This window comes from Salmo salar, chromosome ssa19 (assembly GCF_905237065.1).
Source record: "Salmo salar chromosome ssa19, Ssal_v3.1, whole genome shotgun sequence".
Lineage (NCBI taxonomy): Eukaryota > Metazoa > Chordata > Actinopteri > Salmoniformes > Salmonidae > Salmo > Salmo salar.
The window spans coordinates 2,950,950-3,089,885 of NC_059460.1; the positions used below are offsets into that span (position 1 = coordinate 2,950,950).

The following is a 138,936-nucleotide window of genomic DNA, read 5'->3' on the forward strand; positions in this document are numbered from 1 at the left end:
ACTTCAGGAATGTCCACCAGAACTGTTGCCAGAGAATTGAATGTTAATTTCTCTACCATAAACTGCCTCCAACGTCGATTTAGAGAATTTGGCAGTACGTCCAACAGGCCTCACAACCGCAGACCATGTGTAACCATTAGTAGCGATTTTAGCATGTAAATCTTGGTGGGGCAAACTCAAAATGTTCTAGCTAAGCCACAACACTAAACAATACATTAATTGCAGCATAACCATGACAAACTGTGCCCACAAACTGTTAGGGCCTACATAAAGCTGTCCCAACAGCAGAGCTTTCTTTTCAGCACCATAGAGTGAACCCTTACCACTGCTACACCTGGCTATCAGCGGAGCCTAGTCTGGCGTAGTGTCCCCATGACTGACAGAACACTGTCACTCACGGCGCAACTAGAGAAGATTACCAACCCCTACGCTGTGTATTTTCCGCTGGCTGCCCCACCACCACAGAAAGCACTGAGCTAGGCTGAAACACCTGCATTTTGGAGCTGCCTTACTCAAGAAAGCAAAAAAGAGACCATATTTGTATGCTGCTTTATTACTGATACATCGAATAAAAAACAGTGTATGTAGAGGTGCTGACTAAAAAGCAAATAAACAATAAGCTATAAAAATATAAAAAATGTTTTAAAGTTTCACTTAGAAATTAAAATAACATCAAATTGATCAGAAATGCAGTTTAGACCTTGTTAATGTTGTAAATGACTATTGTAGCTGGAAACGGCAGATTTTTTTATGGAATATCTACATAGGCGTATAGAGGCTCATTATCAGTAACCATCACTCCTGTGTTCCAATGGCACGTTGTGTTAGCTAATCCAAGTTTATCATTTTAAAAGGCTAATTGATCATTAGAAAACCCCTTTGCAATTATATACAGCTGAAAACTGTTGTTCTGATTAAAGAAGCAATAAAACAAGCCTTCTTTAGACTAGTTGAGTATCCGGAGCATCAGCATTTGTGGGTTTGATTACATGCTAATGTAAAAAGCTGTTTTTTGATATAAATATGAACTTGATTGAACAAAACATGCATGTATTGTATAACATAATGTCCTAGGTGTGTCATCTGATGAAGATCATCAAAGGTTAGTGCTGCATTTAGCTGTCTTCTGGGTTTTTGTGACATTATATGCTAGCTTGAAAAATGGGTGTCTGATTATTTCTGGCTTGGTACTCTGCTGACATAATCTAATGTTTTGCTTTCGCTGTAAAGCCTTTTTGAAATCGGACAGTGTGGTTAGATAAAGGAGAGTCTTGTCTTTAAAATGCTGTGAAATAGTCATATGTTTGAAAAATTGAAGTTTTTGTATTTTTGAGGAATTTGTAATTCGCGCCACGCCTATCATTGGATATTGGAGCAGGTGTTCCGCTAGCGGAACGTCTAGATGTAAGAGGTTAAATTGTTTAACTTGGGTCAAACATTTTGGGTAGCCTTCCGCAAGCTTCCCACAATAAGTTGGGTGAATTTTTGCACATTCCTCCTGACAGAGCTGGTGTAACTGAATCAGGTTTGTAGGCCTCCTTGCTCGCACACGCTTTTTCAGTTCTGCCCACAAATTTTCTATAGGATTGAGGTCAGGGCTTTGTGATGGCCACTCCAATACCTTGACTTTGTTGTCCTTAAGCCATTTTGCCACAACTTTGGAAGTATGCTTGGGGTCATTGTCCATTTGGAAGACCCATTTGCGACCAAGCTTTAACTTCCTGACTGATGTCTTAAGATGTTGCTTCAATATATCCACATAATTTTCCTTTCCTCATGATGCCATCTATTTTGTGAAGTGCAGCAGTCCTTCCTGCAGCAAAGCACCCCAACAACATGATGCTGCCACCCCCGTGCTTCACGGTTGAGATGATGTCCTTCGGCTTGCAAGCCTCCCTCTTTTTCCTCCAAACATAACGATGGTCATTATTGCCAAACAGTTCTATTTTTGTACCTGTTTCCTCCAGCATCTTCACAAGGTCCTTTGCTGTTGTTCTGGGATTGATTTGCACTTTTCGCACCAAAGTACGTTCACCTGTAGGAGACAGAACGCGTCTCCTTCCTGAGTGGTATGACGGCTGCGTGGTCCCATGGTGTTTATACTTGCATACTATTGATGGTACAGATGAACGTGGTACCTTCAGGTGTTTGGAAATTGCTCCCAAGGATGAACCATACTTGTGGAGGTCTACAATTGTTTTTCTGAGGTCTTGGCTGATTTCTTTTGATTTTCCCATGATGTCAAGCAAAGAGGCACTGAGTTTGAAGGTAAGCCTTGAAATATAGCCACAGGTACACCTCCAATTGACTCAAATTATGTCAATTAGCCTATCAGAAGCTTCTAAAGCCATGACATCATTTTCTGGAATTGTCCAAGCTTTTTAAAGGCACAGTCAACTTAGTGTTTGTAAACTTCTGACCGCTGGAATTGTGGTACAGTGAATTATAAGTGAAATAATCTGTCTGTAAACAATTGTTGGAAAAATAACTTGTTTCATGCACAAAGTAGATGTCCTAACCGGCTTGCCAAAACTATAGTTTGTTAACAAGAAATTTGTGGAGTGGTTGATAAACATAACCTAACTTCCGACTTCAACTGTTTTTAGAGCATATACTGTGCATTCGGAAAGTTATCAGACCCCTTGACTTTTTCCACATTGTGTTATGTTTCAACCTTATTCCATAATGGATACTTTTTTTTGTTGCAAATGTGTAAATAAATTAAAAAACAGATATACATTTACTTAAGTATTCAGACCCTTTACTCAGTACTTTGTTGAAGAACCTTTGGCAGCGATTACAGCCTCAAGTCTTATTGGGTATGTCGTTACCAGCTTGGCACACCTGTATGTGTGGAGTTTCTCCTATTCTTCTCTGCAGATCCTCTCAAGCTATTTTCAGGTCTCTTCAGAGATGTTTGATCAGGTTCAAGTCCGAGCTCTGGCTGGGCCATTCGAGGACATTTAGAGACTAGTCCCGAAGCTACTCCTGCATTGTCTTGGCTGTGTGCTTTAAGTCGTTGTCCTGTTGGAAGGTGAACATTTGCCCCAGTCTGAGGTCCTGAGCGCTCTGGAGCAGGTTTTCATCAAGGATCTCTCTGTACTTTGTATTGTTCATCATTCCCTCGATCCCGACCAGTCTCCCAGTTCCTGCCGCTTAAAAACATACCCACAGCATGATGCTGTCACCACCATGCTTCACCGTAGGGATGGTGCCAGGTTTCCTCCAGACGTAACGCTTGGCATTCAGGATAAAGAGTTCAATCTTGGTTTCATCAGACCAGAGAATTTTGTTTCTCATGGTCTGAGAGTCCTTTAGGTGCCTCTTGGCAAATTCAAAGTGGGCTGTTATGTGCCTTTTACTGAGGAGTGGCTTCCATCTGGCTACTCTACCATAAAGGCCTGATTGGTTGAGTTCTGCAAAGATGGTTGTCCTTCTGGAAGGTTCTCCTATCGCCACAGAGGAACTCTGGAGCTCTGTCAGAGTGACCATCGGGTTCTTGGTCACCTCCCTGACCAAGGCCCTTCTCCCCCGATTTCTCAGTTTGGCTGGGCGGCCATCTCTAGGAAGAGTTTTGATGGTTCCAAGCTTCTTTCATTTAAGATTGATGGAGGCCACTGTGTTCTTGGGGACTGTCAATGCTGCAGACATTTTTGGTACCCTTCCCCAGATCTGTGCCTTGACACAATCCTATCTCGGCGCTCTACGGACAATTCCTTCGACCTCATGGCTAGGTTTTTGCTCTGACATGCACTGTCAACTGTGGGACCTTATATAGACAGGCATGTGCCTCTCCAAATCATGTCCAATCAATTGAATTTACCACCGGTGGACTCCAATCAAGTTGTAGAACAGTGGTGATTTTCTCTTGTAAATCTTGGTGGGGCAAACTACATTTTTTGGGGGGATGCATGCCAGCAAAGCCACTATACTACACAACAAAACACAACACTAAACAATACATGAATTGCATTATAACGGTGACAAACGGTGACCACAAACTGTTAGGGCATACATAAAGCTGTCCCTTTATTAACTCAATGATTTATTTAATTTTTTTACTTGTTTGCAAACTTGATATGTGACACGTATTAATGCCAAAACAACATGCAAAACATGCAACCCCCCCAAATGTTTTAAATAATAATATAAAACAGGTGAATGACGGGTCACCACTGTTGTAGAAACATGTCAAGAATGATCAATGGAAACAGGATGCACCTGAGCTCAATTTCAAGTCTCATAGCAAAGGGTCTAAATACTTGCGTAAATGTGATATTTCAGTCGTTTTTTTTATATAAATTTGCAAAATATTCTAAAACCTTGTTTTTGCTTTGTCGTTATGGGGTAATGTGTGTAGATTGATGAGGGTGAAAAAAAAACACAATTTAAGCAATTTTAAATTAAGGCTGTAACAGAACATGTTACAGAAATGTGGAAAAAGTGGAGGAGTCTGAATACTTTCTGAATGCACTTTAAAATGTTTTTATTTGGGTTTCTATGCAAAGTATATTATATCATGCTTCTTTAAGCATGATTTAAAAATGAAACACAAATCATACCAAAACATGATAAAAAATGTGAACTCACTGACAGAGACAGCTAATAAACACAAATTGACATTTACAGTAGCTGGCTAGGCTAAACAAACTGCAACATTGGATAGACATTTTACATTTTTTACATTTTAGTTATTTTAGCAGACGCTCTTATCCAGAGTGAAGTGAATGCATACATTTCATATATATATTCCGTACTGTTAGCTGCCCCGGAGGGTTTAACGCTCTGCCTCTGGCCCTCCTGCTATACCTGGAGCAGTTCAAGCGGGTCACCCTGTGACTGGGAGGGAACATGCGCTCCTGGGAGGCCTTCAAGATCTTCTCCAGGAAGCTGGGCCTGAAGCGCTGCTCACTGGTGCACCCGGGAGGCCCTGGCCGAGGGCAGGAACCTGGCCTGCATCGTCAAAGCCTTCATCCCCGCCACCCAAAAGTCCATTGTGTTGTTCAGGCAGCTCAGGGAGGATGTCTTTGGGGAGCTGGACAACACAGAACAGGTGGCTGGGCAGCAGGTAGCCTAGTGGTTAGAGAATTGGGTCAGTAACTGAAAGGCTGCTGGATTGAATCCCTGAGCTGACAAGGTAAAGATCTGTCATTCTGCCCCTGAACAAGGCAGTTAACCCACTGTTCCCTGGTAGGCTGTCATTGTAAATTAGAATTTGTTCTTAACTTACTTGCTTAGTTAAATAAAGGTTAAATGTAAAAAATAAAAAGTGGACCAGAGGGGGCTCAACAGGATAATGAAGGCCCTTCAAAAGGGGGAGCTGACTGTCTTCACAGGTATAGTCTATAGTAGGATGGCATGCACATTGACATTTGGTCATGATGTTCTACACTGAAGTATATTGTTAGCTATGGAGACTAGACTGAGTTAGCTATGGAGACTAGACTGAGTGAGAATATTGCTTCGCTGTGTAAGTCAAAACAAAAGTAAAACTAAGCAATTGATCCATCTGTTGATTGTGCCTCTAACTAACTTTACCATACCTCTCATATTTTCTTGACCTCCAGGAACCACGGGCAGCGTCAAGACCACCTTCATCAGTGAGTTTGCCCTGGACCTGTGCATGCAGGGTGTCAACCCGCTGTGGGGCACCTTTGAGATCAACAACGTGCGCCTGGCCTAGATCATGCTGACCCAGTTCGCCGTGCATAGGCTGGAGGAGAACCTGGACCAGTATGACTCGTGGGCTGACAGGGTTGAGGACCTACCCCTCTACTTTATGACCTTCCATGGGCAGCAGAACATCAAGTGAGTCCTCTGAAAGTGTTGAGTGATATGTCAATCAATAGGTGTACTGTACTGCTTGAGTTGTAAATAACTCCCTCCTCTCTCTCCCTCTGCAGGTCTGTGCTGGACACCATGCATCACGCTGTCTACCGCTATACCGCTAAAAAACCTACACTCGATCCCTCCGATGTCAACAACTACAGACCAGTATCCCTTCTTTCTTTACTCTCCAAAACTCTTGAACGTGCCGTCCTTGGCCAGCTCTCCTGCTATCTCTCTCAGAATGACCTTCTTGATCCTAATCAGTCAGGTTTCAAGACTGGGCATTCAACTGAGACTGCTCTTCTCTGTGTCACGGAGGCTCTCCGCACTGCTAAAGCTAACTCTCTCTCCTCTGCTCTCATCCTTCTAGACCTATCTGCTGCCTTTGATACTGTGAACCATCAGACCCTACTCTCCACCCTCTCCGAGTTGGGCATCTCCGGCGCGGCCCACGCTTGGATTGCGTCTTACCTGACAGGTCGCTCCTACCAGGTGGCGTGGTGAGAATCTGTCTCCGCACCATGCGCTCTCACCACTGGTGTCCCCCAGGGCTCTGTTCTAGGCCCTCTCCTATTCTCGCTATACACCAAGTCACTTGGCTCTGTCATATCCTCACATGGTCTCTCCTATCATTGCTATGCAGACGACACACAATTAATCTTCTCCTTTCCCCCTTCTGATAACCAGGCGGCGAATCGCATCTCTGCATGTCTGTCAGACATATCAGTGTGGATGACGGATCACCAGCTCAAGCTGAACCTCGGCAAGACGGAGCTGCTCTTCCTCCTGGGGAAGGACTGCCCGTTCCATGATCTCGCCATCACGGTTGACAACTCCCTTGTGTCCTCCTCCCAGAGTTCTAAGAACCTTGGTGTGATCCTGGACAACACCCTGTCGTTCTCCACTAACATCAAGGCGGTGACCCGATCCTGTAGGTTCATGCTCTACAACATTCGCAGAGTACGACCCTGCCTCACACAGGAAGCGGCGCAGGTCCTAATCCAGGCACTTGTCATCTCCCGTCTGGATTACTGCAACTAGCTGTTGGCTGGGCTCCCTGCCTGTGCCATTAAACCCCTACAACTCATCCAGAACGCCGCAGCCCGTCTGGTGTTCAACCTTCCCAAGTTCTCTCACGTCACCCCGCTCCTCCGCTCTCTCCACTGGCTTCCAGTTGAAGCTCGCATCCGCTACAAGACCATGGTGATTGCCTACGGAGCTGTGAAGGGAACGGCACCTCCATACCTTCAGGCTCTTATCAGGCCCTACATCCAAACAAGGGCACTGCGTTCATCCACCTCTGGCCTGCTGGCCCCCCTACCTCTGAGGAAGCACAGTTCCTGCTCAGCCCAGTCAAAACTGTTCGCTGCTCTGGCACCCCAATGGTGGAACAAGCTCCCTCACGACGCCAGGACAGCGGAGTCAATCACCACCTTCCGGAGACACCTGAAACCCCACCTCTTTAAGGAATACCTAGGATAGGATAAAGTAATCCTTCTAACCCCCCCCTTAAAAGATTTAGATGCACTATTGTAAAGTGGTTGTTCCACTGGATATCATAAGGTGAATGCACCAATTTGTAAGTCGCTCTGGATAAGAGCGTCTGCTAAATGACTTAAATGTAATGTAAATGTAATGTCATCAGTCACGTGATCATTGACAACCTCATGATGGGCCATCCAGGACGACATTATCGGAGCTTTCAGGAAGTTTGCCACCAACAGCAGCTGCCACGTCACTCTGATCATCCACCCCAGGAAAGAGGAGGACGACAGAGAACTAGACTGCATCCATCTTTGGAACAGCCAAGGTGAGTGGGGGGTTACGTCTCATTCTGAATTATATAAATATAGACATCAATATAACGCTCTTTCCTTGTATGCCTCTCTAAAGCATGCAGTGTTTTTATTAAACCTGTCAGTGTTGGGTGCATCTCCTTGTTTGATCAATAGGGGGTGTTTGTGACAACGTTATCAACAACAGTTGCATGTATATATATTCGTTTCACAGACCCAAATAATTCTTCAATCAAAGAGATTCACTGTAACACACATACAGTCACCAATGTATTTTTAATCAATGTGTGTTGGTAGAAGCTGAGAAAGGTCAAAGGTGACAAGGGGGAGGGGTCAGAGAACGAGGAGACTTTAGGATAGACTAAAGAAGGAGGAGACAACGGTAAAGAAGGAGGCAACGGTTAAAAATGTGAAACTAGTGAATTTGGAGAGGCCATCCAAAGCTACCAAAACGCTCAGAACTGTTAAGACTCCTGCAACAGGGAAGGGCACAACAGAGGGAGAGGGGAAGGAAGAGCCATAGAGGAAAGACTACACTCATTGATCTAAGCAAAGAACAGGGTCTCGGTGTATGGCATTATATAATGTATTATGTTATTATTTCACATGACGGAAAAAGGTATTTGGGTTTCCGTTTATGGTACAGTTAGTATGATATAATATCATGAAAAAAAATATTGCTTAATATTGATGATTTGTCACCTGATTGGAGAATGTGCTTGCTTTTGTGACAGAAAGGTGGGGTGAAAGCTGTTATCTAAAGGTGAAAATAGTTATGGAAAATAAGGTTAGTATGATATGGATGTTGGCAATGAATGACCGTTGAAAAGTAATAGTTGAAAGATAGCTGACCCACCGAATTGCTGCTTGTTTGCCTCATTTAAACGTGAAGCACTTTGGTCAAACATATGATCAGAATTGGAGATGCAGACAAGGGTGTTTGTAATTCACCAAAATAGTTTCTGCTCTGAGTTTCCATACATGATCATGCGTGACTTGTGTACAGGAGGCCTATGTAGCTAACCTACAGCTGTGTATTAAGGTATATTGTATGTATGGATGAGCCAGTTCTGTGCTTTAAGGAGTCCTTTAAGGAGTGAATGTTGGTGAACAATGTTTACCTTCTTTGTCCTGGGGTCCTTTAAGGAGTGAATGTTGGTGGACAATGTTTAGCTTCTTTGTCCTGGGGTCCTTTAAGGAGTGAATGTTGGTGGACAATGTTTACCTTCTTTGTCCTGGGGTCCTTTAAGGAGTGAATGTTGGTGGACAATGTTTAGCTTCTTTGTCCTGGGGTCCTTTAAGGAGTGAATGTTGGTGGACAATGTTTAGCTTCTTTGTCCTGGGGTCCTTTAAGGAGTGAATGTTGGTGAACAATGTTTAGCTTCTTTGTCCTGGGGTCCTTTGAGGAGTGAATGGTGGTGGACAATGTTTAGCTTCTTTGTCCTGGGATTCTTTAAGGAGTGAATGTTGGTGGACAATGTTTAGCTTCTTTGTCCTGGGGTCCTTTAAGGAGTGAATGTTGGTGGACAATGTTTAGCTTCTTTGTCCTGGGGTCCTTTAAGGAGTGAATGTTGGTGGACAATGTTTAGCTTCTTTGTCCTGGGGTCCTTTAAGGAGTGAATGTTGGTATATTTTTTGTGTGTTAGATTCCTGTTGTGAGACAGTATGGCTTTAATCATTGACAAGGGAGGTGCTTAAATTACCCTCATCACCTGTGTGTCGCGAAGTGGTAAATTATGTTGAGGCTTCAGACTGGTGCGCATACTTGTCTCTGATTGGCCAATGAAACTTCACAGGTGTCAGATGACCTTGTTTATATATTATTTAGTAGAGAGACTCAATCAATCAAATGTATTTATAAAGCCCTTTTTACATAAAGTGCTTTACAGAAACACAGCCTAAAACCCCAAACAGCAAGCAATGCAGATATAGAAGCACAGTGGCTAGGAAAAACTCCCTTGAAAGGCAGGAACCTAGGAAGAAACCTAGAGGAACCAGACTCTGAGGGGTGGCCAGTCTTCTTCTGGCTGTGACGGGTGGAGATTATAACAGAACATGGCCAAGATGTTCAAATGTTCAAAGATGACCAGCAGGGTCAAATAATAATAATCACAGTGTTTGTTGAGGGTGCAACAGGTCAGCACCTCAGGAGTAAATGTCAGAGCATTCAGAGTTAGAGACTGCAGGTGCGGTAGAGAGAGTAAAAACAGAACAGTTGAAACTGGAGCAGCAGCACGACCACGTGGACTGGGGACAGCAAGGAGTCATCAGGCCAGGTAGTCCTCCGGAAGGGGAGGGCGAGGGAGAGAGAGAGAATTAGAGGGAGCATACTTAAATTCACACAGAACACCGGATAAGACAGGAGAAATACTCCAGATATAAGAGACCAACACTAGGCAGGAATCTAGGAAGAAACCTTGAGAGGAACCAGGCTCTGATGGGTGGCCAGTCCCCTTCTGGCTGTGCCGGGTTGAGATTATAACAGTACATGGCCAAGATGTTCAAACGTTCATAGATGACTAGCAGGTGAAATAATATTAATAATCACAGTTGTTGTAAAGGGTGCAACAGGTCAGCACCTCAGGAGTAAATGTCAGTTGGCTTTTCATAGCAGAGACAGCAGGTGCGGTAGAGAGAGTCGAAAACAGCAGGTCCGGGACAAGGTAGGACGTCCGGTGAACAGGTCAGGGATCCATAGCCGCAGGCAGAACAGTTGAAACTGGCGCAGCAGCACGACCAGGTGGACTGGGGACAGCAAGGACTCATCAGGCCAGGTAGTCCTGAGGCATGGTCCCAGGGCTCAGGTCCTGCGGTAGTGGAGAGGGAGAGAGAGAGAATTAGAGGGAGCATACTTAAATTCACACAGGACACCGGATAAGACAGGAGAAATACTCCAGATATAACTGACCGACACGAGCCCCCCGACACAAACTATTGCAGCATACATACTGGAGGCTGAGACAGGAGGGGTCGGGAGACACTGTGGCCCCGTCCAACTCTACCTCCGGACAGGGCCAAGCAGGCAGGATATAACCCCACCCACTTTGCCAAAGCACAGCCCCCACACCACAAGAGGGATATCTTCAAACCACCAACTTACTACCCTGAGACAAGACCGAGTATAGCCCACGAAGATCTCCCCCATGGCACAATCCCAAAGTGGGGTGCCAAACCCCTTGGGGGGCGCCAACTACTGTATGCATCACATAACAAGACTTATGCAACCACAATAGCTCCACTGGAGGATTAGGTAAAACCATTGTCAGCTCCAAGTGTCAGGATGAAAATCTGCAGGTGTGTCCCCCCCACTGAAACATTGTTTGACACCTCTGATATACTGTGTTTCAATGTAATAACATCATGAAATGTTCAGACCGCTACACAGACCATATGTTTCTACGTTAGTTACTAACTCAAGAACACTACATTTTTTATTTTAAAACTTCTTGCATCACCAAATATCCAATGGAAGAACGTGGCGCGAAATACAAAAACCAAAAAAATGCAATAATTTCAATTTTTCAAACATACGACTAATTTACACCATTTTAAAGACAAGACTCTCATTAATCTAACCACATTGTCCGATTTCAAAAAGGCTTTACAGCGAAAGCAAAACATTGGATTATGTTAGGAGAGTACATAGCCCAAAATAATCACACAGCCATTTTCCAAGCAAGCATATATGTCACATAAACCCAAAACACAGCTAAATGAAGCACTAACCTTTCATGATCTTCATCAGATGACACTCCTAGGACATTATGTTATACAATACATGCATGTTTTGTTCAATCAAGTTCATATTTATATCCAAAAACAGCTTTTTACATTGGTGTGTGATGTTCAGAACATGCATTCCCACCAGAAACTTCAAGTGAATTTACAAAATTACTCATCATAAACCTTGACAAAATACATAACAATTGTTTTAAGAATTATAGATACAGAACTCCTTTATGCAATCGCAATGACAGATTTTAAAATAGCTTTTCGGCGAAAGCACATTTTGCAATATTCTGAGTACATAGCTATTCAGACACCCGCCAACTTCGAGCTCACTAAACTCAGAATTACTATTAGAAAAATGGTATTACCTTTGCTGATCGTCATCAGAATGCACTCCAAGGACTGCTACTTCCACAAGAAATGTTGTTTTTGTTCCAAATAATCCATATTTATGTCCAAATACCTTCGTTTTGTTCGTGCGTTCAGGTCACTATCCAAAGGGTAACGCGCGAGCGCATATCGAGACAAAAAAAATCAAATGTTCCTTTACCGTACTTAGAAGCATGTCAAACGCTGCTTAAAATCAATTTTTATGGTATTTTTCTCGTAAAATAGCGATAATATTCCAACCGGACAATACTGTATTCATTCAAAGACGAAAAGAAAAAACAGCATGGTCTCGTGAATGCGCATCTCCAATCTCTTAGTCACCAGGCAGGCCACTGACAAACTGTGCTCCTATACTCTGCCCAGAGACAGAAGACGCCTCAATCCGCTTTCTGGCGGCTTTAGAGAGCCAATGGAAGCCTTAGAAAGTGCCACGTAACAGCTCAGATACTGTAGTTTCGATAGAGAAGCAAAAGAAGGACTACAAATTCGCAGACAGGCCACTTCCTGCTTGGAATCTTCTCAGGTTTTTGCCTGCCATATGAGTTCTGTTATACTCACAGACACCATTCAAACAGTTTTAGAAACTTTAGAGTGTTTTCTATCCAAATCTACTAATAATATGCATATTCTCGTTTCTGGGCAAGAGTAGTAACCAGTTTAAATCGGGTACGTTTTTTTCATCCGGCCGTGAAAATACTGCCCCCTATCCCAAACAGGTTAACGTGCACACCATGTCAGGGATTCTCATGATATTCAGATTGATGCGCAGTACAGGGATATCGGGTTCGTGTCTGTGTTTCATATTGTTCTAACCTCCTCTTCCCTCAGGACTGAATAGATAACACTATGGGGTCTGTCAGATCCACTATGGTTTTTCCCTACATAGACCAGTCCTGGGAAACTCCTGGCAAGAACCTAGCCTGGTAGTCCTGGTATGTACCCTAGTGGTTAGAGCGTTGGACTTGTAACCAAAATGTTGCAAGATCAAATCCCCGAGCTGACAAGGTAAAAATCTGTCGTTCTGCCCCCTAACAAGGCAGTTAACCCACTGTTCCTAGGCCGTCATTGAAAATAAGAATTTGTTCTTAACTGACTTGACTAGTAAAATAAAATGTAGCTTGCTGGAACTAAAATATTGTTCTAAGCACAGCGAACCCCTGAAATGTTATCATATTCTAGCCAAGGACTTGTATGCGGTCCTTGTTTTAAGAAGGAGGGGAAACCAACATGATATCATCCACTCAATGCAAACAAAAGGCATGGAGATGGGAGCAATTTTAATGTGTGTTTCACAGCTTTGCTGAGACCGCATGGGAGACAGTTTCTGGGCAGATGCGGTGCTAGGTTTTTTTATTTGATAATTTCCCCCCTCAGTTCTGAGGTTTTTCATGTGAATGCTTAACTGCTGTGGAAGTAGGCTACAGTAACATAACATTCCATAATGATTCTTGGCTGTGTGGTTCTGGTTCCGTAAGTCTGGGCATCTTCCCCCTCAGGAGACTGAAAACATTTGGCATGGGTCCTCAGATCCTCAAAAGGTTCTACAGCTGCATCATCGTGAGCATCCTGACTGGTTGGATCACTGCCTGGTATGGCAACTGCTCAGCCAGGAGATGTCAGAAGAAGGCCCTAAAAATTGTCAAAGACTCCAGCCACCCTAGTCATAGACTGTTCTCTCTGCTACCGCACGGCAAGCGGTACCGTAGCACCAAGTCTAGGTCCAAAAGGCTTCTTAACAGCTTCTACATCCCAAGTCATAAGACTCCTGAACAGCTAATCTAAGGGCTACCCAGACCCCTTTTTACGCTGCTGCTACTCTCTGTTTATAATCTATGCATAGTCACTTTAACTCTACCTACGTGTACATATTACCTCAATTACCTCGACTAACTGGTGTTCCCGCACATTGACTCTGTACCGGTACCCCCTGTATATAGCCTCGCTTGTTGTTTTACTGCTGCTGTTTAATTATTTGTTACTTTTATTAACTTTTTTTCCTAAAACTTCTTAAAGCATTGTTGGTTAAGGGCTTGTAAGTAAGCATTTCACTGTAAGGTGTTGTATTCGGCGCAGGTGACAAATCAAATTTGGGTGTGGGACATTGGCATTATAAGCGTTGGTTGAAAGAGGCCCTTTCTGCCCCTTTCAGGCAGTGGATAAGAGGACCATCTTGAAAGAGGCAGTATGATCAAATATTGACATTCTGAAGCTTATAATTTTGGTTTATGGTTTGTTACCTCTGATCTGAGTTCTGTGCTCATTCAAATGGCTGACATCTGGAGAAGGAGAAGATGGAACAACTTCTTACTAGGGCTGGGCGGTATACCGTATTTTATGATATACCAGTATTGTTGCAGGGACCGGTTTGGGTTTTAACTTTACCTTCTATACCGGTATTTGAATGTTTGGTTTGTTAAATGTGATACACCATGTGTAATGTACATTTTTATAATTAACTTCGCTACTTGAGTCTCTCTCTGCTCTTTCTCTCCGTGCCACTTTCCACACAAACCTAGCCACGCCACCTGTCACTCAAGGAGCGCATTTGATGTTCCTCATCCACAAGACACTTGCATTCAGTCTGCATGGTCAATGCAGTACATGCAACAACGTTGATGACAACAATGCCGTTTTCTCTTTGCTTCTTAACTTAGGGCTAGGCCCCTTTTTTTAATAAATTTCCGCCTGAATGACGTGCCCAAAGTAAACTGCCTGTTGCTCAGGCCCTGAAGCCAGGATATGCATATAATTGGAAAGATATGCGTACGATTGGAAAGAAAAGACTTTGAAGTTTGTAGAAATGTTAAAATAATGTAGGAGAATATAACACAATAGATATGGTAGAAAAACCAAAGAAAAACCAACCTGAATGTATTTTTTGAGAGAGACCATCCTCTTAGAATGGCAAGTATAAAGTCATTCTGAAAATTAGCTCCCTGAATGCAATTCCTATGGCTTCCACAGGGTGTCAGCAGTCTATGTTCAAGGTTTCAGGCTTGTAACTTCAAAAACTAAGAAATATCAGTTTTAGTACAGGGACACAGGTTTGGAAATTAGTGTTTGCGCCATGAAGACAGGACGCACCTGCTAAAATTGGTTAACTATTGAACATACATCTTTTCGTAAGAAATATTATAGTTTGATTACATTTTAGGGTATCTGAGGAGTAAATAGAAATGTATTTTCACTTGTTGAAACAAAGTTTAGGGGGAGATTTTCAGAATCCTTTCTCTGCATGATGAACGAGTGGATTACTCAAATCGATGGCGCCAACTAATCAGACTTTTTGGGATATAAAGAAGGATTGTATCTAACAAAACGACACTACATGTTATAGCCGGGACCCTTTGGATGACAAATCAAAGGAAGATTTTCAAAAAGTAGGTGAATATTTAATCGCTATTTATGAATTTATGAAACCTGTGCCGGTGGAAAAATATTTTGATGTGGGGCGCCGTCCTCAAACAATCGCATGGCATGTTTTCGTTGTAATAGCTACTGTAAATCGGACAGTGCATTTAGATGAAAAATAATTGAAGTTTCAACCGATATAAGACACATATGTACAGTTGAAGTTTACATACATCTTACCCAAATACATTTAAACTCAGTTTTTCACAATTCCTGACATTTAATCCTAGTACAAATTCCCTGTCTTAGGTCAGTTAGGATCACCACTTTATTTTAAGAATGTGAAATGTCAGAATAATAGTAGAGTGATTTATTTCAGCTTTTATTTCTTTCATCACATTCCCACTAGGTCAGAAGTTTACATACACTCAATTAGTATTTGGTAGCATTGCCTTTAAATTGTTTAACTTGGGTCAAATGTTTCGGGTAGCCTTCCGCAAGCTTCCAACAGTAAGTTGGGTTAATTTTGACCCACTCCTCCTGACAGAGCTGGTGTAACTGAGTCAGATTTGTAGGCCCCCTTGCTCGCACACGCTTTCTCAGTTCTGCCCACAAATGTTCTTTAGGATTGAGGTCAGGGCTTTGTGATGGCCACTCCAATACCTTGACTTTGTTGTCCTTAAGCTATTTTGCCACAACTTTGGAAGTATGCTTGGGGTCATTGTCCATTTGGAAGACCCATTTGCGACCAAGCTGTAACTTCCTGACTGATGTCTTGAGATGTTGCTTCAATATATCCACATCATTTTCCTCCCTCATGATGCCATCTATTTTGTGAAGTGCAGCAGTCCCTCCTGCAGCAAAGCACCCCCACAACATGATGGTGTCACCCCCGTGCTTCACAGTTGGGATGGTGTTCTTCGGCTTGCAAGCCTCCGCCTTTTTTCTCTAAACATAACGATGGTCATTATGGCCAAACAGTTCTATTTTTGTTTCATCAGACCAAAGGACATTTCTCCAAAAATAACGATCTTTGTCCCCATGTGCAGTTGCAAACCGTAGTCTGGCTTTTTTATGGCGGTTTTGGAGCAGTGGCTTCTTCCTTGCTGAGTGACCTTTCAGGTTATGTTGATATAGGACTCATTTTACTGTGGATATCGATACTTTTGTACCGGTTTCCTCCAGCATCTTCACAAGGTCCTTTGCTGTTGCTCTGGGATTGATTTGCACTTTTTGCACCAAAATACGTTCATCTCTAGGAGACAGAACGTGTCTCCTTCCCGAGCGGTATGACGGCTGCGTGGTCCCATGGTGTTAATACTTGCGTACTACTGTTTGTACAGATGAACGTGGTATGTTCAAGCATTTGGAAATCGCTCCTAAGGCTGAACCAGACTTGTGGAGGTCTACAATTTCTTTCTGAGGTCTTGGCTGATTTCTTTAGATTTTCCCATGATGTCAAGCAAAGAGGCACTGAGTTTGAAGGTAGGCCTTGAAATACATCCACAGGTACACCTCCAATTGACTCAAATGATGTCAATTTGTCTATCAGAAGCTTCTAAAGCTATGACATCATTTTCTGGAATTTTCCAAGCCGTTTAAAGGCACAGTCAGGTGTAAACTTCTGACCCACCGGAATTGTGATACAGTGAATTATAAGTGAACTAATCTGTCTGTAAACAATTGTAGGAAACATTACTTGTGTCATGCACAAAGTAGATATCCTAATCAACTTGCCAAAAGTATAGTTTGTTAACAAGAAATTTGTGGAGTGGTTGAAAAATGAGTTTTAATGACTCCAACCTAAGTGTGTGTAAACTTCCGACTTCAACTGTACCTAAATGTTTTATATCCATAATTTTAGGATTATTTATTTGAATTGCGCACCCTCCAGTTTGCACGCCCTCTAGCAGGACACTTAGCCCTAAATGGCTATAAATCCACTTGCGTTCTATAATGACACTGTTAGTTTGTGTTTCTTACATCAGCAAACAGCTAGTTTGTCTTTTCTTAGCAATTTGCCCTAAATCTTGTGAGACGCTAATTGTTAGCCACTAATGCTAATAGCTAGCTAATATATGTTCTGAGTAAGAGAACTATGAGCAGCAGCAGCTGAAAAATGAGCTCCTACAAATATTGAAATTTACATGGTTTTTAGAGTGAAGTACATCGGAAAAAAGCAAAAGAAAACTGCAAGACTGAATAGGAGAAAAAACAAGCAACAAACAAAGAAGATAGGCTTTTGAAAAATAACTATTTTTCATAAAATTGTAGTTATCTTAGCTAGCTGAATTGTTTACCAGTTGATAAGCAGTTGCTAGGGACTCTTTTGGAAGAAGCTAGCTAGCTAACGAAGAACAACAAAGAATATCTAGTTAACAGAAGAAAAGAAAGAGAAAATCAGGACAGAAGAAAAAGGATATCAAAGTGAAACAGTTCTCTAAAGACACAAGAGACAATAATACAAGAAACAACACTTCTGTAGCTTGTCAACTATGTGTCTGTCTATCCCTGTTCTCTCCCCTCTGCACAGGCCATACAAACGCTTCACACCGCGTGGCCGCTGCCACTCTAACCTGGTGGTCCCAGCGCGCACGACCCACGTGGAGTTCCAGGTCTCCGGCAGCCTCTGGAACTGCCGGTCTGCAGCCAACAAGGCTGAGTTCATCTCAGCCTATGCTACCCTCCAGTCCCTAGACTTCCTGGCGCTGACGGAAACATGGATTACCACAGATAACACTGCTACTCCTACTGCTCTCTCTTCGTCTGCCCACGTGTTCTCGCATACCCCTAGAGCATCGAGCCAGCGGGTTGGTGGCACTGGAATCCTCATCTCTCCCAAGTGGACATTCTCGCTTTCTCCCCTGACCCATCTGTCTATCTCCTCATTTGAATTCCATGCTGTCACAGTTACCAGCCCTTTCAAGCTTAACATCCTTATCATTTATCGCCCTCCAGGTTCCCTTGGAGAGTTCATCAATGAGCTTGACGCCTTGATAAGTTCCTTTCCTGAGGATGGCTCACCTCTCACAGTTCTGGGTGACTTTAACCTCCCCACGTCTACCTTTGACTCATTCCTCTCTGCCTCCTTCTTTCCACTCCTCTCCTCTTTTGACCTCACCCTCTCACCTTCCCCCTCTACTCACAAGGCAGGCAATACGCTTGACCTCATCTTTACTAGATGCTGTTCTTCCACTAATCTCATTGCAACTCCCCTCCAAATCTCCGACCACTACCTTGTATCCTTTTCCCTCTTGCTCTCATCCAACACTTCTCACTCTGCCCCTACTCGGATGGTATTGCGCCGTCCCAACCTTTGCTCTCTCTCTCCCGCTACTCTCTCCTCTTCCATCCTATCATCTCTTCCCTCTGCTCAAACCTTCTCCAACCTATCTCCTGATTCTGCCTCCTCAACCCTCCTCTCCTCCCTTTCTGCATCCTTTGATTTTCTCTGTCCCCTATCCTCCAGGCCGGCTCGGTCCTCCCCTCCTGCTCCGTGGCTCGACGACTCACTACGAGCTCACAGAACAGGGCTCCGGGCAGCCGAGCGGAAATGGAGGAAAACTCGCCTCCCTGCGGACCTGGCATCCTTTCACTCCCTCCTCTCTACATTCTCCTCTTCTGTCTCTGCTGCTAAAGCCACTTTCTACCACTCTAAATTCCAAGCATCTGCCTCTAACCCTAGGAAGCTCTTTGCTACCTTCTCCTCCCTCCTGAATCCTCCTCCCCCTCCCCCCCTCCTCCCTCTCTGCGGGATGACTTCGTCAACCATTTTGAAAAGAAGGTTGACGATATCCGATCCTCGTTTGCTAAGTCAAACGACACCGCTGGTCCTGCTCACACTGCCCTACCCTGTGCTTTGACCTCTTTCTCCCCTCTCTCTCCAGATGAAATCTCGCGTCTTGTGATGGCCAGCCGCCCAACAACCTGCCCACTTGACCCTATCCCCTCCTCTCTTCTCCAGACCATTTCCGGAGACCTTCTCCCCTTCCTCACCTCGCTCATCAACTCATCCTTGACCGCTGGCTACGTCCCTTCCGTCTTCAAGAGAGCGAGAGTTGCACCCCCTTCTGAAAAAAACCTACACTCGATCCCTCCGATGTCAACAACTACAGACCAGTATCCCTTCTTTCTTTTCTCTCCAAAACTCTTGAACGTGCCGTCCTTGGCCAGCTCTCCTGCTATCAGGAAGCGGCGCAGGTCCTAATCCAGGCACTTGTCATCTCCCGTCTGGATTACTGCAACTCGCTGTTGGCTGGGCTCCCTGCCTGTGCCATTAAACCCCTACAACTCATCCAGAACGCCGCAGCCTGTCTGGTGTTCAACCTTCCCAAGTTCTCTCACGTCACCCCGCTCCTCCGCTCTCTCCACTGGCTTCCAGTTGAAGCTCGCATCCGCTACAAGACCATGGTGATTGCCTACGGAGCTGTGAAGGGAACGGCACCGCCATACCTTCAGGCTCTGATCAGGCCCTACACCCAAACAAGGGCACTGCGTTCATCCACCTCTGGCCTGCTGGCCCCCCTACCTCTGAGGAAGCACAGTTCCCGCTCAGCCCAGTCAAAACTGTTCGCTGCTCTGGCACCCCAATGGTGGAACAAGCTCCCTCACGACGCCAGGACAGCGGAGTCAATCACCACCTTCCGGAGACACCTGAAACCCCACCTCTTTAAGGAATACCTGGGATAGGATAAAGTAATCCTTCTAACCCCCCCCCCACCCTTAAAAGATTTAGATGCACTATTGTAAAGTGGTTGTTCCACTGGATATCATAATGTGAATGCACCAATTTGTAAGTCGCTCTGGATAAGAGCGTCTGCTAAATGACTTAAATGTAATGTAAATGTAACTAATACAGCTAGCTAATACAGCCTGATAATACCAGTGATGGTGAAGTCCTAAATCAGCATATTGTTTGTGCGACAGTATCTTCTAAATTAAAGAACAATATGCAAAGCAATAACATGTTAGCTACATAAAGTAGCTAAGAGAAGACACGCAATGTAGCCAAAGCTTATAGGTTCCCCTTGGAAACAGTTATCAACACTTTAGTTCCTACCCTGTCCCAATAACTCCTCCCTGGCATTTTATTTCGTTGTCATCTCAAACAACACTGTATTCAACGTGCCCACTATTATATTCTAAGTACAGAATTAGAATAGTCATTCAATTTCCACAATTCAAACAGTTTTGCTCTAATTCGCAAGTCAAATCTCAATTGCAACGTTTGGTTAAAAATAAATCCTAGATTATTTGCCCATATTGTGCAGCCCTACGTGGCAGTGTGGAAATTATCTCAATTGAGCGTAAAAAATTATCTCAATTGGTGTAAAATACTTAAGTACTTTTGATACTTAAGTATATTTTATCAATTACATTTACTTTTGATACTTAAGTATATTTAAAACAAAACTTTTAGACTTTTACTCAAGTAGTATTTTGCTGGGTGACTCACTTTTACTTCAGTAAAAGTAAAGATATGTTCATTGAAAATTACTTAAGTATAACAAATGAGTATTTTTTTCTCCACTGCAATTGAGCGCAGGAATATGGGAAATTGGCCATAGCTAATAATCTAATCACAAAGATTTAGAGGGTTTTCTTCAGAGAGCTTATATTCAATAGTTATGTAAATGTACTATACACGTTGTCTTACACAAGCATGGAGCCATACAGATATGGCAGGAATCTCAACAACTTTGTTCCCCTATGGAAGCCTCTGCTGCTCTTTTGTAATACTAAGGTTGGTGGGGATGGATATGCATAGTTCTTCGGCCCATTAACTTCCCTTCATTTGACATCAAGGCAACTATGTCGACAAAGCTGGAGGTAATTTCAGGAGCCTAAATCACAGTCAATCAGCAACGAGGCTTTGGCATCAGATTGCTCTTGTATTTTGTGAGGCTAACTATGGGACAACCACAGACCTTTTCTTCCTGATACAAGGACGTAGCGAGAAGACACTACTGCAAAATATATGCTTCCTGTTCAGCATTGATCCTGAAATAATCCTCTTGAAGCAATACGTTATTGGAGGAAAACTCTCCAAAAACAAACAAGGATTTCTTCTGAAGCAGACACTGTAGCTGTTCTTTCTCTTTATAGTTTTTTGTGGAGGAGCCTTTTGAAAGTTGGCCTTTTGGGGAATGAAGTGTTTTCTGTCTTAGTCTTTGATGCCTTTCTTTGAGTTCCTTCCTTCATTACATCTGGAGCTTCTCTCTCTCTCTCATGCTCCTTTTGTCTTCATTATGACATAAATATTTCAATTACATGACCTGGTTTCTGCTTAACACTTCAGTGAACTCAAATTGCTTTGTTGTTGTTTTGTATTGTGCTTCCTTCTTTATAATATAATTTTTGTTTTGTATAATTGCAATGGTTATTTCTCTGTGTACTTCATGCTTAGTGTAGCATGCAAGACACATCTATAAGTAAACTCCCTCATAGCCACACTACAGGCCAGTACTGGCTCAGATTAAAAGACGATGAAGAAGCTCTCTGCCCTCCGCTCTGGTTGCAAAGACATTTGGGGGATATTTCTCCACCTGACTAACACAAGTGCGCTCGGCACCTTTGATCCACAATATCCTCCATCCTACCCCCCAAAAATGCAGACTATATCCAGAGGAGGATATATGTGCTCTGTGTATTAATAACCATATGTAGATCCTCCCTTTGTGCTCTCTGTCAGTCCTTGACCACAGGAAGGCTGAAGTTTCTGCTCATTATGTCAACTTGACATTCCTACATGTTCACTGGCTATGTGTGTGAGATGTACAGTACCAGTCAAAAGTTTGGACACACCTACTCATTCGAGGGTTTTTCTTTATTTTTTACTATTTTCTACATTGTAGAATAATAGTGAAGACACCGAAACTATGAAATAACACATATGGAATCATGTAGTAAACAAAAAAGTGTTAAACATATAAAAATATATTTTATATTTGAGATTCTTCAAAGTAGCCACCCTTTGCTTTGATGAAAGACCAGGCCTCTTCATTTTACAACCACACAGATGAGCAACCCCAAGCGCAAAGTCAATCTCCCAGGCTGTATCACAACCGGCCATGATTGGGAGTCCCATAGGGCAGCGCACAATTGGCCCAGCGTCGTCCAGGTTTGGCCAGTGTAGACCATCATTGTAAATAAGAATTTGTTCTTAACTGACTTGCCTAGTTAAATGAAGGTTAAAAAATGTAATAAAATAAAATATAAAAATCCCAGCACAGAGTGCTACTCCCTCATTTAAATGAAGGATAGATTCACCCAGCTGGAGGTAAGGCAGGTGGAGCTGGAACAGGAGGTGAACACATTCCTGTCAGCACAAAAAAATCATCGAGCTCAACAACACCCCCTCAACCAGACCCAGAGAGTTGGAGGTGGAGAGAGACACATCTGCACTCTGGACTGTGGTGAGACAACATCAACAGGAGAAAGAGCAGGAGCAGGAGAAGGACAGAGCACTAGAGGAGAGGATCAGAGTGATGGAGGAGAGGGTGAGGTGGATGGCGTGTGACAGAGAACAACCCATTAGAGAGGTGGCCACCCCTGCAGAGAAGCCAGCAGAACAGCCCACCTCAGCTCCCGACATAAGTCTTGACACCACAGCAGAACAGTCCACCCCAGACCCTGACCATACGTCAACATCACAGCAGAACAGTCCACCCCAGACCCTGACCATACGTCAACATCACAGCAGAACAGACAAATGAAGAACCCCAAGCCTAGGGGATCCCACCCCCTCTGAGCACGCTCCCTGTCAGCCACCCCTATAGCCCTCCTGAAAACAGCCCCACACCCACTGAGGACATACACAAGACACAGATTGTACTCCTTATGGATTCAAACAGGAAATATATACACTCAAAAGGAACATCAACATAACAACTCAACATACCAATTAGGATCTGGCTAAAAATACACTGCTCAAAAAAATAAAGGGAACACTTAACAACACAATGTAACTCCAAGTCAATCACACTTCTGTGAAATCAAACTGTCCACTTAGGAAACAACACTGATTGACAATAGATTTCACATGCTGTTGTGCAAATGGAATAGAAAACAGGTGGAAATTATAGGCAATTAGCAAGACACCCCCAATAAAGGAGTAGGTTCTGCAGGTGGACCACAGACCACTTCTCAGTTCCTATGCTTCCTGGCTGATGTTTTGGTCACTTTTGAATGCTGGCGGTGCTTTCACTCTAGTGGAAGCATGAGACGGAGTCTACAACCCACACAAGTGGCTCAGGTAGTGCAGCTCATCCAGGATGGCACATCAATGCGAGCTGTGGCAAGAAGGTTTGCTGTGTCTGTCAGCGTAGTGTCCAGAGCATGGAGGCGCTACCAGGAGACAGGCCAGTACATCAGGAGACGTGGAGGAGGCCGTAGGAGGGCAACAACCCAGCAGCAGGACCGCTACCTCCGCCTTTGTGCAAGGAGGAGCAGGAGGAGCACTGCCAGAGCCCTGCAAAATGACCTCCAGCAGGCCACAAATGTGCATGTGTCTGCTCAAACGGTCAGAAACAGACTCCATGAGGGTGGTATGAGGGCCCGACGTCCACAGGTGGGGGTTGTGCTTACAGCCCAACACTGTGCAGGACGTTTGGCATTTGCCAGAGAACACCAAGATTGGCAAATTCGCCACTGGTGCCCTGTGCTCTTCACAAACGTGACAGAGTCTGGAGACGCCGTGGAGAACGTTCTGCTGCCTGCAACATCCTCCAGCATGACCGGTTTGGCGGTGGGTCAGTCATGGTGTGGGGTGGCATTTCTTTGGGGGGCCACACAGCCCTCCATGTGCTCGCCAGAGGTAGCCTGACTGCCATTAGGTACCGAGATGAGATCCTCAGACCCCTTGTGAGACCATATGCTGGTGCGGTTGGCCCTGGGTTCCTCCTAATGCAAGACAATGCTAGACCTCATGTGGCTGGAGTGTGTCAGCAGTTCCTGCAAGAGCAAGGCATTGATGCTATGGACTGGCCCGCCCGTTCCCCAGACCTGAATCCAATTGAGCACATCTGGGACATCATGTATCGCTCCATCCACCAACGCCACGTTGCACCACAGACTGTCCAGGAGTTGGCGGATGCTTTAGTCCAGGTCTGGGAGGAGATCCCTCAGGAGACCATCCGCCACCTCATCAGGAGCATGCCCAGGCGTTGTAGGGAGGTCATACAGGCACGTGGAGGCCACACACACTACTGAGCCTCATTTTGACTTGTTTTAAGGACATTACATCAAAGTTGGATCAGCCTGTTGTGTGGTTTTCCACTTTAATTTTGAGTGTGACTCCAAATCCAGACCTCCATGGGTTGATAAATTGGATTTCCATTGATTATTTTTGTGTGATTTTGTTGTCAGCACATTCAACTATGTAAAGAAAAAAGTATTTAATAAGATTATTTCATTCATTCAGATCTAGGATGGGTTATTTTAGTGTTCCCTTTATTTTTTTGGAGCAGTGTACTTGAATCGGTTATAGAGCCCATTGCCCTTTATGGTTGGGGTCCGCTCACCAACCAAGAATTCACAAAATGGGACAAACACCAAATTGAGACTCTGCATGCAAACACCAACTAATGCATGCAGAACAGAATTAGGCCTATACCTGCTACTTAACAAAATCCAGAAAATAGCAGTTCAATTCTACAACCACCTAAAATGAAGCGATACCTAAACCTTCCATAACAAAGCCATCATCTACAGAGAGATGAACCCGGAGAAGAGTCCCCTAAGCAAGCTGGTCCTGGGGCTCTGTTCACAAACACAAACAGACCCCACAGAGCCCCAGGACAGCAACACAATTAGACCCAACCAAATCATGAAATAACAAAAAGATAATTACTTGACACATGGGAAAGAATTAACAAAATTACAGAGTAAACTAAAATGCTATTTGTCCCTAAACAGAGAGTACACAGTGGCAGAATACCTGACCACTGTGACTGACCCAAATTTAAGGAAAGCTTTGACGATGTACAGTCTCAGTGAGCATTGCTATTGAGAAAGGCCGCCGTAGGCAGACCTGGCTCTCAAGAGAAGACAGGCTATGTGCACACTGCCCACAAAATGAGGTGGAAACTGAGCTGCACTTCCTAACCTGCTGCCAAATATATGACAATATTAGAGACACATATTTCCCTCAGATTACACAGATCAACAAATAATTTGAAAACAAACCCAATTTTGATGAACTCCCATATCTACTAGGTGAAATACCAGTGTGCCATCACAGTAGCAAGATTTCTGACCTGTTGCCACAAGAAAAGGGCAACCAGTGAAGAACAAACACCATTGTAAATACAACCCATATTTATGTTTATTTATTTTCCCTTTTGTACTTTCACTATTTGCACATCATAACAACACTGTATATGACATTTAAAATGTCTTTATTCTTTTGGAACTTCTGTGAGTGTAATGTTTACTGTACATTTTTATTGTTTATTTCAGTTTTGTTTATTATCTACTTCACTTGCTTTGGCAATGTTAACATATGTTTCCCATGCCAATAAAGCCCTTGAATTGAATTGAATTTAATTGAGAGAGAGGGGGAGAGCTATGCTCAGCCAAGCAGGAGTAGCTAATACTCCAGGGCCTCCAACCGAGAGAAAAAAGCCAATTGAACTCACTCTCAAATTAGGCATCTGTACAGGCACCTTCAAAGTGGGCCCTAGTAAACCTAATCCACTATTACCAAACGCATGCAATGTCTGTCTACACCACCATGAAAGTCGGTGTGCAGCATACTGTACCAGAGCAAATGATCTCTCGGCACAGCCATTAATTGCAGCATTATAGGCATAAGCCATGTCCCATAAGCCGATTAACTAACTGTGCAGTGTCTCCCCAATGGTCCCCATAAATATACCCTCGAAATATGCCAACCCGTCTATGTATGAGCGAGGGTAATTTTTTACAATTTTTTTTGGTCCATTATGCCTCCTAATGTGATGACTTTGTAGAATGACTTGGTAAGGTAGAGCAATGTACTGTAGATAGTGGTAGGCATGGCATTTTACCATTATCAAAGGTGGTATTTTATCTTTTTGGTTTGATGTATTGTGTCATTCTGTATTGGATATCATCAGGTCATTTCATCTGAAATACAGTACCAAACTGAAACATTACATTACAAAAATACATATGACATTGTACTTCAGTTACCAAAAGACTATTATAAACTGGGTAGTTTGAGCCCTGAATGCTGATTGGCTGACAGCCATGGTATACCACGGGTATGACAAAAATTGTATATAGCTTCGCATTGCATCGTGCCTAAGGACAGCCCTTAGCCGTGGTATATTGACCATATACCACACACCCTCAGGCCTTGTTACTTAAATAAACCTGCCATCAAAGTAAGTGCACCATTCACTAGATAACAAAGCAATTCGTCTGGCCCTCTGATTGGCTACACAGGATAGTTTGCTTGGTCGGAGGACCTTTGGCTCCAAGCCGGTCAAGTCTCCAGCTCCAGGCAGTAATCACCAGACTGATGCCTGCAGAATTACAGCAGATAAAAACCAGGGAGATTGAATGGAACCAGAAAAAAAATGTATGCTCATATTGAATGGCACATTTGGACCGCACATTGACTGAAAATAACACTTGCTATCCCCATTTCCCAGTTGTTGTCCCAATTGTTCATTTACAAGCACATTAGAAAATACCAAACAAAACATTCACATTCTTTTAACCTTTATTGATTAAAACGCAGGATTATGGGTAATGACATAACTGATATCTTGTTTTTACTCCATGGAAAGCAGTTGGAAATGTAATTTACAGTGGCAAGAAAAAGTATGTGAACCTTTTGGAATTACCTGGACTTCTGCATAAATTGGTCATAACATTTGATCTGATCTTCATCTAAGTCACAACAATAGACAAACACAGTCTGCTTAAACTAATAACGCACAAACAATTATACGTTTTCATATCTTTATTGAACACAATGTGTACACCAAACGTTTTCTGCAGTTGCGATCAGACCTGCACAGCGGTCAGGAGGAATTTTGTCTGGTGTGAACCTCTCTCTTGAGGTCATGCCCTAGCATCTCAATCGGGTTGAGGTCAGGCCACTCCAGAAGGCGTATTTTCTTCTGTTGAAGCCATTCTGTTGTTGATTTACTTCTGTGTTTTGGGTCGTTGTCCTGTTGTATCACCCAACTTCTGTTAAGCTTCAATTGACGGACAGATAGCCTTACATTCTCCTGCAAAATGTCTTGATAAACTTGGGAATTCATTTTTCCGTCGATGATGGCAAGCTGTCCAGGCCCTGAGGCAGCAAAGCAGCTCCAAACCATGATGCTCCCTCTACCATACTTTACACTTGGGATGAGGTTTTGATGTTGGTGTGCTGTGCCTTTTTTTCTCCACACATAGTGTTGTGTGTTCCTTCCAAACAACTCAACTTTAATTTCATCTGTCCACAGAATATTTTGCCAATAGCGCTGTGGAACATCCAGATGCTCTTTTGCGAACTTCAGATGTGCAGTAATGTTTTTTTTGGACAGCAGTGGCTTCTTCTGTGGTGTCCTCCCATGAACACCATACTTGTTTAGTATTTTACGTATCGTAGACTCGTCAACAGAGATGTTAGCATGTTATAGAGATTTCTTTAATCTACAGGATCGGTGGATCCCCTGCGGGACGGATGAGCTAACGTAGGCTAATGTGATTAGCATGAGGTTGTAAGTAACAAGAACATTTCCCAGGACATAGACATATCTGATATTGGCAGAAAGCTTACATTTTTGTTAATCTAACTGCACTTTTTCCAATTTAAAGAAGCTATTACAGTGAAATAATACCATGTTATTGTTTGAGGAGAGTGCACAGTTATGAACTTCAAAATTTATTAATAAACCAATTAGGCACATTTGGGCAGTCTTGAACAGAAATACAATGGTTAATTGGATCAGTCTAAAACGTTGAACATACACTGCTGCCATCTAGTGGCCAGAATCTAACTTGCGGCAGGGCTGGAATAATACATTATGTCCTTTCTCTTGCATTTCAAAGATGATGGTAGAAAAAAACGCACCTCCTTAAGAGGTTTTAAGTCTTTAGCTGACACTCTAGTATTCTTCTTAACCTCATTGAGTATTCTGCGCTGTGCTCTTGCAGTCATCTTTGCAGGACGGCCACTCCTAGGGAGAGTAGCAACAGTGCTGAACTTTCTCCATTTATAGACAATTTGTCTTACCGTGGACTGATAAATGTCAAGGCTTTTAGAGATACTTTTGTAACCCTTTCCAGCTTTATGCAAGTCAACAACTCTTAATCTTGGGTCTTCTGAATAGCAAACTCAAATTTTGTGAGCATTCCCTATAAAAAAAATTATAGGGAAGGGCAGCTCTTACCAACATCTCCAATCTCGTCTCAATGATTGTACTCCAGGTTAGCTGACTCCTGACTCCAATTAGCTTTTGGAGAAGTCATTAGCCTAGGGGTTGACATACTTTTTCCAACCTACACTGTGAATGTTTAAATGATGTATTCAATATAGACAAGAAAAAATACAATCATTTGTGTGTTATTAGTTTAAGCAGACCGGGTTTGTCTGTTGTTGTGACTTGGATGAAGATCAGATCTAATTGTATGACCAAATTATGCAGAAATCCAGATAATTCCAAAGGGTTCATACTTTTTCTTGCCACTGTATAATAAACGTATTCGTCTTTGAAACATGATCCATGCCATATGTCCTTTTTACCTCTAAAATGAATTCTAGAATATAACCACCAAAATGACAACAATTTATCAAAAGTTTTGCAATGGTTACTCACAGTATACGAAACAGCTTTCCTTCAAATGTATCTTTTCATAACATGACAGCAAAAATAAACAGGCATGACAATTTCTGTAATGTCACGATCACATGCTGATTAACATTTGTATTATTTTGGTACAAGGCATTAACAAATTAAAAAGTATGACAAACTACAGTGCATTCAGAAAGCATACAGACCCCTTGACTTTTTCCACATTTTGTTACATTATAGCCTTATTCTAAAATGGATTAAATAAAAAATGTTCCTCACACAATACCCCATAATCACAAAGTGAAAATACGTTTTTTGAAATTTTTGCAAATGTATTAAAAATTAAAAAAACAGATACCTGATTGACAGACGTATTCAGACCCTTTGCTAAGAGACTCGGAATTGAGCTCAGGTGCATCCTGTTTCCATTGATCATCCTTGAGATGTTTCTACAACTTAATTGAAGTCCACCTGTGGTAAATTCAATTGATTGGACATGATTTGGGAAGGCACACACCTGTCTATACAAGGTCCCACAGTTGACAGTGCTTGTCAGAGCAAAAACCAAGCCACGAGGTCGAAGCACTCCACCAATCAGGCCTGTAGAGTGGCCAGACAGAAGCCACTCCTCAGTAAAAGGCACATGACAGCCCGCTTGGAGTTTGCCAATAGGCATCTAAAGGACTCTCAGACCTTGAGAAACAAGATTCTCTGGTCTGATGAAACCAAGATTGAACTCTTTGGCCTGAATGCCAAGCGTCACACAACTGGAGGAAACCTGGCACCATTCCTACGTTGAAAAATGGAGGTAGCAGAATCATACTGTGGGGAGGTTTTTCAGCGGAAGGGACTGGGAGACTAGTCAGGATCGAGGGAAAGATGAACGGAGCAAAGTACAGAGAGATCCTTGATGAAAATCTGCTCCAGAGCGATCAGGACCTCAGACTGGGGCGAAGGTTCACCTTCCAACAGGACAATTACCCTAAAACACAGCCAAGACAATGCAGGAGTGGCTTTGGGACAAGTCTCTGAATGTCCTTGAGTGGCCCTGCCAGAGCCCGGACTTGAATCCGATCGAACATCTCTGAAGAGACCTGAAAATAGCTGTGCAGCGACGTTCCCCATCCAACCTGACAGAGCTTGAGAGGATCTGCAGAGAAGAATGAGGAGAAACTCCCCAAATACAGGTGTGCCAAGCTTGTAGCTTCACACCCAAGAAGACTCGAGGCTGTAATCACTGCCAAAGGTGCTTCAACAAAGTACTGAGTAAAGGGTCTCAATAATTATGTGAATGTGATATAGTTTTTGAAAACATTTCTCAAAACCTGTTTTTGCTTTGTTATTATGGGGTATTGCGTGAAGATTGATGAGGGCAAAAAACAATTTAATCAATTTTCGAATAAGGCTGTAACGTAACAAAATTTTTGAAAAAGTCAAGGGATCTGAATTCTTTCCAAATGCACTGTATGAATACATTTGAATCCCATTTTATTACATCTCCCTGGAGGTGTTTGCAAAGTAATTTGGAGTAGTTATTTTCCTTGTGGCTCAGTGTTACCTGGCACATAAACTTGCCTCTCATGTGAGACATTGCTTTGGACAAGAACAATGGCAACATCAGTTAAATTATTCCTAAAATATGCAAATTAAAATCCACCCTTAGGGAGGTTATTTTCATAAAAGTTCATTGACGTCTTTCAAATGAATGAATGGGAAGTACGCAAGGGAAGAATTATGGAGTGCTAAAGAAACCCCATTGTCATAACATTCCAATGCTTTGAGATGGGTTTTATGTCGTCTTGTTTGCTCTGTTTACTTTGAGCAGTCTAATGATAGCTTGAACTTTATTCCTCTTGTCTTTCTGTTTTTCAGGTGATGAATCGAGAATGTGATATCAGCATGCATGCCAATTTTATTTTACATACCCTACACCTGAGCTGTAAAGACAAAAAATATATAATCTCTAACATACTAAAATGTTCCCTATCCATTTCAGAGAGCAGGCTGGTAACTAAAGCCTCCTATTTGCATGCTGTTGGTAACAGCCTCCCTAATGACAATAGTAATATGGTTACTTAGCAGCACATTCATAGTAATATCTGGTCCATGTGGGAATGGAATCAGTGGTGGAAAAAGTACCCATGTGTCATACTTGAATAAAGATAAAGATACCTTAATAGAAAATGACTCAAGTGAAATTCATCCAGTAAAATAATACTTGAGTAAAGTCTAAAAGTATTTGGTTTTAAATATACTTAAGTATCAAAAGTAAATGTAATTGTTAAAATAGACCTAAGTATCAAAAAGTAAGAGTATAAATAATTTCTAATTACTTATATTAAATAAACTAGACAGCATAATTTTCCCATTTACAAATGAAGCATTTGCATTTTGTACATAATGTTGATGTTTCCATCTCTTATGACAGAAAAGAGCTTCTGGATATCAGAATAGTGATTACTCACCTCTAACTGGACTACGATTTTGTCTTTAATATGTCCAACGTGAAGGACATTCTGCTTCTCCGAGACCAGGCTCAAATCCCCGTCATTCGCGTGAAGAAAAGACGGAAATACAGGGGGGCGAAGATCGGGGTGCCTTGTGAGAATTCATCGGCGAGTGGGTAACCCGCCTCTGCATGTTGGCCAATAGAACGGATGGTAATCACTGGAGAATGAACACGATTATCTCCGTTCGAGACTATCCTACCCACGGGATATTAAAAACTGTAATATCTTATGTTTCACCGAGTCATGGCTAAACGACGACACGGACAATATACAGTTGGCTGGGTTTTCCAAGGCATCGGCAGGACAGAACAGATTCGTCTGGTAAGACGAGGGGTGGGGGTGTGTCTATTTGTCAGTAACAGCTGGTGTGTGATGTCTAATATTAAGGAAGTCTCAAGGTATTGCTTGCCTGAGGTAGAGTACCTCATGATAAGCTGTAGACCACACTATCTACCAAGAGTTATCTATATTTTTCGTAGCTGTCTATTTACCACCACAAACTGAAGCTGGCATTAAGACCACACTCAATGGGCTGTATAAGGCCATAAGAAAACAAGAAAATGTTCACCCAGAAGCGGCGCTCCTAGTGGCCAGGGCTTTTATGCAGGCAAACTTAAATCCATTTGACCTAATTTCTACCAGCAACTCACATGTGCAACCAGAGGAAAAAAGATTCTAGCCCACCTTTACTCCACACACAGAGACGCATACAAAGCTCTCCCTCGCCCCCCATTTGGTAAATCTGACCATAATTATATCCTCCTGATTCCGGCTTACAAGCAAAAACTAAAGCAGGAAGTACAAGTGGCTCGCTCAATATGGAAGTGGTCAGATGACGCGGATGCTACGCTACAGGACTGTTTTGCTAGCACTGACTGGAATATGTTCCAGGATTCATAAAATGGCATTGAGGAGAATACCACCTCAGTCACCGGCTTCATCATTAAGTGCATCAACGACGTCGTCCCCATAGTGACCATACATACATATCCCAATCAGTAGCCATGGATTGTAGGCAACATCCTCACCGAGCTAAAGGCTAGAGTTGCCACTTTCATTGAGCGGGACACTAATCCGGACGTTTATAAGAAATCTCGCTATGCTGCCCTTAGACGGACCATCACAGGCAAAGCGTCAATACATTCATAAGACAGCAGGGCCAGACGGATTACCAGGACTTGTACTCAGAGCATGCGCGGACCAACTGGCAAGTGTCTTCACTGACATTTTCAACCTCTCCCTGATAGAGTCTGTAATACCTTTATGTTTCAAGCAGATCACCAGAGTCCCTGTGCCCAAGAAACCGAAGGGAACCTGCCTAAATGACTACCGCCCCGTAGCACTCACGCCGGTAGCCATAAAGTGCTCACATCAACACCATCATCCCGGAAACACTAAACCCACTCCAATTCGCATACCGCCCAACAGATACACAGATGCAATCTCAATCGCACTCCACCCTGCCCTTCCCACCTGGACAAAAGGAACTCCTATGTGGGAGTGCTCAGCGTTCAACACCATAGTGCCCACAAAGCTCATCACTAAGCTAAGGACCCTGGGACTAAACACCTCCCTCTGCAACTGGATCCTGGACTTCCTGACAGACCACCCCCAGGTGGTAAGGGTAGACAACAACACATCTTCCATGCTGATCGTCAACACGGGGGCCCCTCAGGGGTGCGTGCTTAGTCCCCTCCTGTACTCCCTGTTCACCCACGACCGTGTGGCCAAGCACGACTCCAACACCATCATTAAGTTTGCTGACGACAACAGTGGTAGGCCTGATCACCGACAACGATGAGACAGCCTATAGGGAGCAGGTCAGAGACCTGGCAGTGTGGTGCCAGGACAACAGCATCTCCCTCAACGTGAGCAAGACAAAGGAGCTGATCGTGGACTACAGGAAAGAAGGGCCGAACATGCCCCCATTCACATCGACGGGCTGTAGTGGAGCGGGTCTAGAGTTTCAAGTTCCTTCGTGTCCACATAACCCAAATCATGGTCCAAACACACCAAGACAGTCATGAGGGCACGACAACACCTTTTTCCTCTCCGGAGACTGTGAAGATTTGGCATAGGTCCTCAGATCCTCAAAAAGTTCTACAGCTGCACCGTCGAGAGCATCCTGACCGGTTGCATCACCGCCTGGTATGCAACTGCTAGGCATCCGACCGTAAGGCACTACAGAGGCTAGCGCATCCGACCCAGTACATCACTGGGGCCAAGCTTCCTGCCATGAAGGACCTATATACTAGGCGGTGTCAGAGGAAGGCCCACAAAATTGTCAGAGACTCCAGTCACCCAAGTCATAGACTGTTCTCTCTGCTACTGCACAGCAAGCGGTACCGGAGCATCAAGTCTAGGTCCAAAAGGTTCCTTCACAGCTTCTACCTCCAAGCCATAAGACTGCTGAACAATTAATCAAATGGCTACCCGGACTATTTACATTGACCCCCCCTTTGTTTTTACACTGCAGCTACTTGCTGTTTATTATCTATGCATAGTCACTTTACCTCTACCTACATGTACAAATTACCTCGACTAACCTGTACCCCTGCACATTGACTCTGTACTGGTACCCTCTGTATATAGTCTCGTTATTGTTATTTTATTGTGTTACTTTTTACTTAATATTTTGCTTTAGTTTATTTAGTCAATATTTTCTTAACTCTTTCTTGAACTGCATTGTTGGTTAAGGGCTTGTAAGTAAGCATTTCATGTTAAGGTCTACACCTGTTGTATTCGGTGCATGTGACAAATAAAATTAGATTTGATGTTACTTGGACCATTTTCTTGTCCTGCTAAGCATTCAAAATGTAATGAGTACTTTGGGGTTCGGGGAAAACGTATGGAGTTGTCATGTCCTGACCAGTATAGGGGTTATTTGTTATTGTAGTTTGGTCAGGACGTGGCAGAGGATATATGTTTTATGTGGTTCGGGGTGGTGGTTTGTTTAGAAGGGTGTTTGATTTATTATTTCCGGGTTTTGGGTTATGTTCTATGTTTTTGTATTTCTATGTTCTTTCTAGTTTAGTATTTTCTATGTTAGGAAATTGGGTGTTGGACTCTCAATTGGAGGCAGGTGTTTGTAGTTGCCTTTGATTGAGAGTCCTATATATAGGGATATGTTTTGTTTGTTAATTGTGGGTAGTTGTATATTGCACTGCTGTTATTTATTTAGCCTTTATTTAACCTTTTGGTCTGTCGTTCTTTGTTTTCTTGTGTTTTTCGTGTTCACTAATTATTATTAAATATTATGATGAACATGCAACCCGCTGCGCCTTGGTCCTCTCTCTCCTACGACAGCCGTTACAGGAGTAAAAAGTACATTATTTTCTTTAGGAATGTAGTGAAGTAAATGTTTTCAAAAATATCTATAGTAAAGTAAAGTACAGACACACCAACAAAGTTACTTAACTAGTACTTTAAAGTATTTTTACACCACTGAATGGAACCCACAACACATGCTCCAACCAACTACGGCATCGAAAACACATGAGCGTTACACACTAGGATGCATCACTAGGGCTGTGATCTGCAGGGCCAGAAAAAATAGGAGGTTTAGCTGACAAGAGAGTAGATCACATGATAGGTAATTTTGTGCTGTCCTGATTTCCTAGCATTGTGTCAGAGTGGCTGAGCAAGGTAGAAAGGGCAGGTAGGCATTGGGCTCAGGTGTCAGGGGGTCAGCAGAGAAGCGGTTGAATGCATTGAGGGGAAAGGAAAGCTCACTGATGTAACCTGGTCCCAGATCTGTTTGTACTGTATAGCCAACTCCTATGGTCGTTGTCAGGGCATGGTAGGTATTATAAATTATGTTACAAAATTCTTGCCACCAACAGAACGTTATGTATATGGGGCATACAACCATCTCATATATGGCACATGGAACTCATAAGAGGGTGGTTTACGGAGATAGGTGGGATGGGCTGAGAGCAGCTGAGGGGTGGTTTTAAAAGCTCATGATCTATAATAGTTATGACTGAAAATACTATTTATAATATATACTGGATGTGTTTAAGTGCTATCTATCCAGGTGTAATGTATATCAAATAACGACACTGAACAAAAGTATAAAACGCAACATGTAAAGTGTTGGTCCCATGTTTTATGAGCTGAAATAAATGATCCCAGAAATGTTCCATACAAAAAGCTTATTTCTCTCAAATGTTGTCTACAAATGTGTTTACTTCCCTGTTAGTGAGCATTTCTCCTGCCAAGATAAACCTGACCGTTGTGGCATGTCAAGAAGCAGCACCTTGTGCTGGTGACAATAAAATACCACTCTAAAAAAATGCAGTTTTGCCACACAACACAATGCCACAGATGTCTCAAGTTTTGAGGGAGAGTGCAATTGGCATGCTGACTGCAGGAATGTCAACTAGAGCTGTTGCCAGACAATTTAATGTTAATTTCTCTACTATAAGTCACCTCCAATGTTGTTTTAGAGAATTTGTCAGTACTTTCAACCCACCTCACAACCGCTGACCACGTGTATGTCGTCGTGTGGGTGAGCAGTTTTCTGATATCAACGTTGTGAACAGGGTGCTCCGTGGTGGCGGTGGGGTTATGGTATGGGCAGGCATAAACTACAGACAACGAACACAACTGCATTTTATCTATGGCAATTTGAATGCACAGAGATACCGTGCTGAGATCCTGAGGCCCATTGTCATGCCATTTATCCACTGCAATCCCCTCATGTTTCAGCATGATAATGCACGGCCCCATGTCGCAAGGATCTCTACACAATTCCTGGAAGCTGAAAATGTCCCAGTTCTTCCATGGACTGCATACTCACCAGACATAACACCCACTGAGCATGTTTGGGATGCTCTACGTCGACGTGTATGACAGCGTTATGCAGTTCTCTCCAATATCCATTGAAGAGGAGTGGGACAACATTCCACAGGCCACAATCAACTCTATGCAAAGGAAACGTGTCGCGTTGCATGATGCAAATGGTGGTCACACCAGATACTGACTGGTTTTCTGATCCACGCCCCTAACTGTTTTTTAAGGTGTCTGTGATCAACAGATGCATATCTGTATTCCCAGTCATGTGAAATCCATAGATTAGGGCCTAATGCATTTATTTCAATTGACTGATTTTCTTATATGAACTGTAACTCAGTAAAATCTTTGAAATTGTGGCATGTTGCGTTTATATTTTTGTTCTGTATATATTTATCTATGTAACTAGTGTTTAAAAAAGTGTGATATGTGTGTAGAATGCACAAAAAAATACACATTTAAATAAAGATCTGGTTGGGTGAAGCAAGTGGCCTCCTAAGTGTTCTACACATGTCATGTCAAGTGAAACAAGAGCAGGAGAAGAAGGCTGGAAGAGGGTGTATGGTCAAAGCCTGTATCAACATTATAGAACATCTCCGGTGTGGTGTGTAAACCCTATACACAACCCGGATCATATCCATGTGTAAGAATTGGCAATTTGTGGGAGTTATTATTGCAGAAGCTTCAGTTTACAATAGACAAATTATAACTTGTGAATGTCACTTTGGTTAAGTTCCTTGGCATATGATGCCATTGTGATTTATTGTCATTGCATGCACTGTGCTATGTGCTCATAATGGAAATTTGGACAGGTTTCAAATGAAGGAAATATATTCTCAAATGACCTAGTCTGTGTGCATTGCAGGGCCAGTGAGTGACCATTTTGAGTTAAATGAGTTATGTTCATTGGCCAGTTAATTTGGATGATTATTTCCATTCTGCAAGTTGAGCTACCCCCCCCCCCCCACACACACACACAAAAAACACTGGACACAGTGGAAACCATTATCACTCAAATTACAGCTAGGCAAGCTGTCTTGCAATGATAAACATCTTGAGCATGCACCCCTGGCTAAAGGAAAGTGAGAGCAGTGGAAAGACAAAAAGTCCCATTGCTCATACTGCGAGAGAGAGAGAACATTCAGTGGTTTGCAGAGCCTCGTTGTTAATACACTTGCATCCAATTTACACAATTATCAGTGACTGTAACAAAAAGGCTCCTCAAATTGTCCTGTGGTCAAATAAGTAGGCCTATGGTTGAATTTCCCCTCATTCCTTGTATGACTGATTTATTTAGAATGATCTGTATTGCTGCCTGGAACCCTACCCCAGGGCACAAAACAGCCTATTGGTAAATCCAATTACTGTGAGAATGGTTTTCAACTCTGTTAAAATAAAAGCAAGCTTGAAAAATCTGGCATGCTCATAAAGTGTGTGCACAGTTGTGTGTGTGCAGGGAGCTTTGTCACTAGGCAGTGTCTTAGGATAATGTCATTTGGACCCGGTAATGGGTCATGCTGAGTTCAACAATAAAAACATTAGTATGTGGAAGAAAAATAACATTCTACTACCATATATATGTGGGCTTGTTTCATTTCAGTGAGTAAAAGCTGGTCTATGACGATAGAGGCGAGTCAGGTACGACCTGGTTTTACATATTCAGAATAGAGGGGAAGCTGTTGCACTAGAACGGGTAGGGAAACTGTGTTGCTTATCTTCAGGACAAACAATTGTATAACAAAGTCACCTGTTCATTTACTTGTGACTTAAAGTAGTCTATGACAGTCAGAGTGACATGCTATATGTGTAAAATCTTACATTGAAGGTCACTATTGGTGGTTGTGAGGAGCTGTTATCGTCAGGAAATCATAATTTCCACTTCCATTTGCACATTCAGCATCACAAAAACAGCGGTCATAGACAAGGCAAGAGACCCATTCTTCAACTCATTGGTCATCACATTACTTGAGCCAGTGGTGGTGCAGCTATTGGGGGCTGGGCTCAGTAAGACAGACTCAACGGGCATTTTTCTGCAAGCGTTCAGCACAAATTCAGCAGTCGGAACAGTGAGCTCGAGCGCTCACATCAACAACACGCGACATCGCGTTCGTTACAAAGAGGAAGAGACGGAAATGTTAGGCACGAAAAAACTTTTCCAGCTACAAACGATAAATTAAAAGAACAGGACAAGAGGACAGAACACCCACGTCAAACAGTTATTTTATAAAGAATTTACCAAACGATCAATCTCATACTGAACTTATGCAGCGAGGCTTTTCATGGTAAGTTTTTTTTAATGCTGCAATATGTAACGTTTTGGGCGACCTGACAAAATTCACATGAACGTGATATATAGATCTGTCATTCTCATTGATAGCAAGTCTAAGAAGCGGTAGATGTGTTCGATGTGCGTTATTTCTATGCTTCATGTGTTTAAGATTCGTTTTTGCTTTCTTTCGTTTTTGTACACCAGCTCCAAACAGCTGAAAATACAATATTTTTGGTTATGGAAAATATATTTCACAGTGGTTTAGATGGTACAGTGATTCTCTGCACTATAATTGCTTGTTTGGTCACATAAACTGAAATTAGGCGAACTATTAACATTTTTGTAATCAGGAAATTGTGCAATGATTTCTGAAAAGGGCATCTTTAACTTATACAACGTTGCAGCCTGTGTTATTATAATATGTTGTGTAAATGTACTTTTATAATAGTTTTGTTCACAAGATACTGAGCGTCCCATATAGGAATAGTAGAAATGTTGAAAGAAGGCAGGGTAGCCTTTTGACACAGGTGTAGGCTGTCATACTTTCTGTGAAAACTGTCAATTTCTACATGACTTCTTTAAAAACATAACTAAACTTCTCTGATAAACATATCTTTATAGTGTCAGGCATGTAACATGCATGTCATGGCATGTTTAACTGACCTTTGTCTTTATCCTGATAGGTCAATAATGCAGAGTAAGTTGTCAATAACTGGCTCAGGATGGGAATGCATAATGGCAATATTAAGTCGTTTTCATCTTACCATCCAAACGCATTGTATGCAGCCGGCAATACATTTGTGTCCCTCGTGAACCGTTAGCTAAACATTCTCTATTCAGCCTGCATAGGCTTTGATTTCCTCCATAACTTTATTTAAAGGCAAGAAAGTTGAAAAAGACTGGGAAAAGACTGAAACACAATTTTCCACCACCATGCTAGAATGGCTAAACGCTAATCCCAAATTGTGTGTATCGCGTTCAGCCAATCAGGTTGAAACTATCAGACCAGGGGTTCCGTATTATTTTATGCCTGCTGTGCAGCGGTAGGTTAGGGGTGAAAAAGCAGACTGCTGCAACACACCATTCGGGATTAGCATTTAGCGACTCTAGTATGGTGGTGGAAAATTGTGTTTCATAAGGAAAGTATGCATATTTTCCCATTTTTCTCTTACAGAAGACGTTGAATATAGCGATTCTCCTTTATGCCCGGGAAGAAGCCATTCAACTTTTCAACCTTAATAATGTCAAAATACTGTACAGTGCATTCGGAAAGTATTCAGACCCCTTGGCTTTTTCCACATTTTGCTACATTTTGCCCCCCCCCCCATCAATCTACACACAACCACAATTTGGAATTGATGACCAAAATATTGTTGGTTAGAGCAACAGGTGGATAGGGGTTTTTGGGCCTGTGTTCGGCTGAGTCCATGTTTGTTGAGTGCTTGCTTGTGTAATTTGTTAAAAAGGCATATCCTCTTGTCTGTTTGTATGTGTGACTGCTGCCTGTCCTCTGAAATGAATCCTCTGTAAACAAAGACAGAGCACTTTGCTAGCTAGGGAAATGGTGCCTTCGGAAAGTATTCACACCCCTTGACTTTTGCCACATTTTGTTATTAACAGCCTGAATTTAGATTACATTTAGATTTTGTCACTGATCTACACACAATATCCCATAATGTCAAAGTGGAATTCTATTTTTAGATTCTATTTTTAGTCAGTAAGTATTTAACCCCTTTATAGCAAGCCAAAATAACTTCAGGAGTAAACATTTGCTGAACAAGTCAGATAATAAGTGGCATGGACTAACTTTGTGTGCAATAAGGGTGTTTAACATGATTTTTTTTAATGACTACCCCATATCTGTACACCGCACATACAATTATCTGTAAGGTCCCTCAGTTGAGCAGTGAATTTCAAGCACAGATTCAACGACAAAGACTAGGGAGGTTTTTCCAATGCCTCGTAAAGAAGGGCACCAATTGGTAGATGGAAAAAAATGTAAAATAAAAGCTGACATTGAATATTTTTGAGCATATTGAAGTTATTAATTAGACTTTAGATGGTGTATCAATACACGCAGTCACTACAAAGATACAGGCGTCCTTCATAACTCAGTTGACAGAGAGGAAGGAAACCGCTCAGGGATTTCACTATGAAGCCAATGGTGATTTTTAAACCAGTTAGAGTTAAATGGCTGTGATAGCAGAACTGAGGATGGATCAACAACATTGTAGTTACTCCACAATGCTAACCTAAATGACAGAGGGTAAAGAAGGAAGGCTGTACAGAATACAAATATTCTAAAACATTCATCCTGTTTGCTATAAGGCACTAAAGTAATACTGCAAAGAAATGAACATTTTGTCCTCAATACAAAGCATTATGTTTGGGGAAAATCCAACAAATCACTGAGTACCACTCTTAATATTTTCAAGCATGGTGGTGGCTGCATCATGTTATGAGTATTTGTCATCGGCAAGAACTTGGCAGTTTTTTTAGGATGAAAAGGAATACAACTAAGCACAGGCACTGTATTAGAGGAAAACCTGGTTCAGTCTGCTTTCCAATAGACTTTCCAACAGACAATAACCTAAACCTCAAGGCCAAATATGCTCAAAAGTTACTTACAAGACAACATTGAATGTTCCTGAGTGGCCTAGTTACAGTTTTGACTAAAATTGGCTTGAAAATCTAGGCAAGACTTGAAAATGGCTGTCTAGCAATGATCAACAACCAACTTGGCAGAGCTTGAAGAATTTAAAAAAGAATAATGGGCAAATATTGCACAATACGAATATTGCCAGCTGCATACTATGCGTTTGGATGGTAAGATGAAGGTTTGCAAATCTCTTAAACTTACCCAGAAAGACCTACAGCTGTAATTGTTGCCAAAGGTGATTCTAACATGTATTGACTCAGGGGGTTTAATACTTATCTCATCAAAATATATTAGTGTTTTATTTTCCATTAATACAATAACAAATAATACAAATCTTCCACTTTGCATTAGAGTATTTTATGTAGATCGTTGACAAAAAATGACAAATCCATTTTAATCCCACTTTGTAACACAACAAAATGTGGAAAAAGTCAAGGGGTCTGAATACTTTCTGATGGCACTGTATGTTGTTAACATTTGAATTCAAGTCAAGTGCTTACTTTAGCAAACAGACTGGGGGAGAATGGGGACGCAAACAGTTGCAGAGCCACGGGTTATTTGCATAGCAGACTTCTTTAGAGACATTGTAGGCAGATACAGTTTCTCCTCCAGGTCTTTACCAAGACTGCAACCTCAGGCTTGGGACACTTTAGGTGTTGGTAAATTTCTACATACAACCTTTGGGATATGCAATGATTCATCTGAAATTGTTCCCTTTGCTACAGTGAGAGACACTGGCCTTGTTTAAAATATTTGACCAAGGAAGTTGACTGAGAACATGTTCTCATTTACAGCAACAACCTGGGGAATAGTTACAGGGGATGAATGAGCCAATTGGAAGCTGGGGATGATCAGATGGTATGAGAACCAGATTTGGAATTTAGCCAGGACACCGGGGTTAACACCCCTACAATAAGTACCATGGGATCTTTAGTGAACACAGAGAGTCAGGACACCCGTTTTACTTCCCATCCAATAGACGGCACCCTACATAGGGCAATGTCCCCAGATCACTGCCCTGGGATCTTATTTATTTATTTATTTTTTAGACCAGAGGAAAGAGTGCCTCCTACTGGCCCTCCAACACCACTTTCAGCAGAATCTGGTCTTCCATCCAGGGACCAACCCGGACCAACCCTGCTTAGCTTCAGAGGCAAGCCAGCAGGGGGATGCAGGGTGGTATGCTGCTGATAGTGGCCTCCCAGCACCTCCCTTCCCACTCCCCCTCTTGCATTTTATTGCTCAGCACAACAATGTACTGCTGTTGGTGCATTTTCATGGATGTGCAGTATCAGTATTTGTTATACATAAGGCAGCAGAGAGCAGGCTTTAGATGTGCTTCACTGAGGCAATCATCACGCAAAAGAGGCTGCATCTCTTTAATGAAGCGAAAAATATAATACCTAATCTGGGCTCGAGGACCAAAGGGAATTTAAGACCGGATCTGAAAGAAATAATGTCATTTTTCTTCTGTTCAATGATCAAGTTCATTTTTGAAACCTGTTATACTGCACTGTATGTTTGGAATAGGGACCAGCACTTCAAGTAGTGAAAAAGGGTGTGGTAGAGGGCATTGTCAATAATTCAAAGTAGTGTTTGTTTGTGAGCATTTCGCTGTGTCATGGAGGAATTCCCCTTGTGGGACAGAAGATGCTTGGGGAATATGAGGAAGAGGGTTTGTGTTGTTTATTTTAACCAGGGCCTTATCCCCTTCCCTGTTCAGTGGATGAACTGCTGTGTAAGGGATACATTGTTTTTGCCCTTGAAAGATATTTGAAACTGAAGGTGAAGTCCCTCTAGATAAGAATACATTTTACATTTTACATTTTAGTCATTTAGCAGACGCTCTTATCCAGAGCGACTTACAAATTGGTGCATTCACCTATAATATCCAGTGGAACAACCACTTTACAATAGTGCATCTAAATCTTTTAAGGGGGGGGTTAGAAGGATTACTTTATCCTATCCCAGGTATTCCTTGAAGAGGTGGGGTTTCAGGTGTCTCCGGAAGGTGGTGATTGACTCCGCTGTCCTGGCGTCGTGAGGGAGCTTGTTCCACCATTGGGGTGCCAGAGCAGCGAACAGTTTTGACTGGGCTGAGCGGGAACTGTGCTTCCTCAGAGGTAGGGAGGCGAGCAGGCCAGAGGTGGATGAACGGAGTGCCCTTGTTTGGGTGTAGGGCCTGATCAGAGCCTGAAGGTACGGAGGTGCCGTTCCCCTCACAGCTCCGTAGGCAAGCAGCATGGTCTTGTAGCGGATGCGAGCTTCGACTGGAAGCCAGTGGAGAGAGCGGAGGAGCGGGGTGACGTGAGAGAACTTGGGAAGGTTGAACACCAGACGGGCTGCGGCGTTCTGGATGAGTTGTAGGGGTTTAATGGCACAGGCAGGGAGCCCAGCCAACAGCGAGTTGCAGTAATCCAGACGGGAGATGACAAGTGCCTGGATTAGGACCTGCGCCGCTTCCTGTGTGAGGCAGGGTCGTACTCTGCGAATGTTGTAGAGCATGAACCTACAGGATCGGGTCACCGCCTTGATGTTGGTGGAGAACGACAGGGTGTTGTCCAGGGTCACGCCAAGGCTCTTAGCACTCTGGGAGGAGGACACAAGGGAGTTGTCAACCGTGATGGCGAGATCATGGAACGGGCAGTCCTTCCCCGGGAGGAAGAGCAGCTCCGTCTTGCCGAGGTTCAGCTTGAGGTGGTGATCCGTCATCCACACTGATATGTCTGCCAGACATGCAGAGATGCGATTCGCCACCTGGTTGTCAGAAGGGGGAAAGGAGAAGATTAATTGTGTGTCATCTGCATAGCAATGATATGAGAGACCATGTGAGGATATGACAGAGCCAAGTGACTTGGTGTATAGCGAGAATAGGAGTGGGCCAAGAACAGAGCCCTGGGGGACACCAGTGGTGAGAGCACGTGGTGCGGAGACAGATTCTCGCCACGCCACCTGGTAGGAGCGACCTGTCAGGTAGGACGCAATCCAAGCGTGCGCGGTGCCGGAGATGCCCAGCTCGGAGAGGGTGGAGAGGAGGATCTGATGGTTCACGGTATCAAAGGCAGCAGATAGGTCTAGAAGGATGAGAGCAGAGGAGAGAGAGTTAGCTTTAGCAGTGCGGAGAGCCTCCGTGACACAGAGAAGAGCAGTCTCAGTTGAATGCCCAGTCTTGAAACCTGACTGATTAGGATCAAGAAGGTCATTCTGAGAGAGATAGCAAGAGAGCTGGCCAAGCACGGCGCGTTCAAGAGTTTTGGAGAGAAAGGAAAGAAGGGATACTGGCCTGTAGTTGTTGACATCGGAGGGATCGAGTGTAGGTTTTTTCAGAAGGGGTGCAACTCTCGCTCTCTTGAAGACGGAAGGGACGTAGCCAGCGGTCAAGGATGCGTTGATGAGCGAGGTGAGGTAGGGGAGAAGGTCTCCGGAAATGGTCTGGAGAAGAGAGGAGGGGATAGGGTCAAGTGGGCAGGTTGTTGGGCGGCCGGCCGTCACAAGACGCGAGATTTCATCTGGAGAGAGAGGGGAGAAAGAGGTCAAAGCACAGGGTAGGGCAGTGTGAGCAGGACCAGCAGTGTCGTTTGACTTAGCAAACGAGGATCGGATGTCGTCAACCTTCTTTTCAAAATGGTTGACGAAGTCATCCGCAGAGAGGGAGGAGGGGGGAGGGGGAGGAGGATTCAGGAGGGAGGAGAAGGTAGCAAAGAGCTTCCTAGGGTTAGAGGCAGATGCTTGGAGTTTAGAGTGGTAGAAAGTGGCTTTAGCAGCAGAGACAGAAGAGGAAAATGTAGAGAGGAGGGAGTGAAAGGATGCCAGGTCCGCAGGGAGGCGAGTTTTCCTCCATTTCCGCTCGGCTGCCCGGAGCCCTGTTCTGTGAGCTCGCAGTGAGTCGTCGAGCCACGGAGCAGGAGGGGAGGACCGAGCCGGCCTGGAGGATAGGGGACAGAGGAAATCAAAGGATGCAGAGAGGGAGGAGAGGAGGGTTGAGGAGGCAGAATCAGGAGATAGGTTGGAGAAGGTTTGAGCAGAGGGAAGAGATGATAGGATGGAAGAGGAGAGAGTAGCGGGAGAGAGAGAGCGAAGGTTGGGACGGCGCAATACCATCCGAGTAGGGGGAGAGTGAGAAGTGTTGGATGAGAGCGAGAGGGAAAAGGATACAAGGTAGTGGTCGGAGACTTGGAGGGGAGTTGCAATGAGATTAGTGGAAGAACAGCATCTAGTAAAGATGAGGTCAAGCGTATTGCCTGCCTTGTGAGTAGGGGGGGAAGGTGAGAGGGTGAGGTCGAAAGAGGAGAGGAGTGGAAAGAAGGAGGCAGAGAGGAATGAGTCGAAGGTAGACGTGGGGAGGTTAAAGTCACCCAGAACTGTGAGAGGTGAGCCATCCTCAGGAAAGGAACTTATCAAGGCGTCAAGCTCATTGATGAACTCTCCAAGGGAACCTGGAGGGCGATAAATGATAAGGATGTTAAGCTTGAAAGGGCTGGTAACTGTGACAGCATGGAATTCAAATGAGGAGATAGACAGATGGGTCAGGGGAGAAAGAGAGAATGTCCACTTGGGAGAGATGAGGATTCCAGTGCCACCACCCCGCTGGCTCGATGCTCTAGGGGTATGCGAGAACACGTAGTCAGACGAGGAGAGAGCAGTAGGAGTAGCAGTGTTATCTGTGGTGATCCATGTTTCCGTCAGCGCCAGGAAGTCTAGGGACTGGAGGGTAGCATAGGCTGAGATGAACTCAGCCTTGTTGGCCGCAGACCGGCAGTTCCAGAGGCTGCCGGAGACCTGGAACTCCACGTGGGTCGTGCGCGCTGGGACCACCAGGTTAGAGTGGCAGCGGCCACGCGGTGTGGAGCGTTTGTATGGCCTGTGCAGAGGAGAGAGAACAGGGATAGGCAGACACATAGTAGACAAGCTACAGAAGAGGCTACGCTAATGCAAATGAGATTGGAGTGACAAGTGGACTACACGTCTCGAATGTTCAGGAAGTTAAGCTTACGTTGCAAAAATGTTATTGACTAAAATGATACAGTACTGCTGGCTGGTGGAGTAGGCTAGCTAGCAGTGGCTGCGTTGTTGACTTTGAACGTGTAGCTGGCTAGGTAACCTCGGTAGTTTCAGTACTACACCTTGTCATGATACAAAGCAACTTTGTAGCTAGCTAGCTAACGTAACACTAATCAAGACGTTCCTTGTAGTGTATTTAGTTTCAACAATGCTGCTCGTCGGTAATAGTTGGCTAGGTTAGGAAAAATGGCGTCGCGGGGGACGGAAATAGCTGGATAGCTAACCTCGATTGCTGGCTAGCTAACAATTATCAATTAACAATTATCAAGCTATGACAAAGACAACTAGCTAGCTAGGTAACACTGCACTAGTCAAATCGTTCCGTTGTGAAGTATTAGTAACTACAGCGCTGCTAGTCGGTAACGGATGGCTAGCTGGCAGTGGGTTAATGATGACTAGGTGTGTTGAGTAAGTCTGGCGCCGCGTCGCGGCTGGCTAGCACACCTCAATAATACTCAAACTCAAACTACACAATTATCTTAGATACAGAGACAGCACAGACAACTATGTAGCTGGCTAACTAACACTAACACCACACTAATCAAGTCGTTGCGTTGTAATGTAATAGTTTCTGCGGTGCTGCTAGTCGGTAGAAGTTGGCTAGCTAACAGTGATGACTAGCTAGCTAGCAGCTAGCAGTGTTGACTACGTTAGGAGGACGAAGATAGCTAGCCTCGATAATTACTCAGTTACTCTAAACTACACAATTATCTTTGATACAAAGACGGCTATGTAGCTAGCTAAGAAGAATTGATCAGATCAAACAAATCAAGCCGTTGTAATGTAGCGAAGTGGAATATTACCTGTGGTGCGACTGCTCGCTCCAAACCGGAAGTTGGCACAATACCAGTAGTATAGGGGATGTTTGTTTGTATAACAGGGAAGGTAAGGTGCCATTGTATTTCTATGTTTACTGTAGATCATTTCAAATGGCGCATCTTGTAATGTGCTTAGACAGGTACTTTTTCCCCATGTCTTCAGGATCTGTGGGTTGTCTTATGTTTCTCTCCCGTTGCCGAATCCACCTCCTGTTTCTCATTGTAATTACTGATGTTGCATAGTCTCCTTCCCACTCACTTCACCACAGTATGTTAAACAGTTTAAAACAACAACGCCATGGGTGGAAAAGTCTTGTTCTTTGTATATTTGGGTTGGGAGAAGTCTGAAATGACTCAATGGTTTACGAGTAGAGGGAGGGCTGAGCTGAGCACTGAGGACTTTATCAGATTGACAAGATCAGCACTTCAGGGAGGCTCGGCCCCTAACCTGAAGGCTAATAAAAGGTTCTGCTAGTGGCTCGCTTCTGTCTCAACATACTGTGTAGGTAGGCTGAGCCCACAGAACAGAGGTTAATGAGATCTTCAGGTGTATTGTGTGTGTGTGTGTGTGTGCGAGTGTGTGCCTACCACTTATCTACTTCTATCAGTCTGTGTTTGTAAAAGATCTGTCAACAGTACCACCTACCTTTTAAAATGGATCCTTTCCAATGCTCGATGATAGACCACAGATCAGGGCCACTGTCTTAGCCCCAGGCTTTAGTGATGTTCTCAGCACTAAGCTCAGTGAACAGCTGGGCCACACAGGTGTCTGAACGGCATAGACGGACAGGGGACAGTCAAAGGGACAGGGGCAACCCACCAGTTCTCAGTCCCTGGGAAAGGTTGATGAAGGTCTTCTGAGCCAAAATGTTGGTATAAGATCCAGATAAACTGGAGCTTATTTTAATTGAAGGCTCAATACTGTACGTCATGTCTCATCTTCAGAGGCAGGATTTTTTTCCTGGTCAGGTCACGATGTGGTTAGTTTATCCTAAGGGCCTTGCAAAAGAAAATGTCTGGGTTGTATAGTGTATCCCAATGAACTAGTCCTTCGAGCCGGATCATAAACAGGGTCTCTCTGCCTCATGTTGTAAGCAGCTCTCTCAACCTTTGGTTCTCAGTCATCTCCTTGAGTGTTGTAGACAGACAGCCGGAGTACAAACCCTGATATGTCCCGACCGTATTCAGTCAGTACTCCACCACTGTAACTACATTAACCTCTTTATCTTGCTCCAAAGCTCTCTTTCTTTTACACATCACAATATTATTTTGGATGATATTATATGGATACTTTGACTCCAAGTATCCACTTTCTTTTGCTATGTAGCGTTAGCTAGAGCTTGTCGGCTGTACCTGTGCCAAAACTCTTGTATTTTTCATTTTATAGCATGTTGTCCATCTTATTTCTAAATAGTGAGCCAACATGTGTTCAGCACTTATTTCCATGACTGATCAAAGCAAATGTTTTTCATGCTCTTTCTTGTCTCTTTGCAGCAGACATACACTGAGTGTACAAAACATTAAGGACACCTGCTCTTTCCTTGACAAAGACTGACCAGGTGAATCCAGGTGAAAGCTTTGTTCCCTTATTGATGTCACTTGTTAAATCCACTTCAATCAGTGTAGATGAAAGGGAGGAGACAGATTAAAAGAAGGATTTTTAAGCCTTGAGACAATTGAGACATGGACTATGTATGTGTGCCATTCAGAAGATGAATGGACAAGACAAAATATTTAAGTGCCTTTGAACGGGTATGGTAGTAGGTGCCAGGCGCACCAGTTTGTGTCAAGAACTGCAACGCTGTTGTGTTTTTCACGCTCAACAGATTCCCGTGTGTATCAATAATGGTCCACCACCCAAAGGACATCCAGCCAACTTGACCGTATTGTGGTAAGCATTGGAGTCAACATGGGCCAGCATCCCTGTGGAATGCTTTTGACACCTTGTAGAGTCCATGCCCCAAGGAATTGAGGCTCTGAGGGCAAAAGAGGGAGCAACTCAGTATTAAGTTCTTAATGTTTTGTATACTCAGTGTATAGTGAGCAATATGTATGGTGCATCAAATCTCAATAAAATCACAGTATCAAATTGCAATAGCCTACGTATAGAATCGTGAGAATCGCAATACATATCGTATTGGCACCTAAGTATTGTGATATTTTATCGTGAGGTCCCTGGAAATTCCCAGCCCTAATTTTTACATGGACTATCAGTCACAAGTCTCATGATCTTTGGTGATTGAATGTCAGTAATATACCATTTTTGTGATGGTTCATGGCAGTACTGTTTTGCAGATAGGGCTGTGTTATTACAGAAGGAACTACAGAATTACATTGACTAGGGGGCTAGATAGAGCTGGGCGATATGGACAAAAATCCATATTGTGATGAATTGATGTGATAACGATAAATAGAACAATCTGTTTTTTTATTATCCTTTAAACTATCCTTTTCCATCAAATACTAGTTTGATGGTTATAGCCATCAATTGTCCCATTAACAATTACCCATATTAGCAAACTTATTTCATTTCAAACTTAACATTTCTATAGTACAGGCTACTTGTATAGGCTACTCTGCAAAATGCCTGCGATAAGTGGTCGTTGTCGATATTTTTCAGTTTATCGTCCCGGCTCTAGGCTAGGACCCAGGGCTGTTTGTTGGGGACAGTTAGACAGACTAGCACCCTGTCTTTGGGTCTGGGCCTTTCTTCTTATATTTTCAAAATCAAAGTAAGGAGGTCTACAGATTTCAATCAAGGAATGTTTATAGGTTAGCCTTGTGTCAGTTCTGGTTACTGTCAATTCAGATTAATAAAATACTCTGGACACAAATTGTAGAGGTTGAAAAATGACATGGTTAAAATGCAATGTCCTTCCTGAGTGCTTTGTGATTGGCCGCGGTAGTTTGTGTGATGATTACATTCACAGCTGGTGTGGGATGGCCCTCATGGACTATAGTCTAATACTCTGGCTGCTTTTCACTTTCCCCTTCCTAAAGTTTCCTGCAGTGCCGTCAAGGTATTAGCCAGGGTTATGGAACTGGGACGACCCTTCCCCGAGGTTGTTTGTTTGGTTATTTTTAAATCCACTTTCTCATTGCTCTTGCCTGATTAGCCTCCCACTAAGATAGAAAGACAGATGTGTATATACACACACAATGAAAAGCAAACACTGGTCAGGTGTAGGTGACCCTTTGATAAGCAGAACAGTTTCCCTGTAGGAAGAAGCTGTTTGAGTGATTGGGTGCGATAGGCGAATTGAAGCAGGACGTGTTGTAGGTGGGAGGCAGAGGGTGATGTACGGGGGTCCTGTTGGAGCAGAGTGGAGGACTACGTGGGGGGCAGACGTGTCATACCGTTGCATAACGGCTTAAGCTGAGGGGAACTGGGTCTGAAGTAATTCGTCTGGAGAGGTGGTCTGCCTCTACTGCTGCCACACACACACACACACACACACACACACAGCTTCCGTAGCCCACTGTATTGGGGTGGGGTGGCGACATACAGTGGGCTTTAGTTACTGACTACCTCCCTCTAATCTCTGTTCTTTTCATTCACCAAGGAGGGGAGTCGTACACTTGACTCCACATGACCCTTGATTCATAATGTGCAGTGGTCTCATATTCCATTAAAGGGTAATGTAGTGGACATCCTAGTTATAGCATATGGTCATTTTAGTATATTTGAATGTCTATGGAAGTACCTATGCATGTCTGACGATATTCCCTCCAGCCACTACATTAGAACTTGGAATGGTATTTTCCTCTTCGTCTGTGTGTTTTCAGGACAGCGGAAATGACTGAGATTTTGGTTGCAATGAGGAGTAATCTCATAGAAAAAAAGATTTTGGCATCTTGGTGCAAAATATGTTTCTTCTTATATAGACTTTGCTCTTTTCGCTCATGGATTAGCATGCTAGTGTTCACCTGGGCAGATGCCTGTATAATTTCTGTACCATTCCTTCCATAAACTAATGCTATCTCTTGGACAGAATGACACATTTACACATTCTTACAGTTCAGCCTTGCTCACACAACCTTGACAGTGGCACCTAGTTTGAACTGGTGGTATTGGAGCTGGTAGAAATTGCCCCTAACTGCCGGTCCATGGTCAGATTTTTTAAAATCCTCCTAAAATTTAAGGGTAGAATTTTGGACGAGGTAACCTGATCCTAGATCGGTGGTTAGCAAGAACTTCTACCTTAAATGTTTACATTACAATCATGGACCAACTGCTGTTTCATCACTTCCTTATTCCACCTCTGTGGCCATTTCCTTAATTCCACCTAGGGTGTGGTCCCATCACTGCTTGTCTGAAGCCTTTAGCCTGATCCCAGATCTGTTTGTGCTGTATAGCCAACGCACTCCTTGGCACGGGGCTGTGCAATAACAAACCTGTGCAAAATCAAACTTTGAATCAGACTTAATTGAAAGAAAATGTCATTTAAACACCGGAGGATGCAGAACAGTAAAATAGACACAATTAGACATTAGAACATAAACTATTTCATTCAACTGAACATTCATAGCCCACTTTGTCTCTCTAGACGTTTAAGGGTGTTTTAAATGATGACCTTGATCTTAAAAGGGTTTCTAGCCTATGTCTTAATGTTTAGCCTAATGTGGAACACAGAACACGGGGTACTGAGATGCAAAGTATGATCTGACTCTGAAAGCTCAGTCCTGGGGTGATTTTTGGTCAAATTTGGATGATAGATTGCTGGTTGTCCTGCCTGCAGATTATAGGGCTTAATCTGTCCTTACTTTTTTTCTCTCTCCCGCCGTTCCTCACAATCCCAAACTGTCAATCAACAAAGTCTGTTTTTGAAGGGCACTTTATCTTGTCACGCATATCCTCACACAAAAGTATGTTCATCCAATCTTTTATTAACTGAACAGCGTAAACCCTTGACCTAGAACAGAATGATTGCATATTTAGTTGTGTCCTTTCCCTGCCCCCCGCCATCCAAATGCACCCTGAGCCCCAGCACTGAACAGCAGGCTTTTGGGCAGGGTGCTCTTGGCCAGGCTTTTATCATGGAAGTGTGTAGTAGCTTCAATCAGGGTTCAACTCCCCCCCCAATGACCAGCATCCAACAGCTCGCCATGGGGTCTGACCTGACCTGACCTGGGCCCGGCAGGATGGAACACTATGGCTGCATCCCACATCCTGACATTTTAGTCACTCAAATCGGATAGGTCTAGATTTCGCATGAAAACGTTCTACTCTCACGTAGACAAAAATGATATTAAATAGGTTGTAGTAATGTATGAGAATCAGGACATTATGGACCTGATGTTTGTGGCAAGAACAGCTGAACCCCCTGCCTGATAAGAATTAGAAATTGTAAAGTTGTACACTTGTCTTTTTTTCTTTCGCTGTACATCACATCCTCAATATCTTATCAGTTACTGGTTGTAAATACTATAACCAGGTGATATGTACATTTATGGCTCAGCCAAGGTTTTGTCCTACTCCCTGTTCTCTCTCCTCTGGGATTTCCTTCCCTAGTGGGTGACTCAAATCGTCTTTTCATTTCTGTCTGAAACTGAAGCTGCAAGTTATGTTTTATGCATGCTTTGTACCAAGGCAGCCGACAGGGGGTGGGAAAAGAGCGATAGTGAGAGAGAAAGGGGGAGAAAGAGAACAGAGATTATTTGTGGAAACAGACACTTATTCACACTAAAGGCACAATTGAGTGCCATATGCACAGCCAATGACTTTGCAAAGCAGAGAATTAACCTAATACTTCCCCTTTTAGGGTAGGTTTATAAGTCCTTGCAAACACCCTTAGTATGTGACTAAATCAATCAATATACAGGTTAGATATCCAAGCATACCCTCGGATATGAACCTGTCAACCTCTCCCCTCAATAAGAGATTATAACAGATAAGAGATATAGAGATCTCCAGCTATTTGATATCACTTCACTATCCTACACTACTGTTAGATCTGGGATTTGAAGTGGTTCACTAGCCCGCCTCTTCAAGCCCAAGGTAGCCTGCTATAAAGGCCTGTCGATAGTAATGGGTCAGAGGTTAGTTATCGATTGCTGTCTATGAAGGGTCTTGTTCGGCAGATGAATAATGAAATGGTAATCTGAGAATTATCTCGCTTTCTCTCTCTGCATGGCATTTAATCCCATTCTCTTTGGCAGCTGGTGGGGCAATAACGTGGATTACTGCTGCCAATCGATCCAGAGTAGGAGGTAAGAGAGGGCTGTCACAGCTAAGCAGCTAGTGGGCTGTGTGTGGGACAACAATCAACCTCCAGGAGTTACTATGATGTTGTCATATCATCTGATATGTCTTGGAAGCACCTCTCTCGCAAACACTGCATACCAAGGGTGTTATCCAACACTGGCATTATATTGCCACAGTGATGTTTATGAAGCCAGTTTAAAGCCTGGATTGGATTGAGCTGCATTATGTGTGGGAAGCCACAGTCCTCTTAGCACTTCCATCTGTTACCAACATATTTCCTCTGCCTTGCAGAAGGAAAACATTTAAATAGGCCTCAAAGCATATTCCGATATTCCTCTGCTTGTAATTGAAGAATCGAGAGCTTAGCGAACATCTCTGATCCTGCATATATCCAGGATATATATTAAAGGCCCAATGCAGTCAAAATTCCGTTTTTCATGTGTTTTTATAACATATTGTACAACAGATGAAACTAGCTAACACTGTAAAAGTGTGAATACATTTGATCAGTGTTATTTCCTGATAGTTGCTAGTTGAAAATACAATCTACACAGTACCTTCTAATCAGCAGGTTCTGCATGGGTGGAGCTTTGTCTTTGCCTGGTGACATCACCAGGCGGTATTTAAGCAATTAAGGCACAAGGGGGTGTGGTATATGTCCTGGATACAGCCCCAGAAGTGCCTTATTGCTATTATAAACTGGTTACCAACATAATTAGAGCAGTAACAAGAAATGTTTTGTCTTACCCGTGGTATATGGTCTGATATACCACGGCTGTCAGCCAATCAGCATTCAGGGCTTGAACCACCCAGTTTATAAAAGTTCATATAGACCAATAACAAAGCGAGTTCCAAACCTCTCTGCCAATGACAGATTTTTTTTCAGATAACATATCCTTCCCCATCCATACCATTCCCAGATAGTACTAGCACAATTCTTGCTTTGGCTAAAAAGCTATTTTTCTTTTTACCATTTTACAGACAAACAGACAAACACAAAAGCTGGGACTCCACAGATCATGAGGATATTTTATTTGTCTGCCTGTGACTTATCGTTATTGATCACCAGCCCCGAGAGTCAAAATGTTTATATTACACAATGTTTTCAGCAAACATCTTACAAGGTAAGCTTCGATTTGGTCTGTGTTTGAGCTATAGCTACATGGGGGGGGGTATCAAATTAATCCTTAGGTTGGTAGGAACAAATCTAGCTTATTGCCAATGTTATCTGATGATGCATGACTTAATGGCAACATCGAATGTCCACCGAGTTTATCTTTGCGCATCAAAAATATGATGTTGCCTGCTTACGCGGTGTAGGTATCCATATCCCTTGTATATCCCACGACACCACCACAATGTTTGAGAGAGGTTGTTGTTGTAGAAATTTAGTTTTTATAGTGAACCATAACTTTTCGGCACATCCAGTGTGCAAAAACAGTGCAATTACCACATTCGGACACTTTGAAGAGGTTGAAAGGACACGAATGTACCCTGGGTACCCCATAACACCACAATGTTTGAGTGAGGTTGATATGGTAGAACATTTTATTTTTATATTGAACAAATAGCATTTAGGGAATGCAAATATATAATAGTACTGGAATTATCTAATTTACAGACATATACCACTTTGGAGAGATTTAGGGAGACTTGGAAACGCCCCGTGACCACACCTGACACCACTTACTAATACATCTGCCCATTTCCAGTTGTTAGGTCTATCGATCCCCTTTTACCCCTGATATTGTTCACATGTTGTGGAAGCCATCTGATGTGTTTCCAGCTCTGGGCATCAATAATTCACGTATAGCTTTTCAATGAAAGATGACTTTCAAAATAAAAAAATTAAAACTGTTATTTTGTGTGTGCTTGATCTTGTGTATTATGAACTATGTAACTCATATCTTCTGATCATTTTCTCATAATCTCCCATATGTCTTCTTTCCAAATATACCAAGTTATATTCATGTCAGAATCATGTAATTACACATGAATAGCAGTTACTTTTGGGTAGGTCTATTTTAAGCAGAAATCTACATTTTGCAATTCTTGCTTGAGAAATAGTTTTTGGCTAAAAAGCAATTTTTCTTTTTGCCATTTTCATGGAAAACTAGTACTTCATTGTTACTCAGAAATAGTTTGATATTGAGATCAAAATGGCTGCAGTGCATTGGGGCTTTAACCAGTTACCTACTTATGTTATTTCAACTTCCGATCCACTACAATTTTTCAATGTTCCCCTGAAATGAAGTACAACGATCATTTGAGGAACTACCATTGTTATCGAGCCTTTTTAGGCACTAACTGACCCCATGGGATTAACGATGTCTATGGTGTTTGTGTAAATATGAGCCATTTGTTCAGTGGAAATATGACACCGGAGTGCACTGGACAGAGGTGGGTAGTAGCGTGTACTTAAGTACATTTTTGGAGGAACTGGTACTTTTCTAGTTGCTCTCTGTGGGCTGTACTTGTACTCAAGTATTTTGACTCCCGTTACATTTTGCCAAATCACTTCAGTTACATAGATTTAAATGATAATATCGTCGCTGTCAGATGAAAACCTTGTCACTCTAAATGTTGTGATTTCTTTTTTTACATGAATCGATACTATAGGTTCCACTTTACGTCTGTAAGAACATTTCACAACCTCTTGACCTGTTACACCCTGATCTGTTTCACCTGTCTTTGTGCAATGTCTCCTCCCCGCTTCAGGTGTCGCCCATCTTCCCCATTATCCCCTGTGTATTATACCTGTGTTCTCTGTTTGTCTGTTGCCAGTTTGTTTTGTTTGTCAAGCCTACCAGTGTTTTTCCCCTTGCGACTGTCTGTTTCTATTTCCTGTTTTTACCATTCTGCCTGCCCTGAGCCTGCCTGCCATTTTGTACCTAGTCACACCACACTGGATTATTGACCTCTGCCTCCCTTGACCTGTTGTTTTGCCTGCCCCCTGTTCTAGTAATAAACTTTTGTTGCTTCAACACTGTCTTCATCTGGGTCTTTCCTAAAACGTGATAGTACGAACTGGCCATGACTGACCCAACAGACTCAGACCAGCTCCACAATGCTGTCTCCCTGCAAGGAGCCACCATTGAAAGACACGAGGAGTTAATTCAATGTCTTATGGAGGGACTCCATACCCTGGCAGAACGCAATGACCAGGCATTCGATACATTGCTGGAGCAATTCCGAGGATTCCCCACTGGGCAGCGGGTCACACCCGTAATCTCCCAGCCTACCCCAGTGTCCCGAGAACCCCGCTTACCTCCTCCGGAGCGCTACGCTGGAGATTACGGAACCTGCCAGGCTCTTCTCTCCCAGTGCTCCCTCATTTCTGAGCTGCAGCCTTCTTCGTTCCCCTCAGACCCCTCGAGGATAGCGTACATCATAACGCTGATGTCCGGGAGAGCACTCGCCTGGGCAACGGCAGTGTGGGAGCAACAGTCCATCGTCTGCCTCAGTCTGGAGGAGTTTGTGGAATAAGTTTGATTCTTTGTTGTCTGAGAGAGAGGCTGCTGCAGCTACGTCAAGACTCCCGTAATGTGGCAGACTACGCAATTGATTTTCGCATGTTGGCGGCTGAGAGTGCCTGGAACCCGGAAGCATTGTTCAACATGTTCCTGCACGGAGTATCGGAGGAAGTGAAGGACGAGCTTGCAGCCCGGGAACTACCGACGGGTCTTGACTCGCTCTTTGCCTTGACCATTCGGATCGATGGGCGACTACGGGAGTGAAGGAAGGAGAGGTTCAATTTCACTCACCTGCCCAAGGCTTTCACCTCGCCTCCGAGACATCCCGGAAGTCCCCGACGGCTCCGTTGCCAAGAGAACCCGAGGCTACCCAAGTTCTCCCGAGAGTCTTCAAAGTTTGCCAATTCATCTCTTCCTTAACCGATGCAACTAGGCAGAGCTAGGCTCTCCCCAGCCGAATGGCTATACAGGCTTCACATGAAGAGTTGCCTGTATTGCGGGACTGCTGGTCATTTCATTGCCACCTGTCCACTAAAAGACCAGGCTCACCAGTAGGAGCGAGTACTCTGGTGCTCCATACAGAGAACTTTTCCTCTCCCCTTACTCACACCCCTTTTCATGCCATCTTGCTGTGGGGGAACCAGTCAGTCTCTCCGGGTACTCATCGATTCTGGGGCCAATGAGAGCTTTATGGAAGCTACCCTGGCATCCGAGCTGGGCATTCCTACTCAGCCCCCTCTCCATTCCCATGGACGTTAGAGTGCTGGGCGGGCGCTCTATAGACTGCGTCACCCACAATACCATCCCAACAACCTACGTGTGTCAGGGAACCACAGCGAGATGATCCAATTCCTTATTAAGTCTACTCAGGTTTCCGTGGTATTGAGATTCTCTTGGCTCCAGCGACACAATTCCCTTATTTACTGGTCTGTTGGTGCCATCATGGGCTGGAGCCCGTTCTGCCATGCTCATTGCCTGAAGTCAGCGCAGCCTGCCCCAGGACGTCTTCCTGGGGGCTCCTAAGTTGCCCCGGACCAGGACCTCCGGGAGATGTTCAGTAAGGCCCGGACCACTTCGATTCCGCCACACCGACCCTATGACTGCAGCATCAATCTTCTCCCAGGCACCACTTCGCCCCGGGGACGACTGTACTCTCTGTCGGGTCCAGAGACCAAGGCTATGGACACCTACATTGAGGACTCCCTAGCTGCAGGGTTCATCCATCCTTCTGCTTCCCCTGCCGGCGCAGGGTTCTTCTTTGTGGAGAAGGACAAAACCCTGTGCCTGTGCATCGACTACTGGGGCCTCAGTGACATCACGGTGAAGAACCGCTACCACTCATCTCCTCGGCCTTCGTGCTGCTCCAGGGGGCCACCGTGTTCTCCAAGCTGGACCTATGGGACGCTTACCACCTGGTGCGGATACGGGAAGGGGACGAGTGGAAGACTGCTTTCAACATGGCCAGCGGTCACAATGAGTATCTGCTTATGCCATTTCGCCTTACCAACGCCCCTGCTGTGTTCCAGGCTCTGGTGAATGATGTTCTCCACGACATGTTGAACCGATTCGTCTACCTCTGACATCCTCGTTTTCTCCCACTCCGCCTAAGAACACGTGCTCCAAGTCTGACAGGTTCTTCAACACCTCCTAGAGAACCAGTTTTTTGTGAAAGCAGAGAAGTGCGAATTCCATCGCTCCACCATCCCCTTCCTGGGTTACATCATCGCTGCAGGGATTGTACAGATGGATCCCGGGAAGTTGAGAGCGGTGGTGGATTGGCCCCAGCCTACGTCCAGAGTACAACTGTAATGTTTCCTGGGATTCGCCAACTTCTATCGCCGCTTTATCCGGGGTTACGGCCCCCTGGCATACCCCGTCTGCACTCACCTCTCCCAAGGTTCCGTTCATATGGTCCCCAGCCGCTGACCGGGGGTTCCGGGAGCTCAAACACCGTTTCACCAAAACTCCCATCTTCGTTCATCCTGACCTGTCCCGCCAATTCGTGGTGGAGGCCCGATGCTTCAGATGTCGGAGTGGGGGCTGTTCTGTCCCAGAGTTCTGCCTAGGACCTCAAGTTATATCCATGTGCCGCCTTCTCCCATCGCCTCAACGCCATGGAGAGAAACTACGATGTGGGGAATCGTGAGCTTGTCACGGTGAAGATGGCGTTGGATGGGTGGAGGCACTGGCTGGAGGGGGGCGGAACATCCGTTCATTGTGTGGACCGACCACAAGAACCTGGAATATCTTGGGGGGGCAGATAACCGGATGTTTGTTCCTGACATGGTCCGCTCCTTGGTCCTGGAGTGGGCCCTCTCCTCCAGGCTTGCCTGCCACCCGGGCTCCCGTTGGACTCTGGCCTTTGTGCGACAACACTTTTGGTGACCTACCATGGTTACTGACGTCTCTGCGTTCATCGCATGCACAATCTGTGCGCAGAACAAGACTCCTCTGCAAGCTCCGGCTGGTCTCCTTCAACCTCTGCCTCTCCCTCACCGTCCCTGGTCTCGCATATCCCTAGAATTTGTCACGGGTCTCCCCCCGTCTAATGGCAACACCGCCATCCTGACAGTAGTGGACCGGTTTTCTAAAGCCACCCACTTAATTCCTCTCCCCAAGCTACCCTCTGCCAAAGAGATGGCTCAGCTCATGGTGCAGCACATCTTCCGGATCCATGGACTCCAAGTGGACATGGTCTCCAACCGGGGTCCTCAGTTCTCGTTCTGTTTCCAGAAGGCGTTCTGCACACTCATTGGGTCGTTGGCCAGCTTGTCTTCTGGGTTTAGGGAAGACCCAGATGCAGACAGTGTCGAAGTAACAAAAGTTTATAACAGGGGGCAGGCAAAACGACAGGTCCAGGGCAGGCAGAGGTCAGTAATCCAGATCAGAGTCCAAAAGGTACAGAACGGCAGGCAGTCTCAGGGTCAGGGCAGGCAGAATGGTCAAAACTGGGAAAACAGGAACAAGAAACAGACAGGCGCAAGGGGGGAAAAAGCTGGTAGGCTTGACGAACAAAACAAACTGGCAACAGACAAACACAGAACACAGGCATAATACACTGGGGAAGGTGGGCGACACCTGGAGCGGGGCGGAGATTAGCACAAAGACTGGTGAAACAGATCAGGGTGTGACATAAACCATGGAAAGTATTCAAAATAGCTTTGCATCAAAACTCTTGTCCATTGGCTCTTCAAACCCTGTATTTCCACCACAGCTCTTGCAGTGAAGCACACGTCTTCACTGCTAAGGAGATTTTTGTTTGTGGGTTCTTAGCCAAACGAGATCAGAAGTAAGTTGCACTTTAATTACCTTCTGCTTTTGTAATATTATATATTTCTGGAGTAAGATAAGTATTTCTTGGATATAATTCTGCTGTTCAAATTGTGTTTTGAGGGTGAGTGCAAATGAAATGGCTAGGTAGCTAATTAGCTAGCTAGTTTGCTTCGGTTAACTCAGAATCTGACAATAGTTTATCTCCTGTTTTTAACTCCCACAATGATCTCCGCTTGTTGGCTAAGTTAACTAGCCACCTTGTCATTGGCAGAAAGAGTGAACAGATTATTCAGATGTGTATGGAAATACAGTGCATTCGGAAAGTATTCAGACCCCATTTTTTTTGTTACGTTACAGCCTTATTCTAAAATAGATCAAATGAATTGTTTTCCTTATCAATCTACACACAATACCCCATAATGACAAATTGAAAACAGGCTTTTAGACATTTTTGCAAATGTATTAAAAATGTAAAATAGAAATGCCTTTTAAGTATTCTGACCCTTTGGTTGAGCTCAGGTGCATCCTGTTTCCATTGATCATCCTTGATGTTTCTACAACTTGATTGGAGTCCACCGCTGGTAAATTCCATTGATTGGACATGATTTGGAAAGGCACACACCTGTCTATAGAAGGTCCGACAATTGGCAGTGCATGTCAGAGCAAAAACCAAGCCATGACGTCGAAGGAATTGTCCGTAGAGCTCCAAGACAGGATTGTGTCGAGACACAGATCTGGGGAAGGGTACCAAAAATGTTCTGCAGCATTGAAGGTCCCCAAGAACACAGTGGCCTCCATCATTCTTAAATGGAAAAAGTTTGGAACCACCAAGACTCTTCCTTGAGCTGGCCATGGTGGCATGCTGTGGGAATGTTTTTCAAGGGCAGGGACTGGGAGACTATTCAGGATCGAGGGAAAGATGAACGGAGCAAAGTACAGAGATCCTTGATGAAGACCTGTTCCAGAGCGCTCAGGACCTCAGACTGGGGCGACGGTTCACCTTCCAACAGGGCAAAGAGCAAAGGTCAACGCAGGAGTGGCTTTGGGACAAATCTCTGAATGTCCTTGAATGGACCAGCCAGAGCCCGGACTTGAACCCAATCGAACATCTCTGGAGAGACCTGAAAATAGCTGTGCGGCGACGCTCCCCATCCAACCTGACAGAGCTTGAGAGGATCTGCAGAGAAGAATGGGAAAAGTCCACAAATACAGGTGTGCCAAGCTTGTAGCGTTATACCAAAGAAGAATGGAGGCTGTAATCGCTGCCAAAGGTGCTTCAACAAAGTACCGAGTAAAGTATAGGAATACTTATGTAAATGTACTGTTTCAAAAAATGTCTTCATCATTATGGGGTATTGTGTTTTAATAACGTAACAAAATGTGGAAAAAGTCAAGAGGTCTGAATACATTCCGAATGCACTGTAAATAGCTAGTTAGTGATAACATAAGATAGCCAGCTTATCTAGTGGCAAAGCTAGTGCCAAACATGTAGCTAGCTAACATTAGCTAGTGTAACAACTACTTCAGGTCTCAGTGAGTGACGTCACCCGATTGAAACGCTATTAGCGCGCACCACCGCTAACTAGCTAGCCATTTCACATCGGTTACACTAGCTAACTAATGTTAGCTAGATCAACCAGTCAGCCCAGCGTAGAATCCTTCCTATTCATTGTTCTCTGTCACTGTGTATTTAGTGTATGTCTAAATGTCATTCTGTTTTAATGACGAGGCCTATAGGCGCATCTGTCATACAGTGAAACATCTCAATAAGCTTTTTGTAACATATAGCTACTATAGCTTTTTTATTGGTGTGTTTTTCTTTTTATTTACAACTTCTAGCAACACAACTGAGGGGAAGAAGAATGGGCTAGCCAAGAAAATAAAATAACTTTCAAATTGGAAGAGAAGGAGGATGAAGGGTAAATCCTAGCTTGGCAGGAAAGATATGATTGAGTTGACTATTGAAATTTATCTGCACTGTTTCGATTATTTATTACATACATGATTCTTACCTGAATACCTACCTTGATATTTAATTCCATGTTGAAATCTGTCTGATTTGCATACTAGTAACATGATTCATAGTGAAATTTTGATATTGATTGTTTGACATCACACTTGGTGTAAATCTTTCTAGTACGCATTCACCATCACATGTACTTGAAATTATATTGTAAAATACATTTTTATTAATGCTATTGAAATTGAGAAATTATGCCAATGTCTCGAGCACCGTTTACTTGGCATGGGCGGTATCCAGAATACCATACAATATCTTCATAGCAACTTTGTGCCATATCGGGATATTCGGTAATACCGGCACTGAACACAGGGGGCGGTATTTTCTAACCACACAGCCTCCGTAATCCGAAGGTTAGCAATGCTAACAAGTACATGTAAAATCTCGTAGAGAATGCTAACAAGCGCATTGCGAATATTTTATACAGTCACTGACGTAAACTATTTTCAGGACAGACACCCCTGCGCATAAAGTTAAACAAGTAACCAACATTTTTTTGCTGCAAGCACAAAACAAATATTAGACAGCAAGACTCTTGATCCAAGAGGGGATTCTCTTCTGTTACCAAACAAAGCTGATTTTAGATAGATAAGTAGCTACTAAATTATAAAACAAAATGCACAACTGCAGAGCATTTAACACATTTTAGACAGTCAACTTAATAGTTATAAGATATCTAGCTGGAAAACATTTAGTTGTGAATTCCATACTGTAACTAGATCACCTGGCGCGTGCTGCACAGCGGTGAGTGACTCACAAGGCTCTGGTCTCTCGTCGTGGTGTGCTTGTAAACAAACACCACATGACTGGGGACTACCGATAAGCTTCAAAATGAAAAATTGTGACAGGTGAAATGAAGAACGCAATCTTCTTTATCTCCTAACGCATTACACATATTGACTGCAGGTATTTAGTATGAAACATGTATGCACTCACTAATGTAAGTCACTGGATAAAAATGAAACTTTTTTTTTATACAAAAGTAGCTACAAATATTCAAGTTTATTTAAAAACTTCAAAGAAATTGTTTTTTACAGTACTGAAAAACTATCCAGTGACTATTTCCAAATACCCCGGTATACTGCCTAAGCCTACCGTTTACCTTTTTTTTATGAAAGTGAGCACATTGATATATATTAAGTCGACTTTGAATAAAACTGTACAGCCTACCTGTCCTGGGGGACACCTGCAAGATGATGATGGCAGGCTTAAATAATAAATGCACTAAGTTGTTCTTTTTGTTTGCAGTCACAATTTATCATAAGGTGTATATTTTTTTACTAAACTACATCTGTAACGAATACTTAAGTAGTTTTCTGACCGGATACTTTTTACTCTTACTTAAGTAGTTTCTTAAGAGGGCTACATTTGTAATTTACTCAAGTAAAAGTAATCTAAGTAACAGTACTTTACGGAAGATCTGTACTTAAGTAACTCTACCCACTTCTGGCACTGGAGGCAATGAATTCCAATGGTTCAGTCCTACAAATGTGTGTGTGATCCCATTAGCATACAGTGGGGGGAAAAAGTATTTGATCCCCTGCTGATTTTGTACATTTGCCCACTGACAAATAAAGGATCAGTCTATCATTTTAATGGTAGGTTTATTTGAACAGTGAGAGACATAATAACAACAAAAATATCCAGAAAAACACATGTCAAAAATGTTATAAATTGATTTGCATTTTAATGAGGGAAATAAGTATTTGACCCCCTCTCAATCAGGAAGATTTCTGGATCCCAGGTGTCTTTCATACAGGTAACGAGCTGAGATTAGGAGCACACTCTTAAAGGGAGTGCTCCTAACCGCAGCTTGTTACCGGTATAAAAGACACCTGTCCACAGAAGCAATCAATCAATCAATCAGATTCCAAACTCTCCACCATGGCCAAGACCAAAGAGCTCTCCAAGGATGTCAGGGACAAGATTGTAGACCTACACAAGGCTGGAATGGGCTACAAGACCATCGCCAAGCAGCTTGGTGAGAAGGTGACAACATTTGGTGCGATTATTCGCAAATGGAAGAAACACAAAATGACTGTCAATCTCCCTCGGCCTGGGGCTCCATGCAAGATCTCACCTCGTGGAGTTGCAATGATCATGAGAACGGTGAGGAATCAGCCCAGAACTACACAGGAGGATCTTGTCAATGATCTCAAGGCAGCTGGGACCATAGTCACCAAGAAAACAATTGGTAACACACTACGCCGTGAAGGACTGAAATCCTGCAGCGCCCACAAGGTCCCCCTGCTCAAGAATACCCACATGCCCATCTGAAGTTTGCCAATGAACATCTGAATGACTCAGAGGACAACTCGGTGAAAGTGTTGTGGTCAGATGAGACCAAAATGGAGCTCTTTGACATCAACTCAACTTGCCGTGTTTGGAGGAGGAGGAATGCTGCCTATGACCCCAAGAACACCATCTCCACCGTCAAACATGGAGGTGGAAACATTATGCTTTGGGGGTGTTTTTCTGCTAAGGGGACAGGACAACTTCACCGCATCAAAGGGACGATGGACGGGGCCATGTACCGTCAAATCTTGGGTGAGAACCTCCTTCGCTCAGCCAGGGCATTGAAAATGGGTCGTGGATGGGTATTCCAGCATGACAATGACCCAAAACACACGGTCAAGGCAACAAAGGAGTGGCTCAAGAAGAAGCACATTAAGGTCCTGGAGTGGCCTAGCCAGTCTCTAGACCTTAATCCCATAGAAAATCTGTGGAGGGAGCTGAAGGTTCGAGTTGCCAAACGTCAGCCTCGAAACCTTAATGACTTGGAGAAGATATGCAAAGAGGAGTGGGACAAAATCCCTCCTGAGATGAGTGCAAACCTGGTGGCCAACTACAAGAAACGTCTGACCTCTGTGATTGCCAACAAGGGTTTTGCCACCAATTACTAAGTGATGTTTTACAGAGGGGTCAAATACTTATTTCCCTCATTAAAATGCAAATCATTTTATAAAATTTTTGACATGCGTTTTTCCGGATTTTTTTGTTGTTATTCTGTCTCTCACTGTTCAAATAAACCTACTATTAACCTCTAGGGTAGGTGGGACGAAATCGTCCCGCACTATTCAACAGCCAGTGACACATCAGAGCGCCAAATTTAAAACCACAAAATGTCATAATTCAAAGTTATCAAACATAGGACTTTTTTACACCATTTGAAAGATAAGACTCTCGTTAATCTAACCACATTGTCCGATTTCAAAAAGGCTTTACAGCGAAAGCAAAACATTAGATTATGTTAGGAGAGTTCATAGCCAGAAATAACCACACAGCCATTTTTCAAGCAAGCATATATGTCACAAAAACTAAAAACACAGCTAAATGCAGCACTAACCTTTGATGATCTTCATCAGATGACACTCCTAGGACATTATGTTATACAATACATGCATGTTTTGTTCAATCAAGTTCATATTTATATCAAAAACCAGCTTTTTACATTAGCATGTGATATTCAGAACTAGCAACTAGCATACACACTGCAAACTTCCGGTGAATTTACTTAATTACTCACGATTAACGTTCACAAAATACATAACAATTATTTTAAGAATTATAGATGCAGAACTCCTTTATGCAATCACGGTGTCAGATTTTAAAATAGCTTTTCGGCGAAAGCACATTTTGCAATATTCTGAGTAGATAGCCCGGCCATCACGGCTAGCTAATTTGACACCCACCAAGTTTGGCCCTCACCAAACTCAGATTTACTATAAGAAAAATTGGATTACCTTTGCTGTTCTTTGTCAGAATGCACTCCTAGGACTTCTACTTCAACAACAAATGTTGTTTTGGTTCGAAATAATCCATAGTTATATTGAAATAGCTCCATTTTGTTTGTGCGTTCAGGTCACAATTCGAAGGGTGACGCGCGAACGCATTTCGTGACCCAAAAATTCTAAATATTCCATTACCGTACTTCGAAACATGTCAAACGCTGTTTAAAATCATTTTTTATGCGATTTTTCTCGTAAAATAGCGATAATATTCCAACCGGGCAACGTTGTATTCATTCAAAGACTGAAAGAACAAAATGGAGAATTCACATGAACGCTCATCTCCAGTGTCACTGTCCCCAGGCAGGCCAGTAACAAACTCTGCTGCTGTTCTTTGCTCAGAGACTGCAGACATCTCATTACACTTTCTGGCGCCTTCTGAGAGCCAATGGAAGCCTTAGAAAATGTCACATTACAGCACAGATGCTGTATTTTCGATAGAGAGGCTACAGAAGGACAATAAATTGTCAGACAGGGCACTTCCTGTATGGAATCTTCTCAGGTTTTGGCCTGCCATATGAGTTCTGTTATACTCACAGACACCATTCAAACAGTTTTAGAAACTTTGGAGTGTTTTCTATCCAAATGTACTAATTATATGCATATTCTAGTTTCTGGGCAGGAGTAGTAACCAGATTAAATCGGGTACGTTTTTTATCCGGCCGTGCAAATACTGCCCCCTAGCCCCAACAGGTTAAAATTATAGACTGATCATTTCTTTGTAAGTGGGCAAACGTACAAAATCAGCAGGGGATCAAATACTTTTTTCCCCCACTGTATATAAATTGTAAACAGAAAAATAAGGGAGGGAGTGACTCAGTGTGCAGAATGGGGTCAGGGCAATTGATCCTGGCCTGGGTCACGTTGAGGAGAGTGCAAGGTATTGAATGTCACAGATAGAAATTCCATGAATGGTGCTGACATGCCAGAGAGGCATGTTGATATCTGAACATTCCTCAACATTATGCCCAGCCCAGGTTAGCACAGACAGTCAACCAGAGTCTTGTGGTTGCCATGGCTACTTTCATATATGAATGCTTTTCCAGCATAAGTTTGCACTGCAAGTTTGTCCTGTGTTGCCCCTTAAAGAAATGGAGGAAGGAAGGATGTATTATCAAAGTATTTGAACAGCGGCCCAGTTCAAGAGCCTGCTAGGATGAATTCCTGTGATCTGCTGGTAGTCTGATCCGCTTCACAACCAGGCTGCCATGGCTACCAGAGGGCTTTATTTCCCCTTGGAAGCTCTGTATGCCGGACTTGAGTCTTGAGTTTCACTCTCAGAGGAAGACAAAAGAGAAGGGGACAGAGAGGACTAATGAACATAGTGGAGAGGTGAAGTATTCACTCAGCATTGTCGTAAATGAGGGAAATTCACAGTTCGTTAGGTGTTCTTATGTTTGCATGGAATTCCACTCTGCGTTCCACCTTAAAGTATTGACATGATGACTCAGATTTTCCTTGGAAAGGTTACTTCCTCCTTACAATACTAGGGTAGTATTTCTACACACTCATTACTACACTCATGACCCTTCAGGTTTTCCAGCTCAGTGTTGGTACTGTAGTAGTTGTAGCTAAGGTCCTGTGTTCGTGGGTTGTGCTTAAGGCTGTTACTGTGACCATATTACCGCCACACCGGCAGTCACGAGTCATTATGGCAGTCAAATTCCACCTGATCATTTAGTCACAGTAATTAGGCTTCTCCAAGCTCTGATGCTGCTGATGGTCATTAGTAGCCTACCAAACTAGCTAACTGCCTGGTAATCAGCACTCTATTGTCCCTCTAATCAGTCTGACATCAATGCAAATGTTATCAAAAATCAAATCAAACTCTTCATAAGAACCCATGAGCTCATGTTGCAGAACATTTCTATAGGCAAGGCCTACTATATTTATTTCTCAACTTTCCTAATATTAACCCCTGTGCGGCCATCCAGCGAAAAATCATATCGCCATTAGCTTAACAAAATGTAATCTTTTTTCAAATTATATCGTTTTATAGATACACCTCTCCTGAATCGAACCACGTTGTCCGATTTCAAAAAGGCTTTACAGCAAAAGCAAAACATTAGATTATGTTAGAGGAGTATATCGTAAAAGTAGCCACATAGCCATTTTCCGACCAACCACATGCATCACAAATAACCAAAAAACAGCTAAATGCAGCACTAACCTTTGACAATCTTCATCAGATGACACACCTAGGACATCATGTTACACAATACATGCATTCTTTTGTTCGATAAAGTTCATATTTATATATAAAAACAGCATTTTACATCGGTGCGTAACGTTGACTATTTTCCCTCAAATGCATCCAATGAAACAGCGCTACAATTTACAAAATTACTATTAGAAAACATTTTTAAAATGTAATATTGTCATTCTAAGATTTATAGATGAATAGCACCTGTAATGCCAGATTTAAAAATAACTTTACTGGGTAATCATACTTTGCGATGAAAGGGGATGCGATACTCTGAAAAATAGGCTAACGTTACAGGTCAGCGCCATCTTGGAACAATCGCATATCACATCTAGTCTTGTATACTATTGTCAATAATCCCTTACCTTTGGTTGTCTTCATCAGAAAGCACTTCCAGGAATCCCAGGTCCACAACAAATGTATTTTCCTTCCAAAAAATTACTCCTTTATGTTCCAAGAGCTTGTTCTTGTTAGCGCGTCTGAAGGCTCATCCAAATGCTCCGTCGGCCGCGGGACAGCTATTTCGAGAAAATGCATTTTTTTCCCATTTAGGTTCGTTCAAACATGTCAAACGTTGTATAACATAAATCTTCAGGGCCTTTTTCAACAAGAGAGCCAATAAGATTCAAGGAGGATGATTGCATTGTCTTTCAAAACGTTTCGAAAGGGGAGGGAAGCCAGGGCCGCCGGCGTCGTAATGGTGATGGCCCTCCTCGTGACCAATTTCAACAGCGTCTCATTCATTCAGTTTTAACAGTAGGAGACTCAAACCACTTTGTAAAGACTGGGGACATCTAGTGGAAGCAATAGGAAGTGCTCAATGAACCATAGCTCACGGTGTGATTAATAGGCAACGTGATGAAGTTGAGTTCGCAATTCAGAATTCCACTTCCTGTTTCGATCTGTCTCGGGGTTTTGACTGCCATATGAGTTCTGTTATACTCACAGACACCATTCAAACAGTTTTAGAAACTTTAGGGTGTTTTCTATCCACAAGTATTAATTATATGCATATCCTAGCTTCTGAGTTTGAGTAGTAGGCCGTTTAAAATGGGCACGAATTTTTTTTCAAAATGCGCTGTGGCGCCCCCTATCCTAGGCGACCGTCAAGAGGTTAAGCACATTGCTTCTCTTTATAACAGGTTGGTATGAAAATGAACCACGGGAATAGCGTCCTCCATTCACTAATTAAGTGCATAGATGACACTTATTTTTTTCACTGCCCCTGTTTCGAGACATTCTCATGATAATGGTCCATTCTAACTCAAAACAAATGTCACACATATATTATTTAGTATATGCAAAGACAAGATTAAATCAAGTATAGTCTGATGGGTGACAATATTAGCCTCTCACTTGTGAATTATGTATTTTCCACTAGGAAATTCGAGGCATTATCAAGTGCTTGCCAAATTGTGAATGAGAGACTGATGTAGTGTGTACAGCCTGAACAAAAAAAACAAAGCAGAGCCCATGCCTTTTCATGCAACTTTTTTCGAATCATCAGTCTCATCATGCATTCTTAGAGTATATTAAAAATCAAAACATATAGCCCAACATTTGTATGACAACTAAAGTTACATAAATAACTCAACATTAAGCATATAGTCGTAGGCTACCTGTTTCTTGGTTAACCGCTCAACACAGAATAGCTGCATGTGCGCACTCCCTCAAAACCTTCAAATCCATTTTATTTTATTCCGATATGTTCAACTGTATTTTTCATACTATATAATAATATAAAATCATGCCAAGGAATTCTAAGCAAATCTTTTCTGCTAAATTAACTAGTTTAGCCCATGGCCTAACATCAGGACAACTCAGAGTATGCTATTCTGTTCTTCTGAAACAGACTACATTTTCTTCATATTATCTTTCTTTAGACTTGTCTAAAATAAATAATGTATTTATTGTGATGGATTTATTACTTTTTTTAAATGTAGATGTTCACAAAGGTCTGCATCAGTGGCTTGTAGGTAATGCCTGGAAGCCAGGAGATGCTAAATGTGTTTGTTAGTTAACGGTCAATTACCGTGAGCCGTGAGACCGGCAGTTACTTGCTTGGCAGTTATTTGCTTGGCAATCACCGGTTGACAAAATTTCATGACTACCACAGCCCTAGTTCGGCTAATTTCATTTTTCTTTCTGTTTGTTTCTGTAGTCCATGAGCAGAGAGGGAGTAGAGCCCCAGCAGCGGCAGTGATTCCGTGGGATGCACGGCCGACCTGTTCCACCTACTTCTCTGAGGCCTCCAGAAGCTGAATACAGGGTGCCATTGAGAGGTGAGCGAGCTGGAGAACCCAATGTGCTTCTGATTTATATGTGCTTCGCTCAGTTGGTTCTCCTAGAAAGAGATGGCTTTCTGTCTTTCACATACCTTTTATTTTGTCCTTTACCTTGAAGTTACACTCTGTGGAAACATTCTCAAATTACTACCGAGATATATTCTCTGTCACAATGTTACTTTAGAGCTCACAGCCGCTTTGTCTTTATGCTCTGTTTCTAAGGGTGCTCTCAGATAGAAGTCTTCTAGAAGTCACTGCAGCGTTTGGGCTATTGCGGCTCTACGTGAACCACACTAAGACATATAAGGGTGTTGTGTTCTTATGATACTATATGTTGTAGTATGCATTATGCCTGGTGGGCTTTCAGTAAAGTGTTATCAAGTCAGTGTGTAGTCAAGCAGTTTCATCCTATACGTGTGGTTGTTGTTGTCCTAATTCCAGCCGTGCGTGTGAAGTAACCATTAAATCACTTAACCACACTAGCCTACTTTTCTAGCTACCCCACCTTAGTCTACACTGTCAGAGCATAAAACTGATTAAAACAAAACGTTTTTCATTGATTGAGGTCAGATGGAGGATTTGCAGGTCATGGCTGAGGCTGAATGGTGTCCCCACTTAACCACACTAACTGCTGTACCTCTTAAAATGGAGGCGTAACCCCTAATCTCTTTGGCACACCATACTGTAACCCAGAGTGCGAGTAAGTAAGGTGTCTTCCAAGTGAATACTCTACAGATTAGTGTTGCACTGTATACCAAAACTTCTGTACTTTTTCGAAACTAGTACAAGAAACTGTTCGGTACTAGAATTTCTGTTACTTTTGGTACTTCTGTCAAATGTGTCTCATTTGTGAGCATTATAGTATATAGTATGATTACAACCCAAAAGTAATTAATCTGTGGCAGCAATATATTTAAACTACTTCACGTTTGTCTGGGCTTGCTAGCAGTCACCACTAGCCAGCCAGCAGCCCTGGGTCATGGCTAGAAGGGATCCAGCTTTTATCGAAATTAACGTCAAAAGTAGAATTTCTTTCTATTTTAGTTACAATTCCTAACCTTAACCTAATTCTCATAGCCTGCTATGTTAATTTTCCTAACCTGCTGCGTTAGTTCTCCTTACCTGCTACGAATAGTCAAATCTGACTTTAATTTGACAAAAGCTGCCATGGCCGCAGCCCTGGGTGGCGCATTGCACCCTGGGAGTTGAAATGTACTCTGGGAAAAGTAATATGCTGTGTAAAATTCATTGTATTTCTATGTTGTGTAGACCTTTGCAATATAGAAGCTTAGGAAATTTACTTTAAAGTGTTTTTTTTTATGTTGTTTTGGAACTAAACGATTAATTTAATATATTACATTATTTAGCTGTAATGAATCATAGAATCATTACCCAAGAACGCCAAGGTAACCTGCCTAAATGACTACCACCCCGTAGCACTCACGTCTGTAGCCATGAAGTGCTTTGAAAGGCTGGTCATGGCTCACATCAACACCATCATCCCAGAAACCCTAGACCCACTACAATTCGCATACCGCCCCAATAGATCCACAGATGACTCAAACTCCATTGCACTTCACACTGCCCTTTCCCACCTGGACAAAAGGAACAGCTACGTGAGAATGCTGTTCATTGACTACAACAAAGCTTTCAACACCATAGTGCCCTCAAAGATCATCACTAAGCTAAGGACACTGGGACTAAACACCTCCCTCTGCAACTGGATCCTGGACTTCCTGATGGGACGCCCCCAGGTGGTAAGGGTAGGCAATAACACATCTGCCACGCTGATCCTCAACACGGGCCCCTCAGGGGTGCATGCTTAGTCCCCTCCTGTACTCCTTGTTTACCCACAACTGCGTGGCCACGCACGACTCAAACACCAACACTAACATGTACCACCGCTCATTGACTTGGTACCAGTACCCCCTGTATATATTGTTATTGTGTTTCCTTTTTTTCTTACTTTATTTAATTTTTAAATTTTCTTACTTTAAAAAAAAATCTGCATAATTGGTGCCATAGAGAGGGATTTTTGGGAGAGTGTAAGGCAGTTTTAGCTCCAGCTCCCGCAGGGAGTGATGTCCCCGTGAAGCGAAAGCAGACCATACACTGATGGATGTCCTAGCTTTCTGTTCGCCACAGACATGAGCCCTTTTTATGAAAATATAATAGGGGAACAGCCAGACGGGTCTCTCATTGATGGATGAGCACTACCAGCATCAACTTTAAATATAGATCAGCAAGGGATTTGGGGATGACTAAATGTTTTGGTTTGTCCTAGGTAATACCCTAATGTCCCAAGTACAGACTGGGGGATTTGAACTGTGAAGGAAGTCATGCTGGAAGTGTTTGTTTAACCGGTTGGATCTCTCCATGCCTCCTTAGCTAGGCTATATCCTGGGGTGTATCTCAATAGCGTAAAGTGGCATCCTCTCCCCGATTTACTTTCCTTCATCCAAAGGGGGGAAAAATGAACTGGTGAAAAGAATTACCTGGTGGCCATCCACCATATTGCTTTCACCTCTGTAAAACCTCTGTAAATCAGCAGTGACCCTTCAAAGGGCTGAGTCATGTTAGGTTGTCCGCCCCTCCCTCCTCCCCTCTGGCCCATGAAGAGGCTGCTGTGTTAATGGTGGCAGCGGTGGAATCAGGGATGATTTGCTGCTATAGGCACTTTCTCTGTCTGCTGGTGGCCTTGGATGGGTGGGCGACTGGGCCCATGATTGATTGTTTGTCACCCAGTCTGGACACTTGGGGGGGTTCTCGTTGTCCACTCTCCTGCAGACAACTTTAGAGCTCTTTTATAGTACCGGATTGGACCAATCACCGGGGTCATGTTCAGTGGCTCCCCCCAGCAAGATCCGAGCCATGAGGCTAAGAGAAAATGTTGCTGTTTTTCCTGCTAGAGATAACTTCCTACTATTCTATACAGTTTGTCATGAGGTTAAGAGAAACATTTTAAAGCAAATTTTCTGCAATAATAAAAAAATGACATTCATGGCTTTATACTGTGCCTTCAGAAAGTATTCACACTCCTTGACTTTTTCCACATTTTGTTGTGTTACAGCCTGAATTTACAATGGATTAAATTGAGATTTTGTAACTGGCCTACACACAATACCCCATAATGTCAAAGTGGAATTATGTTTTTAGAATTTCTTACAAATTCATTCAAAATGAAAAGCTGAAATGTCTTGAGTCAATAATAAGTAGTCAACCCCTTTGTTATGGCAAGCCTAAATAAGTTCAAATTTAAAAGCAGACATTTGAATATCCCTTTGATCATGGTGAAGTTATTAATTACACATTGGATGGTGTATCAATACAACCAGTCACTACAAAGATACAGGGGTCCTTCCTAACTCAGTTTCTGGAGAGGAAGGAAACCGCCCAGGGATTTCACCATGAGGCCAATGGTGACTTTAAAACAGTTAGAGTTGAATGGTTGTGATATGAGAACTGAGGATGGATCAACAACATTATAGTTACTCCACAATGCTAACCTAAATGGCAGAGTAAAAAGAAGGAAGCCTGTACAGAATACAAATATTCAAAAACATGCATCCTGTTTACAATAAGGTACTAAATAAAGTAAAACTGTAAAAATGGGGTGCTACGCCAGTGGTCACCTTGCTGCACACCCCTATCTCACTCTCACTTTGGTGTCCCTCAAGGTGAGTGGAGAGCTCTACCTTTTCAACCCCTTTCTGTATGAAGGACACAAGCAGAACACTAGGCAGTGTGACCCACTTGTAGACCCTTAGAAAGTGTGTGTGCTGTAGCCTACTTCTCTAGTAACTACCCTACTTTAGTCTACTCTGTCACACAGCTTAAAAGTGATTGAAACACATTTTTTTTCATTGATTGTGGCCAGATGGAGGATTTGCAGGTCAGTGCTGAGGCTGGGTGGTATGTCTGTTTGGAGTATAGTATAACTCCTCTGGAAACGGGCAGGCTGGAAACCGGGACTGTCTGTCTGGGTGTCAGAGGGTGTTTGGACTCTTATCTAGAATTTCACTGTCTGTCGAGGTTTCATTAGTCGACTGTAATACACTCAGCGACTGATTTGAAGTGGGACCCTGCTATGAACTGTACAGGGTTCTGTTGCTTGGTTGTGGCATGTTCCCCTCCTCCCCCTTAGCACTAGACACATATTTATCTTTTGAGGTGAACAGACCGTATATCTTTTACACATGCATGCATGGGCACACACAGATACTGCCAGTTATCTGATTAGTTAGGAAAGTATGTCTGCAGCAACATCAAGGGAGCCATAAAAATGATCCTATATCAGCATGCTGGCCCAGTTTCTTTCTTTCCCTCTTTAGACAGACTGGAGGATGGCAGAATTCCCATACGACTGGCCACTCTCTCTTCTTATTTTTACTGCCTGACAAAGGCAGAGAGGCACACTATGCTGTGTGGAGCCTATTTGGTCAAAGCCGCACAGGAAGAGAGAGAGAGAGAGAGAGAGAGAGAGAAAATTCACATTGGTGGCATTTGGCCTGAGCAATGAGCCGCGTTTGGACTCGGAGAGAAGTTTCCCTCAGGAGAAGAGAGTACAGAGACCGACACAGAGCTACGGGAGGATTGGAACAAATTGAGTGGATATAACTCTTCTGGGAGCTGAACGACTTTGAAGTGGACGAGAGGAGGCCCAGTACAGAGGCAGCTATGCGGGGGTCAGCTTGGGGTACGTGAGTAGTAACTCTGTGCTGGGGAACTTTTGGTGCTTTGAATAGGGCACAGGGGAAAAGGAAGTTTGATGGAAAATAGAAACAGGCGAGATGGTTTCCACCAGAAACTGTAGACGTAGAACATTTGTAGACACTGTGAGCCATGAGGGTTAGCTGTTACCCTTGATGCCAGGTGGTGTAATTAACCTCTCCTAGAGTTGAATGCTTTTTATCTATTCGATTTTTGTTTAGTCACACCTACATTTAGGGGCGGCAGGTAGCCTAGTGGTTAGAGCGTTGGGCTAGTGACCGTAAATGTTGCAAGTTCAAATCCCTGAGCTGACAAGGTACAAATCTGTCGTTCTGCCCCTGAACAAGGTAGTTAACCAACTGTTCCTAGGCCGTCATTGAAAATAAGAATTTGTTCTTAACTGACTTGCCTAGTTAAATAAAGGTAAAACATTTTTTTGGTTTAATGCACTTATTTTGAGTCAGTTGGGATAAGCGAGTCTGCTAAATTATAAAAAATAATGGGATGGAAGTGATCAATCCAATGACCAGAGTCATCTAAAATGGGATAGTAACCAAGGCAATGTCCTATATATACTATAGATCAGTGGTTCTCTATCTTGGTCCTGGGGACCCAAAGGGGTGCATTTCTGTTTTTGCCCTAGCACTACACACCTGATTCAAATCATTAAAGCCTTTTGATGAGTTGATCATTTGAATCAGCTGTGTAGTGCTAGGGCAAAAACAAAAATGTGCACCCCTTTGGGTCCCCAGGACCAGGATTGAGAACCAGTGCTATAGATGACTATAGCGTGGGAGAGCGCTCTCTCTGCTCACTGAAAACAAAAACAAAGACCGTGACATGCAGAGAAAAGTTCTCCAGGAATGTGTGTGGTGTGTGTGTGTGTGTGTGTGTGTGTGCGTGCGCGCGCGCATACATGGGAGAAGAGGCCTCTCTTCCTCACTGGTCTCATCCTTGGCCATGCTCCCTTAATTTGTTAGGCCACAAATGGAGAGAATGGCATTCAGTATGAGTGTAGGACAGACCTCATTATCCATAGAAGCATTATGACAGTCACCATCATGATGACAACCTAACAATGTGGGATTTAGCATACTGACCGGGGCTGAGAAAAACGGGTCAATTGTCTTGGAAAGGTAGGTTGTCTGTTGGACCAAAGTAGCAATGTCACATTTTTTCCTCCGTGGTCTACTTTCAATTTTGGACACTGAATCGAGAGGGAACGGGGAGGGAGATGAAGAAGAGGAGGGAAAGAGCGAGGGAGAGTGGATTAGATTAGGAGGGAGATGGAAAGTGGAGGAGGGGATTTCCAGACTGTTTGTTCCCAGCTGCTCATGCATAAGCTCTTCATTATCTCACTTTTTCTCTTTCTCTCCCTCTCATCTCTTGTTCTAAATCAGAGGTGCTGGCTGCTCTTTGTACCTGAATCCAAACCAGCCAGTAAAACAAAGCAGACTTCTTACTGCCCCTGACACATCCCCTCTTGTGCACTGTATTTTTACACCGAAACTCCTCTGGCTGTGTGTGTGTGTCCAACTGACTCACAAAGAGGGATTTACTGCGTCCTCTTGGTTTGTATCAAAGCATGTTTGTGTGACGTTGCATACTAACCAAGCAGGGTCTGCTGCACCTATATGTTTGTGTCCATGCATTTCTGTGTGTAACACCCATAAATGCAAAGCTTTCATGTTTGGTCTGCCCCTGTGCTTAGTGTGGACCATGCCTATACAGCAGATTTGTCATTCAAACACTTGATTTACGTGAAGTGAATAAGCTAAATGAATGTGCTGCTCTGCTGGGTTGCGGCCTGCATCTATCAGTCCAGTAGTCTATAACCCCCTGCATCTTGACAAGATAAAGGTAGTGTTTTTTTTGTTTGTTTTTTACCAAATCTGCCAAAGACATGTCCATTTTGATTAGTTAAAATTGTCTAAAAATACCTGATGGGTAAGCTGCCATTGCTTCATTGCCCTTTACGGAGCACCCCCTATAGCCGTGTCATGTGAGCGAGGACACGCAGTGGTTGTTAAATCAAGGTGGACTGGTCTGGAGCCCTTCCACCTACCAGTGTTATTGAACTGAGAAACAAGTCGTTATTGCTGACGTGGCTGCAAATTCCTATTGCTGAGGGAGTGTCTGTCTGCCTGAACAAATACCTCCTAGGCTTTTCCCAGACAGACAAAAACAATCTGCTCAGAGAACGTCTTCGACGCTGCAGTCAGCTGAGTTGAATGAGAAACATAGCTCTATTTTGGTGCCAATGTCCTCCATGACGAAGCAGCCCTGACTTGATGTTATTGGTTAAACTAGGCCTATGTGAGTCAGTGTGATCTGTATATCTGGTCTCTTTCAGAGTCTGAGATGCTAAGGAAAGGGTCCTGCCAAATACGAGTCCGCCCCGACTGTGTGAAACAAAAACAGGACATGCGGTATGGGGGCTATCAAAGCTGTATAGGAGACTAGTTGATTCTTTGAATCTGGTGTGTTTCCTAGGAATGCGCTGATAAACACTAATCCACTACTCTCTAGTCTGGACAGTCTCACCCATAGTTCAGGGATTACAGCTTCAGAAGGAGACAACTGGGCCCCAAACTACTATGGGTGGAATGCATGGGCATAAGGGCATAAGCAGTCAACCTGCAAACCTATCCTCCCAAAATAGTGTGTTAAAGGTTTAGTGTACTTCTGCGAGCACAAATTTGTAAGAGAGTGAATGTGTGTTTTTATGACACTGCGCGTACAGATTTTCATCCATCTACAGAATACGTTGTACTTTACTCTGTATGTAGGCCTACAGTATGTCTGTTTGTCATACAACTGGGCCAACCTTCTTAGTCAATCCATTATGATCCAATAAATTAAGTAGAGATCACATTTACAACCTCTCCACTCTGTGCTAATTAGAAAGTAGTAATCACAGTTAACCTCAGTTGTAGGCTTTTTTGTCTTGGCAGGGTGGCACAGTGCGTGGGCAGAGCCAGCAGTGGCCGTCTGGTGCCAAACTGGCTGGCTGTTTTTAAATAAGGAGCTGGCTGGTTGATAGACACGCCACAGTCCTATTAATCATTGTCCTGATCCTAACGTGTGTGTGTGTGTGTGTGTGTGTGTGTGTGTGTGTGTGTGTGTGTGTGTGTGTGTGTGTGTGTGTGTGTGTGTGTGTGTATGTGTGTGTGTGCGGATGCATGTCTATTACGGGTGTAATGGTACACGTATTTGTACCGAACCACATAGCCGCAGGAAGTAGGGGTGCTGAGGGGTGCCGCAGCAGTCACTCCCTGATTAATCGAAATGAAAACCCCTCAAACATGTTGACACATTTGCACTGAAATCACCCCAGTATTCCTACCACCGTATCGGAGTTCACATCCTGACTTCGTAGAGCTCTGACACTCAACTTTCTCCCACAGGACACACCTGTCCCTGGGACATCCGCTCTGGATGACTCATACAGTAGTGATGATGTATTTAACATGCACAGCTGGGTGCCAGCAAACACAGAGCGTGACCTCATCGTCACGTGCCTCGGTCCTGTCTACTATTGTATTCCTTTCACTGGCAAACGCTGTGCCTTGGGACTGGTGATGTCACAGTGTGTGTACTGTGTAGTATCACTGTTTGGATGAGGAGATCATCTGATTTAGATGAGATCACTGGTTGGTAGGAGTTGGTTGCCACCTCACTGGAGTTGGCTAATTGGGATCCTAATAAATCAAATCACTAATAGTTGTTTACTAACCTGTTCATGAACAGTAGCTTTTGACTTTTTAATGAGAGATGTCATTACCAATTGAGTGCCCTACGATTTTAATTCTCTCCCCCTAGTTTGCATGCCATTGTTTTGAAAGGAGGTTGAAGGGATGTAGGGAGACAGACAGTTGCTTCCCGTCATGAGCATCATGTCGGAGAACATTTCCGATATGAGGCCTGAAGCCAATGTTTGTGCTGCTCTCTGTCCGTCTATTTTTAATCTACTGTATGTCTAACATATGTTCATTTAACTGTAGTTTTACCAGGGTCACAGAAGGTTCACAAACATTATTTTCTGTAATGTTGAATATTTTACATCACAACAAAGCATGTCTGTGAACATTATTTAGGGAATCATGGAGTCATGTATCTGTAGAACAATGTTCAGAATGCTGAGCTCTCCTTAACACGACCCTGGATGGTTCGATAGTCCAAACATGCTCCCTCTGATATATATTCCTGCTGTAAAGATTTGTTATTGCTTTGCTACTTTGAAAGTTCCCATTCATTTGACTGAATGTGTACCCGTTTCTCCCTCTGTCCCCCAGATCGTGTGGGTGTCCCACTGAGCAGCAGCCATCATGGCCCTGGTTCAGGCTCTGTCCATCCCTACTGAGCGCCTCCCCTCTGCCCCCCACACACCCCCCAACCTCCCCTCCAACTCCCAGGAGGCTATGGGCTCCGTCAGCAGCCTTATCGCCCAGCGCCCCGGCCCGGCCCACCTGGTGCATCACTACCGGCCCGTTGATGTTGTCCCCGAGCCGGGCACCACCAGGCTCCACAGAACCACGTTGGGCGCCACTTCCTGCCTGGCCTCCTTAGACACATCTCAGGATCCACTGCTCAGTAGCCTCACTCCGCCTGGCAACAGGAAGCCTTTGATGGTGATTGGCTCCAGTAAGGACAGCGGGACCAATGGGAATTACTCGTATCTGAACCAGGACTATGTTGGAGACTGGAATGACAACACTGTGGTTCATGGAAGCCCTGGGACCGGGATTGACACAGGGGAGGCCAAGGATCGGCAGCTTGGGAGCCTCAACGGGAACGTGGAAGAACCCCCTCCCAAACTGGTCCCCGTGTCAGGGAAGCTGGAGAAGGTGAGTGTGGCCCTGTCCAGGCTATATGGAACAGTCATTCAGTCTCTTTGAAGTAGATTAATCCACTCTCACAATAACACGATTTTAGAAGAAATTAATCAAACATTCACTGAATATACATTATTTACAACCTCTTACCCAACAAACCATTTGGTCTTTCCCTCTCACCTCTCAGAACATGGAGAAAACAGTGATTCGGCCCACTGCCTTCAAACCCGTTGTCCCCAAGAGTCACAACTCCATGCAGTTCCTTTCCCCTCGCCACGACAGGGCTAGTCTATCAGACTGCCAGAACAACCTCAACCTGTTGTCACCTGGTAGCCAGATGGACACCTTGCTGCCCTGCTCGGAGAATCGCAACTCCTACAGTGGCGGGCGCCGCACGGGCGGGGGCAGCCAGACCTGCTCCATGTCTGACTCGGAACGGAACTCCCTGACGAGCCTGCCCCCCTATGGCAGCATCCCCTACAGCCTGGCGCCCGCAGACTACCCGCCTGGCAGTGCCCACCTGGAGCCCACGAAGACCGCACACGGGCACTCCAACTCGGACAGTGGGCGCTCCTCGTCCAGTAAGAGCACAGGGTCGGTGAGCGGACGTGGCCAGCCCCTGTCGGACAGCGGGTCGAGCGAACGCTCGCCAGCCCCTGTGGAGGGGGGGTACGAGGGGGTGGTGAGGGACCTGGAGGATAAGCTGAGGGAGAGAGATGTGGAGCTGCAGCAGCTCCGAGACAACCTGGACGAGAACGAAGTGGCTATATGCCAGGTACGTGGTGGGGTAGATGGACCAAAGAGCATTGGACACATTATCTTGTCATATATTCTAAAACGCATGAAGACACCAAGCTCCCCTCTCTCTCTCACACCATGTACCATCACACACACAATGACAAATGTCATGACTTATTGGGACACTAAAACCATTACAATCACCACACACACACACAATGCCACCCTCACCTACCCAACCCGTCTTCCCTCTTTTTCCAGGTTTATGAGGAGAAGCAGAAGTGCTGTGAGCTGGAGCTGGAGGAGTTGCTTCAGAGCTGCGCCACGCGGATGCAGACCCAGTCCCAGAAGGCCCAGCGTGACCAGCAGGTGCTCCAGCTGCAGGTCTTCCAGCTGCAACAGGAGAAGAAGAAGCTCCAGGAGGACTTTGGCCAGCTGCTGCAGGAGAGGGAGAAGCTGGAGGAGCGCTGTACCTCTTACGAGCACGAGAAGATTCAGTTAGGGCCCAGGCTGGAGGAGACCAAGTGGGAGGTGAGATGGACCCTCACTGTCTGTGGCCCCATTTCAAATCCACCCCTAGTCTAGTCCCTACCTCCTAGGTCTTAGGCACTTCTGTAGATCTTGTTGATGAAGTGGCTGAGGGTCTGCCCCAATGCTAGCAGTATGTGTCTACTCAGGTACTCTGGTATAGACAATAAAGACACAGTGAATTTTACACAATCCATAAATGCCACTGTAACTCCTTTTGAGTAATTGTTGTCACAGTCGGACAGGCAATTTAAATGAAATGATTCTGTACAATGGGGTACTGATAGTGTAGTATAAATGGTACCCTCAGTAATATGCTTCCCCAGGCATGTTTGGCAGGCTAGAGCCTGGCACGGTGTCCCACCGTCATCAATCATATAGTAACAAATACACCAAGCTCCCCGCTCTCTCTCTAATATTCCCTCATACACTGAGTGTACAAAACATTAGGAACACTTTCCTATTATTGAGCTGTACCCCCTTTTGCCCTCAGAACAGCCTCAATATGTAGGAGCATGGACTCTACAAGCTGGCGAAAGTGTTCCACAGGGATGCTGGCCCATGTAGACGCCAATGCTTCCCACAGTTGTGTCAAGTTGGCTGGATGTCTTTTGGGTGGTGAACCTTGATGCACACGGGAAACTGTTGTGTGTGAAAAACACAGCAGCGTTGCAGCGTTGACACACTCAAATTGGTGCGCCTGGCACCTTCTACCATACCCTGTTCCAAAGCACTTAAATCTTCATCCTCTCAATGGCACACATACGCAATCCAAGGCTTAAAGATCCTTCTTTTAACCTGTCTCCTTCCCTTCATCTACACTGATTTGAAGTGGATTTAACAAGTTACATCAATAAGGGATCATAGCTCTCTTCTGGTCAGTCTAAGTCATGGAAAGACTTACACTGAGTGTACAAAACATTAGAATGAGGGAATATATTCAAATCTTTATACAGTATATAGTGCATTTGGAAAGTATTCAGACCCCTTGACTTTTTCCACATTTTGTTACGTTACAGCCTTATTCTAAAAAGTTTTTTAAATCATTTTTTTCCTTCATCACAATACCCCAAAATGACAAAGCAAAAACAGGTTTTTAGAATTGTTTACAAATGTATTAAAAATAAGAAAATATATCACATTTACATACGTATTCAGACCATTTACTTATTCAGTATTCAGATCTTAGTACTTTGTTGAAACACCTTTGGTAGTGATTACAGCCTTGAGTCTTCTTGGGTATGTCGCGACAAGCTTGGCACACCTGTATTTGGGGAGTTTCTCCCATTCTTCTCTGGAGATCCTCTCAAGCTCTGTCAGGTTGGATGGGGAGCGTCACTGCACAGCTATTTTCAGGTCTCTCCAGAGATGTTCCATCGGATTCAAGTCAGGGCTCTGGCTGGGCCACTAAAGGACATTGAGACTTGTCGTTGTCCTGTTGGAAGGTGAACCTTCGCCCCAGTTTGAGGTCCTGAGCGCTCTGGAGCAGACTTTCGTCAAGGATCTCTGTACTTTACTCCGTTCATCTTTCCCTTGATCCTGACTAGTCTCCCAGTCCCTGCCGCCGAAAAAACATCCCCACAACATGATGCTGCCAACACCATGCTTCACCGTAGGGATGGTGCCAGGTTTCCTCTAGACGTGACGCTTGGCATTCAGGCTAAAGAGTGTAATCTTGCTTTCATCAGACCAGAGAATCTTGTTTGTCATGGTATGAGAGTCTTTTAGGTGCCTTTTGGCAAACTCCAAGCGGGCTGTCATGTGCCTTTTACTGAGGAGTGGTTCTGTCTGGCCACTCTACCATAAAGGCCTGATTGGTGGAGTACTGCAGAGATGGCTGTCCTTCTGCAAGGTTCTCCTATCTCCACAGAGGAACTCTGAAACTCTGTCAGAGTGACCATCGGGTTCTTGGTCACCTCCCTGACCAAGGCCCTTCTCCCCCGATTGCTCAGTTTGGACAGTTTGCCAGCTCAAGGAAGAGTCTTGGAGGTTCCAAACTTCTTCAATTTAAGAATGATGGAGGCCACTGTGCTCTTGGGGACCTTCTATGCTGCAGAAATGTTTTGGTACCCTTCCCCAGATCTGTGCCTTGACACTATCCTGTCTCGGAGCTCTACGGACAATTCCTTCGACCTCATGGCTTGGTTTTTGCTCTGACATGCACTTTCAACTGTGGGATTTTATATAGACAGGTATGTGCCTTTCCAAATTATGTCCAATCAATTGAATTTACCACAGGTGGACTCCAATCAAGTTGTAGAAACATCAAGGATGATCAATGGAAACAGGATGCACCTGAGCTCAATTACAAGTCTCATAGCAAAGGGTCAATCAATCAATCAAATCAATCAAATTTATTTTTATATAGCCCTTCGTACATCAGCTGATATCTCAAAGTGCTGTACAGAAACCCAGCCTAAAACCCCAAACAGCAAGCAAAGCATGTGAAAGAAGCACGGTGGCTAGGAAAAACTCCCTAGGAAAAACTCCCTAGAAAGGCCAAAAACCTAGGAAGAAACCTAGAGAGGAACCAGGCTATGAGGGGTGGCCAGTCCTCTTCTGGCTGTGCAGGGTGGATATTATAACAGAACATGGTCAAGATGTTAAAATGTTAAAATGTTCATAAATGACCAGCATGGTCAAATGATAATAATCATAGTAGTTTCGAGGGTGCAACAAGCACGTCTGGTGAACAGGTCAGGGTTCCATAGCCGCAGGCAGAACAGTTGAAACTGGAGCAGCACGGCCAGGTGGACTGGGGACAGCAAGGAGTCATCATACCAGGTAGTCCTGAGGCATGGTCCTAGGGCTCAGGTCCTCCGAGAGAAAGACAGAAAGAGAGAAAGAGAGAATTAGAGAGAGCATATTTAAATTCACACAGGACACCGGATAAGACAAGAGAAATACTCCAGATGTAACAGACTGACCCTAGCCCCCCGACACATAAACTACTGCAGCATAAATACTGGAGGCTGAGACAGGAGGGATCAGAAGACACTGTGGCCCCATCCGATGATACCCCCGGACAGGGCCAAACAGGCAGGAGGTCCTAATACTTAAGTCAATAATTCTAAAAACCTGTTTTCACTTTGTCATTATGGGGTATTGTGTGTATATTGATGAGGAATTTGTTTTATTTAATACATTTTAGAATAAGGCTGTAACGTAACAAAAGTCAAGGGGTCTGAATACTTGTCATATTGTATGTTGTCATATTCCCACACATTTGTGGTGTGATTCCTCTATATATGACACTAGTTGTGTTTCATCCAGGTGTGTCAGAAGTCTGGGGAGATCTCCCTGCTGAAGCAGCAGATGAAAGATGTCCAGGGGGAGCTGGCTCAGCGCATGGAGGAGATCGTCTCTCTGCGTGGACAGCTTCGGGACTCCCGTGGCGAGCTCACCACCAGCCAGGGCCTGCTGCAAGAGGCCACCACTGCCGGCCACATGCGCATCATGGAACTGGAGGTGTGCCAGAACGAGCTGCAGCGCCGCAAGAGTGAGGCCCAGCTCCTCCGCCAGAAGGTGGGCCGACTGGAGGAGGAGGCGGCCCGCCTCCGTGATGCCGCCACCAATCAGACAAGCCTCCAGAGCCCCGCCCACAATGGTGATGGAGGCAGGCAGTGCCAGGCCTTCCCAGAGGGGGAGGAGCCACGCTTGTTGACCTATGCGAGCAACGAGGCCAGGGCCTATGAGAGCGAGGCCCTCCAGAGCCTCCGGCTGCAGATGGGCGGTCTGAGGGCGGAGTTAGTCACAGAACGCCAGCGGGGAGAGGAGCAGGCGTGTAGCTTTGAGGAGGAGCACAGGGTCTGGCAGGAGGAAAAGGACAAGGTGATCCAGTATCAGAAGCAGCTGCAGCAGAACTACGTGGGGATGTACCGGAGGAACCGGGCGCTGGAGCACATGCTGCGCAAGCTCAGTCTAGAACTGGAGACCCGGGACGAGCTGGAGGAGCAGGATGAAGGCAGCGGCAACGAGATCAACTTTGACGATATCACCGCTACTGAGATCTGACACCACCACTTTTTCTCTGTCCCCTCCTCCGTCTCTCTATCAGCCATATACATCTGATCTCCTAGTAGTGTCTATAGGAATCCAGATAGCCTCTATAATGACTTAGTAGGTCAGGATCCTTCCTTATGGTTCCTTCAGGGTCTCTGCAGTATGTAGTAGTCTGTCTATAGTTGGTCTACTCTCCGTATGTTCCTGCTTTTCCACGCCGTCTCACTGTCTCATTAGTATGGTTGACTCCCACTGGCTAATGTCGATATACACACACATACACGAAAGAATGCAAACACACACACACACACACACACACATACACGAAAGAATACAACACACACACACACACACACACACACACACACACACACACACACACACACACACACACACACACACACACACACACACACACACACACACGGTGATCTGATGTGGCTGAATGAGAGTTCACTAACCAGGAGAGTGATTTTGAAGTCGGTTGAGTCTCGTACAGCGTGGAGGGAATACATCCATTTTTTTAAAAGCTATTCCTAGAATTACTCACTGAACATCATGTAAACACACAAGGAGGCCCGGCTCTCTTCCTAGGAATTTGTACTTCCTCGTTATTCACTGTGGGTGGCCTTGTGTTCTTGGTAGGCAGAGCTTGATAACACTAGTGTTCTTCAGCATGTTCTCAGATACTACAGGTTCAACGAGGATACTACAGGGTCAATGGCAAAATAAAAGGGAAACGCTTCAATGTTACCATTACAAAAAGTCTCTTCATTCCATGTGACACATTTAAGTATCTAAATATGGACCTTAGTGGTCTTGTATTTCTGTATCTATACAGTATCTCTAGCTAGAAAACCAGACACCGTGGAAATTCAAGGTAAAAGTCACTAAAGCACACTCGGATATGCTTTCTATTATTGTGAAGAGAATCTACTTTGATCTCCCTTCACCGAAGTACAAAAGCATGGATGGATGAATCTCTATTGATCTTTGTGTTTCTCTGTCAGTATTTGTATGCTGCACTGGCTGTTTGTGAAGGTGCTTTTTGTACAGGCTGTGAGAGAAGACATGCACTAAGTGAGCGATGTTTCGGGCTCTATTCAATCCATATTGCGGAAGTTCCGCGTTAGAGAAATTTAAAGGCAATGTTCCCGCGTTAGCAGAGACGGCATTCACAGTAACCGCTGTATATGTCGGATCAATCGAAAATGACCTTTACATTTCGATCGCTCATCTCGACCGTTTCAGTGACACAGATTTAATAGAGCCCATCGTCTTCTATCAAGTTAAATTAGACTGACCATGATAGGACTTATCTTTTCATCAACTTCTGTATAAAAAAAACACACCCATTCACAAGAGGATGACACTTAAATGTCCCTTATCGCTGTTAACCCATCATTGTAGATATCCTTAATACTGACATCGTATATGGTGAAATATAATAGATTTCTTAGAGATATGATCTATTTCAAAATAAACATAGCCACTGTGAATAGACCAAAGCAATGTCACATGTCCTGTTGGTTCCTTACAGTACCATGTCTGCATATTGGTGTATGTGTGAATGCTACTTATGGTTCTACAGTACAATTTTTGTTACATTAAATGTATATTTTCATGCTGTAAATATCTTGTACCAACTGACTATGTTTTTAATAAAACGAACGATAAAACGAATAGCTGCTTTTCAAATGGATTACTGATGGTTGGCTCTAAACTTCATTTTATGACAAACTGTTACATAATTTAATCAAACAGCTGTAATTATCATAAAGCATGTATTGAATGGTTGATTCTATTAGGTCAGATAAGGAACATCAAGCCACAGAAGTAAAGAATTATCAGATGCTCTTTTATTATTATGTTAAGCCCTGTTTATACACGTACATTGTGATAACATGTCACTCTCCTCCTGTATCTAGATTGTGTAGCCTGTGTAGACACTTCTCTTGATGCCAAGAATTTGAGAAACTTAGGGCATGTTTACAACTGATATCAACATGTTCATGACTGACCGGTGGATGTGATCTAAGCCTGCCATCTTCTGGTCACTAGCAGCACTCCCAACCACCTCTCCACACTGGCTCAGACAAACAACCATTAGATCCCTTCACATGGGACCTGGAAGACACTCAAATTACATTTTGCATAAATTAGCTGGTGTGTTAATGATTTAAGTATAATTCTAAGAAATGTCTATATATAGATGTGTATATTTATTTTGCATAATTTACGAAAGAGTCTGTGATAAATAACTATTGTAAAAGGAAGAATTGTGTAAACTGGTCTACTATTGGCTCAGTGGCTTGATGCTTTAGGACAGCACACAAGTCACTGGCTGCTGGTTCCCATGGCAGCAGGTCTCTTCCTCCCCTCATTTGATTGGTCAGGTCCTCCTGGGTCACCATAGAGGGAACAGAAGTTTCCTATTAACCCACATAATTCCTTCAGACCTTTACTTTTCACTATAGCCTGTGAGTGATGGCCGAACGGCGTAGGCAAGATGTAATAGATGGTATGGAGTACAGTATATACATATGAGATGAGAATTGTAGGGTATGAAAACATATAAAGCGGCATTGTTTGAAGTGGCTAGTGATACATCTAATACATCAAGATGGCAAGATGCAGTAGATGGTATAGTGTACAGTATATACATATGAGATGAATAATGTAGGTTATGTAAACATTATCTAATATAAATAATATAAAGTGGCAAGTGATAAATTGATTACATCAATTTTCCCATTATTAAAGTGGCTTGAGTTGAGTCAGTATGTTGGCAGCAGCCACTCAGTGTTAGTGATGGCTGTTTAACAGTCTGATGGCCTTGAGATAGAAGCTGTTTTTCAGTCTCTCTGTCCCAGCTTTGATGCACCTGTACTGACCTCGCCTTCTGGATGTTAGCGGGGTGAACAGACCGTGGCTCGGGTGGTTGCTGTCCTCTTTTAGGTTACTACATGATTCCATATGTGTTATTTCATAGTTTTGATGTCTTCACTATTATTCTACAATGTATAAAATAGTAAATCAACTTGACAGAGCTTGAAGAACCCTGTCTTAGAGGTTGTAACAGGTCATAACACAGGTTATAATAGGTATACCTTCAGGACTTCACACGTGGAGGTGGTTCCTCCTGGGAAGATCGTCTCTATCTTCCCCACCGGCTGCACGTTGGACTCCAGTCCCCCAAAGATACTGATCCCTGGACCAGTAAAACACAGGCATTATTACACAAACAATCAAAAATCTATTGAATTGTTTGAGTGAGACTCGCATTTGTATTGGCTCTGTTGTAAGAGCTACTTTTCTGACCCCTTCTGGCCAAGTATGATACCGGTACCACATTTAGAGCTTGCCAGTTTATAGTCCTAAAAAACAGAAATGAGTTAGCCATGTCTCGCTGCTCAAGGCCTATGGAGAAATTAATGTTGTTTTTTTTGTAGGGTTTTTAGATAAACTCCGAAAATAAGGTCTGAGGTTAACACTGGCTTAGGAGATCTTCTAAGTTTTGTTCTATGAAATTATAAACTCAGCAAAAAAAGAACGTAGAGACATCACTAACACTGACTGACAGCTGATCTTCCTTGCAGTGGCAGACCACGTGTAACAACACCTGCACAGGATCGGTACATCCGAACATCACACCAGCGGGACAGGTACAGGATGGCAACAACAACTGCCCGAGTTACACCAGGAATGCACAATCCCTCCATCAGTGCTCAGACTGTCCGCAAAAGGCTGAGAGAGGCTGGACTGAGGGCTTGTAGGCCTGTTGTAAGGCAGGTCCTCACTAGACATGACTGGCAACAACGTCACCTATGGGCACAAACCCACTGTCGCTGGATCAGCCAGGACTGGCAAAAAGTGCTCTTCACTGACAAGTCGCGGTTTTGTCTCACCAGAGGTGAGGAAGGAAGGAATGAACGTTACACCGAGGCCTGTACTCTGGTGTGGGATCGATTTGGAGGTGGAGGGTCCATCATGGTCTGTGGCGGTGTGTCACAGCATCATCGGACTGAGCTTGTTGTCATTGCAGGCAATCTCAACGCTGTGCGTTACAGGGAAGACATCCTCCTCCCTCATGTGGTACCCTTCCTGCAGGCTCATCCTGACATGACCCTCCAGCATGACAATGCCATTTTTACCCCCCTTTGTTCAGGGACACATTATTCCATTTCCGTTAGTTACATGTCTGTGGAACTTGTTCAGTTTATGTCTCAGTTGTTGAATCTTATGTTCATACAAATATTTACACATGTTAAGTTTGCTGAAAATAAACACAGTTGACAGTGAGAGGACGTTTCTTTTTTGCTGGGTTTATATATAAAAATCGGCCGATTAATCGGTATCAGCTTTTTTTGGTCCTCCAATCATCGGTATAGGCGTTGAAAAATCATAATCGTCATCATAATGTCAAGTGCATGCAGTAGGTCAGATATCATGCAGGTCAGATATCTCATCCAATTGAATAATCAAAGGTTAGTTATATGCGAACTCATAGGGATAAATGTCGCTCAAATATTTCCAAACATGCTACAATTTCTGCAATCATATAGACTGAATGTTGGGCAATGATGAACAGCTGAGTTCTTGTTGATAATGGTTTCTTTGATAATGGTTTCTTGACCTTACTTTCCTCAACCTGCCTGACCATATTAGAGTCAGGATGTCACATGCTTCGATGCCATGTATACCTTGGACTAACCCAGAGAGATAGCGGCAAAGCGAGAGGGTCGTCTCCCGTCAAAATCGCTTCCACGCGCGAATACAGCGATAATCAGACCAACCACCTTTGGGACAATGACTCCCATTGTTTGGGCGGAGACAAGACCAACTCGTCATTATATACAGTGTGTCTGACTAATGGCATGTTCACGTACTACTTGGAACTAGAAAACTGGGAAATGTCAGACTTGCTAACTGGTTGCAGTTAAACAAGTGCGCGTTCAACCAGTTATCAAGTCGGACATTTCTGACTTTCCTAGTTCTGATTAGCCCATGAACTCGGCATAAATTGAACCCTATATGTAATAAGCGTGTGCCCGACCGGTGTCATCATGGAGGAGGATTTCCCCCACGCGCCTACGGCTTGTCAGGTCATTGGACAGCGACGTTAAACCAACTTTGCCTGTTAGTAAAGTGTAACCGATGTGAAATGGCTAGTTAGTTAGCGGTGGTGCGCGCTAATAGCGTTTCAATCAGTAACGTCACTCGCTCTGAGACTTGAAGTAGGGTTTCCCCTTGCGTTGCAAGGGCTGCCGCTTTTGTGGTGCGATGGGTAACGATGCTTCGTGGGGTGTCAGTTGTTGATGTGTGCAAGGGTCCCTGGTTCGAGCCCGGGTTGGGGCGAAGAGAGGGACGGAACCTACACTGTTACAAAAGCATCCAAACTACTGTAGTGTACAGTAAAGTAGGCCGGCCTATAAAGCACACTTTCCTACTGTCTACTTTACATTTTTTAGAAGTAACGCGTAGGTTGCCTGTGCAGTTTGTCAACACTATTAGCAACAGGTGTGCTATAGCCTACCGTGCTCCGCCAAATGAATGGGAACATATGGCTGATAAATACATTTATAGACTAAATTAAAGAGTTGACAAGGTGGGGATAACAAGGTGGGGATATTCACCAGCACCATTGCACCAACGAGTATGAAGACAACAATGACTACTGAGTTACTGAAAGGTGATAAATTCCTGAAAGGTGATAAATTCATTCTCAAAGAAAACTCGACAGCATACAGATATTCTGAGAAAGACTCAAGCCATTATTTTAACCGCCAGAGGAAGTTTTAACATTACCTTTGTCCATGTTATGTTCAGTGTTGCCAACTCGTCAGTAAGGATAGTAGCTATTGGCTGTCCTAAAAGTCGCTAAATGACGTCATCACCTAATTTGCATAATTGGCCATGTGCATGTAATTGTGATGGACACTGTAGGAGAGATGAATAACATCGTGGCAGAGACAAAAAGTGAGTAAAAAACACCCTAAATATGTTTAGAACGACAAATGAACTTTCTTCTGTTGATTCTTGGGTTTTTTTATGTCACAATTCCAACCCTCCTCCTTTACCCGGGCTCGGGACCGGCAAAAGTTACCCAAAAGAGACACTCTGGCAGAGTTACTTAGTTTTTAATTTAATTTAATTTTTTTAATGTTTTTGTTTTTTTTAGTTTAGTTTTCTTAATTTGGTTTGGTTTTTAACCTTATGGTCCACTTAGGAGCCTACAACAAGTCACAGTAAAACATTTTTAACCATAACATTTTGTACATTTTTTTGTATACAATCTACATTAACAATCTAAATGGACCAAAAAGAGACAATAGAAAAAACTGTCAATGGCAATGTGAGAAAATTATGGTAACTAGTCTGGCCCTAATTCAGGTAAAAAAAAATGTTTTTATGTAAGCCAGGGCGGTATCAGCCAGCGGCGGCTTCCCACATGCGTGATTTATTTGCAGTCTGGACGCAGAGGGGTGAACATCTCCTGCTCTGACTGCAGCTGGGAGGGACTGCTGCGCGAGGAATGGGCCGCCTGTGAGTGCTTTCACGGCCCCACGACAGGATTGTGTCGAGGCACAGATCTGGGGAAGAGTACCAAAATATGCAGCATTGAAGGTCCCCCAATAACACAGTAGCCTCCATCATTCTTAAATGGAACAAGTTTGGAACCACCAAGACTCTTCCTAGAGATGGCCGCCTGGTCAAACTGAGCAATCGGAGGAGAAGGGCCTTGGTCAGGGAGGTGACCAAGAATCCGATGGTCACTCTGACATAGCTCCTCTGTGGCGATAGGAGAACCTTCCAGAAGGACAACCATCTCTGCAGCACTCCTCCAATCAGGCCTTTATGGTAGAGTGGCCAGACGGAAGCCACTCCTCAGTAAAAGACACATGACAGCCCACTTGGAGATTCCCAAAAGCAACCTAAAAGACTTTCCGAACATGAGAAACAAGATTCTCTGGTCTGATGGAACCAAGATTGAACTATTTGGCCTAAATGCCAGGTGTCATGTCTGGAATAAACCAGGCACCATCCCTATGGTGAAGCATGGTGATGGCAGCATCATGGTGTGGCAGGGACTGGGAGACTAGTCAGGATTGAGGGCAAGAGCCCAGGCATGAACCCGATCGAACATCTCTGGAGAGAGCTGAAAATAGCTGTGCAGTGACTCTCCCCATCCAACCTGATAAGAGCTTGGAAGGATCTGCAGAGAAGAATGGGAGAAACTCCCCACATAAAGGTGTGCCAATCTTGTAGCATCATACCCAAGAACACTTGAGGCTGTAATCACTGCCAAAGGTGCTTCAACAAAGTACTGACTAAAGGATCTGAATACTTATGTAAATGTTGTATTTCATTTATTTAGTTTTTTTATACACTTGCAAACATTTCTAAAAACCTGTTTTTGCTTTGTCATTATGGGGTATTGTGTGTAGATTTGAGGGAAAAACACTATTTAATCAATTTTAGGGGTCTGAATACTTTCCGAATGCACTGTATATAATAATCGGACCTTCTCATCCACAAAGATCTCGCCATTGAAGTAGGGTCTGAAGTTCTGGATCTCTATGCCGATATCCTCTTTCACTACGGAGTACAGAGGGACCCCGAGCTCTTCCAGCTGGGGCTTCAGAGAGGACAGCTCAGAGGCCTCCTGGAGTATATGTGCACAATTCAGGAGTATGCCCAAATACATAATATTATGTAGCATGTATTCACACTCATACAAATATACTGTACCTCTCTCCACAAGGATCATCCAGGGCGTCTCGCAGTCATGAGTATTGCACCAGTCTTATCCCACAAAATCCTGGCTTTAACAGTCTTATCTGCAGAGACACAACTAACAATATTGCATACAATGGTAAGAAGCTTTCAGGTGTATAGACGTTACATTACTTAATTGACACTGGCACTAAAACATAGACCTCTTCAGTGCTGGGTAATGGTTCTAGAAGTACATTTCCATTGGAAGCTAAATCACCTAATGAAAGTGAAATCGGTAAAAAAATGTGGGGTCTCACTGTCTGCTGTTGTTGTTTTGAGCTCCGTGTTCTCAAAGTGCTCCAGAGTGGATGGGGCTGACCTGGTCAGGGACAGTGTTGGCCAAGATCCTGCCAGCCAGCCAGACAACCAGCACCCCCAGACCACACACTGAAGGACAGGATCTCCCCCTCCAGGCGGGAAGGTCAGCACTGCAAGGAGAGACCAAACTGATGATTAACACCCCAAAGCCCCATTCAGTTTCTCTACCTTGTCAGTAGTATAAACTTTGTCAATCCTCATGGATTTAAAAGGAATGGGCTGCAGGGAGACAGTTTCCGTCATATTCCTTACACCAGTCTATTCATTTGAAACCCAAGAGTGGGAGTGTACTAGTTCCTTCTTCAGGAAGGAGTGGCAACAATGTCTCAAGACAGACCACCAACACCACGGGCATCTTCAGTAGATAGACTGAACAAAAAATGTATAGAAAAAGAGGAAGACAAATGTGGAAAAGAACAGCAGTTTCAAGTTAAAGGTAATGTTATTATACTTATCAAGCGAATGCAAGCCGTATTAGCTCCAACAGATTTGCTGATGACCCCTACCCCTTTATTCTACTACAGTATATTTTTTTCCTAACTGATATGGTGCCACAGTGTAGCCTCTGATTCAAGAGCACATTGTGTGTCCCACCAGTTACAGAGCAATGAATCAGCTGTTCTGATAAGAAAAGCTCCAATTGTATTCTCTCAGAACAGACAGCACATTCAAGCAGGTCACTGATGCTGTGGAAATGTCTGATAAGGACTGTATCACAACTCCCCTTGATATTGGAGGAAACTCACTGCTACATTTTGTAAGCTGTAGAACACCTCTTCTTATGACTATGAAGTGTTTGACATTTCAAATTTCATACCTCTAAAGAACACATCCTGCTTCAGGACAGGGAAATTACTAAATATGTATTTATATCAAACCAGATGAGTCAAGTATGAAGCCAGTTAACACATTTCTGCTTATCATAGGTCTTCACACCCATACTAGTAGCCTATCTGTGTAAACCACAAGCCACATTGTGCTTTCACAATGTACATTTCCTTTATCCTCTCTTACCCAAAGTGCACGTCTCTGTATCCAAGAGTGAATCAAAGTTTAACAAATACAACAATGACTTACATTTGTACAGCACTAGTAGTAGACCCTAGTCACTAAGCCCAGAATTAAGACAGTTAAATGTGGTATCTCTGACGTGCTGGTAGCAGACATTTAACGTCTCTCAACAATGTTGAAGAGCAATGATTGATTCCACCTTCAATCATCATACATTTTTACAATGTATGAAATCCCTCTATAGACTGAGATGGAGTCATCACTAACCACCTTCCCATCCACATATTTTATGCAAGTGCTTCAACCTGGTCTCAGAGCATTTTGTATTATTCTATACATAAACCCAAGACACTCCATTTAGTATGAGATATTACATTTCGTATGGTATGTATTCATTTGTGGCTGTCCATCATCCATTTCATATGCTAGGTTACAGATTCCAATTCTTATGTTACGCATTTACAAAATGTAACGAATTTGCGAAACGTATGATATGTTACAAATTCTAATTTGTTGTGGCTGGCTAACGTTAGCTATTTTCAAAGTAGCTAAAAAGTAGTAATTAGTTGAAAAGTTGCTAATTAGCTAAAATGCTAAAGTTACCTAAAATGCTTTGGGTTGCTAGACGTTTGCATTATACGCCCACCAATCCACCCCGACCAACCACTCTCCTTTCATTTTTGGTTGCTAAAATTCTAATAGTTAATTTAAGTTTGTGACAAAACACACTAGTGTAGACAATCATTGTACCATAAAAAAAGCTGCTAAATATATTTTCCATAAGCAAAAATATTGTATTAGCAGGTGTTTGAAGCTGGTGTGCAAAAACAAAAGACGTATAAACGAAACTTAGTGGGAACCATAAATAGTGCACATAGAAAAGACATACTGCTACTTAAGGCTGGTTTATACTTTGTCTATCGACATGTCTGTAGACAATTAGAAGGCAGAAAAAGATTTTCCCCACTCCACAGTCGGCTATATTGGTCCGCTAATACACTACTTTTGTGAGAAAAATACACTTTTTTTATTCCGATTTTTCAGGGGGGTGCTGCAACATGCTCAGCACCCCTACTTCCCACGGCTATGCATGCAGCCTGTCGTTTTGGGGTTTATACTTTTTAATTACAAAGATATCTTGTCAGAGGACATTAGGACAATAGAATGTTCACAAGGTCAATGGGACAATTTCTGCAGACATGTCGATAGACCAAGTCTAAAGGCAGATTTACAGTTGATTTCAATGGGAATGACAGATCTCTAACTCACATTTCTATGTGCATTTGGTCTGGTCACCTGTAAAGTTACATATTGCAGCTTTAAGTAACATTGTCTTATGTAACCATACTAATTGTAACACGCGATGTTATGGTATGGTCATCACTGCTACTCGGGAAACCATGCCGTGTATTACATTACATTACATTACATTACATTACATTACATTACATTTAAGTCATTTAGCAGACGCTCTTATCCAGAGCGACTTACAAATTGGTGCATTCACCTTATGATATCCAGTGGAACAACCACTTTACAATAGTGCATCTAAATCTTTTAAGGGGGGGGTTAGAAGGATTACTTTATCCTATCCTAGGTATTCTTTAAAGAGGTGGGGTTTCAGGTGTCTCCGGAAGGTGGTGATTGACTCCGCTGTCCTGGCGTCGTGAGGGAGCTTGTTCCACCATTGGGGTGCCAGAGCAGCGAACAGTTTTGACTGGGCTAAGCGGGAACTGTGCTTCCTCAGAGGTAGGGGGGCCAGCAGGCCAGAGGTGGATGAACGCAGTGCCCTTGTTTGGGTGTAGGGCCTGATCAGAGCCTGAAGGTATGGAGGTGCCGTTCCCTTCACAGCTCCGTAGGCAATCACCATGGTCTTGTAGCGGATGCGAGCTTCAACTGGAAGCCAGTGGAGAGAGCGGAGGAGCGGGGTGACGTGAGAGAACTTGGGAAGGTTGAACACCAGACGGGCTGCGGCGTTCTGGATGAGTTGTAGGGGTTTAATGGCACAGGCAGGGAGCCCAGCCAACAGCGAGTTGCAGTAAACTAGACGGGAGATGACAAGTGCCTGGATTAGGACCTGCGCCGCTTCCTGTGTGAGGCAGGGTCGTACTCTGCGAATATTGTAGAGCATGAACCTACAGGATCGGGTCACCGCCTTGATGTTAGTGGAGAACGACAGGGTGTTGTCCAGGATCACGCCAAGGTTCTTAGCACTCTGGGAGGAGGACACAAGGGAGTTGTCAACCGTGATGGCGAGATCATGGAACGGGCAGTCCTTCCCCGGGAGGAAGAGCAGCTCCGTCTTGCCGAGGTTCAGCTTGAGGTGGTGATCCGTCATCCACACTGATATGTCTGACAGACATGCAGAGATGCGATTCGCCGCCTGGTTATCAGAAGGGGGAAAGGAGAAGATTAATTGTGTGTCGTCTGCATAGCAATGATAGGAGAGACCATGTGAGGATATGACAGAGCCAAGTGACTTGGTGTATAGCGAGAATAGGAGAGGGCCTAGAACAGAGCCCTGGGGGACACCAGTGGTGAGAGCGCATGGTGCGGAGACAGATTCTCGCCACGCCACCTGGTAGGAGCGACCTGTCAGGTAGGACGCAATCCAAGCGTGGGCCGCGCGGAGATGACCAACTCGGAGAGGGTGGAGAGGAGGATCTGATGGTTCACAGTATCAAAGGCAGCAGATAGGTCTAGAAGGATGAGAGCAGAGGAGAGAGAGTTAGCTTTAGCAGTGCGGAGAGCCTCCGTGACACAGAGAAGAGCAGTCTCAGTTGAATGCCCAGTCTTGAAACCTGACTGATTAGGATCAAGAAGGTCATTCTGAGAGAGATAGCAGGAGAGCTGGCCAAGGACGGCACGTTCAAGAGTTTTGGAGAGAAAAGAAAGAAGGGATACTGGTCTGTAGTTGTTGACATCAGAGGGATCGAGTGTAGGTTTTTTCAGAAGGGGGTGCAACTCTCGCTCTCTTGAAGACAGAAGGGACGTAGCCAGCGGTCAAGGATGAGTTGATGAGCGAGGTGAGGAAGGAAATGGTCTGGAGAAGAGAGGAGGGGATAGGGTCAAGTGGGCAGGTTGTTGGGCGGCCGGCCGTCACAAGACGCGAGATTTCATCTGGAGAGAGAGGGGAGAAAGAGGTCAAAGCACAGGGTAGGGCAGTGTGAGCAGGACCAGCGGTGTCGTTTGACTTAGCAAACGAGGATCGGGATATCGTCAACCTTCTTTTCAAAATGGTTGACGAAGTCATCCGCAGAGAGGGAGGAGGGGGGGAGGGGAGGAGGATTCAGGAGGGAGGAGAAGGTAGCAAAGAGCTTCCTAGTGTTAGCGGCAGATGCTTGGAATTTAGTGTGGTAGAAAGTGGCTTTAGCAGCAGAGACAGAAGAGGAGAATGTAGAGAGGAGGGAGTGAAAGGATGCCAGGTCCGCAGGGGAGGCGAGTTTTCCTCCATTTCCGCTCAGCTGCCCGGAGCCCTGTTCTGTGAGCTCGTAGTGAGTCGTCGAGCCACGGAGCAGGAGGGGAGGACCGAGCCGGCCTGGAGGATAGGGGACAGAGAAAATCAAAGGATGCAGAAAGGGAGGAGAGGAGGGTTGAGGAGGCAGAATCAGGAGATAGGTTGGAGAAGGTTTGAGCAGAGGGAAGAGATGATAGGATGGAAGAGGAGAGAGTAGCTGGAGAGAGAGAGCGAAGGTTGGGACGGCGCAATACCATCCGAGTAGGGGCAGAGTGAGAAGTGTTGGATGAGAGCAAGAGGGAAAAGGATACAAGGTAGTGGTCGGAGATTTGGAGGGGAGTTGCAATGAGATTAGTGGAAGAACAGCATCTAGTAAAGATGAGTTCAAGCGTATTGCCTGCCTTGTGAGTAGGGGGGGAAGGTGAGAGGGTGAGGTCAAAAGAGGAGAGGAGTGGAAAGACGGAGGCAGAGAGGAATGAGTCAAAGGTAGACGTGGGGAGGTTAAAGTCACCCAGAACTGTGAGAGGTGAGCCATCTTCAGGAAAGGAACTTATCAAGGCGTCAAGCTCATTGATGAACTCTCCAAGGGAACCTGGAGGGCGATAAATGATAAGGATGTTAAGCTTGAAAGGGCTGGTAACTGTGACAGCATGGAATTCAAATGAGGAGATAGACAGATGGGTCAGGGGAGAAAGAGAGAATGTCCACTTGGGAGAGATGATGATTCCAGTGCCACCACCCCGCTGGCTCGATGCTCTAGGGGTATGCGAGAACACGTGGGCAGACGAAGAGAGAGCAGTAGGAGTAGCAGTGTTATCTGTGGTAATCCATGTTTCCGTCAGCGCCAGGAAGTCTAGGGACTGGAGGGTAGCATAAGCTGAGATGAACTCAGCCTTGTTGGCTGCAGACCGGCAGTTCCAGAGGCTGCCGGAGACCTGGAACTCCACGTGGGTCGTGCGCGCTGGGACCACCAGGTTAGAGTGGCAGCGGCCATATATATGAATAGTGTGTAAATAGTATTTTTGTTGTGTCTTGGTGTCTTTCCTATATATAACTTGTATTTTATAAAACAAAAATATTTTGAATTTAATGTAATATCTTATGTTGTTCTTGTCTATTACTGTTCTGTACTTTGTCATGTATTTGCAAATTTTATGTGGACCCCAGGAATAGTAGCTGCTGCATGTGCAGTAGCTAATGGGGATCCTAATAAACAAAATAAACTGAATCAGATGTAGAATGTTATAACATATAGATCTTTATGCTATCATTGCATTTGAACAAACTTATTTGTCCAGATAATGTCATGTAGGAAAATCAAAATTCCACATCTTACTGGTCCTCCTCTTCCTCCTGAAAAACAGAATAGGGTTTAGATGGAAATTACACACTTCACTGGAAAGTATAGGCTACTGACATGGCCGTGGGAAGTAGGTGTGCTGAGGGTGCTGCAGCACCCCCTGAAAAATCAGATTTTAAAAAATATACTGCTCAAACAAATAAAGGGAACACTTATACAACACATCCTAGATCTGAATGAAAGAAATAATCTTATTAAATACTTTTTTCTTTACATAGTTGAATGTGCTGACAACAAAATCACACAAAAATAATCAATGGAAATCCAATTTATCAACCCATGGAGGTCTGGATTTGGAGTCACACTCAAAATTAAAGTGGAAAAACCACACTACAGGCTGATCCAACTTTGATGTAATGTCCTTAAAACAAGTCAAAATGAGGCTCAGTAGTGTGTGTGGCCTCCATGTGCCTGTATGACCTCCCTACAACGCCTGGGCATGCTCCTGATGAGGTGGCGGATGGTCCCCTGAGGGATCTCCTCCCAGACCTGGACTAAAGCATCCGCCAACTCCTGGACAGTCTGTGGTGCAACGTGGCGTTGGTGGATGGAGCGAGACATGATGTCCCAGATGTGCTCAATTGGATTCAGGTCTGGGGAACGGGCGGGCCAGTCCATAGCATCAATGCCTTCCTCTGGCAGGAACTGCTGACACACTCCAGCCACATGAGGTCTAGCATTGTCTTGCATTAGGAGGAACCCAGGGCCAACCGCACCAGCATATGGTCTCACAAGGGGTCTGAGGATCTCATCTCGGTACCTAATGGGCAGTCAGGCTACCTCTGGCGAGCACATGGACGGCTGTGCGGCCCCCCAAAGAATTGCCACCCCACACCATGACTGACCCACCGCCAAACCGGTCATGCTGGAGGATGTTGCAGGCAGCAGAACGTTCTCCACGGCGTCTCCAGACTCTGTCACGTCTGTCACATGCTCAGTGTGAACCTGCTTTCATCTGTGAAGAGCACAGGGCGCCAGTGGCGAATTTGCCAATCTTGGTGTTCTCTGGCAAATGCCAAACGTCCTGCACGGTGTTGGGCTGTAAGCACAACCCCCACCTGTGGACGTCGGGCCCTCATACCACCCTCATGGAGTCTGTTTCTGACCGTTTGAGCAGACACATGCACATTTGTGGCCTGCTGGAGGTCATTTTGCAGGGCTCTGGCAGTGCTTCTCCTGCTCCTCCTTGCACAAAGGCGGAGGTAGCGGTCCTGCTGCTGGGTTGTTGCCCTCCTACGGCCTCCTCCACGTCTCCTGATGTACTGGCCTGTCTCCTGGTAGCGCCTCCATGCTCTGGACACTACGCTGACAGACACAGCAAACCTTCTTGCCACAGCTCGCATTGATGTGCCATCCTGGATGAGCTGCACTACCTGAGCCACTTGTGTGGGTTGTAGACTCCGTCTCTTGCTACCACTAGAGTGAAAGCACCGCCAGCAGTCAAAAGTGACCAAAACATCAGCCAGGAAGCATAGGAACTGAGAAGTGGTCTGTGGTCCCCACCTGCAGAACCACTCCTTTATTGGGGTGTCTTGCTAATTGCCTATAATTTCCACCTGTTGTCTATTCCATTTGCACAACAGCATGTGAAATGTATTGTCAATCAGTGTTGCTTACTAAGTGGACAGTTTGATTTCACAGAAGTGTGATTGACTTGGAGTTACATTGTGTTGTTTAAGTGTTCCCTTTATTTTTTGAGCAGTGTATATATTTTTATTAATAATAATAATAATGCCAAAAATTTGAATTTTTTGTGTACTGGGCCTTTACTAGTCCTGTATTAGCAGACCGATATAGCCACCTGTAGCGCAGGTCCCAAAATATTCGTCACCCCCACCAACAAACATCTTCCCGCGGCTAAGGCTACAGATTTGTAAATTACTAAACCTGTTTATACATGTATTCCTTAGTCATTCACTCTACACTTGATTATAATGTCTATCTTATCTTATGCATGATATCATTGTAGTTGTACAGTGTAAATATGTCTCGAAACAGAAGCCCTCTGTGTTTCACCTTCTCCATGGTGTGTTCAAGTGCCCCCACGACATCTCTGCTCCCTCCTCAGATTGCGTCACATCGGGTTTGACGTCATCATTCTCTGAGGCTGTGACTTCTTGTGTGGGATCAATAGTGTCACTTGTGATAGTGTCACACATCGGTCTCCTATGTTGAGTTTGTCAGAGGGAAACTGGTTGAGTAAGAAACCATGTTTTAAGCCTGTCTCTCATTTTGTGGGTAACCTTTCTCTGATATCACATGCCCTATCTCCTTCTCCTCTGAGATTATGATCCCTGTCTGTTAACTCTTGGCTGGCTGAACACCTCACAACACATTCCTCCTTCAGACTTGATTCTTCCCTCTGTATTTTCTAGACATCTTCTTCTTTGGCACTCATTTCTCTATGATCTTTCCTCTTTCTTTTCCTAGTTTGTCATCCATTTATTTTGTATTTTCTTCCCTGAATGAAATGTCAATTGCTAAGTCTTTGGGTAAAAACAGAAGATGGAAATACTCAGCATATCTCTAAAATACATTCTAAATCATAATCAATAATTGAAATCTGTCTTGGGTATGTGTCACATGAAGCCTTCTCTTGGTCCTGATGGTCAGATGAAGGAGGTTTGTCTATCTCTTGTGGGTCCTCAGTCAGTGATTCTCGTCTGGTTTGACATCATCATTATCTGGTCCTGAGGTTGGCTCTACTTGTGTAGAATTAGCAGGTTCACTAGTTTCAGGTGTATCAGGTTCATCAATCACCTGGTGAAAATGTTTGTTGGAAAAAAATGTCTTGTTTCAGTTCACTGAATGCCCTTATCCTCCCTCATTCGCTGGTGTTTCTTTTCTGACAGCAGTCCTCTAAACGTTTGATACAAGTGTTTTCTGACTGGCCAAAAATCTAAAAAGAAGATATATTTTTCTGATTGATTATTCTTCTCTTTCCTGCTTCTTTTATTCTTGCTTCTACTCTCTTTTCTATCATTCAGTCCTGAAAACAACATTGACTGTCTCCCACTGGCTATAATTTTTTCAGTAATCTGTTAACTTTCTCTGTCTGTCCAATGTATCCCTTCTGTCTCGTCTAGATATCCCTCCCTCTCTCGTCTGGCACACATTCCTCCATGTTCTTTCCTATCTCATTTTCTAGTTTGTTATTTCTAATTTCCCTCATTTTAATCTTTGTTGGGTATAAGCCATCACCTTTTCTTGGCCCTGATGGTCAGGAGAAAGAGGTTTGTGTTTATCTTGTGGATTCTCAGTTTGTCCCCTCTCAGAGTGAGTCTCGTCTGGTTTGACATCATCATTCTCTGGTACTGAAATTGACTCGGCTATTAATTGTGTAGAATCAGCAGGTTCACTGGTTTCAGGTGTATAATTCACCTGGTGACCAGTTTGTGATACAGAACAACATTAGAATCATTGCAGAAATTCATCCATTATCTGTAGATTTGTAGTCTCCGCTCTCAGCTCTAGCCTGCACGTCTAGCCATTCCGAACCTTATTTCTTAACCTCAGGGAGAGGGCAAGCCTTTAAAAGAATGTGCAGAAGCAGTCACCATCAGCAAAAGGATAGAACCGGAAAAGCCCTTAAATTATACAGAGAGGTGCAAACGATAGGATAATATAGCAACCACCAAAGGGTACCTCTGATTTCAACGGTTCATTCTCCATGACACCTGGTGATATGACCCAAGTGGTCTGACCAGACCCTTTAGGCTCCTCTTGAAATATCTGCTGATATGTTGACGAGATTAATAACCCCCTAGAGTCAACTGACCGACCGGTGCTTCAATCTAAGTAACGTAATAACAAAAATCTCCATCAAAATCTGTCAGTTTAAGCTAGAGATATCCGTTTTTTTTGCATTGGATGCGTCTCAATCCACCAGATCCGCCTATGTCGCACTTCGCACTTCCGACTAGCTTGGAAAGACAGTACCGTGCAGTATCGAAGAGCCCTTACTGCTGCTCGATCATCCTATTTTTCCAACTTAATTGAGGAAAATAAGAACAATCCGAAATTTCTTTTTGATACTGTCGCAAAGCTAACTAAAAAGCAGCCTTCGCAAATGGAGGATGGCTTTCACTTCAGCAGTAATAAATTTATGAACTTCTTTGAGGAAAAGATCATGATCATTAGAAAGCAAATTACAGACTCCTCTTTAAATCTGGGTATTCCTCCAAAGCTCCATTGTCCTGAGTCTGCACAACTCTGCCAGGACCTAGGATCAAGGGAGATACTAAAGTGTTTTAGTACTATATCCCTTGACGCAATGATGAAAATAATCATGGCCTCCAAACCCTCAAGCTGCATACTGGACCCTATTCCAACTAAACTACTGAAAGAGCTGCTTCCTGTGCTTGGCCCTCCTATGTTGAACATAATAAACGGCTCTCTATCCACCGGATGTGTACCAAGCTCACTAAAAGTGGCAGTAATAAAGCCTCTCTTGAAAAAGCCGAATCTTGATCCAGAAATTATAAAAAACTATCGGCCTATATCGAATCTTCCATTCCTCTCAAAAATTTTAGAAAAAGCTGTTGCACAGCAACTCACTGCCTTCCTGAAGACAAACAATGTATACGAAACACTTCAGTCTGGTTTTAGACCCCATCATAGCACTGAGACTGCACTTGTGAAGGTGGTAAATGACCTTTTAATGACGTCAGACCGAGGCTCTGCATCTGTCCTCGTGCTCCTAGATCTTAGTGCCGCTTTTGATACCATCGATCACCACATTCTTTTGGAGAGATTGGAAACCCAAATTGGTCTACATGGACAAGTTCTGGCCTGGTTTAGATCTTATCTGTTGGAAAGATATCAGTTTGTCTCTGTGAATGGTTTGTCCTCTGACAAATCAATTGTAAATTTCGGTGTTCCTCAAGGTTCCGTTTTAGGACCACTATTGTTTTCACTATATATTTTACCTCTTGGGGATGTCATTCGAAAACATAATGTTAAATTTCACTGCTATGCGGACGACACACAGCTGTACATTTCAATGAAACATGGTGAAGCCCCAAAATTGCCCTCGCTAGAAGCCTGTGTTTCAGACATAAAGAAGTGGATGGCTGCAAACTTTCTACTTTTAAACTCGGACAAAACAGAGATGCTTGTTCTAGGTCCCAAGAAACAAAGAGATCTTCTGTTGAATCTGACAATTAATCTGGATGGTTGTACAGTCGTCTCAAATAAAACTGTGAAGGACCTCGGCGTTACTCTGGACCCTGATCTCTCTTTTGAAGAACATATCAAGACTGTTTCAAGGACAGCTTTTTTCCATCTACGTAACATTGCAAAAATCAGAAATTTTCTGTCCAAAAATGACGCAGAAAAATTAATCCATGATTTTGTTACTTCTAGGCTGGACTACTGCAATGCTCTACTTTCCGGCTACCCGGATAAAGCACAAAATAAACTTCAGTTAGTGCTAAATACGGCTGCTAGAATCCTGACTAGAACCAAAAAATTTGATCATATTACTCCAGTGCTAGCCTCCCTACACTGGCTTCCTGTTAAGGCAAGGGCTGATTTCAAGGTTTTACTGCTAACCTACAAAGCATTACATGGGCTTGCTCCTACCTATCTTTCCGATTTGGTCCTGCCGTACATACCTACACGTACGCTACGGTCACAAGACGCAGGCCTCCTAATTGTCCCTAGAATTTCTAAGCAAACGGCTGGACGTAGGGCTTTCTCCTATAGAGCTCCATTTTTATGGAATGGTCTGCCTACCAATGTGAGAGACGCAGACTCAGTCTCAACCTTTAAGTCTTTACTGAAGACTTATCTCTTCAGTAGGTCCTATGATTAAGTATAGTCTGGCCCAGGAGTGTGAAGAGGAACGGAAAGGCTGGAGCAACGAACCGCCCTTGCTGTCTCTGCCTTGCCGGTTCCCCTCTTTCCACTGGGATTCTCTGCCTCTAACCCTTTTACAGGGGCTGAGTCACTGGCCTACTGGTGTTCTTCCATGCCGTCCATGGGAGGGGTGCGTCACTTGAGTGGGTTGAGTCACTGACGTGGTCTTCCTGTCTGGGTTGGCGCCCCCCTTGGATTGTGCCATGGCGGAGATCGTTGTGGGCTATACTCGGCCTTGTCTTAGGACGGTAAGTTGGTGGTTGGAGACATCCCTCTAGTGGTGTGGGGGCTGTACTTTGGCAAAGTGGGTGGGGTTATATCCTGCCTGTTTGGCCCTGTCCGGGGTATCATCGGATGGGGCCACAGTGTCTTCTGATCCCTCCTGTCTCAGCCTCCAGTATTTATGCTGCAGTAGTTTATGTGTCGGGGGCTAGGGTCAGTCTGTTACATCTGGAGTATTTCTCTTGTCTTATCCGGTGTCCTGTGTGTATTTAAATATGCTCTCTCTAATTCTCTCTTTCTCTCTTTCTGTCTTTCTCTCGGAGGACCTGAGCCCTAGGACCATGCCCCAGGACTACCTGGTATGATGACTCCTTGCTGTCCCCAGTCCACCTGGCCGTGCTGCTGCTCCAGTTTCAACTGTTCTGCCTGCGGCTATGGAACCCTGACCTGTTCACCGGACGTGCTTGTTGCACCCTCGACAACTACTATGATTATTATTATTTGACCATGCTGGTCATTTATGAACACTTTAACATTTTGACCATGTTCTGTTATAATATCCACCCTGCACAGCCAGAAGAGGACTGGCCACCCCTCATAGCCTGGTTCCTCTCTAGGTTTCTTCCTAGGTTTTTGGCCTTTCTAGGGAGTTTTTCCTAGGGGAGTTTTTCCTAGCCACCGTGCTTCTTTCACATGCTTTGCTTGCTGTTTGGGGTTTTAGGCTGGGTTTCTGTACAGCACTTTGAGAATATCAGCTGATGTACGAAGGGCTATATAAAAATAAATTTGATTGAAATTTTGATTTGATTCCGCATCTGCAGTGAAAGGTGGTAGAGCTACAGCGGTGTTTGCCAGACCATGAGACATCCCGAAAATCTATCTTCTCAGAAAACATCGGTAGCGCTCCGAACGGTTTGACATACAAAACTATTATGACTCTACGGAAAGGGGAGACTCTCACGATGGTGTTCTCCTTTTTACTCTACGACCACAAGTGTCAGGGGACTCGTCTAAAGGTAACCGGTACCGGTTGGAAAAAAATGAATGGAAGCATGAAGGTGGTTTTGTGCTGACCCAAAAAAGGGGTTAAATATGTGTTACATTTTTTTATTAATTAGTTTAAATTAGTATATATATATACAGTACCAGTCAAAAGTCATCAAAACTATGAAATAACACATATGGAATCATGTAGTAACCAAAAAAAGTGCTAAACAAATCAAAATATATTTTATATTTGAGATTATTCAAATAGCCACCCTTTCTTTGCTTTGATGACAGCTTTGCACATTTCATATTCTTAAAATAAAGTGGTGATCCTGACTGACCTAAGACAGAGAATTTTTACTAAGATTAAATGTCAGTAATTGTGAAAAACTGAGTTTAAATGTATTTGGCTAAGGTGTATGTAAACTTCCGACTTCAACTGTATATATTATATATATATATATATATATATATATTTCCTGAGCTTTCCTAGACCTTCTAAACTTCAAAACTTTAAAATTATAAAATGAATAGCTAAATGATCCATAGTATGAGCATCTTAAAACAATTCATATGTCAGCAATTCCATATGTCAACTTTGTTTTTATCCCAAACATTAAAATATTATATCTGGGGAACTGAGGAAGTCTTAAAATTCTACAAAAACCATACCCCATCATTGCCCTCATCCACTGCAGCAGGTTTTGGAAAGTTGAATTTGGTGGGCTTTTCTGAAACAACTGGAGCTGGTGGAGGGGTTGCAGGTGGTTCCTGAACTTTCCGTAAAGATACAAAACAAGTTTAACCCTCAAGGGCTTTAAATCGTACGCACACACACACTACATACATACATTTGGTACAATGGGTTCTTCTTCTGGGACCTCCCTTGTGATCTTATATTTTTCCTCCTTCATCTGCCTCTGGTGCACAGCCTCATCCATGGCTTTCTGATGCTCCTGCTCAAGTTGCTGCTGCCTTTTTCTGAATTGATCAGAGATATACAGTTGAAGTCGGAAGTTTACATACACTTAGGTTGGAGTCATTAAAACTCATTTTTCAACCACTCCACAAATTTCTTGTTAACAAACTATAGTTTTAGCAATTTGGTTAGGACATCCACTTTGTGCATGACACAAGGTTTTTTTTTTCCAACAAATGTTTACAGACAGATTATTTCACTTATAATTCACTGTATCACAATTCCGGTGGGTCGGAAGTTACATACACTAAGTTGACTGTGCCTTTAAACAGCTTGGAAAATTCCAGAAAATGATGTCATAGCTTTAGAAGCTTCTGATAGGCTAATTGTCATCATTTGAGTCAATTGGAGGTGTACCTGTGAATGTATTTCAAGGCCTACCTTCAAACTCAGTGCCTCTGCTTGACATCATGGGAAACTCAAAAGAAATCAGCCAAGACCTCAGAATTTTTTTTTTAGAACTCCACAAGTCTGGTTCATCCTTGGGAGCAATTTCCAAATGCCTGAAGGTACCACGTTCATCTGTACAAACAATAGTACGCATGTATAAACACCATGGGACCATGTGCATCCATCATACCGCTCAGGAAGGAGACGCGTTCTGTCTCCTAGAGATGAACGTACTTTGGTGCGAAAAGTGCAAATCAATCCCAGAACAACAGCAAAGGACCTTGTGAAGATGCTGGAGGAAACAGCTACAAAAGTATCTATATCCAAGGTAAAATTAGTCCTATAACGACATAACCTGAAAGGCCGTCAGCAAGGAAGAAGCCACTGCTCCAAAACCGGCATAAAAAAAGCCAGACTACGGTTTGCAACTGCACATGGGGACAAAGATTGTACTTTTTGGAGAAATGTCCTCTGGTCTGATGAAACAAAAATAGAACTGTTTGGCCATAATTCCCACGGGGGGCCAGCACAGAAAAAAATAAAAAAATAAAAAAATAAATGAATAATGTATGAAATTGTATGAAATGTATGCATTCACTACTGTAAGTCGCTCTGGATAAGAGCGTCTGCTAAATGACTAAAATGTAAATGTATAATGACCATCATTATGTTTGGAGGAAAAAGGGGGAGGCTTGCAAGCCGAATAACACCATCCCAACTGTGAAGCACAGGGGTGGTAGCATCATGTTGTGGGGGTGCCTTGCTGCAGGAGGGACTGGTGCACTTCACAAAATAGATGGCATCATGAGGAAAGGAAAATTATGTGGATATATTGAAGCAACATCTTAAGACATCAGTCAGGAAGTTAAAGCTTGGTCACAAATGGGTCTTCCAAATGGACAATGACCCCAAGCATACTTCCAAAGTTGTGGCAAAATGGCTTAAGGACAACAAAGTCATGGTATTGGAGTGGCCATCACAAAGCCCTGACCTCAATCCAATAGAAAATGTGTGGGCAGAACTGAAAAAGCGTGTGTATGCAAGGAGGCCTACACACCTGACTCAGTTACACCAGCTCTGTCAGGAGGAAGGGGCCAAAATTCACTCAACTTATTGTGGGAAGCTTGTGGAAGGCTACCCGAAACGTTCGACCCAAGTTAAACAATTTAAAGGCAATGCTACCAAATACTAATTGAGTGTATGTAAACTTCTGACCCACTGGGAATGTGATGAAAGAAATAAAAGCTGAAATAAATCATTCTCTGTACTATTATTCTGACATTTCACATTCTTAAAATAAATTAGTGATTCTAACTGACCTAAGAAAGGGAATTTTTACTAGGATTAAATGTCAGGAATTGTGAAAAACTGAGTTTAAATGTATTTGGCTATTAAATGTATTTAGGTCCACAGTATAGTGTAAAATCAAATCCTTTTATTGGGCTGATGGATACCTTGGGCAAAAAGTTGATTATGGAAACCTGAACTCTGAACACACTCTGTGTTGTGTACAGTATTGGGCCACAGTCAGGGATGGCTTGTAGCAGACGGGTAACAAGAAAACCAACAGACACATGAAACTTCGACACTTGTTTATTTACTTTTTAACAAGAATGCTTTATCCATAACTTAATTATTGTCCATTCTAAAAATACAGTAAATAATTTGATGGTTCATCTTTTCATGCTCAACTGAATGCATTGCATCATGTTGTATCATGCCTTCTTTTTTTCAGTCAGGCATGTCTTCATTAGAAAGCATGGATGCCAGCAGCTACTGCCAGTGCTGGGCATAACACTCTACTTGAGTCTGACTGTGTACACAGGCACAGTTATCCTCCCAGGAAAGTGAGGGTCCCCTTGTGAAGAATATAGATTTTTTTAAAACCTTTAATTAAATAGGTGAGTCAGTTAAGAACACATTCTTCTTTACAATGACAGTTTACCGGGGAACAGTGGGTTAAGTGCCTTGTTCAGGGGTAGAACCGCAGATTTTTACCTTGTCAGCTCAGAGATTTGATCCAGGAACCTTTCGGTTACTTGCCCAACGCTCCAACCAGTAGGATACCTGCCGCCCCAAGATAGAATATGGGGGAAAACAAGAGGTAGGGAAAAGACAGGAGAAGCTGCTCCATAAAATGAATAATCATTTTTCACATTAATATAAAACAACACCCCATCTGGTGACTTTCTATGAACAGGGCATTCATTGGATAAACCTCAAGTAAGGCCGCGGTTGGATGGAAGATTCCACTGTTCAGCACACAAGGAGTTAAATAAAAGTTCATCCAGAAAATGTTAATCCCCCCTCCCTTTCCTCTCTTCTAACAGGCCGGTTCACATGACCCCCACCCCCTTTCATTGAGAGTGTGTGTGTGTGAGTGTGTCTGCATGAGTGTGTATGTTGTCTTTGCCTTATAAAGAGGAGTGTTGTGGCTCCAGTAGTCTCTCACATTCCCTCTCTCCTCCCTCTTTCTTTCTTAGCTTCGTGTGTAGAAGGAGTCATCAGCCTCACTGCTCTACCTGTCATTTATTATAGTTTTCTCTCTATTTAGGCTTTTTAGCCTACTCAGAACTCATACCACAATGAACGGGCCAGTGAACGGATTGTACGATGCTGAGCACTATAGGTCATTCATGTTTACCTCTGAGTCTGTGGGAGAAGGACATCCAGGTGAGTAGACAGGTCTAGTATGGATACAGTAATTTCTATGTAAAAGGACCCATGAGCACCAATGTGTAAAGATTATAGGAGCATATCAAATGTGGTATTAAATGAAGGCTAAGAGTTAATATTTTTGGTAAATGGCATTTTCCATCCTAAAAATGAGGAATAAGCAAAGGCTTTGATTTCTGGTCACACAGATGGAAAAGGGTTTTTTAAAAACATTTGTAGAATATTGACTTGCGCCAATTTGCTACAGCAGGAAAATTATCCTGCAGCAACAGGAAATGTTATTATGTGGATTATGTTTTTTGTTGGGGTTGATCACTTTTTCGTTAGGGCAAATCAAGTCTGAAATTTCAAAGTGGAAATTACAAACTTTTCACAACTTAAATACACTACATGTTTTATTTTCCTGATGTGCAGGAAAGTTCTCAGCAACAAAAGAGTGATCAAATTAAGATCTTACATCTGTACTAGAAAAGGTCTTAAACGGTCTTAGAAATACATCAAAATGCAATAATGTTGAAGTCCCCTGCCAACTAATATCAACATTTACATTTCGTTTTGCATAAATTATCTGCCTTCTGTAAGTTTAAGAAATACTGCCTTGTGTCTTGTCTTTCTGTTACCCAAAACCCACATATCTTTGATATATTTTCGAATTTCTCTCCCTCGTGAGGAGAGAGGGTTAGGAATGTTCACAGAAGTAACACATAAAGGTAGACCTACCAATTAGTTGTGTTTTTACTGATAACAATTTTGTTTATTAATTATTAAGTGATTGAAACGCATTACTCTGATACCAAATTGTTAGCACAGTGACCAAAAAATCTGTAACAGAAGGACTGCAATTGAATTGTTGCAGTAGAGCACAGTATAGCACAGTACAGTAAAGAAAAATAGAATAGCGTATAGTTCAGTACAGTACAGGACACATGAATAGACTAGAGTACAGTATAATGTAATATACTCTACTCTACTGTTCTGTACTCTACTGTTCTGTACGGTGCTCTACTGTACTGAACTATACCAGACTCTATTTTTCTCTGCTCTACTGTCCAAACTTGTGAAACAGACATAGTCCGGACCAAGCAAATTTGGTCATGTTTGGAGGCGGCGCTCATTAGAATAATAGCCATTGTGTAGAATAATACCCAAACCCGATTACATTTTCTACCTATTCAGGATACATCACCATGAATAGAATGGCATTCATAATTGTGCATTTCTAGATACGCTGAACAAAAATATAAAAACAACATCCAACAATTTCAAAGATTTGACTGAGTTACAGTTCATATAAGGAAATCAGTCAATTGAAATAAATTAGGCCCTAATCTATGGGTTTCTCAAGACTGGGCAGGGGTGCAGCCATGGGTGGGCCTTAGAGGCCATATAAGCCACTGGGGAGACAGGCCCCGCCAATCAGAATTTAGTTGGATGGAGGAGCGGCTTATGGTAGAGAAATTAACATTCAACAGCTCTGGTGGACATTCCTGCAGTCAGCATGCCAATTGCACGCTCCCCCAAAAATGTTGACATCTGTGGCATTGTGTTGTGTGACAAAACTGCACATTTTAAAGGGGCCTTTATTTATTAGCCTTCCCTGTAGCTCAGTTGGTAGAGCATGGTGTTTGCAACGCCAGGGTTGTGGGTTTGATTCCCATGGGGGGCCAGCACAGGGAGAAAAAAATAAAATAAATGTATGGTATGAAATGTATGCATTCACTACTGTAAGTCACTCTGGATAAGAGTGTCTGCTAAATGACAAAAATGTAAATGTTGTACCCAGCACAAGGTGCACCTGTCTAATGATCATGCTGTTTAATCAGCTTCTTGATATGCCACACCTGTCAGGTGGATGGATTCTTGGCAAAGGAGAAACGCTCACTAACAGGGATGGAAATACAAATTTGTGCACAAAATTTAGGAGAAATAAGCTTTTTGTGCATATGGAACATTTTCTGGGATTTTTTATTTCAGCTCATGAAACATGGGACCAACACGTTACATGTTGCGTTTATATTTTTGTTCAATGTAGTACAGATCAAGGACTCATGTCATTCTGTTCCCGGGTTTTTGATCCACTTCATTAACTGTAGGACAATAACCAAAATATTTTTTCCAAACTCAAGGTGTCATATCATAGCTGACATCCCATTCTTTGAATCCTAATTCGGAGTAAATATTTAAGAGTTTTTGGAAAACGTGTTCACATAAAAACCTGAAGGAGATTTTACCGTCATTCTGTTACCAAACTTTGCATCTACACTGTTCCTCTAGTAAATGTGTTTTAGTGAAATTGTCAATCAGTAGAAATTGTCTCGACCTTCACCTCTCCCGTGTCCGTAGGGGAGTTGCAGCGGTGGAAGCCTGGAACGAACCGAGTGGGGCAGCGGTCTAAAGCACTGCATCTCTGTGCTAGAGGCATCACTACAGATCCTGGTTCAATTCCAGGCTGTATCACAACCGGCCGTGATTGGGAGTCCCATAGGGCGGTGCACAATTGGCCCAGCATCATTAGGGTTTTCCCGGGGTAGGCAGTCATTGTAAATAAGAATATGTTCTTATTAACTGACTTGCCTAGTTAAATAAAAAAATAGAAGACTGTAAACTACCCATTTGGATACCACAAAAAAGGGGTAAAATCTACAGTACCAGTCAAAAATTTGGGCACACCTACTCACTCAAGGGTTTCTTTCTTTTTAATATTTTCTACATTGTAGAATAATAGTGAAGACATCAACACTATGAAATAACACATATGGAATCATGTAGTAACCAAAAAAGTGTTAAACAAATGAAAATATATTTTATATTTGAGATTCTTCAAAAGTAGGTACCCTTTGCCTTGATGACAGCTTTGCAAACTCTTGGCATTCTCTCAACCAGCTTCTTGAGGTAGTAACCTGGAATGCATTTCAATTAAGCCAGGTGAGGTCTCCGCATGTGTGGGGGGTGGGACAAAAGAGCTATCTAATGCTTGTTGAGCGGGACCGGGGGCTCTACGGTGAAATAAAACAATAACTAACCGAAACAGCAGTAGACAAGGCATATTGACATTAGAGAGAGGTATAAAGCAATCACAGGTGTTGATCAGGAGAGCTAAGACAACAATGGGTAAATGGCGATGAATGGGCAGAGAGGGTCAGTTAGGTACACACAGGATCTGAGTTCGAGGCTGTGGCCGACAGATAAACACAATGAGGTACTGTGTTAATGAACAATCCAGCAGGCATCAGCTGTATAGCCCAGTGATTATAGTGTCCAATGAGCAGCAATAGGTGAGTCAGGGAGCCGTTTGGTAGCCTCTACTACGCTAGGCGAGCGGGAGACACGGCGTTCAAAAGCTAGCAGGCCGGGGCCAGCAGATGGGTCTTCGGCGACATCGCAACGGAAAAGCCTGTTGAAACTAGCGGTCGACCGATTATGATTTTTCAACACCGATACCGATTATTGGAGGGCCAAAAAAGACGATACCGATTAATCGGACGATTTTTTTATTTATTTGTATAATGACAATTACAACAATACTGAATGAACACTTATTTTAACTTAATATAATACATCAATAAAATCAATTTAGCCTCAAATAAACAATGAAACATGTTCAATTTGGTTTAAATAATGCAAAAACAAAGTGTTGGAGAAGAAAGTAAAAGTGCATTATGTGCCATGTAAGAAGCTAACGTTTAAGTTCCTTGCTCAGAACATGAGAACATATGAAAGCTGGTGGTTCCTTTTAACATGAGTCTTCAATATTCCCAGGTAAGAAGTTTTAGGTTGTAATTATTATAGGAATTATAGGACTATTTCTCTCTATACAATTTGTATTTCATATACCTTTGACTATTGGATGTTCTTATAGGCCCTTTAGTATTGCCAGTGTAACAGTATAGCTTCCATCCCTCTCCTCGCTCCTACCTGGGCTCAAACCAGGAACACATCGACAACAGCCACCCTAGAAGCAGCGTTACCCATGTAGAGCAAGGGAAACAACTACAACTTCACATCGGTTACACCAGCCTCATCTTGGGAGTTGACAGGCTTGAAGTCATAAACAGCGCAATGCATTGCGAAGAGCTGCTGGCAAAACGCAGTAAAGTGCTGTTTTGAATGAATGCTTACGAGCCTGCTGCTGCCTACCATCGCTCAGTCAGACTGCTCTATCAAATCATAAACTTAATTATAACATAATAACATACAGAAACACGAGCATTAGGTCATTAATATGGTCGAATCCGGAAACTATCACGTTTATTCTTTCAGTGACATACGGAACCGTTCCGTATTTTATCTAACGAGTGGCATCCATAAGTCTAAATATTCCTGTTACATTGCACAACCTTCAATGTTATGTCATAATTACGTAAAATTCTGGCAAATTAGTTCGCAATGAGCCAGGCGGCCCAAACTGTTGCATATACCCTGACTCTGCGTGCAATGAACGGAAGAAAAGTGACACATTTTCACCTGGTTAATATTGCCTGCTAACCTGAATTTCTTTTAGCTAAATATGCAGGTTTAAAAATATATACTTCTGTGTATTGATTTTAAGAAAGGCATTGATGTTTATGGTTAGGTACAGTTGTGCAATGATTGTGCTTTTTTCGCAAAGGCGCTTTTCTTAAATCATCCCCCGTTTGGCGAAGTTGGCTGTCTTTGTTAGGAAGAAATAGTATTCACACAGTTCGCAACAAGCCAGGCGGCCCAAACTGCTGCATATACCCTGACTCTGTTGCAGAGGTGACACATTTTCTCTAGTTAAAAGAAATTCATGTTAGCAGGCAATATTAACTAAATATGCAGGTTTAAAAATATATACTTGTGTATTGATTTTAAGAAAGACATTGATGTTTATGGTTAGGTACAAGTTGGAGCAACCTTTTTTGCGAATGCACACCGCATCGATTATATGCAACGCAGGACAGGCTAGATAAACTAGTAATATCATCAACCATGTGTAGTTAACTAGTGATTATGATTGATTGATTGTTTTTTATAAAGATAAGTTTAATGCTAGCTAGCAACTTACCTTGGCTTCTTACTGCATTCGCGTAACAGGCAGGCTCCTCGTGGAGTGCAATGTAAAGCAGGTGGTTAGAGTGTTGGACTAATTAACCGTAAAGCTGCAAGATTGAATCCCCAAGATGACAAGGTAAAAATCTGTCGTTCTGCCCCTGAACAAGGCAGTTAACCCACCATTCCTAGGCCGTCATTGAAAATAAGAATGTGTTCTTAACTGACTTTCCTAGTTAAAAAATATTTATAAAAAAAATGAATAATAATAAAAATCGGCAAATCGGTGGCCAAAAATACCGATTGTTATGAAAACTTGAAATCGGCCCCAATTAATCGGCCATTCCGATTAATCGGTCGACCTCTAGTTGAAACCACATCGGACGATTACGTCGGCAGACCAGTCGTGATGGATTGGCGGGGCTCTGTGTTGACAATAAAGGGTCTAGGCCAATTGGCAAATGAGGTGTTGTAACCCAGGAATTAGCTGGTATTCTTCGTCGGCTAGCCGGGAGGTGGGTCTAGCTCGAGGCTAGCTCAAGGCTAACTGGTGCTTGCTTCGAGACAGAGGCGTTAGCCAACAATAGCCACTCGGTGGCAGCTAGCTAGCTGCGATGATCAAATCAAATCAAATGTATTTATATAGCCCTTCTTACATCAGCTGATATCTCAAAGTGCTGTACAGAAACCCAGCCTAAAACCCCAAACAGCAAGCAATGCAGGTGTAGAAGCACGGTGGCTAAGAAAAACTCCCTAGAAAGGCCAAAACCTAGGAAGAAACCTAGAGAGGAACCAGGCTATGAGGGGTGGCCAGTCCTCTTCTGGCTGTGCCGGGTGGAGATTATAACAGCACATGGCCAAGATGTTCAATGATCCAGTGTAATGGTCCAGAGCATGCGGCAGGAATCCGGTGAGGTGGTAGAGAAAAGCAGTCCGATATGCTTTATAGCGCGCTGTGCAGACTGGCAGGTATTGACCGAGCTAAAGCTGGCTGGTGTCTGAGCTAAAAGGTGATGACAGCTAGCAGTTACTAGTAGCTAGTTAGCTGGCTAGCTTCTGATGGCGGTTCCAGTTCTAAAGTATAAAAATAGCAGATTCGTACCACATTGGGTGAGGCGAGTTGCAGGAACGTATATTTAGTTCGTAGATGGAAAGTGAGATTAAAATATATACAAAAAACCCAGAAGATACAGACTTACTATATTTACACGGGACAAGACAAACACACGTCCGACTGCTATGCCATCTTGGTTCCAAATACAGAAATGTATAAAAAACAAAAAAACAAAAAAAACAGTACACTACACTTCCTATGCATCATGTAAATAGTCTAAAACCGGTTAATCTCAATATCTAATGCCCTTCATCTGCATTGATCTGATAAACACAGGATAGGTGTAGTGTTTCATCAAATGAGAGAAATTCAACCAGTAGGGAATGTGAAAGACTTTATTGAAAGAAGATCATTATCCAAGTGTTATAAATACGTGCATTAATATTATGAATACAAGTTCAATCTGTACTTCAATGCACATCTGTTGTGCATTATAAAAACAGAGGAAGAAAGAGGTGGCGAGAGAGGTGTAAAAGACAAAGAGGTAAGAACATAGGAGCAGGGATATGATTAATGAATCAGTGCTACCCAAATATTATCTCATTTCATCACAATTACATAACCTTAGGGCCAACTAGAGACACTTATCTTAAAAGCGGGTGAGGTGGCGATGATGGGACTGGCATCCTCTCTCACATCAAAACATATCTGCAGACGAGAGACAGATGGAGAGAGATAGCATGTTTAAGCCTTGTGGTTTTATTTTTTATTCTAATATTGTTACTCATAATAGTCAGGTGAAATGCAAAACAGACCTTGGATCATTAACTCTGGGACTATTGCATCTCTATTTCAATGTAAAGCATATCTTTAATAATACTTCCTGTTGACCTGACCAAGTGACCTCTCACCTCTGATCATGCTGTGCCCTCTATGTAGCCAGTTCAGATGCGGGAGGGGTTCTACGACACAGCTGATTTAACCTAGAGGATTTAGGGAGAAGAGGAGATAGGGATGAAGAGAAGGAGAGACTGTTGAGAAAATAAGGTAGTTAGAGGGCCAGTGTTCAACAGGAATCTGTGTGGCCTCACCTGGTGTCCACACCACACTAAGTGGCTACAGAGAACTTTATGCTGAAAAACATGAACAGACACACAAGGACAAAGAATATAGAGTAGTTATAGAAATAATGAAGTGTGTTACTACTCTCCATGGTTGGCCCTCTTGCCTATTCTTTGAAGGTGGAAGGAGCCACAGTTATATACCTGAGCCTGCTTACTGCACAACACAATCCATCAATCAGATTGATACATGAGTATGTAGGTGTGGGTTATAGGGTGTCTAATTGTTCTACATTTTTTCAATATGGGTGATTTAAAATAGCCTGTTTTGTTTTTGTACAGACATCACACCCTTACCTAAACAGCACCCTCACCTGAGAAGTAGAAATCAAAGGGAGAGAAACTGGGAATTGAATAACTGCAGTTGACATAGCTAAGTAAATGGAGTAATACTCCTATTGCAATGTGAATGGCTCTTATAAGAGCCTTTGGTTGTGCATAGTGTAGTGCCAGGGAACAGCACCCTGTTCAAAGTAGGAGGTGAAGATCTCCCGCACAAGGACTGCCTCTCTTGCAGCGTTGTTGGACCCCATCCTTGAAACATCCTGCAAAGCAGCAGACTTCTCCTCTGGCACACGGCAGCGAGCTGCAGATCCCCTCCTGGTCCTCGTGTCCATCCTCATGAAGTTATGCAGGACACAGGTAGCCTTCACACACCTGAATTCCTCCAGGAGGCAGTCCCAGATGGCCCTGGTCACCCAACCTTGCAGTGCCCTACACATTAATTGAAGGCAATCATTTTGAAGGAATCTGTAGGAATATGGAAGATAATGTCATTATTAGACTTTTACATCACCAGGTCATTGTGGATTACTAAAGTATAATATCCCATAAAACAAATCATGATAATGTTGGATTGATAGATGCATATGTGCATGTGTAGCATGTGGCAATAACAGGATCATAACAAGGATAGCATCACAAATGAATACATAAATACCACTTGAAGCTTGATGATGAGTTGATCATTTGAATCAGCTGTACAGTGCTAAGGCAAAAACTCAAATGTGCACCCCTTTGAGTCCCCAGGACCAGGACTGAGAACCACTGCTCTTCATTGGGACCTCTTCATCTGTAGACAGGCTTTCATAGCTCTCTTTATCTGAGGGCAGGAAACCTCACAAGAAACAGACTTCATTATACTCAAATTACACTGCACTGCATAGTATGTTACTATTATCTCACTTCAAGGGACTGGAACTACACAAATGTACCTGCCCTATCCAGAATAGCCTACTCTCTCACTTTGAAAGCTGGGGCTGCAAACATGATCCTTTCACCCTCCTCCATGGCTGTTATCTAGCTACCTACAAATGCATTTGGAGTTTGTTTTTTTACAGTGATAAATACATCAAGATAGCTAGCTAATATGAAGCTAGGTAGCTGGTGATATTTAATTCACTTAGCTAGCTATATATACAGTATGTAAAGTTGGTTAGCTAGCTAGCCAACTAACATTAGCTAAATTAGGTCATTTAGCAGCTCATTTGAGTTAGCCTGAACTGTAGTTTTAAAAAAAAACATTTTCTAAGTGTATTTACTTACTTGAGTAGGTTCTCCCAGCCATGTGGACAATTGGAAACAGGGCAGCAAAGTTTGTTTGTCAACAGAGCGTTTTAGAGCATATTACTATTAAACTATTTACCCATTTAATAACCAGACCTTCAAACAAACTTGCTATGCTGAATTCTTGACGCAATTTCGAATTGTTGCTATATGCTGCCTTAATATGCTGCCAGCACGCCCACAAGCGAGTCACAATGGGCGGCCTATGCAGCACACAGCAATTTACCACTTGCTTGTGTACATGTCCATTTAAAGAGGACCATTCTCATCTGTATGCTCTCTGTAAACTTCTGTATCATATATATCTTCTATGTTATTAGGATCTACAAAATCTAAAGTTAAGCTTTTCCTGAAAACCAGGCTTGAGAAACAATGATCTTGTTTGAGCATCAATTTGAACCTCCATGAAGGATGATTCTGATCATGTTTCTGACATGCTGGTCCCACTTCACTCTCCACTGACGCAAAACATTTGCTGCAATACTTATGCATCACAATAGGGGAAGATGCAGAGTGGGGATAAACGTCTCTGAACTTCTGTACACTGCTCAAGCAGTCTGTGTTGAGACTATCTGCACAAAGCGATGTTGATCATTTAAGCCAATCACTAAGGGCCTTACCAGCTCCTTTATGACACTTTGCGTATGCCATGATTACCAAAAGGCACCCTCCAATGGTTATGGATGCATTGTCATATAATGGTTTGCCTGTTTTTGTTGTGTCATTGGATTTTCACTGTGCACCCTCCTCACTAGACACCTTTTCAAATCCCTCACTCAAGATAAAGTTATCATCATAGGGCCAATCCATGAAATTAGGTAACACTTCCTCAAAAGATTCAGATGGATCATACTGATCAGTATTGTCACATACAATTAGGACATCAGGAGTATCTCTGCTGGCTGATCTGAAGTTGGCTCTTCGTTTTCAATGCTAAAGTCAATGGTTGAAACATTATCTTGTGCTGGTAACAGAAAATAATAAAACAACAGTTTAATAGTATGTTTATACAACATTTATTAATGGTAAAACATCGTGTTGCACCATCACTGTGAGTGTACACATGGGTCTCAAAAAAACTTGGCAAGATAACACACAGACATGATAAAAGCAAATTAGATGTTTATGCAAATATATTTCTAGTACAAGAGGGTGCTACTATAAGACATAGGAAGTGGAATAAGAATGTATGACTTACTTAAATATCGTTCATGCGTTATGCTGTCCTGATTGGGCAGGTGCGTTCTATCATGAAGGGGCTGGTGCGTCGATCCGTCCTGATGGGGTGGTTGCGTTCCATTCATGCGGGCAGGCTGCAGGGAGTAAAATAAAAACAAATACAAAAAATTGTGTCTGTTATGTTAAAATATGGCAGAGGAATGCCACGCCACTTACCAATGTGCAGTCCTTCTTGGTCGTTTAAGTAGCCCAGCGTTGTCTTTATTCATCTTTCTTCTCAATCGGCTTCCAGGCTCTGGTCTTGTCATTTTGAGTCTCCAATATTATTCAATAGAGATACAGCTAAATACAAGTACCCCTGACTGCAGTGTGCAATTCGGGGCCGGGCTCAATGTGGGCAGAGTCAAACGTTCACAGCTCCCAGTTCGCCGTGCATTTTGTTTTCAGTATCATCTAGAAAGAAAACAGATTGTGGTCATTAAGTAATGTAAGGGAACCTCTAGGGATGTGTGTACAAGAATGCACTTTTAGCTAATAGCCTATACAGTACCTGATCCTGCGGAGCTGGATGCTAATATGACATGCTGTGACGTCTTGGGGGGGACGTCTTCTACATCATCCTGAAATATATTGGAGAGGAGGGAGTTAAGTCTTTAAACATTGGTTTGAGACTATACCACTCATATGACACCTACCTGTAGTGTGTTTTGTTTTCGCTTCCTTTTTCGATCTTTCAACCTCTCTTCTTCAGACCTTAGTGAATGAATGACATGCATTCAACATGAAAATATATTCAGGTCAGTCTGGCTACAGTGAAACAAGTGATTTTAAGGATGCATATGAAAAGTTTTTATAATGTTCATGTAACGTCTCTCTACGAGAGATGGGTGTAGGAGTCAGGCGCAGGAGAGAAGATAATTCCAATCACAAGAGTTTAATAAAGTCCATAAAAATACATACAGGCGCTGAATCAAAAAATACACAGTCCAGCAATGACCAAAAGAACGAAATCTAAAGGACATAACCTGAAAGAAAAATGATGAACAAAATAACGTCACCCAACATAAAACAGGGAAACGAAAATAAACCCGCACGACACAAAGCGGGTAGAGAGAAAATAAATACCCACACTAATCAACCCAAACAAGGAACAGGTGCACAACCGAAACAGACAAGACTAAACGAAAAAGAAAAAAGGATCAGTGGCAGCTAGTAGACCGGCGACAACGACCACCGAGCACCACCCGAACAGGAAGAGGAGCCACCTTCGGTGGAAGTCGTGACAGTTCAAGACTTACGGCATGGGAAAGTTCTGCAGGAGAACTTGGTACAACCATCGCCTAATTTGCTGCATGATTTCCTTTGAAAAAGAAAATCACACAATCGGATGGGTATCCAAAAAAACATTATATCCACTAGTGATGAGAATTTCATAATTTATACATACCTCAGTGAAATTACATTTTGCTTCCATTGCAATGTACAGAGTGTACTGTAAGTTAAGAAATAGTAGGTTGTTAAGTTTGATAGTTATAACAATAATGATAATAGTAAATAATAATAATACCACCCCCCCAAGAAGTCACATCTGTCACGGTTGTCGTCGGATTGAGACCAAAACGCAGCAGGTATATGTGTACTCATCTTCTTTTATTAACCTCTATGGGCTATGTGGGATGCAAGCGTCCCACCCCTGGTACACCCTATCAACAACAGGTGAAATATCAAGAGCGCCAAATTTGAAAACAATTAAATGTCATAATTCAAATTTCTCAAACATACAACTATCTTACACCCTTTGAAAGATAAACATCTCCTTAATCTAACCACGTTGTCCGATTTCAAAAAGGCTTTACGGCGAAAGCATAAAGTTAGATTATGTCAGCAGAGTACCCAGCCAGAAATAATCAGACACCCATTTTTCAAGCTAGCATATAATGTCACAAAAACCCAAACCACAGCTAAATGCAGCACTAACCTTTGATGATCTTCATCAGATGACAACCCTAGGACATTATGTTATACAATACATGCATGTTTTGTTCAATCAAGTTCATATTTATATCAAAAACCAGCTTTTTACATTAGCATGTGACGTTCAGAACTAGCATACTAGCATACTAGCATACTTCCGGGGAATTTACTAACAATTTACTAAATTACTCACGCACTCGATATGTCCGATTTTAAAATAGCTTTTTGGTGAAAGCACATTTTGCAGTATTTTAAGTACATAGCCCAGCCATCACGGGCTAGCTATTTAGACACCCAGCAAGTTTATCCTTCACCAAAATCAGATTTACTATTACAAAAGTTTGATTACCTTTGTTGTCTTCGTCAGAATGCACTCCCAGGACTGCTACTTCAATAACAAATGTTGGTTTGGTCCAAAATAATCCATCGTTATATCCAAATAGCGGCGTTTTGTTCGTGCGTTCCAGACACTATCCGAAATGGTAAATCAGGGTCGCGAGCATGGTGCAATTCGTGACAAAAAAAATCTAAATATTCCATTACCGTACTTCGAAGCATGTCAACCGCTGTTTAAAATCCATTTTTATGCAATTTTTCTCGTAAAAAAAGCGATAATATTCTGACTGGGAATCTCCTTTTAGGTAAACAGAGGAAAGAAAACAAAGCTTTCGGTCAACGCGGGCACGAGCCTGAGTCTCACAGTACTGTAACCAGCCACTACCCAAACGCGCTACTTTGTTTCAGCCAGTGCCTGCAAAGCCACGATTCAGCTTTTTGCCGCCTTCTGAGAGCCCATGTGAGCCGTAGGAAGTGTCACGTAACAGCAGAGATCCTTAGTAATGGATAGAGATAATCAAGAAGGGGAAGAAATGGTCAGACAGGGTACTTCCTGTACAGAATCTTCTCAGGTTTTGACCTGCCATTTGAGTTCTGTTATACTCACAGACACCATTCAAACAGTTTTAGAAACTTTGGAGTGTTTTCTATCCAAAGCCAATAATTATATGCATATTCTACTTACTGGGCAGGAGTAGTAACCAGATTAAATCGGGTACGTTTTTTATCCAGCCGTGTCAATACTGCCCCCTAGCCCTAACAGGTTAAAAATGGGCACATCTTTTTTCAAAATTCTCAATACTGCCCCCTATCCCCAACAGGTTTTAAGGAAAGAAGGAAAAACCAAAATAAACACATACGCCAAAAGAAACACAACGACGAATAAACAGTCCTGTAAGGCCATAAGCTATACATGGAACAATCTCCCACAAACTACAAAACAAAACCCATACCTATATATAGGACTCTCAATCAGAGGCAACTAAAAACACCTGCCTCCAATTGAGAGTCCAACACCCAAACCTAGACATAGAAATACAAAGAACTAGAAAGAACATAGAAAATACAAACATAGAACATAACCCAAAACTCGGAACTAACAAATCAAACCCCCTTTAAATACAACACACACACCCCAAACCACATAAAACAAATATCCTCTGCCACGTCCTGACCAAAATAAAAACAAATACTCCCTCTACTGGTCAGGACGTGACATTACCCCCCCCCAAATGTGCATACCCCGATTGCACCTAAACAAAAACACAACCAAAAAATAAATAATAATAAACCCCCTAAACTAAAGGGAGGGAAGGGAGGGTGGCTGCCGTCAACGACGGCACCTGTGCAACACCCCCCCTCCCCAACCCACCTATACTGGAGGTGGCTCCGGTTCTGGCCTACTGCCCTCCAGACTATAGGCAGACTTCCTTGGCTCCGGACCGTAGGCAGACTCACTCGGTTCCGGGTCGTATGCACACTCATTCGGTTCCGGATCGCAGGCAGACTCACTCGGTTCCGGATCGCAGGCAGACTCACTCGGTTCCGGATCGCAGGCAGACTCACTCGGTTCCGGACCGCAGGCAGACTCACTCGGTTCCGGACCGCAGGCAGACTCACTCGGTTCCGGGTCGCAGGCAGACTCACTCGGTTCCGGGTCGCAGGCAGACTCACTCGGTTCCGGATCGCAGGCAGACTCACTCGGTTCCGACTGCAGACCCATTCACCCCTCTCCGAACTGTGAGCCGTCTCACTCGGTTCTGCACAGTGGGCCGTCTCCCTTGGTTCCGAACTGTAGGCCGTCTCACTCGGTTCCGGGCTTACTACTCTTACCGGATACTCATGACGGGGTACTGTTGTCGGATACTCTGGACGGGGCACTGTTGCTGAATACTCTGGACGGGGCATTGTCGTCGGATACTCTGGACTGGACACTGTTGCCGGATACTCTGGACTGGACACTGTTACTGGATACTCTGGACTGGACACTGTTACCGGATACTCTGGACTGGACACTGTTGCCGGATACTCTGGACTGGACACTGTTGCCGGATGCTCGAGACTGAGCTGACGCACTGGAAGCCTGATGCGTGGTACTGGTACTGGATGTGCCAGTCTGGGGACACGCACCTCAGGGCTAGTGCGGGGAGCGGGAACAGGACGAGTCGGACTGGGCTGACGCACTGGAAGCCTGATGCGTGGTGCTGGTACTGGAAGTGCCAGTTTATGCACACGCACCTCAGGGCCAGTGCGGGGAGCAGGAATAGGACGGGTTGGACTGGGTTGACACACTGGAAGCCTGGTGCGTGGTGCTGGCTTAGGATGTGCCAGTCTGGGGACACGCACCTCAGGGATAGTACGTGGAGCGGGAAACACTGGACCGTAGAGGCGTACTGGCGGTCTCGAGCGCAGGACTGGCATCACCCGTACTGGCTGGATGCCCACTTCCCCCTGGCAAATGCGGGGCGCTGGTACTGCGCATACCGGCCTGAAAATACCCGGCCTCGCCACAGCACCCATCACCCCTAAGCACGGGACCTGTCCAGTCTTATGTTGCCCAAAAAAGGTACGGGGATTTGGCCTGGGGCTCAATCCTCGCCCAGCCAAACTACCCGTGTGCCCCCCCCCAAAAAATTATTGGGGCTGCCTCTCGGGCTCCCTTAACTCCTCCACAGCCCTGGAAATGCCTATCCTCAACTCTGCCCATGTCTCACGATAGTCCCTCCGTTGCTCCTTCCTCCGCTGCTTGGTCCTTATTTGGTGGGAGATTCTGTAACGGTTGTCGTCAGATAAAGTGGACCAAAACGCTGCAGGAATATGTGCACTCATCTTATTTTATTAGGTGAAGAAGGAGAACCAAAAATAAACACGTACACAAAGGGAAAAACACAACGACTATATACAGGCTGGTAAGGCACAAGGCTATACACAGAACATAGAAATACACTAACATAGAACAGTGCCCACAAACTCCCGGAATACATAAATCAAATCCCCTTCTGCCACGTCCTGACCAAAATCTAATACAATTACTCCCTCTGCTGGTCAGGACGTGACAACATCAGTATCCAGCTCTGCAGGAGTTTGATGTATGAATTGTGTATGTAGTGTAAAAACAGTAGGAAATAGATCCCCAAAAGTGTCAAGAATAATAAACAAGAAATAGTATGAGCAATAACAATAGTGTGGTTTGATTGCTGCAAGCACAGAAATAATAATAACTTTTCATATGTTATAACAGAAAATAGGACTAATATAATATACTGAACAGACAGCATCTTACCATCAGAATAAACACGCCATAGTTGTTTGAGAAACCTTGCTTTGGTAGGCCCTGTGGTGTGAACAAGGTACAATTTTCAATAAAGCAGTGGCAATCAAATGGTAAAGTTCAGTGGAATAATTTAAAGGAATATCTAACCTGAACATCATCCACACCAAAAGTCCTCCAAGGTCCAGGGGACAAGATCCAAGCAATATTTCTGTGAACACAGTGTATGTGAAAGTAAAGAAAAAGTAAAATTCAACAGATTTTTAATACTCCAGCATGCATAACAGTTTTGAACACAGTTGGAACTGAATTAGCCCAAGTATTTTTCACAACATGTATGAGTGTTGCTGGACCAGAAAATGTATTTTTGACTGCAAACACACCATTTCTCACATCAATGCACTCACATGCCAAAAATCTTTCCTTGGACACTGTTTCAAAGCAATGTGTATGCTTTCTTCGTAAATATGTTTTGAAGTTTTTCTTATTTACCTTCAGTTTGCAGTGTGGACAATGACTTTTCTTGACTTGCCATGTATGTTGGGACCAGGTGATTTCATTATTGTATATACTATGTGTAGGCTGTGTAGACTCACTATGTGTAACGAAGGGAATGGCATCAACGATACACATTTAGAGCCAGCCAAACCCAACAAGGCATACATTGAAGAAACACAGAAAATCAACGATCAAATTGATTACATAACTGTACATGTAAACCCAGGCTTACTGCTCAAGTAGGAACATTTGTCCAAATAAGATTCCCTCATTGTGAGCAATTAGCTAGCTCACGTGGAAATGGGTGCTAATTAACGCTATGCTAACATTGGTGCGGTAGTTGGTCATATAAAAATATACCACTGTACTGGTATAACATGAATATTCCAAAGTACATTATGCATAATGACAGTCTCACTTAGTTCCATGGTTTATATTTTTATCCATGTAGATTAGGTTAGATTAAGATTCACTTTCGTTGACATTGATTCCTTCAACATTTACCTCAACTTCGGTGACCTTGTAGTAGTGATGGGTCGTTTACGAACGAGTCGGCTCTAAGAGCTGGCTCTTGTAGGTGAACGTTGGGAGCCGGCTCGCATATCAGAAGAGCTGAATCTATTTATTAAAAAATTTAAATATGAATAATCAAAACATTTAAATGAAGAGAATGAACAAATTCAAAGAACGAAAAGATAAATAAAATGATATAGGCCTAAATGCTCAAGCGCACACATTCGTTCTGACTGTCTGCTCAGACTAACAGCCTCTCCTGTTGCTCCTGTCAATCAGACACACAGTGTCAACCAATGAACCAAAGATGCGTGAGGGAGGGCCGAGCCAAGTCACTCACAGTCACACACTTAGCAGCCGAGGAGAGAGAGGAAGGACAGCTGTGAAAACAACAGCTGGGAAATGAGTCGGAAGCACAGTAGCATTTGGATGCATTTTAATAATGTAGACAATGTTAGAGCACAGTGTAGAATTTGCCAAAACAAAATCTCATATAAAGCCAGTTCTACACACAACCTTAATCCGGCATATGCGAACTGTGCACCCAACTGTGAAGCTAGCTGTAGCGGAGCTTCGAGAAACTAGCAAGCCTGCTAGTGATAGTGGTGGAGCCAGCACCTCCACACGTGGAGATGTATCCACTCAGTCAAGTAGACCTACTCCGCGACCCACAGCAACGCAGTCTTCTATGGACCAGTTTATGCGAAAGTCTATGTCTGTAGCAAAACAAGGCCAAATTGATATTGCATTGGCTAAAATGATTGCCACCGATTTTCAGCCATTTTCGATCATGGAGGACAGAGGTTTTAGAAATTATAGCAATAGTCTAAATCCAATGTACACAATTCCAAGCAGGAAAACCCTTTCAAAATCACTTATTCCACAACTGTATGAGAGCACACAGGTTTCAGTGTGGGAAAGAGTCTTAAAAAGCTAATGCAGTTTGCCTTACCACTGACTGCTGGACATTCTTACATGTCAGTTACATGTCACTTCATTGAAGATTTTTCGATGTCTAGCTGTCTTCTGGACTGCTTTGAGTTCAGCGACAGACACACGTCAGAGAACTTGGCAGAAGAACTGTTGAGAGTGGCCAGAGAATGGCAAGTAGATGGAAAAGTGGTCTGTTGTGTTAGTGACAATGCAGCTAACATAACCAAAGCCATGATCATTTTAAAATGGACCCATCATCCATGTCTTGCCCACACAATCAACCTGATTGTAAGAGATGCTCTGAAGGTGATGAAGCCCACTGTGGACAAAGTGAAAGCAGCTGTGGAATACTTCCACAGGAGCACAGCAGGTGCTGAAAAACTAAAGTCTACACAACACCAGATGGGGATGCCTGAGCTGAGGCCTAAACAAGACTGCACTACAAGGTGGAATTCAACATTTTATATGTTGAAGCGTTTTCTTGAGTCAAAGGATGCCATCATCTCAACCTGGCCATTGTCAATGCACCTGTTGATGCTCTGACCCAAGAGGAATGGGAGGTGGTGGAGGAGGTGTGCAGAGTCCTGGAACCCTTTGATCAGGTCACTGTGGAGATCAGTGGAGAGGTACAGTAAGCAGTTATTACTACATCATTATTTCATCCTGTATTATATATTTATATGAGCAGTAGATGAGAATGTAGTATCAGTAGACAAAACATGAACCTGAACAAAACTGAAATAAGTTATTGTTCTCTCTTTTCAGCTATGTGACAGCCTCAAAAATGATACTCCTGTATAAGGGTCTGCAGCGACTCACAGCCAGCCGCCAGAGAGAAGCAAATGTAACCACAGGACATGTGACAGAGTTGATGGGCACCCTATGTTCATCAATGGACAGAAAGTTCCACAGAATGGAATATAATCACGTGCTATCAGAAACCGCTACACTTGACCCCAGGTTTAAAAAGTAAGCCTTCAGTGATGCCACAGCGATTGATGAGGCTCTTCAAAGAATAACCTCAGCAGCAGGGAGGGACAACCCCAGCAGTCAGCTGGCTCAGGCACCAATGCAACAGGAAGAAGAGGGATCAGATGGAACAGAAGCACCAGCAGTAGTGCCACAAATGTCTGCTGTTTGGATGCTGTTTGACGAGACAGCAACTGGGGATGCAGCACGAAGGAATCCCTCAGCAGATGCCATAATGGAGGTCCGATCCTATTTGGAGCATCTGCAGATCCTCTGAGCTGGTGGAAGAACAAGGCCTCTGTCTACCAACGGCTTACTAAAGTCATGACAGGGAGACTCTGCAGTGGCCACATCCGTTTCCTCTGAGAGGATCTTCTTGAAAACGGGACAAATAATTACTGAGAGAAGAAACCGCATCAACCCCTCGAAAGTAAGGCAGCTTGCATTTCTAAATGCAAATCTTTTATAAAAGCAAAATATGGTCAGCATTGCTGTGTACTGCTGGTTATAACATGGCAATAAAGAAGAGAGAGAAAAGAGGGACCAGTTTAATGTTTTAAGTGGGATGCTGCAGTTTTGCACATTGTTATTTATTTTTCTTTGATATGGTGCAATATTCTATTATTATGTTGTTCAGATTGTATTCGTTTTGAATGGTTAGATTTATATAAAAGTTATACTTTAAATGCAAATGTTTAATAGTATTCTTTCTCATAACAAACCAATGCATTTTTAAATACATTGTGGTTAAGGTAGAGTAAGATTTCATTTAATAATTTAATTAGAATTGTTTTAACACCAATCATAGTCAAACTATCGCAAATTGTTTGACTTGAAAAAAAATTTGAAGAGCCGTTTGGGAGCCAAAAGGTGTATATATACTGAACAGGTGACACTTAGATTGGACACAGGTGGACTTTATATTTGCATTTTACATTTTAGTCATTTAGCAGACGCTCTTATCCAGAGCGACTTACAGTAGTGAATGCATACATTTCATCCATTTTTTTTGTACTGGCCCCCCGTGGGAATCGAACCCACAACACTGCAAACACCATGCTCTACCAACTGAGCCACAACTTTATTTAACTAATTATGTGACTTCTGAAGGTAATTGGTTGCACCAGATCTTATTTAGGGGCTTCATAGAAAAGGGGGGTGAATACATACAGTTGAAGTCGGAAGTTTACATAGAACTTAGCCAAATACATTTAAACTCAGTTTTTCACAATTTCTGACTTTTAATCCTAGTAAAAATTCCTTGTCTTAGGTCAGTTAGGATCACCACTTTATTTTAAGAATATGAAATGCCAGGATAATAGTAGAGACAATGATTTATTATAGCTTTTATTTCTTTCATCACATTCCCAGTTGGTCAGAAGTTTACAAACACTAAATTTGTATTTGGTAGCATTGCCTTTAAATTGTTTCACTTGGGACAAACGTTTTGGGTAGCCTTCCACAACCTTCCCACAATAAGTTGGGTGAATTTTGGCCCATTCTTCCTGACAGAGCTGGTGTAACTGAGTCAGGTTTGTAGGCCTCCTTGCTTGCACAAACTTTCTCAGTTCTGCCCAGATATTTTCTATAGGATTGAGGTCAGGGCTTTGTGATGGCCACTCAAATACCTTGACTTTGTTGTCCTTAATCCATTTGCCACAACTTTGGAAGTATGCTTGGGATCATTGTCCATTTGGAAGACCCATTTGCGACCAAGCTTTAACTTCCTGATTGATGTCTTAAGATGTTGTTTCAATATATCCACATAATTTCCCCACCTCATGATTCCATCTATTTTGTGAAGTGCACCAGTCCCTCCTGCAGCAAAGCACTCCCACAACGTGATGCTGCCACCCCCGTGCTTCACGGTTGGGATAGTTCTTTGGCTTGCAAGCCTCCCCCTTTTTCCTCCAAACATAACAATGGTCATTATGGCCAAACAGTTCTATTTTTGTTTCATCAGACCAGAGGACATTTCTCCAAAAAGTACAATCTTTGTCTCCATGTGCAGTTGCAAACCGTAGTCTGGCTGTTTTATGGTGGTTTTGGAGGAGTGGCTTCTTCCTTACTGAGCGGCCTTTCAGCTTATGTTGATATAGGACTCGTTTTACTGTGGATATAGATACTTTTGCACCTGTTTCCTCCAGCATCTTCACAAGGTCCTTTGCTGTTGTTCTGGGATTGATTTGCACTTTTCGCACCAAAGTACATTAATCTCAAGGAGACAGAACGCGTCTCCTTCCTGAGCGGTATGATGGCTATGTGGTCCCATGGTGTTTATACTTGCATACTATTGTTTGTACAGATGAACGTGGTACCTTCAGGTGTTTGGAAATTGCTCCCAAGGATGAACCAGACTTGTGGAGGTCTACAATTTCTTTTCTGAGGTCTTGGCTGATTTCTTTTGATTTTCCCATAATGTCATGCAAAGAGGCACTGAGTTTGAAGGTAGGCCTTGAAATACATCCGCAGGTACACCAATTGACTCAAATGATGTCAATTAGTCTATCAGAAGCTTCTAAAGCCATGTCGTCATTTTCTGGAATTTTCCAAGCTGTTTAAAGGCACAGTCAACTTAGTGTATGTACACTTCTGACCCACTGGAATTGTGATACAGTGAATTATAAGTGAAATCATCTGTCTGTAAAGAACTGTTGGAAAAATGACTTGTGTCATGCACAAAGTAGATGTCCTAACCGACTAGCCAAAAGTATAGTTTGTTAACAAGAAATGTGTGGTGGTTGAAAAATGAGTTTTAATGACTCCAACCTAAGTGTATGTAAACTTCAGACATCAACTGTAGGCTAGACTTTTTGTTGACTACATCTGGTGGGTGACAACTGCCTATTTTCATTACGACAATATTATTTTTGGGTTTACCTAATGTTTCAAATCAGGTACAAGAGCATATGCTGTATATTCATTTTATTTATGTTCTTACAGTTAATGGAACCCAATCTGTGCTGGGAATGAAAAGTGAGATGCTTTGTTAATATAATAACCACTGTTGAATACATTTGTTAAACTTTATCTGTTTTCATTCTTGTTTTTAACAGCTAATTATAATTAATACTGCAAATAAAATTCTCAATTGTGTCTCATCTCATTAATCAAGCTCATGTATAGCTTCTGTAGTCATTTTAAGAGAAATGAGACATGGAGGAGACGTTGCACATACAATGTAGAGATCTCCTTTATGGCACATACTGTAACGCTCGACGTTAGAAGGAGAAGTGGACCAAGGCGCAGCGTAGTAAGTGTTCATGATACTTTAATTCAAGAAACACTCAAACAAGAATAACCAAAAGCAACAAAACGAAAGCGAACAGTTCCGTCAGGCACAGACACTAAACAGACAATAACCTCCCACAAACACAGGTGGAAAACAGGCTGCCTAAGGATGATTCCCAATCAGAGACAACGATAGACAGCTGCCTCTGATTGGGAACCACACTGGCCCAAAAACATAGAAACAGAAAACATAGACTTCCCCACCCGAGTCACACCCTGACCTAACCAAACATAGAGAATAATAAGGATCTCTACGGTCAGGGTGTGACAGTACCCCACCCCCAAAGGTGCGGACTCCGACCGTAACCGTAACCTATAGGGGAGGGTACGGGTGGGCATCTCCTCTTGGTGGAGGCTCCGGTGCGGGACGCAGATCCCACTCCGCTTGGGGCTCCCCCCACTTTCGTGGAACCGGACCGTAGATCGTCGCAGGAGGAACCAGACTGGGGACCGTCGCTGGAGGCTCCGGACTGGGGACCATCTCAGGAGGTTCCGGACTGTAAGCTGTCTCAGGAGGTTCCGGACCGTAAGCCGTCTCAGGAGGTTCCGGGCCGTGGATCATCACTGGAGGCTTCGGACCATGGATCATCACTGGAGGCTTCGTACGTGGAGCCGGAACAGGTCTCACCGGACTGAGGAGACGTACTGGCAGCCTGGTGCGTGGAGCTGCCACAGGGCTTACCAGGCTGGGGAGACACACTGGAGGCCTGGTACGTGGAGCCGGAACCAGTCTCACCGGACTGGGGAGACACACTGGAGGCCGGGTGCGTGGAGCAGGCACAGGGCGTACCAGGCTGAAGAGACGCACTGGAGACCGGGTGCGCGTAGCTGGCATAGGATATACTGGGCCGTGGAGGCGCACTGGAGGTCTGGAGCGTAGGGCTGGCACAACCCATCCTGGCTGGATGCTCACTTTAGCCCGGCAAGTGCGGGGCGCTGGCACAGGACGCACTGGGCTGTGAAGGCGCACTGGCTACACAGTGCGTAGAGCTGGCGCAGGATATCCTGGACCGAGGAGGCGTACTGGAGACCAGGAGCGCTGAGCCGGCACAACCCGTCCTGGCTGAATGCTCACTTTAGCCCGGCAAATGCGGGGAGCCGGCAACGAGGGCACCGGGCTGTGAATGCGCGCTGGAGATACGGTGCGCATCACCACATAACACGGTGCCTGACTGGTCACACGCTCCCCACGGTAAGCACGAGGAGTTGGCTCAGGTCTAAACCCTGACTCCGCCAAACTCCCCGTGTGCCCCCCCCCAAAAATGTTTTTTTGAACTGCCTCTCGGGCTTCCGTCGTTGCCGTGCTAATTCCTCGTATCGTCGCCGTTCCTCTCTTGTTGCCTCTAATTCCTCCCTTGGACGGCGATACTCCCCAATCTACCTCCAGGGCCCTTTGCCATCCAGGATCTCCTCCCATGTCCACTCCTCCTAGCCACGCTGCTTGGTTCGTTTTAGGTGGGAGGTTCTGTAACGTCTCTCGTTAGAAGGAGAAGTGGACCAAGCGCGCAGCGTGGTAAGTGTTCATGATACTTTAATTCAAGAAACACTCAAACAAGAAAAACCAAAAGCAACAAAACGAATGTGAACAGTTCCGTCAGGTACAGACACTAAACAGAAAATAACCTCCCACAAACACAGGTGGAAAACAAGCTGCCTAAGTATGATTCCCAATCAGAGACAACGATAGACAGCTGCCTCTGATTGGGAACTGCACTCGCCCAAAAACAAAGAAACAGAAAACATAGACTTCCCCACCCGAGTCACACCCTGACCTAATCAAACATAGAGTATTTAAAAATGTAATAAAATGTATGCACTCTACTGTAAGTCGCTCTGGATAAGAGCGTCTGCTAAATGACTAAAATGTAAATGTAATAGAGAATAATAAGGATCTCTACGGTCAGGGCGTGACACATACTTAGATATTCCTGATATGATTACCTGAGACAAAGAGCATTACTCTAATTAAAGTCTCAAAACTTGTCTCAGGAACTTATCATTATTGCTCCTTTAAAATAAGAGGCAAGAAGGAGCTCAACGGTATACAATGATGAGACCTCTGCTGATCATACTTCTCGAATACTGCTAAAACGATAATCTCAATTCAACTTCGTGTCCTATATATGTCTCAGAAGTCTCTAACTTCATCTCAATATTTCTCCTAAGGGGCCTTTAGGAGCAATAACCCAGACACAAACGGTCACAGAATGATTCAAAATTGAGGAGCTCTAGGTAGTCTCAAAAGGTCTGGAGAATATCCAAGTGAGCAACAGATTTTTTTCCTAAGGGAATTCAAGAATGGTTTAAATGAAAATGTATGGCACAACAAAGTAGATGTACAAGCCAACAAAAAATGTATAAAAAAAGCCCCACAAAAATATTTTCTAGCACAGGCCTCTGAAAAACAACACAAATTAGATATACAATAAACCAAAAAAAGGCACTGTCGGAACAGGATTTTATGTTTTAACTTAAGAACTATTTCATCCCCTTAGTCATTGGGCCCTCCCATTATCCCCCCTTGTGGTCAGGTGCATATTTCAGGTAGGTTGACATCACCTGTAGTATTTCTGCCTCTGTAGCCTTTGATTCACCAAGACTCACCCCTGCTGTAAAGGGGGAAAACAAATATTAGCTAGAGAAGGTATTCAAATGTCATGTAAAATGTCATGATTTGGACTCCACTGTACCTATAATGACCCTGGAAAGGTTTGAGTCCCCAAAGGCCCCTCGTCCCTTTGTTTGCTTTCATATTCATCGTGACATTAGGCCTCGGTATAAAACACAAAATATGTACTTTCCAAGCAACACACCATGACCTAATTTAAAAGTGAAACAAATATGGCAATAGTTTACCAGGGCATTGCTCTCTTCACCCAGTCCGGGATGTCTCCCCCCCAGCTTTTGAGATCTGAGACATCTGTAATTTTACAAAAGGACATGTACAGGATTTTTCCATCCAGTACTGCATGGCAATTTAATGCCATTCAACTCATACCAATTAAACATTTAATTTCTAACCATGTATTTTTCGAAAATCCTTCTCCATTAGCTGCTCTTCCATCTTTAGTAAATCTTCCTCCGTCTTGTTCAGGTTGAAGTAGAATTCCTCAACCGGACTCAGGCCACTGTCCTTTAAAAGGTCACAGATCTCACAAAGGAGATATAGGACTCTTTTTGAAATTCTGAAACAAATTAGTTTTACATTTGTTCACTTCTAAACATAACAACCACATTTTTTTACAATTAAAAATTGTTTCGAAAAAAAAGTGTCATACTTGCTTCCAGCATAGGAAAAGGGTCTGAGCCTTTGCAGCGCTTTAGTGAGGGGATCTCTCATCTGAAGAGGAAGAAGGAGACCTCGGTCTCCCACATGACCTACTGTATCCCTGGAGCATGAAGGCCCAAGATTCTCTGCAGTAAAATATTGGACAGCATCATGGCAATTCTTGGTACAATTAGAATACCTTTCCCAAATACATCAATCAAGAATGAGAATAAAGGGGTTGTGTATGTTGTGAAGCGTCCTCCTCACTATAATAGCTTGGTGGCTTGCACAGAGTTTTAGTTTGCCATTTCCCTTCACTACCAATACTTGGTGGCTTCTGGGGTGTTTTAGCCTCATGCTTCTTAGTGGCACTAGCACAGGTTTTCTGATGCTTTGGAGCAGATATTAGTAGGAGCTTGGGTAGGCCTGAAAAAGAACACATGCAAGTGTAAAATAACATCCAACATTTTCCTACACACAACCTAAACACAATCTTATTTCTACCAAACGTTATACCAAAATTCTAAATAGAGAGTTTCATACTTGCGTCTGTCACAGGAAAAGGGTCTAAACTTTCCTCCACATCTACTCTAAATGGTCAGCTTGCGGCATATTTCAGAGATACAATAACAAATATTAGGCTGGGTATCAGTCAAGCAAGACCTGATGAGAAGTTTGATAAAATGTACCCTAGCCTACCATGCAAAGGCATTATGGAGCTATTTTCTCTGGTTGACACAGAAATGATCAGGTAAGCGATATCACAACTTAAGCCTTCTATCTGCATTCTCGATCCTATACCCACCGCCTCCTACAAAACAGTTTTTAATTGTGCAATCTATTGTTAATCACTCCCTGTTCACAGGCACTTTACCTACTGCACTAAACTGCTGTGGTTAAACCACTTCTGAAGAAATGTTATCTAGATTCTTTAGCTCTTAGCAATTTTCGGCCAATCTCCAACCTTCCATTCTTAAGCAAAATTCCCGAGAAGTTGTTTTCAAACAGCTGCATTTTTGTACTGTATTTAAAAAAAAATACCAATCTGGTTTTCGTGCCCGCCCAAGCACAGAGACAGACTTGGTTAAAGTGGTAAATTATCTTAGAGCCAACACAGATGCCAAACAGCTCTCTGTCCTACTATTGGATTTAAGTGCTGCATTCTGGACAGACTGGAGAGGTGGGTTGGCCTCTCCGGTCCAGTTCTAAATTGGTTTAGGACCTTTTTAACCGGTCCAGAGATTTTGTCACCCTTGGTGAACATAACTCAGAAAAACTAGATATCACATGTGGTGTTCCACAAGGTTAGATTTTGGGTGCGGTAGTGTTCAGATTTTATATGGTACCCCTTGGCAGCGTTCTTATAAAGCACGGCATTGATTTTCACTGCAACACAGACGATCCACAACTTGACATTTCTGTGTCATCAGAGAATTTTAGCTCCACAGATAAATGATTAGGCTGTATTAGTGATTTAAATACTTGGATGGCTCACAGCTTCCTCCAGCGAAATCAAGATAAGACAGAGGTACCTATTATTGGAGCCAAAGCACAGAGAGAGAATCTGTCCACACATTTTAATTAATGGGCAATAAAGATAAAACACCAGTTAAAAAACCTAGGTGTCATTTTAGATTCCAAACTCAATTTCGAATCACACATTAGGATTGTGACCAAAATACCTTTTTACCACCTGAGGAACATTGTCAAGATGCCACCATTTCTATCTCAGGCTGATACAGAGAGACTCATCCATGCTTTTATTACAAGCAGGCTTCACTACTGTAATGCTCTCCTGTCTGGTCTACCCAAGAAAGCTGTTGGTCAACTGCAAAACATACAGAATGCTGCAGCACGGGTACTGAACAAGACCAGACGGAGAGCAGACATTACACCGGTTTTAAAGTCTCTGCACTGGCTGCCTGTGAGTTTTAGATCCTTTTAAGATTTTTCTATTGGTTTCTGTGTCACCAGACATGCTTTTGAGTTATGTACCCATTAGGTCCCTCAGGTGCTCTGGCACTGGCCTTTTAACTCTCCCAGCTTTTCTTTTCCTTAGGGGGCTTTTTTTGTCTATCAGTTTTTATTGTTATTCTTTTTTTATCTTCTCATGTTTGTTGTAGTAAATAGTTTTTATTTTCATTGTTTTTCATTCGCTTTTTTCTGTGAAGAGCATTGAACTGCATTCATGTCTCAAATGTGCTATATAAATAAAGCTTGATTTGATCATTTGCAGCAATTTGGTGAGGGGGATCCCTCAATTAAGAAGGCAGAAGGAGACTCCGAGCCCTCATGCTCCAGGATTAAGCCATGTGAGAGACCAATATTATTCTCTGCAATAAAAGATTGGACAACATCATGCTAATTGTTTTAAAAATTGTAATACCTTTCTCAAATACAATGATCAAGAATAAGGAGTTGGCTTACGTTGTAAAGAGTCATCCTCACCATCATTACTTGGTGGCTTGTGCTGCGTTTTAGTCTTTTGCATCTTGGTAGCAGTGGCATAGGTTTTTCTGGTGTGTTGGGGAATATTTTGGTGGGGGCTTGGGTAGACCTTTGCCTGAAAATTGTAAAATCACATCCAGACCTTTTCTACACACGTCATGTGTTAAGGTTTTATTGAAGTGGAAGAAGACTTAGAAAGTCAACCTAAACACATTACCAAACTTTAAGCCAAAATTCTACAACGTGCCAAAGTTAACCCAGCAAACGGGACGTCCTGAGGACATTCAGCGAGGTTCCCATTAGGTCCCTTAACCTGTTATGGCTAGGGGGCAGTATTTTCACGGCCGGATAAAAAACGTACCCGATTTAATCTGATTATTACTCCTGCCCAGAAACTAGAATATGCATATAATTATTAGCTTTGGATAGAAAACACTCCAAAGTTTCTAAAACTGTTTGAATGGTGTCTGTGAGTATAACAGAACTCATTTGGCAGGCCAAAACCTGAGAAGATTCCTTACAGGAAGTGCCCTGTCTGACCATTTCTTGCCCTTCTTGATTATCTCTATCCATTACAGGGGATCTCTGCTGTTACGTGACACTTCCTACGGCTCCCATGGGCTCTCAGAAGGCGGTAAAAAGCTGAATCGTGGCTTTGCAGGCTCTGGCTGAAAAAAAGTAGCGCGTTTGGATAGTGGCTGGTCACAGTACTGTGAGACTCAGGCGCGTGCACGAGGGGATCCCATGCTTTTATTTTCTCTCTCTTTGTACGTATACACGCTTTCCCGGTCGGAATATTATCGCTTTTTTACGAGAAAAATGGCATAAAAATTGATTTTAAACAGCGGTTGACATGCTTCGAAGTACGGTAATGGAATATTTAGAAATCTTTTGTCACGAAATGTGTCGTGCTCGTGACCCTTATTTACACTTCGGATAGTGTCTTGAACGCACGAACAAAGCGCCGCTATTTGGATATAACAATGGATTATTTGGAACCAAACCAACATTTGTTATTGAAGTAGCAGTCCTGGGAGTGCATTCTGACGAAGAACACCAAAGGTAATCAAACTTTTGTAATAGTAAATCGGAGTTTGCTCAGGGCTAAACTTGGTGGGTGTCTAAATAGCTAGCCGTGATGGCTGGGCTATCTACTCAGAATATTGCAAAATGTGCTTTCACCGAAAAGCTATTTTAAAATCGGACACCTCGATTGCACAAAGGAGTTCTGTATCTATAATTCTTTAAATAATTGTTATGTTTTTTGTGAATGTTTATCGTGAGTAATTTAGTAAATTCACCGGAGGTTTGCGGGGGGTATGCTAGTTCTGAACGTCACATGCTAATGTAAAAAGCTGGTTTTTGATATAAATATGAACTTGATGGAACAAAACATGCATGTATTGTATAACATAATGTCCTAGGT

The 138,936-nt window shown here is 43.3% G+C and overlaps 1 protein-coding gene, 1 long non-coding RNA gene and 1 pseudogene across 3 annotated transcripts; 2 read left to right on the top strand and 1 right to left on the bottom strand.

The window, feature by feature from the left end:
• The first annotated feature begins 4,851 nt into the window (after positions 1-4,851).
• On the top strand, positions 4,852-56,672 carry LOC106578320 (twinkle mtDNA helicase-like; annotated as a pseudogene).
• Positions 38,103-86,724, top strand: LOC106578304 (leucine zipper putative tumor suppressor 2 homolog). Of its 2 annotated transcripts, XM_014156986.2 has the most exons (6): positions 38,103-38,456; positions 70,105-70,225; positions 79,234-79,785; positions 79,961-80,548; positions 80,773-81,042; positions 84,313-86,724. In XM_014156986.2, exons 3-6 carry the CDS (start codon positions 79,267-79,269, stop codon positions 85,051-85,053), a joined length of 2,118 nt encoding a protein of 705 aa, XP_014012461.2. In that variant the 5' UTR covers positions 38,103-38,456; positions 70,105-70,225; positions 79,234-79,266; the 3' UTR covers positions 85,054-86,724. The 2 variants fall into 2 exon arrangements, with proteins under 2 accessions (XP_014012461.2, XP_014012462.2); XM_014156987.2 differs by lacking the exons at positions 38,103-38,456; positions 70,105-70,225 and adding an exon at positions 73,744-74,924.
• A 5,760-nt stretch (positions 86,725-92,484) lies between these two features.
• On the bottom strand, positions 92,485-93,668 carry LOC123728954 (uncharacterized). The gene is made up of 3 exons (XR_006760640.1): positions 93,078-93,668; positions 92,794-92,896; positions 92,485-92,707 (listed from the first exon to the last, which is right to left on the bottom strand). It is a non-coding gene; the product is annotated as an uncharacterized lncRNA (long non-coding RNA).
• Between the last annotated feature and the right edge of the window lie 45,268 nt (positions 93,669-138,936).

Bases quoted from the DNA above. Each gene is read 5' to 3' on its own strand.
- LOC106578304 (XM_014156986.2), top strand. From the start codon at position 79,267: ATGGCCCTGGTTCAGGCTCTGTCCATCCCTACTGAGCGCCTCCCCTCT. The intron at 80,549-80,772 runs GTACGTGGTGGG...CTCTTTTTCCAG, and splicing joins ACGAAGTGGCTATATGCCAG to GTTTATGAGGAGAAGCAGAA. The intron at 81,043-84,312 runs GTGAGATGGACC...TGTTTCATCCAG, and splicing joins TGGAGGAGACCAAGTGGGAG to GTGTGTCAGAAGTCTGGGGA.